Below are 144,179 nucleotides of genomic sequence, written 5' to 3'. Positions count from 1 at the left end.
CCCAAGGTCCATGTCTGCTGATCATGCAAGTTACTGAAACATTTATTCAGTCCTAGGCTGTCTTTCAGAGTCAACCGACTAGTTCTGGCTGAAACAAACCCCCAGTGCATTTCCGGATTCATTTCAGGTTTTGCTCCCAGAAGATAGTGTGGATGAGACAACACCAGGATGGATTCTGTTTGCCCTCTGTAGCCCTCCAACAACATCCCAGTGCGATGGGACACCTCCACATGCCCTGATGCTACGAACTCTGGCATGTAACTTGTACCCTAAGTTTCACGCTGAAAAGTGCTACCCTGCTAGGCTATAAAACAGCCTTCATATTATTTTGGACCCTTTGAACCAAACTCTTTCTCCTCCCAGGTTTCACCACAAAATAATAATGATTTTCTGGAACTGCAGGAACATTACCCGGGGCCCAGAGGAGACCTGTGCTAAGCAGGGATATGGCCAGACTATTTTAAAGGGCCCTGCAGGGATTACCTTACCAAAAGATGCAGTTAGCAGTGTAGGTATAGCTAGTGTGCTTCACCTTGCTTGGGTTACTCCCAACTTGCACCCTGAAATCAGAAGCAACACTAGAGGATTTGCCACAGATAACTTCCAGTTAAGTTTCTCTGTACAGCCAGCTGGCTGCTGAGTGACCCAGTAGAGTCTTAGTGAACTTTGTGGGGCTGCAAAAGGGAACAGAATTTGCACTGATTGGAGGAAATTTCAGAACTGGTCTAAATTCATTGTTAGGATGCATGCAATGACAGCTACGGCAGAAGAGAGTATACTGCAAATACAACAGGCAATGCACTCTCTGTAGATGGACTGCTTCTGCAAATGGTGGCTGGGCCACAGTCATTACCGGGTTCTTGTTTTCCCTGCTCTGGGAGGAATGTGATCTGCACTGGTCCTTTAGCTGGGGCAGAGTCCTTTCCTGCTCATTCCAGGTGTGGACCGTGTAGCAAGGCCATGCCCAAGTTTCAACCACTCCCATCTCCTCTCTGCCTCCTCTCGATCCATCAGTCCATCAGAAGGGCAAATGGGGCAGTCACAGTTACACCCAGTTCCCATTGGCTCTGGATCTGGTGAGATTAACTCACGTACTGGATATCCAAATCAGACTGCCAATATCCTGTGCAGGAAAGTTCATGACTGTGTCCAGATTGATGAAGCCCCCAAAACAGAACTGGCTCTGAACCTTTTTCACATTGGTCTGAGTTACACATGGTGCAGGACACCAGGCCTGGACCTGGACTCCCTGTTTCTCTGAACTGAGGACAGCAGTCTGGGAATGGGAGCCAAACCCTTATCCTCCAAGTCCACTGGCAGTGGAAAATGAAGGAAAACATGAGCAAACCAGTGTATGAAGGATCACAGTTTAATTTCTCCTCTCTGCTATGTAGAATTAGACATTATGACACATTTTCATGAAAAGAGCCCTAAAATATCGAAACTTGCAATATTGCAGAATGTAGTATATGAGGCTGTTACTCTAGTACTATTTTAACTGACATTTCCAGGGAATGTTTGGTAAATAACCAGGAATGATTTTTCAAAAAGCAAACAAATCAGTGATCCACTTTGTTATTGTCTCTGCTCTATCATTGTCTTTACTGTAAGTAGGCTCATCATGATCTCTTTTCTGACTAAATATAAGCTATACTACATTGAATAATTGCAGGAATATAGTGAGTTCTATATTTAATTCCTTCACCTGATCTTTTAAAACACTGTAATTTTTCTCTGTAACAAGAAATGTTGTTTATGCTGTGGTTTGGAACTGTGATGAAGGCCCATTCCCTGAAGTCTTAAATACAGCCAGAAGGCTGTATGAAATCTCTTGGATATCATCTACTCCTGTTTTCAAAACAACATGAATGAGAGGAACTTTGCAAGCAGTAGGCTGGCTGTGCATCTTCTGATCATTCAGAGTGAGTTTTAATTTAAACTGGCACTTGTAGTTGGTAGCCTCATGTTGATAAAAAATAAATTGCTTCAGGTATTTTTGTGGTTTCTCATTTTCTGAAGCCTGGCTTATTTAGAATGAGGCTTAGTATGAGCCAAATAATCTTATTTAATGTGGCTACATGTTAGAACACAGTTGCCTCTGTGCTATACTATGGAGAAAATAATGCTGAGTGCCGGGCTGGGAGTGCATCTCTGAGATGCTCTGGGTGCTAGCAGTGCAGCAGACAAGCTTGGCTGCAGAGAGGGCCTGCATACTGCAAAACTAAGGTAAAAACCTTCTGTTTTCCTTATGTCATTTTGGACTATATAGCAAGCAGTACTGCCGTACTCCCTGAGGCCCTGGTCTGTGGAGCACAGCCTGGCTCTATCCCACATTTTATGGGGATGAGACCTGGATGCACATCCCCCTTCCCCTGCACCCTGGCTTCCTATCGGTGTGGGAGAACCATGATGGTCCCCACTCTGTACAGCTGGGGACCCTCTAGGATGAATCAATCCCTAGCAATCTCTGAGTATGTTCAGTGGTTTTAGATTATAAAATCCACAAGCAGCTGAAAGATACCTGTTTGTAAGCTTTATAATAGCCAACCCAACCAGACCTAGTGATAATAATATCAGTGTATTATTAATAACAGGAGATATTGTATGTCCTGCATACATATACAGTCTTAAATGGGTTGGACCCATGTGTGGTCCAGCCATTGTAAATTGATATCACTGATGTCACCAGAGGTTTGTCTTTGTCTATAACAGAATGGTAAATCATAAAAAATAATAGTATTTACTAAGCTGGCATTTCATACAATAATAAGACAGTGTGTGATGGGCTATGTTGTGCTAACAGTTTTGAATGGCTTCATTTGCATCAGTGTTTAAACTAGCAATGTGCAGAGAAATTTAAGGTTGGTCTAAGTTTAAGCTGAAATATTTTGTATCATCTTTTCAAGTGGACATGAGAAACCTAAAAAAATACATTCTGCTAAGTTTCGCTTTGTCTTCTAATGTTTTAAGTTACATCTGAGATAAACCTACCAAAATAGGCTAGAAGAAGAAACCACCTTTTTTGTAACTCTGGATGTAGAATGAGGTTGTTTCTCCTGTACTCTCAGGGAAGCTATTTATCCTATTTTTCTTGGTTGCTCTTTTCTTGCTTTGGTAAAGCAAAAGGAGAAAGGGTGAAAAGTATTTGTTTTTGAGGGATGGCTGTGCCAATATGACATTTCTAGCTTCATTTGAATCAACTTTTTCTCACTTGGGACTTAACGTGCGCACTTCCTCCAGCTCTGAATTCCTCAGACCTGATGGCTGACTAGCAGAGTACAACTTTGAACTCATTTAAAATACAATTGCAGAACACACCAGAGAAAATCATTTAGCAGTGTATCAACAGAAGGGCAGATTGTAAATCTAATAAGCTTCTTCCATTTCTAATTTCTAGGATCCCACTATTAACAATATTATATTGCCTTTGGCAATATCTGACACTCACATATGGCAATGTACGAAATGGTCTATTAATATGACAGATGCATTTTAGAAAAGAGTAACTCTCTCATCCTCTTGAATACATAGACAAATTGAAGAATGCTTTGAACAAAGCTCAGTGTTTATTCTTTTCCTGTTCTCATGCTGTTTATTAAACTATCATGAGGTAAATCCAAGGTATAAAAAAGCCTGTTACACCAAAAGTAATTCAATAGCATCACTTCAAAGATAAGTATGTTAACTTTGTTAACCTATCAGAGGCAGCTCTTTGTAATTAAATAATGTTAATGCATGACCTTCTGAACCATCACATTTGGTTGGCGAATGCCAGTAATTTTCACTTCACAATACAGCTATCTCAGACAGTTAAAAGCCAGTACTAAAGAAACGCAGCTCTAATCAGGAAACAGAGTATGTCTGATAACAGCCTTGAAACGAGAAAATCTGGCATTGTAAGTGTGCCTTGGAGAGGAATCTCTGGGGAATTCACATTCACTGATTCGAATCTTTTCTAAGCCCCTAGTGACACTATCTTGAAATAAATCTTACCTGAAGCATATGTCTCCTTCAATATACCTATATAAACCTTTCGTTCCAATGCACACAAAGAGCATTTCGAGTTAAATACTCTTCTAGATGCCTCTTACAAGCTGTCAGCACTAAGTTTCATAACAAACAGATGTTCATGTTTTATAAGCCTCCTCCATAAATGACTTTCAGTATTCTCTATTTCAACAGAGACACAATGGAAAATTATAAGGGTCTAGAAAATATACTCCTATAGGATCATGAAATGACTAAGTTTGGCTCCAGTGAAACATATCTACAGCTGTGGAAATACTGATAGTGAATCATACAAAGAGGTGGATGGGTAAGATTAGATAAAGGCCAAAGGTTTAACATCCTGAGGCTGGAGGGATTTCCATTGGTAGCAGAAAGAGGCAGCTGCCCTCCTTCTGTGGAGGCATGGACTTCAAAACTGACATTTGGAAGAGGCGGTTAGGGGCTATTTCCTAATTCCAAGATAGGTAACACAGCTATGAACCAAATATGCCCATCTAAATTTAGTGGTAGTGTGTCATTTGTCAACTGGCATTCGCTGCAGCTAGATTTAGCACAAGGAACCCTGTTGGATCCTGGTGCTGGGGGAACGCTCCAGCCAGGAGAGGGGGGTCCATCCCTGCCTGAAACTCCAAAGCAGTTGTCACTGCAACCTCCATATTGCTAATCCCTCAGACGGCCCCTGCTTTAACTGTTTGAGCCCTCGCACTGAGATCAGTCCCTTTAGGGGGCGGCCAGCCTGAACATGCTGCTCTGCTTGGCTGCTTGCAAAATTTGCAGGTTGTCAGTGCAATGGCAAGCAAGAAATAGACCCTCCTGCTTGCTTGCAAGCAGTGGAGTGGAAACAGCTTGATAGGCTGTGCCGCGGGAGCGGGGATGGGAGAACAGAGCTCTTTTCAGCGAGGGGCTGGCAGGGCGCCACTTGGCGCCGCGGTGGCTGCGTGCGGAGCCCGGCCCTGCGTTGCTGTGAGGCCAACGGCCTCGACCTTGGATCCCTCTGGGCACCGGCACGGCCTGAGAGGGAGTGAGTGACGTGGAAGTGAAGCCAGTAGCACGCACCTCTCCATTTCAATAAACGTTGGCAATATTGGGAAGGAAGAGAAAGTACCTCCCGGGACTCTGAGAAAGAGCTGAAAACCCTCTTTGTCCAAAGAAGGCTATTTTAGTATGCTGTTCTGCTGCCTGCTGCCTAACACCTCCCATCTAATACTGAAAACAATAATGATGTCTGTGGTTTTCCCCAATTTTGAGATAAGACATTTAGAAGAGGCAGAGGAGTAGGCAAAAGAGTCTCCTTCCACATTTCTTACTCATTATGGCTATATGACTAACCTGGGGGGAAGGACTCAACTGGCCTAAAAGCAATTTAAAGGTAGTGCTACCCCCTGCCTCCCCTCTAGACCTTGCGTTCCTGCCACCTCCCCTCTATGGCCACCTCTGTTTGTACAGCCAAGCTGCCAGCTGGATCAGGGACTCATCGAGCTGAAACCATTCTTTCCCAAGAAAGCCCTAAAACCCTTTCTTCTGCTAGGTCGGGCCACTGGTCTGTCTAAACAAAATAACCTGAATGCTTTGTACGAGAGAAGGGATGGGAAGGCATAGCAAAGGCTAGTGAGGCATCTTTTTTTGGCAGTGACACAGCCCTAAATTGGTCTAAAATGAAACTGGAACAGTACTGGAAAAGAATGATTTGCCTACTTCATGCTCTTTAAAAGTCCCCAAAATGTAATGGAATTTTCTTGAATGTATTGTGTCAGCATTAATTAACCCTTAGAGGAGGAAAAAAAAGTGGATTCAGTAGGAAAGAGGTGGGATAAAATCTTGTCACACTGAAATCTATGAACATGCTGTTACTGAATTCAGGGGAGCTAGGATTTCACCCTTGAAATGAGACCTGGCTTGTTCAGTTTGGACTTGTCACTTCAGTCACATTGTGTTCTCACTGCTCCTTAACAGGAGCAGCAAGTCTAATACCTCTGAGTTTTTTGTTTTTCAGAAGTCTTGCAGAAAACCAATTTAAATTTGCTGTGTACATGCATTGGAATGCTCATACTTAATATTTACTTTCAGAAGAACTTTGTTCTAATACAAGTGAATTGCATGAATATTTGTGGAAAGCAAAACCAGAGCAGATGCAAACACAACTAAGTGGATTCATTAAAAAATTTCAAGTATTTGGGGATAACTACTTTGCAGCATTCATCCAATCTGGCTGGTAAGATGAAGCATTTTAGATTTCTGAGAGAAAAAAAAATCCTGCAACAGATATTCTTATGGACAAACAAGTCTGAATAACCCATTCTTTCTCTGTAATCTCTTCTTGACTAGTTACAGATGAGACAAGAGTTGATGAGAAAGGGAAGAGGGATTCTCACCATCGTGTTTTCATACAGTCACGGAATTTAGAATTAAAACAAACATCAAATAATCTTCTTTTGTCCCTTCTTCTGCTAGTTTGTGATGACTTTCCAGTGCATATTTTCCATTGGCTTTGCTCAGATTGGTGCTGCCAGTTTGTGGTGAAACAGAGCAAAAAAGCCATCTTTTGAAAATGTTGTGAATTTTCCACACAAAATGGAATCTGGTAGCTTCACACAGCTCTTGCTACCACCCAGAAGTGCCTCAAGAGAAATGAAGATATGAGATGGAGAGGGATGGAACAGACAGAAAAAAAAGGAGCAGCTGGCTAAAATATGGAAACTGTCTGTACATGCATAGACCTTTTGAGTGGGAAGTTTTAATCTAATTAATTTTAATCTAACTTTTTCCATCTGAAAATCATGAAATCAGTCTAGGGTAGTCATTTGGGGTCTTTTTATGAATCTACCCTGGACATGCCTCTGTCTCTGTAAATGGATAAGATTAAGACAACTAGCTTAAACCAAATGCCTAATGCTGAGATAAAATGAATCCCTTCTTTCATGAAGTCATGTCATGTTTGTTTTTCCTTAAGTGGGACATTGCAGTAAAGCAATGCTCATGGTCTGGCACAACCTCAGCTAAGGCCTGATTCAATCAAAATCTGCAGTGGGTCCAGGTCCCATAGCACACAAGGGGAGTCAAAACCTGCAAAACCTCAGCTGTAAACCTGGAAGTTGAACTGGTATATCTACTTTGGCTCAGTTCCAGTCCAGGTTCAGCTGTGGGTTCTGGTCAAATTCAACAAAAGTTTCAAAAAGCAGTTTAGATTCAATTTAAGAAAAAAAAAGAAAAAACCTGCATGATTTGGACCAAATTCAGTTCAACTTTCTGTGTTAAGAGGATCTGGATGGGAGCTGGTCTCCAGCTGGGACCATAAACACATACTGAAATAAAGAGCTTTACTTCTTTCATTTATCATTATGTTCATTCAGAAAAGAATGGGAGCTACACTTGGTTTTGAAGTACTTTTGGAGATGACCAAGAGAAACTTTCCATTGGAATGGTTTTTATTCTCCTAATAAGGAAAAGTCATCTTGTACAATAACTGTATAATCTCTTTTCAGATGATTACTTAAAGGAGAAAGACCTTGAATGAGAGGAAAGTATTAGGGTTGCTGGATGTATTTATTGCTACTGCTGATTTAGTTCCAGTGAACTCCAGTTCATCCCGACAGTGAAGAATAGACTGACACTGTTTTTCTTGCCGCCTTATATATTATGTTACTGATCTGCATCAGTAGGTATTAGTTTAGTAAGTTACTACTTTTGTGCAAAAATGGATTGGTATGAATCAAGTGAAAAACAGCTTGGAATGATTTTATTAGAACTGATTTGCCCTCAGTCAGCACTTGTTGTAGTGCTCAGATGCAGTATTATATTAAAACAAGAAAAGGGAGCCATAGCAAAGCAAGCCCTTATTAATAAAGCATTTCTGCTTAATCTCCATGGAAGGCATAAAATCAAAACTGTCATGGTTCTTCTCTGAAAATCCTTGGACCAAGCAAACTCCAGAACTTATTTACAGAAGCTCGATAGGAGGAGAAGTTATGTAGGAGGAAAATGTTCAGTGTGGTATGAACGTGCTGCCTAGGTATGCCATTCCTGCACCCTCCCACGTGCATGGCTTACCTATGTATGTAGTTAAGTGCTTTGCTCACTGAAAGCCAAATGAATTCTGCGAGCTCATCACCCTTCTTTTGCCTACTTAATCTTCTCCTGCAGGCAAATAACCAGTTTCATAGTCATTCCCAAGGGATAATTCTTTTCCATACCCAAAGAAGAAGCACAGAGAAAGAGTTTGAAATGAACTGGCCTTAAACAGAGTGCTGCAAACCTTTAAAAAAGTGAGTTTTTGTAAGAGAAAGGAAATCAGTGTGGCTGAAAGTAGCCAAATCAGGAATACGCTGACCAAGAAGAACTTTCTATTCAAATAGTTTTTATTCTTCTAGTAAGGAAAAGTCATAAGCAAAAGTCAACTGGATGCCAAAAATAGCATATACCTGTGACGTGAATGAGCCACTGTTCTCATCTTGCTCAGAACTCACTGGACTCTGGCCGCTTCTGAGGGCTTTATACTAGCAGGTAACACTATAGCTTAACATTTTGCACATCACGTCTTTTCAGGAAAAGGGACTTTGAGTCCCTGCAAGTACATATGTCTACCAAATGAAAAAAAAAAAAAAAAACAGAGGAAGAATTCTCTTTTCTCTTATACTGGTAGAACTCCAGTAATTTCAGCAAGTTTGTGCCAAGAGACTGAGACCAGAATCCCACACCTAAGCCTTCCAGATCTTCACCAGCAAAATTCATTACACTGTTTGCCTGGATCCCTCCTTGACAATTAACAAATTCAAATGTATGTTTCATCTGAGTTGGTAGTAAACTGGGGTCATCAAAAGAAGGTTCACGCACCAAGCAAAGAAACAGTTAGCATGTGGGCACTGAAATCCAGCTGTACAAATTGTCGCCTAAATTCTGTCAAGCATGTAAGTGTGAATAAATTAGGCTATGAAGCTATATTACAGAACTGTGTCCCTTCATTTCCTTCTTAGAAAAGGAAATGCTTCTTCCAAATTACATATTAACTGAATTCCCCCTTGAGGTATGACAATTGGCTTGACACCTTGCAAGGTATCCATATGCTTATTCATAGACTATATCTCCTGGGTCAATTTATTGCCATAGAGGTAATAAATGGAGGGCTTCCCTTCTCCAGAAAGTATGTGATCTCTCTGAAATGATCTGAACAATGGACCTGAAAGTCAGCTCCAGTTGGAATGAAATTCTTCCAATGGAAATATTAGTCCACTGAAACCTGCATCTTTGACACCTAATGTTTTTTCTATGGTTTACTTCAGCAGGAGGTGGTAGAAACTTTGATTCACTGCTCACCTGAATGGCATTTGAATCTTCTCAGATATGGAGATAAAGGCTCCTGATGGCTATTTATGACCTTTCTAATACTGGCAGTGCACTTAAATTCATTACTGATTCAGTAACTGTGTAGTATTCACTATCTAATAGCATCAGTATCATTCTCATCTTTTAAAGAATGACTGGAAGGTGATGATCTGGAAAGTATATCAGTTATTTCATTTACAATATTCATTAAATTATCGGGAAGACAGAGTGCTGGGTGAAAGGGTGTTCAACAAGCCTTCACCAGCGCTGTTAAGTGTTGTGAATAGTTTTTTTTTTTTTTCCTCTTCTTCAGTAACAAGCTACCCTAACCTGAAGTAAAGCCCTGATCAAGGGACAAGGGACACATTTTATGTGCCACTCTTCCAGCTCACATCATTGCAGAACTACCTACCAGAAATGCCAGGCCTTGAGGGCAATTGCGACTCAGAACTTGTCTTATGGTGGTAGGTCAGATGCAAAATTTGCCTGGGACCAAATATCTTTGTAAAACTGTATTCATTGTCATCTGTGAGCCCTAAGATTTGAACCCAGGCTACAGGATGACAATCTCTCACACCAAGACACTTCTTCATTCCTTGCCAGATAGCTCTGTAAAGTAACAATGAAACACCTTTATTCAGAAAAAAAAGGCAAATGGATGACATTCATACTGCCTACAGGCACCCATAGTGCTTAAAAAAGTTTTAAGTAGATTTAAGTAGAACAATCCAGATCTCTAGACAGGGAATGCCACTGTTTACAAAATTAATATTTTTAAATATTGTCATTTCTAATGAAAATTTAAAAAGTTTTTTTTTTTTTTTTTTAATACTGAGCTTTCCTGTGAACTACTTCTAACAGAATCTGGCAAAAATGGGCAATTCATGTAAATGTACAGTGTGGACTTTTGTAAATGGTGGCAAAAATCTTGTTGACTTCAGTGAGGCCAAGACTTCACTTGAGATCCAAGGGAAGGTTCTATCTCTGAGCACCTAAGCTAAAGAGATTAGGCTTGTCCCTGGGGAATTCCTAGAAGAGGTGACTTCTATAGACAGACCTGAAAGAAGATGTTGCAGGTTCCTCCTGGAAAGATGCTTTGAGCCGAAGAACAGAATGTAAGAAGGTATGTAAATAAATAATAAAAGACAAAGGTGAAAAGAAAGGGGAGCTAAAGTTCAGGAGTAAATGGAGCCTGGAGCTATAAAGTGAGCAATGTGAACTTGCCAAAACTGGAGATAGGAGCCATTGTACATAGCATATGGGGGGATAATGACCCTTCTTAACTCTACAAGACACAGCCAAACTCTCCACACGTTTGAGAACCACGAGACATCCATCGCAGACCTAGGAGAGCTGAGAGGTATGAATGCCCTGGGAGAGGTTCCTGGGCGGGAGATGACAGTGGCTCTTCTGGACGTGACATGTTGCGGGCCCAGGACTTCCCTGCCTCCTTCCACATCTAAGGATCAGGATTATTCACCAGTAAAGCTGTACTGCAGCCCATGGCATTTAAATTTGGCCTTGTTTGAAGTGCTCACAAGCTGCTTTTGGTCCAGAAGTCATGCTGTACCACTGAGTCCCATGTTATACCCATGTATTATAATAGCCCAATGAAATAAACTTCTTCTACTCAGCTTTTGTCTAACTGTGATATTGTTAGGGACAATGATGATGTCTCAAAAGTACCTTGAACAATGTGCTATCCCAAGGAAGTGAAAAAGTGATGCAAAATGTCTGGAACTACTCGGGACATAAATACAAAAAACGTAGTGTTGAATTTGCTTCCTCAAATATAACCCCACTTCCTCTCACAGGAGATAATAGCATTGTTTTGAACCTGTTGTGTCAGTGGCTTAAAGGTAATTACTGGAATCAGACTGTGGTTATGTCTTGGCATTTCAGATTACTTGGTCATTAAATAATAACCATCCCAGACAAATTATACTGAGTAAACACTTTTGTGTTATTGGGACTCCAGGGGCATGTTGATCGAGAAGGGATTTACTGTCTTCCTGAAAAGTGAGGCCATACTGTCAGATTTTTCTCTTTGAAATACTCCATTCTTTTGCCTTTATGATAAAAAACTCCAAAGGTGCAAAAGCAGGGAAGGTTGGAAGGGAACATGACTAGATGTTTAAATGAGAGACCAGAAATTACAGAGCAAGTGTGAGTGCTGTTTTCATTTCAAAAGTGTGTTACACTTGACTATGTCTCTCAGCCTTTTGAAAAAAATTGGGTCAAGAAGAGGACGTTTTTCTCAAGAACCTGCTTAGGAAAGTGTTTCCCTCAAAAACAACAGAAAAGACATTACACTCATTTTAATAGACAGCATATGTTGCAATGATGAGCTTCTCAACACTTTGATAAGAAGGTAGTCAAAAGACAAAACACTTCTAGGAGGCAGAGCAGTGGTACATATTAGCTACTATCAACACAATCTGTTTTGACCTTCCAGCAAATATATTCCCCACCTATTCTGCTGACATTATTACTGTCCCAAGGTAGATACGCTCTGTCCCACAACCTGTAGTTGCTCATTACAGTTAACAGTGAGAAAGCAGTTAGAAATAGTCATTCTCTATACCCCTCAGCAATCATTCTTATTAGCTATTTTCACTGAGGTAGGATTTAAGAACCCAGTTGTGCTAGATATTTTGTGACCACATTGCAAGATAGCTTCTGTGTTGAAGGGCATAAAAGTTAAGAGTAGGCTAGGGCAGAAAATGAAAATAACAGTAATCATGTCTCGTGTTTATTAAAAACACATGAAGAAGACAAGGGAACCTGAGGTAAGAGTGAGACAGCACATATTGGTCTATCAAACCCAAGGTCACAGTGTAGCAGCTGCCGCTGTGCTAATACTATAGAGGAGTGTTGTGCCTGGATGCATCCCCCCTTGGCCTCTACTTCCTCCACTGAACAAACTGTCAAAAACCGAACAAAGCAACATTGCAAAAAATCTAGCTCCCTTATATAAAAACAGTCCCTTGTATTGCGAGTACTGTATCTCCATCCTTTAATTTAACCCTTGAATCTTGTTTCATCCAAAAGTATTCAGTTTTTATGGGAGAAAAGCTTTTCATTTTAGTCCATACCTCACTTTCTGTGCTAAAGAAGTAGATCTGAAAGCATATAAACAGAGCCTGTTGCAAGTAAAACTTAGTAGGTACAATCACTTGAATTTTCACCAGTGCAAATCACTGTTTCTGCCAGTTAAAATAGCTCCAGCTAATTTGAAGGAAAGACCTAATTTTCGACATTGCACACGCACAAAAAAATGTGTGAAATCCGTAGGCATCTGATGAAATTAGCACAAACTTCCACAAAATACTGAAAATTACCTTAAAAGGAATTTTGTAAGAGCCTTGGGAATTGAATTTAGGGCAGGACAAAGGGTTCAGAGGCAGAGCCTGAGCTCACTTTGGAGCAGCTGCGCTGGAGCCTGCCAGACAGACCTGGCCACGCAGGCGCTGCCCTGTGAGCGTTGGCGCGCTGGACCTCTGTGCCAGCAAGGTGACTGCGGGCTCTTCAAGCCTATCCGAGGAAGATACGGGATACTTCAGAAAATGACCAAGCAGGATCCTAACTTGGCCCCAAATTTCAACTGTAATTTTTTTTTTCTTTTTTAATGCATGTTTCTATCCCACCTAAATCATTTCCAGGATTAAAAAATTTAGGCCAGTTCCACTCTGCTCCTATTTCACTGGGAAAAGTCTTTCTTCAGACTACTTCAGTTCTTATTCCTGCACAGCTGGGCTGGGGTTTCTCTTTGTTTGTTATGAGTTCTGGGCTGGCTTGATCGACTCTAACCTCAGTCATTCATATCAATTACTGTACGGACAGATGCCTTGTTCTTCTTGTCAGAAGTTCAGCGTGGAGTGTAATACATGGCTTTGCGCTGGCCACATGCCAAGAGGGCTCCATTGTGTCCACCCATGATACACGAGGAAGAAATAATGGGGTTAAATGAATTTGATTAGACTGAGCTCAACCTAGCATAGCATTTAGGCTCTAATTTTAGTCTTCTACAGTATAATTTTACGCCCCTGAAATCAGCATGGATTTATCCATTGATTTAAGGTTTATTCAGAAGGTCAGTGACTCCTTTTAACCTTTATAACCTCTCCCCAGACTCTCCCAATGCTGGACATGTGTTTGTTTAGATGATATACATTTTATTTGTGTTAACAAATACCAAATAAATTTTGAAAGGAAAAAGGGATATTCTTTTTTTCCAGATAATGACATTTTTGCAGCTTGGCAAAGGAGTGAGTATTTAATAGGGAAATTCTTTCTCCTAACAGACATCACTTTTTTTTTTCATGCACAGTGTAGTGTCTTCTGCCAGTTCTGCACTTGTACTAGTCACAGAAGCCCTGCACACTAACATAGAGAAAGACTACAAAAGAACCAAGTAAGGAATAATAGAGAATGTGCTACACAGCTCTTCATCACATACAAGAGAGACAGTGTGGATCACAGAAGAGATTTTGCTGGGAAAGAGAAAAATAATATGACAGTTTAATATATGTCCTGTTAAAGTTAATGGGAATAACCCAAATGGCTTTAATCAGTGTTGTATGAGGCTCCAGTCTTTTATTACAAGGATTTTAGGTTATAAGGATTTGGAGCTCCACCAGTCTACCTTTTTGAATGCCTAGCCCATGGGAGGTGCTAGCTGTATTTCAACATGGAATGAACTGATTAAAGAAGAAAACCACTATATAAAATGCTCAAGGAAACCATGAAGTTAAATCTGGCTCTGTTGCAAATGCAGAAACTCCGTAACAGCACTTGTAAAAAGAGCTATTCATGTTTAAATGTACTGGCAGAAAAAAGGGCTCATGGCATAGTCAATAAAAACTATTTTGAGCATTTACAGAACCCATATGAGGCCAGCTGAGAGAACTTTACATTTTCAATTGTAAAGATTGTTATTTTTCAATTTACATAATTACTATAACAAAATGTATGTAATTCCACAATGACAAACATTACTTCTTTGCCTTTATCTTAATACTAGTTATTCTTTTTAGTGTGGATTTTAGTCAGTTTTCTTCTGTGTTAAACTACAGAAGAAATCAATTATGGTGCAAATTTATTTAACAAAGAACTTTCACACAACTAGATTTGAGAAGATCATATGGATTATTTTACTGGAAAGACCAACAGTGAAGCTGCTGAGATACAGCCATGATAAGGTCTATATAAACACACAGCTAAATTAAATAATCAGTCAGGCCATGCAACCAGGAATACTACTAAGAAGACCTGGTCCACAAAGAGTGACCCCATAGAACTTCACTCAGGTGGGCAACCATATTATACAATGATGATCTACCTGAAGATGGCTTTCCAGGTTTGGTTGTTAAGACGTGCTTATCCTACTGTTTCAGATAAGATACTGCTCATAATAGTAAAGTGAAGAATATGTACAAGCATTTGTGGGTTTCATCTCTCAGCTGTGAACTTCTTGGGGTGAGGATAGTATTTATTGTCTGTATAGAGTCAGCCTTGCACAATAGGCTTCATCAATTCCTTATCAAAAGTTTCAGGGAAAACAGAAATAAATGAGTAGCCACTGCTTTCCTGTCTCTTAGGACCTGTAAGGCTGTGTATTCTACAACAGCACTGAACTAGCTGAGCACATTTCACAGGTTGTGCAGAGCAAAAAAAGTGGAGAGTTTTTCCCTACCAATGAGAAAAAAACAGAGATGGAGAGGTCTGACATGAACCTCAGTTTCCTGACATCTTTTGGCCTTGCCATCTAGACTCTCAGTGGAATAACAAATGCTTTAGTATGTTAAACTAGAGTAGTAGGGGTTTTTTTACCTTCCAAGAGGTGCTGTGGATGGATTTGTAACCATCTAGACTAGTTGAAGAACATTTAAGAGCAGATGTTTAACCATAAATTTCTCTGTAACGTAAGACTTTGCTCAGCTGTAAAACCTATTCACACTGAAAAACCACGGTGAGGTATCTGCAGATCTTTTGGAATTATGGTTACTATAAATTAAGAGTAGTTTTAGCTAAGCTTGAATAAGGGGAACAGCACTTTGCATTCTTATATATGAAGGAATTTGTAATAAGAGAAGTTCTGCCATCTTCATTTTATTCTGTATACGTAGATGTATGTGCATAAAAACACCTGACAGTTTTAAAATAGTGAAGCTAAAGGACATAAGTTGGAAAGAAGATATGAGACTGCTCTACCCTGATAGCTTCCTGTTCATGTAGCATGAAGGAAGATAAAACATCAAAACAGAACTGTGAAAAAAAAAGTCACAAGAAGGGCCGTCCTGTCTATCTTGGGAGTAGATTTACCCAGCAGAGACTGGCACCAGGTTCTGTGTGTATTTTGCAGAGAAACTTAAGGTAAAAAACCCACGGAGCTGTGAACATGGCAAAGCCTCCTGGAAAGTAAACATTGCACAGATAAAAACATGTCTATTGAATATTTCCAGAGGAAGAAAAAGATCAGTTATCTAAAGGAAAGCAAGTTCTGACTCAATTTATTTCTGTTTCTGGAATCAAAATGAAGGTTTCTCACTAAGCAGGTCATCAAATTGCAAAACAACAGTGACTTCAAGAAATTGACAGAGACTGGTACTGATTTACTGCGTGAAATGAAAATGCTTAGACAGTCTGCTCCAAGAAACCTGGACTGTTTGGAAAAAAGACAGTCCACCAACCCCCTCAAACCTGTGGCTTTCCTAATACCCTCATAATGTCTCCTGTGTTGTTTGCAGCCAAAGCAGCAGAACAAGAGGGCTGTCAGGGAGCTGCCTGAGTTTGGGGTTTGTCAGCCAGTCTGAGCAAGTGACAGCTGTATTAGCCTTCAAAGCCACCAAGGAGGCATGCTCACCTCTGCCAGCTGACTGTGGCACCAAGGTACTCTTTGCCAACTCGAAATACCTTTGGCTGGGCTGTGTGTTGGAAGTGGTCAGATGGGCACTCTGCCTGCTGGGGACTCCCCCAAGTCCCCTGGTGTCACAGCAGTCCCAGGCAGAGAAGGTGCTGCTGGTTCCCGCGAGGGTGCCAGGGAGCAGAGTGAGCCAGCAACGCATACAGCTTACAACAGCTGCAATGGATCCATCTGTGGTAGGTGAGGCAAAGGCCTGAAAAAGTTGGGAAATGCAGTCCTAAGGAAGGATGAGGGTGCTGGGGAGTTCCCCTGAAGCTGTCCTGTTGGCAGAGGCAAGAAGAAGCAGATACGAGGAACGTTTGATTGTGCAAAGCTGACTGCCCTCTACTGTCATGTCCAAGCAGGCTGGGAGAGGCTGAAAGTAGGGGGTCCTGTATATCCTCCAGCCATGCTTTGCAGGGGGTGCATAGAGCTCTGGGTCTGAGCTCTTGAGATTATTAGACAACCTGCAACATGCTTGTTTAAAGGCTCAACCTGTTCATCTTGGTATGGTATGAAAATGATTTCACTGTTACACCTTACCTTGGAGTTCCTTCTTATTGCAGAGAAAAGTCTTCAATCTATGGCCGTTGGTTCTATGCAGTGGTGCCGGGTGCAGCTAGAGCTTTGCATCTCCATGGTGCGAGTGAATCACTGGGGGTGGGAAAGCACAGGCCCCTGGAACTCATGCCAAGAGGGACCAGCAGGAGCTGGCTCAGCATGCAGCTTTATGCCCTGCTCTACAGCCTTGCCCTCCATGCTCCAACGCCCTGGCGCTGTAAAGCTGCAAGCAAACGTTGGCATACACAAGCACCCTACCTGTCTGCGGACAGTGCCATATTGGAAAGGCCCTTTAGGAGAAACAACCTGCAGCCCTGCCTTGGGTTTTTGGAAGCTATTCAACATTATTTCCACATTGCCAGGAAAACACATGGCCCAAAACTATAAGCTTAATAATCACTTTAGCCCTCAACAGCCACTGATAGTGGCTTATCTTCTCAGGCTTGTCTACAATGCCTACTAAATGATAATCCTAATTACAGCCCTAATTATGTTTCTGCCCAGAATATTTGTAGATAACCTTAACTCTTGATCTGTTTAGTCTAGTTTTCCAGGTGGCAACAGATTTAAAAACAGGTTTTTAAACAAGATACGACTATTACATTTCTAATAATAGAAGAGTGTGATCTCAACATTGCCTGTTATTTACTGACACGTGGTACAGCTAGCTGACAGCGGTGGTTGTGAACACAAGCTCATAAATGCAAGTTCACTTTCTTGTCTGTCTGGGTCTTTCCATAGTGAATTGGATCTTTCTTTCTGACTCTCCTGAAATATCAGTATTTTAGATGCTTTCAGTTCTGCCTAATGCCTATCAGGAGTGGGCATCTTATGTGCTAGGCATTCCTTTGAAACCCATCTCAGAAAGAACCACTCCCCATCCTTGAGAACCAGATCTTTTTTTTATCCCAACTCTTTTACCTCTTCTAGGAGTATCTGAGGCAGAGCCATGCAGCTATGGGTTCAGCCCTCACTCTTCAGAAGCTCCCTAGAGTGCACTGTTTGTGCCCAAGGTCACGAAGGGAGTCATAAAATGATTGTAGGTCTGGAGAATATGCCTTACAGGGAAAGCCTGAAAGAGCTCAGTCTGTTTATCCAAACCAAGGCTGAGATGAGATCTGGTTATGGTTTAAGTACCATAATAAGTACCATTGTCTCTTGGAAAGTCAAGACATAATATTAACAGGCTCTTCAGTCTAGCTGAGAACTCAGGCTATTGTCTGGATGCAAAAACTAGATGCCTTCAAATCAGAAATAAAGCCCAGATTTCAAATGATAAATATCAATCAAGGGAACAAACTATGGGAAGGAGTGATGGATATGCGATCTCTGCATATTATTCTGAAAAATAAGCTTTCAGGCGAACCCACATTTTCACGTAAGGGTAAATGGGTGCAACAATGGGTTATTACATAAAAGGGATCAGCTTTCTGGTATTAAGCTCTCAGAATCTATTAATTAGGTCCATCATGCTCCTACACTACTGTCTAGGACTGAATAAACTTACATGCCATCAATATTTAGAGGAAATGAGTCCTAGAGTTTTTGCACTACTTATCAGTATGATCAAAAGTACTATAATAGTAATTATTGCTGATATTTTTCTTTTCTATAAGGCACAGCATGAATTACTGTATCTTTTTTTTTCTTTTTTTCCATTTCCTACCACAAAACACCATAACATTTTATGAAACTGATGAGCTCAGACTAGCTCCCAGAATGGGCAATGATGAATTAAATTTCTGCTACTTTGCCAGCCCTAAGCACTACTCTAAGCCCTCCTGTTACCCTGTACAGCATTAATAAACTGCCTCAAGGTCTATTCCAGACACACCATGTTCCTAGTATCAGGATGAATCTCCCTTAAGGCTGGCATGTACAGAACTGCACTAGCTAGGGACTACCTTCACTCAGTCCTTCACGCCGAGACAGGTTTTGAATATAAGTTGTCTCAAATTATTGGCAATGAAGTCACCTGCATATGTCTCACTTGAACGTGAAAAAATACTGCTGTATTTGCTCTACTCTAACTTCAGTTCATAAAGCACATTACATTACACTATTACACAGAAGGGAATTACATTCCACATGAAGTTTGTTATCTGGCCTCAGCCTGATGTTCAGCTCATTAAACAGCCCTCCAGGAAGGAAACTTCAGGAACCCCTGGTCTAAAGTTTTTTAGTGTGAATCATTTGAGCATCAGTCTGGATGCTGGTAGAAATGCTTTAGCTAGCTCCGCTGCAACTGTGCCTCAGAGGACCTATATGTGACCTTTCAAACTTGTCCAGAAATTAGCAACTCAACCAAGCTAATGCAGATTCTCCTATTTGTTTGCACTTAGCCTAATTCCTCCAAACCTACTGACTTACTGTGGATTATGTTTGAGTTCAGGAAGCAGGATTTGTCAAGGCTTTTGAAATTTTCCTGACAAACACCAATGGCTCACTTAATCATTATTTGTCATCATCATCTATAGGCTATTACTACTATATGCTAGTGCTCAAAACCATGGAAAAATTCATGGCTTCAGTAAAAGTTTTCTCTACACAGAAACTGATTAGTAGCTCAAATAAAAGATTTATGCATCTGAGCAATGAGGGTGCCACAATGTCTAGTTTTAAGGCCTAAGCCTTAAAGTAGAGTCCATAACCCGGTGTGAGACACTTTGACCCCTACACACTGCTTGGGAGACTTGGGCAAACCTGGAAAGGGATCCAAAATAAGCAAACACTAAGCAGAGGGCTGATGCTGAAGTTGACAAACAATAGCCCGGAGGTAGGTGATAATGAAAGGCCAGTGGCAAGGATGAGTTCACAAGTTCCCTTCTCTCCTCACTGAATTATTTTTTATTGATTAGAAGAGGGAAATGATCCTGGATCCAGGACTCCCTCCTCCAAAGTTAGTGCCTGACCCACTGCCCCTTCCTATCTTTTCTCTCTTCATTCTGATTTTCCTTTCACATTTTGCATGGCTTCCAGTGGAGTGGAGGGGAGTGCAGCACCCCATGAGTGGGTGTGGGTGATCTTCTGCTCAGGTGAGGCTGGGTGAAGTTGCATCAGCACAAGAAGGCACTGAACTCCATTCCTGACTGCCTGGGTACATGCACTGACCACCAGGCCAAGAGAGGCCAAGCTTCCTCAGCCTCCAAGCTGTATGTCCAAATCTCATGGGATCACAAGACATATATTGTGGCACCTGAGGGAGAGGCAAACTCCGAAAGTATTCATGGGGGGCAATACAGGAGTCCCAGACCTCCCTTGCAGGATGGAAGCCAGTGCCTCATTTTCTAGGCTAAGGATCTAGATTTCACATCAGCCCCTGTACTACCTCAGCCCAGCTGTCAATCAGGCAACATCATCTCAGCAGTTGTAGCTGCTCTTAAACCCCTCAAGAGCTTTTAGTCTGTAGCCTGAAAGTCTCAGGTTGGTATTTTTCCCTTTCAGAAAAAACAGTGGAAAGCTACTGCCAATAGAGGGAAAGCAACACCAGCATGACCACCAGCCTTCATCTGAAGAGCCAGAGGTCTCTGCCATTGCAGATCCTATTGCATCAAACCTGCCATCATGAAATATGTGCACTCTGAGAGCACTCATTAGATCAGGTCCCCAAGGAGCCTAGTCAGGAGAATTCCTGTTTTCTGGCTCTTGCCCAGGCTTAGACACAAGGCAATCCAGATGCAGTCTTACAAGTGCCAGATAGAGGGGAAGGATCACTTTCCTGTCCTGCTGGCTCCACTCTTGCTAATACAGCCCAGGATGTGGTTGGCCTTCTTTGCTGCAAGGGTGCATTGCTCCCTCATGTTCAACTTGTTGTCCACTGTCTCCTTTTCTGCGGAGCTGCCTCCTAGACAAGAGACTGTCTAGGCTGTACTGTTCCCTGAAGTTATTCTGTCCCAGATGAAAGAACTTGCACTTCCTCTTGTTGAACTTCTTGAGCTTCCTGTAAGCCTGTTTCTCCAGCCTGTCTGGGTCCCTCTGAATAGCGGCCCTGTGTTGACCACTCTCCCCAGTTGGGTATCATCTGCAAAGTTGCTGAGAGCTCATTCTCTCTCATCATCCAGGTTGTTAATGAAGACATTAAACAGTATTGGTCCCAGTACTACTCCCTGAGTAAGATCCTGGCTTACTGGGCACCAGCTGGTCTTTGCACCACTGACCACAACATCTCAAAACTGAGCAGCTTCTACAGAAGTGAAAGTTTTTGTGTTTGGGAACTTCTATGATCAAGACTGAGGCAGCTGTGGCACTGTGAGGCATAAGGTGCAGCACCAGCCCTCAACCTTTTCTCAGGTCTCATGTAGCACTCTTAGGGCATTTATATTTTTTTAAAGAAGAAGTAAGGGACAAAATCTTATCTGGTATCAATCAGCATAGCTCACTGGAGGGATCCTGAAGAGGTACCAATAACCATTGCTCTCCCAGCAGAGGGTTTATCCCAATGAATTCCAGTGATGTAGGCTGATTGAGGGAGGATAAACCCCAGTAAACTTCATTTTTAAAACCATTATTATTTTTTAAATGGAGAAACAAATAAGCAGGCTATTTTAATGATGACTTTCACTGTACAGTCTCATTCTTCATTTCACTGCCTTTCATTTTATTTCCAATGTTTGGTATCTCCATTAACATTAGGTGTGGGTCTGACAGACAGCTGCTATTCTTGGTGCTGTTGACACATTTTACCATAGTAAAATGACAGTCACAGCTGTGAGTCATTACAAGAAAAGGGTCTAAATATAAAATTAAGGCTGGTTTCAAAAGCCACAAGAGTTAAAAAGAGGCTGAGATTAATAGCATGACTGGGAACAGGTCTAGGCTTGGTGAAGCAGATGAGATAGAGTTCTGTTGCTTTCCCTGTCTTCCAAATATGTATAGAATGAGACTTTCCGAGAAAAGGTTTCCCTTCAAGGAGCCAGTCTGTCAGACCTCATCAAATGTTCTTCAAGCACCTGTGGATTGAGGTTCCAGGATGTGCTTAAGCACAGCACTGAAACAAACTGAATTATAGCAGAAAGATAACAAAGTGACTGTGTGCACCCACAATTTTGATCTTTTTTTATGGGAAGTTAGTCACACTTTACAGTAGAGTGCATTCATTAATAGGTTAAGAAATGATTCTTACACGTTTTAATAAATGACTAATTTTGAAGAGTCCAACAGTTTCTGAATCACTTAGCAGAAGAACTTGCAACCAGCTCTAACACTTTCTCTCTGCTTCAGTAAACCTGCTTTAAAAAGCCATATAGTTCATGCCTATAGCATTGTCTATAAACCATATTGTAGTCATGTCTAAAATGAAGTCCAATAAATTTTATGACATACTGGCAACAAGTGGTTTCACATGCAGGCCTCAGCATCAGGGACCCTTGATTTCTATATCTGTATCTGCTGGTGATTCACCAAAAGGCACTGTCTGAGGAGTCATTTGATTTTCTCTACCTCCAGACACCTACATCAGCAATATGAGGATTCATTACAAGGTGTGTGGATAATGCCTCAAACAAACAGAGACCTGGTTTTGGGGCTGGGGACAAAATTCCCATTCTTTGTAAGGCAATTCAGTGCTATTTTATTCTGTCAGACTACCACTTTTACCTCCTTCAAGTGTAACTCAAAACTGGCCAGAAAAGCAGTTCTCCTATTCACCATATTTTACAGAAATTTTGGAGACCATGAACAGATTTCTGTGCTGTGGCAGGGGAAGATGTTGTCAGGGCCTGGGTGTGGACTTGCACAGGAGCTGCCCTTCAGCTCTGCTTCTTCTACCTGTGTATTCAAGCCTTCAAAAAGCTGTAGATACTCCAGTGTGTTGCAGTGGCATTTTGTCAGCATCAGAGCTGAATATATGGGGGAGGGTGAGAAACAAGAGGAGGGAGTTTCATGGTAAGGATGAGCAGAAGCTCCATGGGAAACAGAGACTGGAGAAGTCATCTAGACCGTCCACACTCCTCCCTGCCACTACCACCATCACCATGCTGGAACAGCAGTTCCTGTGTCTTTCCTGGCAAGTGTGAGTCTAAGCCATTCCCGAAAACCTCCAGTGGATTTTGGATGCGGTCTGACACATGCACTTCAGTTTGGGGATATTCTAGGGACAGTAAATACCTCTATATTCCTTCATTGCCTTCCAGCCTAATGTGCAACAGCTCAGGTTGGAAACAGGCCATCTCTTCCTTGTTAAAAATGTAAAGCCAGGTAAAGGCGTAGTGGGGGGAGTGAATAGACCTGGTCTGTACTGAATAGTGTGTCACAGCCCTGGGGCATGCTTGGTTCCTGGGATGAGCTGAAGGCAGGGTGCACCTTCAGTTCATAGTTCAGTACAACTGACCCAGCACCAATGAGCAGTCAAACCCGTTCCTCAGGAGGGTGGAGGCTGAGGCTGCCTGCTTATTTCATATACCCTGTTCCTCTGTTGTATTAGCAGTGCAATCTCCAAGTGGCCAGGGTTAAATCTTTTTCTTAAAGTTCAGCTCAGGCTGAGCTTACAATGACAAGACATGCAAGTATCATAGCTTCGGGATGCCCTGAGCTCTGAGGTTCCCATTTAGAGCCAGCCTCGAGTCGCGGGCTGGCTGCGAAAGTACAGCAGCGTGTGACCTTGCAGTTGTGGAAGTGCGAGCCTGCTTGCTTGTGCGGCCTCTTCCAACACAAAGTTCCCCTTTTGCTAACCAGGAGCAAGGGGGAGTAAACACTGCAGGATCTGACCCTTTGGCTCAAGAGGGTGTTCTTCATTTTAAATAGAATCTCACTGTGGGAAATCAGTGCCAAGCAGCAAAAAATCAAAGTAAAGTCTTATGCTTTGTAGAAGACATGAATAGCCTGCTTTATGTAACCTTCTTCAGCAGTGTGGGAACTGCTCTGTCTCCCCTGTTCTCTACTGCCCTATCTTCTTTTTCCAGCAGAATAGTATTAAGTAGCAGAATAGCTAAGACTTTTCCAATGCTCTATTGTAGAAAGCATTTTTAGAAAAGGATTTGCACCTCATTAACTAATGTAACAACCTACATCCTAGTCCCTGGGTCAGCAGATGTGGGTTTCACCTCCTCCCCAACCTTTCTGCAGTCACTAAAGCTTGAGATGAGTAAAGTGAAATTGCAAGCACACAGGAAGAAAGAGGAAGGGATTGTCTCTACCCCCTGTTGAAAGTGTGGACACATGTGGAACCTATTTTGCAAATCAAGCTGCTCTAGTCAACCCTGTTTTGAGCAGAGGGGTTGAAGTAGACAGTCTTCAGAGGTCCTTTCCCAATTTAACAATTCAGTGATTCTATGAGCTGGAAAAGTCTGCCAACCACAGAAACCAGATAAAATGGGAGAATTTCTGCCATGCTCATTTTTTTTGACTATAATCCTTAGTTTTCTTTTGTTTTTATTACAAATAAACCAAAATGAAACATTTGGTATCTAGTTGAATTCAGTGTTATTTTCAACTAGAAAATTAAATATTCTAGTTTTTCAGTTTGGCAAGAAAAATTGAAAAATATTGGATTTGACTTTAGCTGTATTCAGCTGCTGAACTGAAAAATCAATTATTTGCATACCCCGAAGTGTAAGGCAAATATAAATATCTATAAAAGTAGAGAAACATAATGACCAAATCTTTTCAATGAAAGAATCCATTTACTAGCAGAGATGAGATATATTAAGACTGTTTTCCAGCAGATAAAACTCCTCAAATTGTGCAAAGCCCATGAAAACGAGTACTGCAGGGCAAAGGAGCTCACGTGCTTTAACCTCATAACAGAAACTACAAATATAACCTCTGGAACTAAATATCGCTGTGTGAGTGTTCTCTCCTTGAGCCTTCTTTTGCTAATGCTTAGTAGCAAATGTTATCCCCATCACGATCTTTTAGTGTTTCTTACTTGTGTATATTTAAAAGGTTTAAAGTATAACTTAATGAAACCATTACCTCTTAGCCATAGTAGAAATAGCTGTTTTGGAAAGCCAGGCTCTTTTCAAAAGCAAAAGAAATTTCAAAAATAGTGTTGGCTGGGGAAAAATATGAACATTCTTATGGGCATTTTTGTTTTTAAATTGCTCCTGTACTTTGACATTTTTGACAAATTTTGCATTCCTGGAAGTTATTTGAGAGCCTGAATTTTTTTCATTGAGTGTTTTTTAAATAGCAAAATACAAAGCATGGGAAACAAGCAGAAGGAATTAGAAGGCCAGAAGCCATGTCCAGGCACATGAAAGAGAAAAAGATGGCTGGAAAATAGCCAGCATGGAATTACCAAGGGCAATGACTTGTCAGCATCGTTGCCTTCTTTGATGAGATGACTGGCTGTCTAAACAAGAGGAGCACTTGTCTACCTTGACTTTAGCAAGGTTTTTGACATAGTCTCCCATAGCGTTGTTGCAGAAAAATTAGGGAAGTCTGGCCTGAATGGGTGCACTACAGGGTAGATGAACATCTGTCTGGACTGCCCCATTGACAGAGCAGTGGTCAATGGCTTGAACTCGTGACCAGTTATGAATGACATTCCTTAAGGTTTGATAAAGGGACCAATACTGTTTAATATCTTTATCAATGGCAGGGGTGATGAGAGAGGATGTACCGCAGCAAGTATGCAGATGGCACCAAACTGGGGGAAGCAATTGGAAAGCCGGCCTGCCATTCAGTGGCATCTCATCAAGCTGATGAAATGAGCTCACAGAAACATCATGAAGCTTAACAAAGGTGAATGCAAAGGTGGAATAACCCTGTGCACCGGTACAGGTTATGTACAAGAAAAACATTGATATGTGGGAGTGAGGCCAGTGGAAGGCTGCCAAGATGGTCGGGGGCTGGAGCACATGATGTACAAAGAGAGGCTGAGAGAGCTGGGCTTGTTGGGAAATCTAACTGCTGTCTGCCACTGTCTACTGAGTGGTTATATAGCAGAAAGGGTGAGTCTTTAGAGGTGCACAGAGAAAGGAGGAGAGGCAATGGACACAAATTGCAGCAAGAATTCCAGTTACATATTAGGAAAAAAAAATCACTGTGAGGGTGGTCTTTCAGTGGAACAAGTTGCCCAGAGAGTTTGGGGAAATCTTCATCCTTGGATATAACCAGAACTTGACTGGACAAAGCCCTGCAGCACCTGACATAACTTTGAAGTTGGCCCTACTTCAAGGAGGAGGCTGGACTAGGTGACTCCAGAGGACTCTTCCAGCCTTAATTTTGTTATGATTATGTCTACTGGTAAATCTTAGTTGGTCAGTTGCATGCAATTGTTTGAGGCCCCAAGTACAGTGCTGTTTAGAATAACCAGTATTTTTTGGGGGGGTGGTGGGGGTAGGGGAAGGGAGAAGAAGACAAAGAGGAAAAGAAATGCTCAGAAGGTGAATACAATAAGCCATAGGTGCAGCCCCTCCTCATTGCTTAAGTGTATTCTTGCTCAGAAAAGCACTAAATACCTATGCACCTACCTGGGGTTCCTGACAGAGTGAGCAAGTGTGTAACTGCTTTCCATCACAGGCGGTAAAAGACATCCTGGACCAGCTTGAGGAGGTTCAAATCATCACTTCCCGCTGCCTGGGAAAGAGTTCTCCTCGCCAGGTTATCTGCTTTTCTGGGTGTAGGCACTGAGAGTGAAACGGAGGGGTCTCTAGGAAACTGAGGCATTTCCGACCCACATCATTTATTGGATCAATCCTTTAGTACCTTCTGAACAACACATATCTTAAGTTCTGAAATGAGTAGCAAATGAAGCATATTTTAGAACAGTATGTCAGTGACACTTGATAAACTCATCTGTCAAACAAAAAGAAAAATCAGCAATAGGTGCTGAGCACACAATGCTCTTTTACATTTAAGAGAGTGAGTGCCACTGCTGTATCTCATCAAAGTTAATTTTCCTTGGTTTTAAAGTGTTAAAAAAATTCTAAGAGTTTAGCTCACAAAGAAATGATTAATTTTCTTTTTAATAAGCAGTTATGGTATTAGTCATCTCTTCTGATTCACAATGAAAGCTACAGGGCACAGTGGGATGTATTTACCATGAGAGGTGTTGAATTTCATCTGACATGTAGACTCTTTAAAAGATTATTACTTGAAGTTTTATGTATGAAAGAAGAAAGGCACAAAACCTTTGAAACTGGAAATGGCTGAGTAGAGAGAAACAAGCGGTTTGTCAGAAAAAGACTCTTCAGAAAGTGCTGGCTCTTCTTACGTGCAAGGCCTCATATGTTTTTCTGCACGTTTATGCCCCCTTAAGACTTTTAGGAATGCGAGCCCTGGCCCCTCCTTATTTTGGTGGGAGCTTCCTGGGGGGTATCTTTCAACCATGGCCTCAACAGGATGTTGTCCTGGTTTTTCCATGCTTTTTTTTGCCAACTGCTACAGACTGCACAGCGCTTGCATTCCTAGTTGCGCAGTCGTCCAGTTTTGGCAGCAAACAAGAGATTGCCTTATTCAAATACCTCCCAGCCAGGTGGGCAGATCCTGGTACTTGGATTTAAACTAAAGAAAGATAAGAATATGTGAAGATCCCCCTTCTTGGATGGGTGCTGTAATAACCACTAGGGTCAGTACCTGCAGCAGGATATTTGAATAAGGGTAGTGGTGCTGGCCATCTCACAGGAGGAACAGGTCATATAGCGAGAATCTACAGTAGGCCAGTGTTTCCATGATGTCTAATTTCTTGCTGGTGGGTTGGGAGCTGTTTCTAAATGTCAAATTTCACCTGAATGTCAAAAATTTTTACACATACATTACGCCTAAGATGATGGGCACCATTATTTTCCCTTTAATTTTTTGCATAGCTCTGAAGTAACACTGGCCTTTCCCATGTATGTGCACATTCTAGAAGAAGTATTTGAAGTGAATTTTAAAATTACTTCTAGCAGTCTATAGTAAAGAAAAGCAACTAAATAGAAATTTCTCATACTACTTAATTGCCTGATGAAAAAGAAGCCTGATGGAAAAGATGAAAGTGCTGAATGCATGGACTACAGTGCAGTGAATTGTGAAACAAGGCAGAAAATAATAATAATAATAATAATAAAAGGTAAAGGAAAGCTATACCCAGGAATATCTGTTAAATGTTTTATCCGGACTGCCATTTAGAGATCAAGAAAGGCCTAGAATTATTGTCAACAACAACAACAACAACAACAACAACAACAACAACAACAACATAGCTTTGGCCCAATTTGCAGTTGTATTGAAAGAGGCAGATAAGATGCTAGGTTATACTACAAGCAGTGAGGAGTGGAAGTAAATTGGAGGAAGTGATATCACCATGAACAGCAGTCTCTAATTAGATTTGATTTATTACAGGTGCAATTTGTGTGATTTAACTGATGGGATTCATGTGCCCACGTTCCAGAGTGGGCAAAACAATAGAAGTTCTAAAAGATGTTTGTTAGGAGGTCTGAGTGCTTCCCCATTTATCTTCATCTGAAACCATCAGTGATATCTTTGTGCCTGCTTTGTCAGCATGCAGCAGATTCAGGTTCAAGTTTTCACAGCCTCTGGAAGCAAAGATGAGGAGTACCTGTTCTGAGATTAAGAATCTTCTTCAACAGCCATCACTCTGGCATATCAGTGCCTCTCAGGATCATCAGTGACTTGGGGCTGGGAAGGACCCAGAATCAGAGAAAGATGTATTTAGGGACACAGCCCAAATGTTCTGGAATTGCTACAGTTCCTCCCCTTTCCAGCAACAGGGACATGCTGCACAGGGATGTGACACTACCTGTTGGGGCAGCAGATTTCCCCCCTGCAAGTCATTACCATCCATGGAGTCAAGACATGATTCAGTTGGTCAAATGTGGGCCTGGATGTGCCCCTGGCCTCTAAGTTTCCTATTTTCTGCACTTTGAACATGAGGGCTTTGCATAACCCCTCCTGCTCTTGCAGGATGGCTGATGTAACACCTGGGTGCCCCCAGACAGCTCTTTATGGCGCTACATTTCAATGAGCATTGACCGACTTTCCTGTTTCTCCTCAGTTTCTTCACAGCTACTTGCTGTCTCAGCACTGCATCTTCTGCCCTCCTTTGGCAGGACACATACTATCTATCCTAGGCTCCCATGGACACATGATCTCTTTTGAACCACATGTGTCTAACTCCTCATTCCTCATATACACACCTCATTTCTTGGAAGTGCATGTCCCCAGCTTAGGCAGAGTGTGAGTATTTAGGCATATAAGGTCAAGAGTGATATGCAGTTAAATGCCCTGTTGTCTAGGACTGCCCCACCTGACTCCTGCAAGTCAATGGAGGCAGAGTAGTTACTTCAGCCACAGCGAGAAGGTGGCTCAAACACAAGTCTCTGCTCTCAACTTCCTGGCTCCTCTCTCTTTCACTTCTCTCTTTTGAGAGCAGTGGGGTGAGATGATGAGACCCATCTGCTCTCTATGCACTTTTGTTTCGATCAACATTTTAAAGTTTTTTTTTTTAACTGTTTGTTTTAAAGCAAATCTGTACCCACTGAATTTATACAATTAAAACCTTGCAGGTCAGGGTACAAATTAAGAGAGAGCTTGGACTGGATTACAATTAATAAGTAAGGCCTTGAATAAGACAAGTTAACAAATCATCTTTACAATAGGCTCTGCTCTGTATAATGTCTCACGTATCCCAGGTTTAGATCCTTAAGTTTCACTCTTGCACTGTGACTCTTACATAGACACACTTTTTTTATCAGTGTTTCTTTTGATATCTTATCTGTGTTTTTTTTTTTTTTTAAGATTGTTTTGCATTTTTTATCAGCCTGCAGACATTTTATCTGGTTAGTCAGTTAAAAAAGATGTACCTGAAATTTCAGAGTAGCTCAAAAGCTTGCAAAAAAGTTCAATGCTTATAAAAGTGAAAGAGCAACAGCACTGGCCTGACTCATACCATGTAGGAGTAGGTGCTAGCATAAACCTCCCCACATATATCTGCTAGTTCATCTCAGCCCTTTTAACAAGCTGCAGTCTCTATTAACTCATTACAGTGCAGAACTAGCAAACTTTGGTAGGAGTCTTTCCTTCCCTGGGTGAAACCAGCTTCTTGAGCAGCTACTGAACTGAATTTTACCATCAGCAATTTATATTATTATATTAGATTGCTTGAGCCAATATATGACAGTTTTGCTGTTAAAAAATGCTGTATGTGTTAGCAGGTGTATAACTCATGAACACCTTGCCAGATTGAGAACGGATGTTGTATTCGTGTGTGATATTTTCCCTGCCTCCTGAGTGACTGCCAGAAGGAACCTACATCTTGCCTTTTGCTAGCACCAGTCTAAGAGGAATATTTATTGTGAATACCTCTGTGCTGCTTTGGTCTGTGTCCAAGAGAGAAAAACAGGAGGAGGACCAGAAATCCTGTGCTTTACTTTGAAAGTTCCTCGGTAGTTCTGTTTCCTCTCTGGTAGGCCCCTAAAATAGAGGATATGAGCATATCTTTATGTTTCCCAGTTATTCCCTGACATGGTCTTCAGTGAATTTTTATTTCCAACTTTGTTATTGCATTTTTCTTTGCCACTCAATATGTTCAAAGTCCTTTTCCCTCCACTCTCTTCCTGCCTTTTTTTTTTTTTTTCAGTGTGAGCATGAATTGTTGATATTAGTCTACTAGGACAATTCAAAATTTTGTCTCACAGAATCACAGAATCACAGAATGGTTGAGGTTGGAAGGGACCTTTGGAGATCATCTAGTCCAACTCCCCTGCTCAAGCAGGGTCACCTAGAGCACATTGCACAGGATTGCGTCCAGACAGGTTTTGAATATCTCCAGAGAAGGAGACTCCACAACCTCTCTGGGCAACCTGTTCTGGGGCTCTGTCACTCTCACAGGAAAGAAGTTTTTCCTCATGTTCAGATGGAACTGTCTGTGTTTCAGTTTGTGTCCATTGCCTCTTGTCCTCATCCCTTGGCTTCCTAGATCTCTGTGAAACTGATTCCTGGTGTGGAAATCCATAGAGCATTGGAGAAAACGGATGGAACAAAAGATGTTTGCTTAGGACAATTTGGGGTTCAGGAAGAACAAGGGCCCAAATCTCTAGAGGGAGCTTGGCACCTACATATTTTTGACCGTCTTGGCTAGCCAGGATATAGTATGCAGAGCTGCAGGATGAAGTACCACCCTACAGAATGGGAGACAAAGTGGCAGAATCTGGTTGAGAGTAACATTCTGGAATACTGCTAAATTTGTAAATCATTCATGTAGTTACACAGAAAAAATGTGCAAAGGGATGGAGGTGTACTTAGCTGAACTGTGAGCAGCCTACTCCAGCATTACCTTGATTTTTCTCATACTGATAACATCTGCAAGAAGAGGGTGTTGGAAATGAGAGCAAAACATTTTGCAAAAAGAAAAAAACACACATTCATCAATTTGCAAGTGATACGACTTCTGGTATTTTCTCTTCAAATTAAAAACACTTGTCAGGCAGATTTCCAACACAGTGTGCAGTGAATTAGCTGCAAATTATGATGAATGTAAAGAAAACACTGTACTGTCAGGTTCAATTCTCTATATTTGGGGTTTGTTTTTTTAAACAACAACAAAAAAAACAAAGCCACCAAAACCAGTAGAAATATTTATGGCCAGTTTTGTTTTTTATCTCCATCAAAAATAGTTAAGGAAAACAAGAATGCAAACATTCATGGTAGTGTGTTTGTGAGTCGTGCTGCAGCTTGGTGTTAGTGCAGAGTTTCCCCAGCTGCAGTGTCAAACTCCTGCTGGGACGCAGACCACTTCAAGGTCTATGTGACCCGGCACAGATTCGGGAGCTATTACATAATGGTGGTAACCTCACCAAAAACAAAAAAAAGGTCTATGGGCACTCGTGTTGAAAACATGCCTTAAAAAGCAGCTTGGCTGGCAGCCATGTTTTAATCTGAGAGAAATGAGGGAGAAAGGAGGGGGAGCTTTTAAAGTGCAATTTAAGCATAGGGTGTGACAGCATGTTAATAATAATCAAACAATCAGAGTTTTTAGCTCTAATGCCATGAGTCTGCTTTGCAGGTGGCACTACCCAAATGTTCCCCCATTTTGAGTCCCCAGAAGGCAGTATTACCTAGTAAGGAGACCCTTGGGTGAAAAGTGGTCAGGATTTGGAGGCAAAATGTTTTTTTCATCAGAAAAATGCCAGTAGGCTAAACCTGCAACTTCCAGTGCACTAATTAAAAGAAAATACAGCAGCCTCCAAAAACAGGATGCTACAAAAAAGGCATTAAAGAATCCACTGACATAACCATAATGAGTAATTTAAAAGACAAATTCAGAGTCCTGGAGTGGTGAGAGCCAAATGTTCCTTTTCCTGTCATCAAATGTTATTTACTCTAATGTGCAAACAATGAACAGAATCCCCCCTTTTTTTTCCTCTCCCAAACTGTGTGAATTACTGTTTATAAGAGTTTTCCAGTGCAGCTGATCAGTTCCACACACAGACTCAAAACACAGCCCACTACACTGTGGCATTTATACCTTTTAACACCTGAAGCACTTCATTAAAGTCTCCAAACTAGGTTTCTCCTCTTTACCTGTTAAAGAGAGGCTTTTGTCTTCCTAGCATGCACTATCAATCTGATCATTTAAAGATTACATGCACTAGTCAATTCACCCCAGTGGAAACTGAAAGTGTATTCAAAAGAGCTTAGCAATAGCAGTAAATGCAATGTTTCGCTCAAGCTGTTAATTATATCCGAGGAAGGCTGGGAAATTCTTCACAATAATCGTGAATATTAAGTGCTTGGAAAATAGATGCTCAGGATATTCTCCTGTAATTAGTACCAATGTATGTGAATGAGAATCATGTATGCCAACAGCCATCCTATTACTTGACAAATAAAGACATTAAAAACCAACTCAGTGGGACGCAATTTTGCTTATCTGGCTTGTACTTGAGATATTATGGTGAGCAGCCTGGAAATAATAATAATGAAAAATATGATCTGTTGTGTTACGACTCTGAAGGTCACTTAAAGGTGATTATTTCATGTAGTGCTGCCAATAGAGCATGTTTATATTCTGTTGCAGACTCAACAATATCAAGGCTATCGTGTTTTGAATGATGTTTTAATGGTAGCAAAGAGGTTTTTATTTTGCACCAGGAGCACTATAAAACTGTGACAAAAACTAGGTGACTTCTGTTTTTGTTCTTGAACATATTGCACTTTCTGAGGTTACATGCTGATCTTCTTGAAGCCAACAGTAAAACTCCCATTTTGCAGAGGACTTCTTTCCACATTTCTAATATACTTTGGATGTTTGTACGACATGGTATTTCTTTCAAATATGAATTATTTTGTTACATACACAGCCTAACATCTGATTCTGTGCATTAAACTTGTGAACTAATGCCTGTCTGAGGATGGAGTTGTCATGATGATAATAAAATAAAAGATTTGGTGGTTGTTAGCACGTGTCAGTGAAACTAGGACGGTGACTCTGGTTTTCTTTGTATACTGCAGTTCTGGAGAATTTATTTGGTAGCAGTTCAGAGTAGTTAGGAATTGCTCTCCCTATTGTCCTGCCTCGAAGAATTTACAGCACAACATTTAATCACGTACTGACTCTTACAACTTTGCTCTAAGTTTGCTATAACTGTCTCTAAGTTTGGTCAACTTATGCAGTGCTCAGAACTGTCACTGCAGCAGTACTAAATCCCCATGGCAGCTTTCTTATTCTGGCTGCAGAGAAGTTGCTGGAGAGGCTGAAAGGAAAGGGGGTGGGAAGATGGGAAACAGGCCCAACAGAAGCAGACAGCATCTACAGTGAGAGAACAGGAAGGGTTTAGATTGACCAGGGTAACTGAGAGAGCAGCACAACCCCTTGTGAGGCAGGTAAGTATGACCATTCACAAAAAGGAAAGCCATATGCTGAAGAGAAAGAAATAATCATCTCTTGTGGCTGTGTTCTGTGCCTTCATGAAAAAATCCAAGGGGGAACTCAGCCTGCCTGATGAGGGAACCAAACATTGACACTACTGCCAATATTTTAGGCTATTGGCCAAAAAATCTGGGCCAGGAAAGAAAAAGGTCAATGCAATTAACTCTTGTAGCCCCCTGGAGAGTCAGTGGAGAGAAGTAGGTACATCTGAGGACTTGCGCTGGAGATTGGTGCTTCCTGGTGCTGAGCTAGAGTGATTTAGTCTGCCTGACTAGGTGACCACCTCTTCCACAGAGATTAGAGGGATTTAGTGCCAGATCTCAAAGAGAGAAATTAAAGCCTGTAAAAAAAATTCCCATTGTTTTGATTTTACTCAGGCAGATACCACATGAATTAGTTGTGATCTGAACCTAGAAGGCATGAACAGATGGACCTGGCCCTTATTTCAGAAGGGTGGCGATACCAGGGGAGGGGCTTAATAGTGCTATAGAAAGTAGAAGGTGGGGGAAAGCTTGCATTTGTACCCAGGTAGCTTTCTGTGGTGGTGAGGTCCTCCTGTGGCTGGAGAAAGTGGACTGCAGAAGAGGATCTCAAGTAAATGGAAGTTTCTGCAGTATTATTCCAAACACTAAAGAAAATCCTTTCACTTTATCTCTCAGGTCTGGATGCTTCTCACTTTTCCTGTCCAGGAAACTCCACTGTGTGATGACTGATTAAGGGTGAAATCCCCCCTATCCCTCTATACCCCTAAAAGAAAAGGCTGTTTTTTAATGATGTGCTGGCTTGAATGCAGGCAGATACTCAAACATCTTTGCCTGATGCTTTAGCTTTGAGAAGATTGGAGATTCCTTTCTACTGAAGTCTCTGTGAGGCCAAGAACACATGCTAGAGCTCTGTGTGAGGGCAGATCTCATGTCTCTACTCACGTGTGCATTAGGGATCTAGGAACTGTGCTTAGTCTCACAGTGCCAATGGTAGTTAGTGCAAGTTCAAAGGCTTTACAAACCATGCTATCGCACAGCCCTCACTCCCAGCTGGCCTGCTCCCATGACATGGTAAAGCTCATTACCTCAGTCCAAGGCAAAGAGAAAGTAGAAGGCTGGAGGTGGCGGAAGTGTTGACCTCTGGAGATAGTAAGGAGAGTGGGAAGCAAAAGGGCAAGAGCTGTTTGGGCCCAGTCTCTTCCTTGATGCTCAAAGCAAGAGAGCTGGTGCAGTGCTGCAAACCTTTTGCTTTTGCTATTCCAGGCAGTTCAGAGCCTGAGGGGAAGACTGGCCTGCTGGAGGAGGGAGAACTGACAGCACGCTTGGCGCTTCTCATGTCTCCTCTAACAAACATTGGTCAGAGAGGCTCTTACAACCGGCGAAGACTCTGCAAATTCATAGGTGAGCTCCATTTCTGGTTCTGGAGATACCGCAAACTTCCGTGTGAGCCCCAGAGGTATCCTAGGGAAAAGTGGTATCTTTGGAATTGCAGCAAGCTTTCCTGCTCCTTGTACTGGGCCAAGAAATACACTAACATGTCTCTTCTGGCCAAGGATGAAACTCCAAAACAGTCTCATTTGTCTGCCTTTGCCTGAATCACAACTCTGGCATAGATGGAGAGGGCCCAAACCAGGTCCTTCAGGTCAAAACAGGTTTGCTCGTGTAAAACCAGCTTGGTGGCTCTTCTAACTGTATGTGTCATGTTTTGTATTTAGTAACAAAACATTCTGTATAGGCGACAGGAAGAGGAATCCTGTAGGTTAGAACTAGTAAATGCATGATATTTGTCTTAAAAAATAGAAAAAATGAAGTTGTTTTTCGACATCTGCTCAATGTCCTTGTTCAGGAAAGGACACAACACTGACAGAGGGTAAATTCCTGCTTGATGAATTGAAGCTGAAGCCAAGTTACAGATGTGGAGTGTCTTTAATTCATGGATCCACTATAGTAAAAAGAGGTAGAGAAGGTGCCTGGTGTTTCTAAAGTGTGGCAAGCACCAAGGTAAAAGAGGAGCTGGGAAAGACTCCAATGAGGTGGACTGCTCTGGGATAACAGCACTTTCTACTAATGTTCCTTTCACAGTGTGTGGAGAAGAGCAAGCTGACTCTGCCCTTGCCAAGTGAGAGGAGCACTTCACTATTCCTGGGTTTTGCAGCCAAGAAACTTGGAAGTCCTTACAGCTTAACCAAGGAATAGGAGGTCTCACCTGACCCTCAGTGGCTCAGTTGCTGTGGAAGAGCTGAGTCTAAGAGGGCTCTGGCTACTCTGAAGCTCTTCATGAAGAGTTTAGATACATATCTCCATCCCCAGGCTACCACCAGTGATTCAACCCAAATATGCAATGTTAAATCTTTGTGTGGGGAGCAGAGGAGAAATCCTCCCTCCTGTGAGCCCTATCAGACTGTTTCGTGTGATCTGTCTCAATCTAGCTATGCTCTCCACTGCTGCCTTCTCTTACAATTAGCAAGGCACTTGATCCAGACTGCAAGCCATGTTTTATTTTACAACATTCATCTTCACAGAATCACAGAATGGTTGAAGTTGGAAGGGACCTCTGGAGATCATCTGGTTCAACCCCGTGCTCAAGTAGGGCCACCTAAAGCAGGTTGCCCATGACCATGTCCAGGCAGGTTTTGCACCAGAAGCACCATAAAACTGTGACAAAACCTAAGTGACTTCTGATTTTGTTCTTGAACATACTGCACCCTTTGATGGTACATGCTGATCTTGAAGCCAGCAGTAAAACTCCCCTTGACTTTCACAAAGGAAGGTGGATCCATGAGCGGGCTGCAAGGTTGGAGACTCCACAACTCCTCTGGGCAACCTGTTCCAGTGTTCAACCACCCTCACAGTGAAAAAATTCTTGTGTTCAAGTGGAATTTCCTATGGTTCGATTTGTGCTCATTGCCTCTTGTCCTGTCTCTGGGCACCACTGAGAAGAGTCTGGCTCCATCTTCCTTACACCCTCCCATCAGATATTTATACACATTGATCAGATCCCTCCTAAGCCTTCTCTTCTCCAGGCTAAGCAGTCCCAGCTTGCTCAGCCTCCCCTGATATGAGAGATGCTCCAGTCCCTTAAGCATCTTTGTGGCTCTGTGCTGGACTTGCTCCAGTATGTCCATGTCTTGTACTGGGGAGCCCAGAACTGGACACAGTACTCCAGATGTGGCCTCACCAGTGCTGAGTAGAGGGCAAGAATCAACTCCCTCAATCTGCTGGCAACACTCTTCCTAATGCAACCCAGGATACCATTGGCCTTCTTTGCCACAAGGGCACTTTGCTGGCTCATGGTCATCTTATTGTCCACCAGGACTCCCAGGTCCTTCTCTACAAAGCTGCCTTCCAGCAGGTTGGCCCCCAACATGTACCTCTGGGAATAGCACCAGTACAGGGTTATTCCTCCCCAGGTGCAGGACCCTGCACTTGCCTTTGTTGAACTTCATAAGGTTCCTCTCCGCCCAGCTCTCCAGCCTGTTGAGGTCCCTCTGAATGGCAACACAGCCCTCTGGTGTATCAGCTACTCCTCCCATTTTTTTATCATCAGCAAACTTGCTGAGGGTGCACTCTGTCCCTTCATCCAGGTCATTAATGATTAAGTTGAACAGGACTGGACCCACTATTGACCTCTGGGGTACACTGGTACCTCCAATCCTCCAAATAGACTCTGTGCCACTCTCTGAGCTCTGCCATAAAGTCAATTTTCAATCCACTTCACTGTCTGCTCATCATGCCTGTACTTCATCAGCTTGTCTGTGAGGATGTTATGGGAGACAGTGTCGAAAGCCTTACTGAAGTCAAGGTAGACAACATCCACTGCTTTCCCCTCATCTACCCAGCCTGTCATTCCATCACAGAAGGCTATCAGGTTGGTTAAGCATGATCTCCCCTTTGAGAATCCATGCTGACTATTCCTGATGACGTTCTTGTCCTTTGTGTGTCTGGAAATAGTACCCAGCATCAGCTGCTCCATCACCTTTCCAGGAACTGAGGTGAGGCTGACTGATTGGCCTGTAGTTCCTTGGACCTTCCTTCTTGCTCTCTTGCAGTGCTTCAGCACCTTAGCACAGAAATTTTGAGGTTGCTCAGATAATGCACACCTTGTAACTGTGACTATGTATCCCAGAACAATTTGGATCTCAGAAAAACCTTCCTTGTAGAAACCACTGGGAGTTACTGGTGTAAGGAACTGGGCTATATATGGAACAGAAAATAAGGATTGCCACCCTCCGCTCCCAGCTCCTTATGTGAAACTGAAATGATTATGGCTCCCTCATATTGTTGCAACTTTCCTCAGACACTTCACTAACAACTTGCTCTAGACTTTGCAGACAACCATTACCGTTATCACTTCTAAAGTATTTGTGAAGTATAGATCCCTGCTCCAGAAGTACCAGCACCAGTGCCACACTGGAGCCCGCCTCAATGCTGGAGGCATTTCTCTCTCGGGACACAGGTCCTTTCTTGGTGCAGACCAAAATGTAGCTAGTGGACTCTGAATCCTTAAGTTGAGCCATTTACTATTAATCACATTATAATGATGCAACAGTTTTAGGGAAAGGAGAAAGCTTCACACTGTGAAAAAAGATTTCCCCACAGGCTTAATTTCAGCTTTGTCTCCTTCATTACCAAACTTGTGCTTGGTGAATTATCCTTCTTGGATGCTGCCCTTCTATATAGTTCTCAAGCTAATTCATTATCTCTCAGATCTGCTGAATAATATACTACCGTTTATAGATTTTAAGGTTTACAAACAGAATATTGAATTTCATCTGGCAGAAGAGTTCATGCACATGGGATGAGTTCACATTTCATTTAAACTACTTCTGAAGCAAGACAGTAGTTAAGGAACTGTAGGAAAATAAGATATAAGGCTTACCTACATGAGGAAAATGACCAAGAGCTTGCATGATTCCATTATAATTCCCTAGATACACATTCTCTTCTGAAATAAAAGTGACTTTATCTTGGAAGAATTATTCTACTCTGATTCTAAAACTTAGTAGAAGAGGTCAAATATTCAGGGCTAGATGCTCTTTTCTGTACTTATATTTCTTGTGCCCTCTTAGGAGGTAGATAAGGGGAATTTTTCCTATTATAATTATTAAGAATTAGCTTGTATAAATAGCAATTAGTCAGTTAGAGCTCTGCAAGCCAAAGAATGGTTAAGCTCTCTTTCATAAAAACTCCAGCAAAAATACACTAGGAATGAATGTGCATCCCTGGTGACTGCCTGCAGTTGGCTGTCTGCTTCCTAAATGCAATCACATGGTTGCCTGCAAGATCCTCCCAGAATGTTTAGAAATATTTTGGTCAGCAGAATGGAAGGACAGAATATTTTTCAGTGACTCCCACAGGAAGTGGTGGGGTGGGCTGTGTGCAGATACAGGCTTTCCCGCTCCAGGATAAATTGGCCCAATGTGCACAAAACATTCTTATCTGATGAAGAACTGGAAATGGGATTGTTTGTTAAAATGTTGGAAAGACCACTGGGTTTTAGCTTTGCTTCTCCTTGTGTATTCAGAGAAGGGCTTTATGCTCTAGTTGTGCTGGTTTCACCAAACTAAAAGACCCCCAGCTTTATTTTAATATCTCACTTCAAGCTGGAGTGGGCACTGGGGAAGGGGAGGGCAGTTATCTCAGTTTCTAGTGGGAACTTATGGTGGGGCAAAGCTCCATCGTGTGAAATACCTGACACTGTCCTGACACCAAGAGTAGGATTCATCTCACCTAATGGAAGTGAACAACAGAGATGTTTGTATCTGGTCAGCTGAATCTTATCCTGGTGCCTAGGCTATGGCATAATGATGGTGTTTTGCTGTTTTCCTGTTGTCATGTTTTTCTCATGCTTTCCTTCACTATGTCCATCCCTGTGAGTAATATTTATTGTAAAATATAGCTGCAATAAAAGGCAGGGCAAAGTCTGTAGGTAGAGATAATATCTTCTATTAGGCAAACAAGTGTAGTTTGAAAAAGTAGACAAGCTTTCAAGTAGGCAAGCCGTTTTTCAGGCTTGAAGTAGAAGCAGCAAATTTCAAAGCTAAATACCGGGAACAATTGCCCTGAGTGTAATTAGGTACATATCAGATGATCTGAGAGGCGGTAGCTGGTACCTGTGGAGTTGAGGTAATTTCAGTAGGGAAGGAGTGGTAATTTGTCTTCTAGGAGAAAGAAGGAAATGACTGATTTATAGCCTATAGAACAGGTAGATGCTATTGGGGAGCGGAGGATTATAAAAGTCTGTAAAACTCACATCTCTACCAAATCCATGGTATCTGATATCCAGTAGAGTTATGAATTTCAGTTCCCAGGCTTACTGGGAAGTGGGGTTTGAGGTCGTTATGAGTCTGCGGTGAATGAAGAACAGAGATGTAGAAACAATAGGGAGCACCAGCAGAAGTGCGTGCAGAAGAGGAAAACAGAATGAAATGAGCTTTAAATCAGTTTTGTCTGGAAGTTTCTTGTGGCAGAGACATTTGCTAAAACATTCCCTCTATAAAAAGGGTTGTATGGGGGGAAAAAAAATGTTTCAAAGGAAAGCTAGTGATTCAAAATTTTTTCCTGTTAGGAATGGAACAAAAAACAACAAAAAATTAATTGCCTAAGCGACAAAATTAAAAAGAGAAAAACAATGCTTCTGGTGGGACAGATTTTTTTTGACAAAAAAATACAGTGTTTTCTGGGGAATTAGAACACTTAGAAAGTCTATTTCATAATACAAATACAAAAGTTGCTTTGAAAGGGAAAATCAAATGCTGTCTCAAAGAGGCTGAAGTGGAACTCTTCTGATTGGTGGGGTTTTTGCTCACTTTTTTAGAAAATAATTTCCATCAAAGAAAACCATTCTGCAAAAATTTTTGCCTCCATCGAACTGGCATTTTCCAGCTGAGACACATTCCATTGCAGAGCCAAATTAACTCATGAATTTTAAATTGCAGTGTCCTGATTGACAGTGCCTGGTAGGAGAGCAAGCATTAGGGTGCTGGGCACAGCTATATTGGCTGCTGCTGTCAGCTGCCTCAGGTTTTGGAATAATTTGAAGTTATAGATAAGTACAGAAATCTCTCTAGTCCACCCTGGCCACCTGTCTGCACCTGCTTTGCTGGGGTGCCAAGCAGCCTGTGCTGCTGGTGCTCGGAAGTGCAGACAAGTGTGACCAAAGCTCCCTGGCCAAAATGTGTTATCTCCACAGTTTGTGCAAGGAAAAGCTGCATGCAGTGTACAGGTATGTTATTGCAGTCATGGGCCTGTGCTGCTTGGCCTCTAACCACGCTCACAAAAGCTTACCAGGATTAGCAGCCCTGAGACAAACATTACTTGTGCCCCATAGCAGACAGGGGAAAAAATACAATGAAAACTCCAGATGAGCAAGTTATGGTTAGAGCAATCATTATCCAGAGACCTTTACTGTCATTGTGAAACAAGCATTCAGTTTGCCACTGACATTTTTTGTAAGGAGCCTTTTTATATTTAGAATTTTTAAATGTATCAGTTAATTAATGGCCAATAAAAAACAAGAGACAACTACCACTGGGCTAAGCAATTCAGCCGCTAAGTGGTTTTCAGCTTCTCTCAAAATATTTTTGCTAATTAGAGTAACAGAATCATCTGTTCTGGCTAAATTGTTCAATCAGTGTAGCCCTCCAATTCTTCCCTAATTTCTGAGAATTGGTTGATTATTTTTAAGGATTACAGGAATGTGTTTTCCTGTAGGCTGCTCCTGCCCTTGACTTTTCAGATATACAATAAGTTGCTCTTAATGCAGTGTAATAAATCACTTAAGTCATGTGGCATTTGTCCTATTCCTTTTCTAGAGAGCTGGCACTAAGCTAGAGAGTACATGCTTGACAGAAACAATATTTCTTTGAAAAAAATAATCTTAGAAACTCTTAGAATTCACAAGCAGGAGCTGATTCTGCTACTATTATGCGATAACATAACATGATGCAGTGGACAATAGCACAGAAAACTTTTAACATTTATTCATAAAAGTTTCAGTTCCTTTCTTTTTTTTTGCTATTCTTCCAGCACTCTTGCTATTATTTGATGCCATGACCCTCAGCTGTAATGTCTGCTGTTCATTCTCTGTCTTAAATGCCCCATTTCATATTTTGGTTTGAGATCTGAGAGGAAAGGGAGCAGGGGATCAATAAACCCTTTTCCACAAATTCATGGAAAAAGAGTTCATGAAGGGCTAATAAAGACAGCTTTAAAGACAGTTCCCTGAGTCATGGATAGCTGGAATTTGGGCCAGTGCATCTGTCACAGTGCCTTCATACCTTTTCTCTTTCACTGAGGACCTGCAGATTGCACTAGCAGAGAAAAGGGGCTGAGCTATCAAGGGCTTTGGTCTGACCCTGCATTGGTGCTCTTATCTTCATATGTTCAGACCTGACTAGATCTCAGAAATATAGATGATGTACTAAACAAAAAATGTAGCACTGAACCCCACTGCTATTGGCTTAGCACATTTCTCACCATCGCCATGACTGAATAAAGCCCTTTTAGAGGATCTTCACAGCTGGCCCATCCCACTTGCATCTGTGAGCAGAGAGATGCAGCTACTATTGCTCTATTCTTGTCCAGATACTTTCAGAGAGAACTTTGCTATGAATCCATATTTTTGAGTGCAGAAAATGTTTTTGTTGCTGGCTGGATATTTTTTCTTTTTAAGTCTGAGCAAAAGTAGAGTTAGGAAGCAAATGGGAGGAGGAAGAGAAGAGGAAATCAAGTTTTAGGGGAGCGAGAGCTATGTCCTTCTGCATTCAGGAGTCAGTGATGTTATTTTTAAAATCATCCTAGAAACCCTTTGTCACTGTGTGTCCAAAGCCAGAAGATTCTCAGGCCCACACAGATTACACCCTTTTTGGTCCTAGGCTGCCTTAATGATCATTCAAGTGTATTGCAGCCTGGTCAACGTTCTTGCAAACGCTCATTGCATTGGTATTTTACACAGCTGATGATACAAAATATTTACACTCCAAAGACTTCAGAGAAGGTCATGTCCGGTCTCCTCTCTGGTCAGGGTGATTCTCTCATAACTCAATGTCTGGCAGCAGCTAGTGATATTATGTTTTTATATCCTAGTTCCTTGAAACTGGGCAAGTGGATTTAGCCTTTTCTGTAGGATCATCATGGTGAAATAAGTGATACAGTAACATTCTGCTTTGTGACTTAAAAAAAAAAAGCACACACAGTGATACCAAAACTGATCAGTAGAACTTTGCAAAGTATCTCACTAGCATTTTCAATTTCTTTTTATGAAATATAAAAAATAATAGCATATTGTTGAAAAAGTATATATTGAAAGCATCAGCCATGACACTCAGTTAATACAATAGCTGTTTTCCCACTGCAAAATTCTCAGGGTTAGCCTCAGCCTTGGTCTTTTTTTCATTTTTCATTTCATTTCACTTTGTTTCATGTTATCCATCTAACGTAACATCAGATTCTGTGTGGTCTTGAACTCTCTTAACACCAGAGATTCAGGCCGAAAAAGATTGGAGAGATAAGAAGCAGCTGAGCTGACATGCCTTCAGAAAGCAAGGCAGAAAGAAATGCAAGCTCTCTTCCAAGCAGGCTTGCTTGCCCTCCCGTGCTGAGGGGGAAAAGCAAGAGGGAGTATTTGATCACTAACCTGGACAGGATTCAAGTATTTCTGCTGGGAAATAACCCAGTAACTTTGTTAAAAGGTGCAGAACTGCCTTGTTACCTTGGCCATGCCAGCTAAACTGGAAATCTTGTAGTATGGTGTAGTTAATGATCTGTCTAGCTAAACTAGATTTCACTGCTAATCTTCCTGACCTCAGATGTGTTGCCTTTCTCAATCCAGCTTTAAAATAAACCTTTCTACCAAAACATGGAAATGTGTAGAGTAGCTACTGTAAAATTTGCATGAATATTCAGCTAGATGGAAACCAAGACACGAGGAAATCTCTCCAAGCTACAGTTGCCAAATTACAGGACAAGTTAAGTCTACTTCTTGTAGGAAAATTGCCAGTACAATTTAGGAGAAAGACCGTGTTTCCAAATCTTTAAGATACATCTCTATTGCCATCATATTGCCTTTGGCTGCTGGAGTTTGGGAAGGAGGGCAGGGTGTTGTTTTTTTTCCTCAGCAACTATGGCAATGATCTACTTGCACTGAAAGGACCTAAGACGTAGATGATCGCCTTGACCCCTCCTGCTTTCTGGCTGTCATAAAATCAAGTTTCTAAGGCTTCAGGTTTGTTTTAACGTCTTGCAGGGACTTTTGTGGCTTCTAGTATGAGGAGGCTGGAACAGATGTCCTTGTGCATGCTTCAGGTCCAAGTGGCTTACCACAGCTGCTGGCAGCTGCACTGAGTGGCCACAGCTTTCCCTCCCAGCCCTCAGTTACTTAATGAAGGTTAGAAGTGGAAAGAATGAATGAGCAAATAATTTTTAGAAAATAGACGCTTGCATAAAATCAGCCAGGCACTTTCTGGGTAAAGGAAGAGAGGGAGAAGGGGCTGAAAGGGAGGGTCTTGGGCTGTATTCTCCCTTGTGCTTGTACCACTCATATTCCTGGGTTGGTGCAATAATATCTTTGCAATGGCACTGCAGCTCCTCTGCCAGGCTGGGTTGTGTCACTGCCATGGCAGGGGCTGGAAAATTAGGGTTTAGGGGACCTGGCAGCCAGGTCTCCCCACAGGTCTGCGAGAGATTGCCGCAGGGGTGTGCATTAAAACACAAAAGTGAGCAAAGCTCGCTCGACTTGAGTTTACTCCCATCCAGCCAGTTCTCACAATATCTGCCTCACCCCGAACTGCACAAATAGGAACTATCTCATCTAGGTCGCACAAACCCTCGACACTGTAGCCCCAGAGTGTTGTGGGGGAATGACAAACCCCAAAGCTGACTCAGCCATATACTGCTAACGCAGCAGTGGTTCTGCAGTGCAACAGCCGTGGTGTTTCAGTTGGGACCAGGCAGCTCCAGGTTCCCATCTGGTAGTGGTGAGAGGCAGGCAGGTCCTCTGTACTCGCTGGCCCACCGAGCAGCACTGGGTGGCTGCGGGCAGCTGTGGGGCTGATGCACTGCAGCTATGAAATCCTGTGCAGCGAGAGGGCAGATGGCCTCCACTGTGTGAAAGCTCCTCTGGCGGTATCTGATCTGCTTCTGAGCAGTAAAGCTGACATGGGGCTGAGAGGTTTAGGCCTGGATCTGGGCACCGTCCTAGCCAGGGGGGAATGCAGGTGTGAGGTATGGGGTCATTGGGAAGGAGAGCTCTCATGATGCCTTTCCCATGTCTTTCCCATGCCTACCAGCCATTGGGCTGGAAAGGCAGTGTCCCGGAGAACTTTGGCCTTGTTACCCAAACCCATAGAGCCTTGTGCTTGGAGCACTCCTGGAGGTGGTTCATCCTGCTGAGGGTGTCACAGCCCCCCAGGGCTCAGCACCTGTGTTATATTGCCATGCTTGGGTCCCACACTTAGGGATAATGCAGTTTGAACTTCTGCCACTCTTTCTTTCCTCAGCTTCTCAAGCATGCTTCCTGGGTCTCCCTCTCTGTTATTCTATCGCTAAACAGGATTTCTGGCTTTCACTGTCCATTGAATGCAGGGACCAAACAGAATAAAAGAACTTCAAAAGCATTTGCTCGATACTTCAGCTAACCCAAGAAATACACAGGTCTAAACATAAAAAAACACCTGGGTGCATTCCCTCCTTTAATTTCCTTCCCACCTTGCAGCAGTGGGTTTAGGTCAGAGACGGAGTCAAGAATCCATCTCTCACATTCAGTCCCTCCCTCAGCAGTTGGCTCAGATATGAGAACTGGTGTATCACAGAAAGCAGTCATTTTGTTTGTTTGCTTGTTTGTTTTATTTTTGTTCAAAGAACTTCATTCATCAAAGTGATTTTCACCTTTATAGCTGATTTAAGACTTTTTTCTCCAGTCTGCTGTAGTTGCAGGGGTTCATACATCATGTCAAAGAGAAAAAAAATGCAACAGCATGCACACAGAAAGGCAAAATAAGCACCAGTTTTGAAGTCTTGCAGTCTGACACAGATACACACAGACAGTCTCAAGAAAATCAAAAGATGGACATCATAGGCAAATTTCCCAAACTATCACAGGCTACAGAATGATAAGATTATCTGTTGTCAACACACTTGATATATGAGAGAGAGGATCATACCAATTCTCTGTAGGTTGTCACTTTTCCTAAATCACTAGAACTCCAAGTATCTAATAGGAAAAGTCCCTCCCTCTCCTGCTGCATGGAGCTATTTTGAAGTGAGGTATTCTTACACTTACTCAAAAAGAGAAGCAAAAATAGCTATATGTACTGTAGCATATTACTCTCCTTGGGATGGACCAGCCGAAACAACGACCCGTTTCTTTTTCTGTGATGCTGATCTCTTTGGACTTATGCACAGTACCACCAGGTACTCCTAACTCCAGGGACTTTTCCCAAATACAGGATAAGTAGCAAGCAAAATAGATTCAAACCTTAAACATAACAAGCAAAAACTTATTCTATTTAATACAAATTTGGTGTTGACTTATTTTATCAAAAAAGTATGTATCAGTTAATGCAGGAAAGTCTAGATTTTCCCAAATCTAGAAGTAATTATTGGGTGTATTAATTTCTGCCATTTCTGAGATGCATTAAGACTGCCTACTCAGATTTGCTGAACAACCTGTAGCTCCTATGGTTCATTACTATTGGATCCCTGGCAATCCTGGGCACCTCTATAGGTACAGAGGCACACAGTGGCTCTGAGCAGCTCTGCGGTTCTTCCCCTGTTTTCTGCCCTCCCTTCGGGCTTGTGGAGTCAGAGAATTGGATGAACCTGTGGGCTTCCCCTGAAAAGACCCAAATTCCCACCAGGATGAAGAGCAGAGTGGGAGTCAAGACCTAATAATGATGGCACTGCATCTTTCCCACGAGGAGGAGTGTGGTACAAGGCTAAGGGGCAGGGCTGCAAGGTATTCCATATACACCCCATATAGCCTTTGGGATCTGAGCTTGCACCCCTAGTTGGCACATCAGTGCACCAGGGAGGTTTTCCAGTTCGGGCTCTGCTGACATGAGCACTGACATGAGGTCAAAGGGGTCTCTGTGTAAAATACCCCAAATCTGCAGTCATTGATAGCTATTTCAGTCCTACTACATCCGGTAGATACCTAGTTTGAGTTGATGTCTGAGTACACTCTCACTGATATGCAGTTAGCTACGAGTGCTAGCCCACAGAAAGCAATTTCAGTGAGGTCTGACATGACAACATAAGAGGTATTTGCAAGATGATACGGGTTTTGCAGTGAATCAGGGAATCTGAACTTAAAGGGTGAAGAGAATATTACTGCACTGTCATGAGCGCGGGCAGGGGTGGGGAGGCAGAGTCTAACCCCAAAACACACTCCCTCCTTGCACATGTCTATCACCACCCATACATAAGGTGTGTGGGTGCCCTCACCCCGTCATGCCAGCAGCTCTGTGACCTTCATGCACTTCCAGCCACGGTCACAAACCGGGGGGAAGAGAGGAGAAGGGAAGGAAACATCCCCAACGTGTGTTGCCCAACACAGCAGAGAGGTCCAAGTCCACCTCTGTGTATGCTGCCTTCCCATGCAACTGCTGCAGAAGCTCATCCTCTGTGGGCTGTTTACAGTGTGAGTTGGAATATGACTATTACTTCTGTTTTTCTGTTAAATGTGTTTTATTCTTCCTTTTAGTAATGGATTTGCTGGCCTGGCACACTTGCATCTGAACTAGAACCACTCCACAGATAGATCATATAACACTTTTTTTTCCAGCCCAGAAGCTGATTCCCCTTTGTTAAATGAACTTCTGTAACCTCAGAACTACCCTAGAGACAATTCATTGAAATTTTGCCTTGCAAATACTTCAGATAGATAGGTTGAAACAAAATTCTAGTCTGTAAGTACAGTATGTAGCATTTGGTACAGTATGTGGCTCCTTGCAAAGCACTATTGCATGTACATGCCTGGGATCAATTATTTTCATTGACACAAGAGAAGCCGCATGATGAGTAAACCATTAACTACGACATTTTATTCCCACACTTGGTGAATATCTGCAACAAAATACAGTGCAAAAGAACACTTTAAAAACATATTTGAATGCCAAGCGTACTGATGTCATATTTTGTCTGAGGAAAAGGAACTGTGGTAGATAATAATGCCTTTCCCTGAACTCATAATGCTCAAAATTTAGAGCCAAAAGTGGTCCCTGCAGAACAAACCCCTTTCCCAAAGAGTGATTTTGTTGCTGGTCCTTTTTCTTTCCTCATATTCCAGTTGAAGCTGCAGTCCCTAGCCGCAGCTGAGTCTCCATTATGGCAAGCAGTATAAACACACAGACTAGAAAATAATCCCTACCCCCAAATTTCTGCCCTGAAATGTAAATAGCAGGGATATCTGACACTGTTTCTGTGCCAAGAGAAAGGGTGCCTGTCCTAGGGGAAATTCACCCTGTCAAACAGCCCGCTACTGAATAGCGGCTCTTATTTATGGCACCATAAACTTGTCTCTCTTCCCTTTCTTTCAAGAAGGGGCCTGCTCATGCCCGAGAGTGGGCAGCCGCAGCCAACAGCCGGGACAGGGTTCCTGCTCAGCAGTGACCTCCCACCCTTTGGGCCAGGAGGGACCCTGCCTCTCTGCAAGTGGCTTCTCAAGGACACAGCTCCCCTCGGTAGGGTGGCCTCTTGGCTCTGCCAGGCTCAGCAGGCCACAAGCACCCAGAGCCTCCAAAAGCTGCAGCCGTTTTTCATTCCATTTTGTGAGGCTGATTGGCGCAGGGTGTATTTTTAAAGCATTAAAGCCATAAGAGGCTTAAAGTGATAAAGCATTAGGATAAGGCTTAAGTACATCTAAGCCTTTGAATAGGATCAAGCTGTGTGCAAGGTTCCAGCAGTCTGTGCAGGCTCATGATCTTATCTCTGCTACCCTCATTATTCCACCCTCTTCATGTTGATACTGTTGTAATAAGTGTAATATGAATAAACAGAAGAAAAAAAAATCACTGCATCAGGGAACAAGTCTTCTGCTTTATTGTCTCCATAGCATCTATTAACACCTGAATCACAGACATGCACTGACACACATCACGCACACCAGTGCATGCCTTGTACTGCTGACTCTGAGCACCTTACAGTTTGAAATGTCTTTCTTTTCCAAACAGTCCCAAAAACTGGGAATTATCTTCGTTTCACAGGTGGAAAACAATGAGACTGGGGACTAGAGCTTCAAAAGGATATGACCAGCTTATCTGTCCCTATGGGCACCTGCGTTCAAAGTTGGGATGCTCAGAAATCCACCCAGCACACTGCTCTCTGGCTCCGCATAGCTCTGAACTGGCCACATTTTGACAGTGTTAAGCAATGAGCTAACCAAGTTGGGATCTGCAAACTCTCTCCTCCACCATCTTCATGGGGAGGAGTTGGCAGGTAGCCTTGGAGCAAACTACCAGACCAATCATCCCACAGATGACTGAAGGGATGGGTGGGCTTTCTGTTCCCTGCCTGAGGCCCTCTGAAAGTGTATCTCCTACTGTGGTACTCTAACCACCTTTTGGCAGTGGATGTCTGTGTTGGGCTCTTCATGGTTGAAGCTGTCTCGCTTTCCAGATGCTTAGTGGGTTGGAGGACAGGTGAGCATGGCTCCAAGAGCGTGGCTATGGCAAAATGTCTCTAAGGGCAGGTTTAAGCCACACCTCTCTCACAGTGTGTCCCTCTCAGAGGCTTAAAAGGGCCCATACTCTGCACACCAGAAACAAGTTTTTGCAAGCTCAGGCCTCCCTATGGACTGAACAGGGGTCCAAGCACCAAAGAGTAGGTGGGACCCCACTATGTGGAAAGGAGCCAAAGTCCTTTGGTGGGCATGGATAAAGCTGGCCTGATGTAAGCACACACAAAAAATATGTGGTAAATCAGGAACACTGAATTGCAACCTTCTGAATACCATTGTCCTTCTGCTAAAAGCACTTAAGGACCTCAGTGGCTGCTAGATCAATGTACAGTGTCCTGTCCCACTGCTGGGGTCATGAATGACTGCCCTACCTCCCACAGAGCCATCAGTGCAATTCCTGACACAATCTGGGGAAATTTGGTGATAGTGTAAGGAAGATGGATGAATAACTCATTCTGGGAAGTAACATCTACATGAACACACCCATGTCTACCAGAGAGCAGGATGAGCGAGTGAAGCGGTCAAAGCTTTCCAAAAGTCGCTGTGTGAACTAGCACAATGTGTCCACTGTAAACCTAAATTCCAGTGGTCTGCAACACTGCATGGAGTGTGTACTGAGCCACTTTCACATTTTGCGCATGACTTCACGCACCCAACCTTGGGAAAATCACCCCGCTCCAAATCCCCACTTCAGCTCTGAAAAATTAATGATGACTACACCGCAGTTTTAGTATTCCTGACCAGCTCTCCTCATAAGAAGCTTTTTCTTTTTTTCCCCCATCTGAACTGCTAGCCCACATATGACAGGCATATTTTTTTTCCTTTTTTTTCCTCTCTTACACAGTGCCATGAGATACTCGCTTGGCTCCAGAGCTGCAATTCTGTACATCTTTCAGCACCTTTAAAAATAAAGATGTAGTAAGATATTTGTTTGGCTAAGTCAGGAGCACTGTGTCATGGATGAGAGACCTGACTAAACACAAATGCTAGGGTGATGGAGAAGCTAATACTTGCAGTGGAAAGTAGAGGCTGAGAGTGCTCCAAAGTCAGCTGGAAGAAAGAGGAAAAGGAGTTCCTTTTAATTTTATACCTAGGAAAACTACTAAAAATTTGCCAGTCTTGTCAGAAAACATCTCTCTGTGTAGAAGTGATGAGTTCAAGTGCATTGGTTCTGCACTTATTTCAGCATCCTTTACAAATAAGAGTTAAGTCTAATATTTTGAAAGGAAACTGAGAGAGCTTGGCACTCAGCTCCCACTGAGTTTTGACACTTTGCTCAAAAAATCCAGGCTAAGCTACTACAAGCGACATTCAGAAGGAGGCTGTACACATGCTTTAAAGCGGCTTAAATAAGGCAAAGAAGACAGTGGTATCCACAACATTCTTGCCACATGAGCTCAGAGCTGACCCAGTGGGCCCAGCTGCCTGTGTTGATTCTGTGATAAGGATCACACAGGAATTTGGAGGCGCAGGTTGTAACACGGCCCCTTGCGTCACACTGCCTTGCAGTGTCCCTGCTCGTTGGGCAATCTTGCTAAGCAAAAGTGCTGCTGTGGACATATGCCTGCTGGACGAGTATGCCTGGGAACACACCACAGGGCCACTGTGCTAAAATGGACAACATTATGGTGACAAATGCTTGGTGACTGTTGAGATATGAATAGTGTCTTCTGTGCCATTTCAAAGACTGGACATGTATCGCCAGGAAAAAAAGGGTTATCATTAAAGTAAGCATGAGTGCACAGGGATGGTGATTCTCATTTTTAGTTTTAGAATGCAAACGGATCTGTGGGGTTAGAGAGAGTTGCGGCCTGTTGCAACAAAAGCTAGAGAGCAAATGAACCCTGAATTTTCCAAGCATTGAAAGACAAATAACAGATGTATTCAGTTTACTGCCTGAAACAAAACTTGGGGGGGGGGGGAGGTAAGTAGCTTGGACTGGGCTGAAGAAAATCTTGTCAAAACAAAACCAGTGCTTTTATTTTTTTAATTTTAATGGCTGACCTGAGAGAAATTGTTTCAATTCCAGGTACTTGCAATTTTCTTTCTTTTGTGAGTGGGATTTCAAAAATCAAGGACAGTTTTTTGTTGCCCATGGTAACTTCTGAGTTTTTCCATGGCACCCATGCACTCTGCCATCATGGGAGTGGAGGATATTTGATGTCCGTGGCAGCTGCAATAAGGCATGATGTTGTGCTGTGACCCACAGTGAGGATCGCTGCACCTCTAGGGATCTGGATTCAGTTGAGAGTAGTCCAGGGCTACCAAGGTAAGGTGAGTCCTGAAACTGCCTTTGTGGGATCCCAGAGGTGTAGTTTAAGAAACGAATAAATAAATACCTCCTGAAGGGTTGGCTGCCTGTAATAAGGCATACTAATGCTGTTCTTTAGTTGTGTAGTCCTGTGGTTAGGCCATTCATTCAGGGGATGAGAGGTGCAGGTCAAATCCTCACTCTGATTTATATTTGGATTTGAATCAAACTCCCCATCTCTTTTATATTCACCTTATCCATCCCTTTCAAGTGCCCTCAGAAGAGCACCTCTCCCATGTAATTTTTTTTAAAAGTAAATTTTAATTATTCAACATTTAAATGTTAACTGAGAGATGAGGATAGAAATGCTGTAGGAATGGTAAATTGACAGCTGAGGACCAGGCTCTGCTCCAGTGAATACTGAGATATTATATACAGAGTATAATTTCTCCAGCAAGAGACACTGGGATCAGCCATGTAAAATACTCCCCAGCTGGTGGCTGACACATTATTCAAGGAATCAGCTAATGCAGTTTGAAGTTTTGCCAGGCAGACAGAGGAGTTAAACCCGGAAAATCCAAGACATTCTGGAATATGAGAAGAAAAGGAATCTCCAGCTTCTTTTAACTACCAGAAATCTACTAATTACTCCATTTCACTAGCTTCTGTTATAGCTGTCCCAAACCCAGCATTTCTGAAACACTGATGTGAACTGTTTGAATTGAATGATTTGACCCTCACCTTAGTTGGCTTTACTGGGTCAGAACTCTGTGCCCTACATTTGTGAAAAGCATCAGCTGATTTTTCAGTGAACGTCAATTTGCAAAAAGCTGTTGTCCTGCTCTAATTACATCACACATATATTTAAAAGGAGCTAATATGTGCATTTCTGGCCCTAGGTGTATGAACTGTGATTGTAGCTCTGTGAGTGAGAGCTTCAGAACAGATCACAGGCAGTATAACAACACTGCAATTTTAATTCCCACATGTGCATGGCTTGCTCCAAAGCCTCTTGAAATTAATGGAAAAGATTGGGTCCTTATTTACTAGGCACAGGAGGGAAGTGATTTGATTGCATACCAAGGTGAGCTGAGGTGAAGATTGCAGGAAAGTAGCCAATTACTTGCTATCCTGTCGATATGAGGGATGATTATACATTACATCTAGTTCATTAGCTGCACTGAGACTTCATTTAAGGTACAGTTTCCTATTATAAAATGGGATTCAGATATTACAGGTAAAATCCTCTTTACCAAGTCTGCAACAAGGGAATGAAGTCCTGAGCCTTCCAGTGTATCATCTCGTACCTGACCCAGTCCTCACCATGCACTAAGCCTTCAGAAAAGAGAGTTGCAGACTACCAGGGTCTCAGTTTTAACAGTGACAATAGGTCACAGCACACTTTTCTGTCAGGGCACTAAACTTTCTCAGGCCTGGGATTGCTGAATCAATAGAGCCCAATTGGTGGTGCACAGGCAGGAGGAGCAGCATGCCAGGGCCCTTCAGTCCAGCCTTGGGGAATGACAGGTCTTTCCAGTTGAGCCACATCCCTGTGCCTCCACAACACGGTGCAGCTATCCCCTGGGGATGGAGAAGTTCAACAGCCCTGTGCAAAATCATGGCTGAGGCTGCTGAGCAATGATGACGAGAGCAGCTTTCACAGACTATGGGTGCCTTATGGCAGAGCAGACTTCTAGTCCCTTGCATGGATTGATGGGGAAGGGCCCCTGGCTTTCACCGAGGTAACATGTTGTTGGGTTAATTGCACAAAAATAGATTTCTGGTTGAAAGACTAGAATCTGAAGTATGGTGCTGAGTCACGAGCTTGCCTAGTGTGGTGCAAGCATAATGTGGCAATTTGACGCCTTTCACTATGACTGGGCCATGAACAAACACATGATGATTCTCCGTGAGGCAGAGATCTGCACAGAGCCTACACTGAGGTGAGGAGGGAATGGAGTTTGGGTGAGGGCAGCATGTGTGGATTTTTTCTTCATTCCTTCACTGCACTGATGCCTTCATGTTCTTAGATTGTGCGACTGGACTGGAACGCTACACACATGCTGCTCTTGACTGTTCCACTGAAGCTCATGGAGATTTTGCCTTTGATTTCAATGACATCACGAAGTGGGTATCTGTGCTATGTGTCTACCCTCATCAGAGACATGAGCAGGCTAACTCTTTGTCTTTCATATGGCTGAAGATATGTAGCAGGGATTCCTATTAGCTACCAACATTCAAGCTGCAAGTTTTTTCAGTAATCATTTCTGATTTTACACATTTGCAGAGACAGAAAAAAGTGCCATATCATCTCTTACTCTAGCAGATTATCCTAGTTTTCTAAGGTTATGTGATTGGTTTGCAAACACTTATTTGTCTGTCCTAACTTGGTAATTTGTGAACCCGATGGTTAAATTCTTCCATGTTTGAGGGGTGTAAGATCCTAGAATTATAATGAAATGAGATCCTACTCCTACACTAGGTAAGGGAATGACTAATAAACTCATTATTGTCCAGACATCTAGAATCCACATAGTCAAGCAGCTCTGGAAAATAGATTTCATACATTTCACTGCTCAGGGAACTCTTTGTTTTAGCTTCACTATCCCTTGTTATTGTTTTAGTTGCATGAGATGGTATGGGTGATTTCTTTCCTCTCTCTGGGCAATCCTTCTACATTTGAGAAGATGGTTTAAAAGGTCATAGGCCTCTAAGTGATCATAAGGCCTATCTGTTTTCTTATTTTTTTGCTCTATTTCTGTGTGACCCTATACCACTGATGGAAATGGATTCCTGCAGACTTAGCAATTTAGGCCTCCCATACAGCAGTGCATGTACTCACACAGGACCAGCTCTGAGATGGCTTCATTTCCCCCCTTCAGTTGTGAAACCAGAGGCCAGATCTCTTCCAAAGGTTGGCAAACAGCACCTGTCCAAAGAGCACAGCATCACATATTTACCTACGTTTCCCAGCACATACGAGAACAAGCAGAGCCAAAGGAACAGCTCACTGAGTGACCCTGTGGCACCCCAATGCCCATGAGGGAGTGACTGGGCTGTTTGTTTTCCTTGGTTTCTTTATAAAAGCGAAAACTCTTGCTAAAGTATGGCTTTGAAGACTCCCACTTTATGGCAATCCAGTTTTGCATTCTCTTAGCTCCGTAAGAGAAAGAAAGACTGCCTTTCAGGGACTGTGTGACTGAGAAGTGGTAGAGCAAGTCTATGCCAGATGTTCTGTAGGACAAGTTATGTGCAACAGACTCTGATATGGGTTTGGAAATGAAGTGTGAGATGAAGCTCTGGACAAGACTCATCAGTGGTGTGAGAGCTGCTTCCACTGTTGCTTAACTTATGCTGCTTTGTTAAAAAGGATACTTTTCAAATGCAGCCCTAAAAAAGGGAGTGCTACCCTGTGGTCTGAAATAAATTGGCCTGGCTCCAGCGACCTCAGGATATTGTCTGTTTACATCAGCTGAGGGGGGATTGGCCATGAAAATTTTGCTAATACTAGAAATCCGGAAAATACAAACTCTACACTTTTGTTTTCTCTGGTATGAAGGCCAAAAAGGAACGTCGTTGTTTTCTTTGCTCTCTGAATCAGTTCATTTGCTCCATTTTACTTTTCTGGTCTCTTAAATGATCAGAATAGACACTCTTAAAACCACAAAAAGCAAGTAACCATTTTATCATGCTGTTGTCATCTCTAGCATTTGTTGCTATCTATTTATTAAGGTACATCCTCTTAATAAAAACATCCAAGAAAACAGCCTTTGTTTGCTGATTATACATTCAGGTATTCCAGATCTATAGCGCTCATTTAGCATAATTGAAGCTTATGACGAGTACAAATTTTCTGCTAAAAGAAAAAGAGAAAATAGCAAAAAGGTACGGGGCAGCGTTCATGTAGAGATAAAGCAATGATTGTGTCATTTGTTTTGGAGGGTAGATTTTCTATTAAGCTGAAGTCTAAAGTAAGGTACATTGATTTACAGGAAATTGCTCACTTACACACATATTAGACATTTACAAACCCTACTTCAGAAGCCCCTGAATACTGATAAGGCTTTGTTATTTCAGCCAAGTATGTCATCAATAACATCAGTGTCTGTTTATAAACATTTTTTTTCCTGATTCAGGTATTCAAAGTTCAGGAAAATATTTGTCTTAGGTCTCTGCAAATGAATGGCTTGAAATTCAGTGACATTGCCCTCTTCAAAGGGAACCAGAGGAACCTGTTCCTATTTCCTAGAAAAGCCTTAGAGAAGCAAGAGAGCCCATGTCACTTTCCTGAGAAATGGCACCCTTCTTTTTTTTTCTCTATTTAATGGGGAAAAAAAAAGTTTCCTCTTATTGTCTCATTGTATCTTGGGAGCTTTAAAAAATGTATTTTGGTCTCCTGGATTGCCTATGGAACAGTTATATATCTGACTTGAAAGACTATACTAATAAGTAAAGTACCATCCTATAATTAGGATAGAAAATTTGGACTTGGCCAGCCCCCATCTAATAGCTGGCACTGGAAACTTTTCCTGAAAGGCTTTGGCCCCATCTGAAGGTCCTGATTTAGCAAATCACTTAAGCACCTGCTGCCTTTAAGCAGATGCGCTTATGATTTGCTAAAGTGCACCCTACATGTCTCTCATTCTCCCAGGTGTAAAACTGCAGCTAACAATCTGCCTTTTGTCTGTCTTGTGTGCTTAGAGTAAAAGAGCTATCAAGCAGGTATTGTCTCCTAATACGTTTCAATACAGAGTATACACAATAATAGAATTCAGCACCAAGGCATAAGGCAGCCAACTCTCACATGGTGCATCTATCTGTTACTCTAATGCAAACATTAGGAAATGAATAATCTAAATAATTGTGTACAAAAGGGCTGAGCACTGGCTCCTGTGACACGGGGTTCCTCTGCTCAGCTGCTGCCGCCTGTGGCATAGTGCTTCCTGCAGAGCTCCCTGCCCTCCCTCCCCCTGATGGGCTGTGGCTAGCAAACACCCATTTTCTCCATAGGCTATAAGGCAGTGTGGGGACACTTGCTCACACACAGATGTCTACATGGTAGATGTCTGCAGTGGGATGAGGTGATGCTCCCTGTTTGGCCACAGTTCCCAGTGCTCTCTGTAACAGTGACTGCATGGTGTACACACAAATCAGTTGTGCTGATGTACCAAACCATAGCGACACTTTTCCTATGGGGGAGCAGGATGTTAATTTATTTTCCCTGCTGAGTTTCTACACCTGATTCCAACCTTGTTGCATTATGCCCCCATCTGCCCTCCAGCAGGGCAAAGCTGGTCCCCACCTCCCTCCTTCTGGGCCCCTCTTGTGCCATCCTTAACAGATTTGGCAGGCACCAGCAGAAACACCAGCAACACTTCTGTTTTGCCTGAGGCTGGTTTTAACACTCCAGCGAAGTAACTGCTCCCTACTGCTGCATGCACGCTGGAGCGTCTCGCGGTGTGGTGATCTCACCTTGCTGAAGAGAGCAGTATCAGCCTGGGCCCAGCACATTTGTCTATGTGAACACCTGAACCAGGAGCTGAAGCAACACCGAAGCTGCCGCATTTGCCTGTCAACGCTGACGCTTTTACATGGCATTATTCTGGAGAAGTTACTCTTTTATTCTTTTTTTTTTTCCTACCAGACACCCTGAGATTAATGCAGGCATTAAGCAGAAATGCTTCTGTCAAACCAAAGACAATGCAAAATCCTTTCTCAAGCTTGTCCACCTAAGATGTGCCTGCCAGCCCTGCCAGCACCCCTTGCTGTTCATGGGAAGGGTACAAAGGGATCCTGCTGTCTCCGTCAGTAAAGCACCAGCGTGGGACCCACAGCCCTTGGACCGACAGGCCAAACGGCAGCTCTCTGCGGCATCCCTGCCCCAGCTGCCAGCGCAGCCCTTTGCTGGGGGTTGCCTCCCCACGGACCCATAGTGAGGGCTCCGGTACAGCGCAAGTGTCCCTATCTGCATCTCCCGCTCAGTTGCTTTAGCAGAAAGCACAAAAAAACAGTTAATGAACCCCTCTGCAACCCACAGAGAACTTTTCTTCTGAACTCCCATTAGCTAGGAGTTGGTTTTCCCCCCTAAAGCCTGAGTGCCGATATCCCTAAGCTTCTTATCTTATCTAGTATAATTGTGAATATTCTCATTAACCATATTGGTGCCTGATCCTTGTTGAGTGACAAAAGTTGTTTCCTCCTTCCTGTGCGCAGGAGCTGGGGGTGGGGGTGGGGAAATAGAAGGTAAGGGAGGATTCAATGGTTCTTAATTTACCCTCCTGTCAATCAACCAGCAACAATCCCTTTCAGATAATAAGAGAAAAATCTGTTTGTGGAGATCAGGAACTGTTCATCAGCCTCTGTGAGAACCTGCTGGGACAGAGCTTGAAATCAATGTATTCAGATACAGCATGCTGATTGAGCTAATGAGCTGTAAGAGGAAATGGGAAGGGAAAAAGGAGGAGGCCAGAATCCAAAAGGAGAGAAAGAGAGAGAGAGAGAGAGAAAGAAAGAAAGAAAGAAAGAAAAAGAGAAAGAAACAAAGAGAAAGAAGTTTGAAGAGCCAGTTCCTGATCAAGCTCTACTGAGAGGTGTGTGGTGACCTAGACAGCACTTATGTCATCATAGCTCTATATCCAAATAGGGGGAAATAATGGCAGCAGCAGAACAGCTTTGCAAGAATAAGACATCTGCACTACGGTGGAGTTGCTCTTTATGTGAGAGAGCAACTGGAATGTATTGAGCTGTGCCTAGGGGTGGATGAAGAGCGAGTCGAGAGCTTATGGGTGAGGATTAAAGGGCAGGCTAGCATGGGTGACACTGTTGTGGGTGTCTACTACAGGCCACCTGATCAGGAAGAGGAAGTCGATGAGGCCTTCTACAGACAGCTGGAAGTAGCCTCACAATCCCAGGCCCTGGTTCTCATGGGGGACTTCAACCGCCCTGATATCTGCTGGAAAGACAACACAGCTAGGCTCAAACAGTCCTGGAGGTTCCTGCAGAGCATTGGTGACAACTTCTTGACACAGGTGGTGGAGAAGCCAACAAGGAGAGGTGTGCTGCTGGACCTCGTACTAACAAACAAAGAAGGACTGGTTGAAGACGTGAAGGTTGGGGGCAGCCTTGGCTGCAGTGACCATGAGATGGTGGAGTTGAGGATCCTGCGAGGAGGCAGCAGGGCACTAAGTAGGATCGCAACCCTGGACTTCAGGAGAGCAAACTTTGGCCTCTTCAGGGACCTACTTGGAGGAATCCCATGGGTGAGGGCCCTAGAAGGAAGGGGGGTTCAAGAGAGCTGGTTAATGTTCAAACATCACTTCCTCCAGGCTCAAGAGCAGTGCATCCCTATGAGTAGGAAGTCAAGCAAAGGAGGCAGGAGACCTGCATGGATGAGCAAGGAGCTCCTGGCAAAACTCAACCAGAAGAAGGAAGTATACAGAAAGTGGAAAGGGGGACAGGCCACTTGGGAGGAATATAGGAACGTTGTCAGAGTATGCAGGGATGCGACAAGGAAGGCTAAGGCCCATTTGGAATTAAATCTGGCAAGGGATGTCAAGGACAGCAAGAAGGGCTTCTTCAAATGCATCAGTAGCAAAAGGAAGACTAGGGAAAATGTGGGCCCTTTGCTGAATGGGGGGGGGGGGGGTGCCCTGGTGACGAAGGATGCAGAGAAGGCAGAGTTACTGAATGCTGCCTTTGCTTCAGTCTTTACTGCTCAGGCCAGCCCTCAGGAACCCCAGACCCTGGAGGCAAGAGAGAAAGTCTGGAGAGAGGAAGACTTTCCCTTGGTGGAGGAGGAGTGGGTTAGAGATCATTTAAGCAAACCTGACACCCACAGATCCATGGGCCCTGATGGGATGCACCCCCGAATGCTGAGGGAGCTGGCGGACATTATTGCTAAGCCACTCTCCATCATCTTTGAAAGGTCATGGAGAACAGGAGAGGTGCCTGAAGACTGGAAGAAAGCCAATGTCACCCCAGTCTTCAAAAAGGGCAAGAAGGAGGACCCAGGGAACTACAGGCCAGTCAGCCTCACCTCCATCCCTGGAAAGGTGATGGAGCAGCTCATTCTGGAGGCCATCTCCAAGGATGTGGAGGACAAGAAAGTGATCAGGAGTAGTCAGCATGGCTTCACCAAGGGGAAATCATGCTTAACCAATCTGATAGCCTTCTCTGATGGAATGACTGGCCGGGTAGATGAAGGGAGAGCAGTGGATGGTGTCTACCTTGACTTCAGCAAGGCTTTTGACACTGTCTCCCATAACATCCTCATAGACAAGCTCAGGAAGTGTGGGTTAGATGAGTGGACAGTGAGGTGGATTGAGAACTGGCTGAATGGCAGAGCTCAGAGAGTTGTGCTCCACTGATGTGGAGAGTCTAGTTGGAGGCCTGTAGCTAGCGGTGTCCCCCAGGGGTCAGTACTGGGTCTAGTCTTGTTCAACTTCTTCATCAATGACCTGGATGAAGGCACAGAGTGCACCCTCAGCAAGTTTGCTGACGATACAAAACTGGGAGGAGTGGCTGATACGCCAGAGGGCTGTGCTGCCATTCAGAGAGACCTGGACAGGCTGGAGAGGTGGGCAGAGAGGAACCTCATGAAGTTCAACAAAGGCAAGTGCAGGGTCCTGCACCTGGGGAGGAATAACCCCATGCACCAGGACAGGTTGGGGGTTGACCTGCTGGAAAGCAGCTCTGCGGAGAAGGACCTGGGAGTGCTGGTGGACACCAAGTTAAGCATGAGGCAGCAATGTGCCCTTGTGGCCAAGAAGGCCAATGGTATGCTGGGGTGCATCAGGAAGAGTGTTGCCAGCAGGTCGAGGGAGGTGATTCTCCCCCTCTACTCAGCCCTGGTGAGGCCACATCTGGAGTACTGCGTCCAGTTCTGGGCTCCCCAGTACAAGAGGGATGTGGCACTACTGGAGCAAGTCCAGCGAAGGGCTACAAAGATGATTAGGGGATTGGAGCATCTCTCTTATGAGGAAAGACTGAGAGGAGATCTTATTAATGAGGAAAGGCTGAGAGGAGATCTTATCAACGTGTACAAGTATCTGAAGGGAGGGTGTCGAGAGGATGGGACCAGACTCTTTTCAGTGGTGGTGAGCGGCAGGACGTGAGGCAACGGGCACAAACTGAAACACAGACAGTTCCATCTGAACATGAGGAAAAACTTTTTCACTGTGAGGGTGACAGAGCACTGGAACAGGTTGCCCAGAGAGGTTGTGGAGTCTCCTTCTCTGGAGATATTCAAAACATGCCTGGATGCAATCCTGTGCAATGTGCTCTAGGTGACCCTGCTTGAGCAGGGGGGTTGGACTAGATGATCTCCAGAGGTCCCTTCCAACCTCAGCGATTCTGTGATTCTATCTACCATAGCCCCTGAATGCTGAACACCCTCTAAAACAGCCCTACCTTTCTCCACCACCGATCCACAGCTCTTTAGATCATCACTTCGGTTCTCGGAGTCTCACCATGCCTGAAGCAGATGTAACGATGCATATATACCTATACATATATACATATGGACATAGTTATGATGCAGCTTTTGACATGCTGTTTTTCACCCAGTCACACTTCCGTCACTAGCCAATAATTTTTGTGCTATTAGATGTTCGCAAAAAGCGCACATGGGCTCCCAGCACTGATTGCCCCCTTGGAAATTATCACAGATCCCCAGGAAACACAGAGTCATCACCTGGGTTTAAGCACTGCTGTCCATGACTCTCAGTTTTATATAAGGGTCACCCACTTTTGGAAATCATTTCCCCCATTTTGCAGGGAGCATAGAATGAATATTGAGTTTGTTGCTTTCTCGGCTTCACAACAAAGCTATCCAGATCTAAAATTATCAAAGTGAAATGGAGGCTTATGAAACGTGTGTGTGGGTGTTAATGGAGACAGAACCATTCTTATAACTGCCTTAAAAGCTATTTCATAAAATAGTTTCATTGTCAGGGACTTTAAACATACACGATTAATATCTTAACTGACTATGCCTCATTTTGCATTATCTCAAAGGACAAATTTATAAGATGATACACACTATTTAGACTTTATAATGCTTGCACCTGAAACTGTCATGCTCTGGAAGATCTTTACCATCATTCCTAGTTATATGAGTATATTAACTTGTCATAAACGACCAGAAATAAATTAATTAGATTCAAAGATATGTTAAGAGGTGTGCTACTATATGCAAACTGCCAAAACCAATCTGAAATCTATATGAAGTGAAGTAAATATTGGTTGGAGATATTAAACAACACATGCATAAATCAACTTAGCTTAAAGCATCTTTGACACTACCAGTACTATTTTGACTTGTAACATAAGGTTGTATATTTTACCAAAATATTTTTATTGAAAAATTTTCAGATTTAAAAAATATGCTAAAATATTTTATATATTTCACATTTCATGAAATTTCATTTTAAAATGTGCAATACTATTATTAGTGCATCTATCCATTTTATTAGGTAGCTTCAGTGCATTAGAAATGAAAACCAAAAAATGTTAATTATAGGAAGTGTCAAAACATACTACTTTTCATGGAATGTTTCATGCATGGTTATAGTCTATGCACATCAGTGTACTCATAGGAATCCCTCTGCGTCTCCAAGTATGACACATTCATATAGAGTAGGATGGTCAGGGGAATGGAGACCTTTGCTGAGAGAACAGTGAAAGATGTTGGCTGCCTTAGTCTTGCAAAACAAAGACAAAAAGAGGATATGTTTGTTTTCTGTAAATATGTTGGGGTAAAACACCAAAAGAGCTCTTTCAACTAATGGTAAATATTGGCATAGAAATAAATATGGGCATGTTAGGAACATCATAGGAATTGTACCCTGGGTCTATGCAGCCCAGAGATCCTGATTCTGACATAGTGATGCCAAGGGAAGAATATAGAAATTTGTCCATTTTGAGCTATCCTCAACACTCTTTGCACATATAGGCACATTACAAAAACCAATAACAATATCACAAAGCACTGAGATTTAAGAGGGAATATAATGCCCCAATTTTCTCAGAAAGTAAACCTAAGTCATCCTTGTCTTCAAAGATGACCAGCACTAGACACATCTTTCTGCTATGATTTCTTGACAGCAGTTCTCCAGAGTCTCAGAGGGAAGAGTATGACTTGTAAACCACTTGACCATCTGAGAAGCTTTTCATTTAAGTTTCTTCACCATCAGACTCTGAGTCTCAGATGCAAATTCTCATCTTTGCTCCTCTGGAGCTGCCTAATGCTGAAGGTACCTGAAATCCATCAAGGCCTCTGTTCTGAATGAATGTTTTCCTCAGGCTCTTCACACTGGCTTCTGCCCAGGGTCAGAACGGATGCACCTTGTGCTGATCAGTCTGCAATCTGATCATCCTGCTCTGATCATCTTGTGATCTGATCATCCCACTCTGATTGTCCCGGGCCTGTCTCATAGATTGGCACTTATATGCCTAACCTGTAAAAGGAGCTGGATCCATGAGGTGGCCATGGACAAAATGTAATGTACCTGGGCATTTCAGCATGAAATCCAGCAAATGTAGAATTTCATTTCCTGTGCTGGCCATAAGTTGGTTAGACAAGTTACCCAGGAAACCTGTCTTCCAAGCCCCACTCAAGCTTCGTATGTGCAAAACATTTACAGGATACATTGGAAGAGGACCACTCTTCAGTCTGTTCTGAAATAGCTGGCGCTGTTTTTGCAGAAAAGGTTGTGAGATTCCTGACATCATAAAGAGAATAAAAAGGAAGGAACCTGTGCTCCAGAGCAGGCCTGGAGTATACCTCATCTTTCCATTAGCTAGATATCACCAGCACCCTATGCAATACATGAGGGCACTGGATTACCCTTTGAAGGCTCTCTTTGGACAGCTCTCAACCTCTTGAAGACAGTGACAGACTTAAATACAGAGAGCATTATTTTTAGAATAGCTAAAACATGTGCTTGTGAAAGTCCACACTGTCTATTCGAGTGATACCAAGAGATCAGAGAGGAGGAAGGGAATTGTTCACCTTTCATAGCTCTGCCTTCTAAATGGTCTTCAAATTTTATATCTTTCATCTCCTGTTTTGCATGTATTTGTGTTGCTCATACCTTGCCTTGCATACACACCATACACACAGACTTAGAAATCCTAGTTATTATTCAAGGCCGGGGCAAGAGACTTAAAAGGTAAGCAAGCAATTGGCACACTATGGATATTTGAGGTTAGACACTTTGATAGTAGCAATAGCCACCCTGGTCTAAAAATATCTCATGAGATTACATTAAGCGCCTAAGGAGACTGTGTGAGAACTATTTTCATGTGAAAACAATGTTTGTGGCTTTCAAGGCAAGTGTATTTGTTGTCTTTCAAAAACCTTCATCTGGAGAACTTTTCTATCTTCTCATGTTGCCTCCTGCTCACAATCCCCATCATGTTTTTGTTCTTTCCATTGTTTAATGTTTATCTTCCTTCACAAAAATAAAAGTCAGATGGGAAACTGTCTTTTCTGGGCATTCCCACAGCAGATATTTCCATATTTGAACAGTATCTCAGTAGCACAGTGTTCTTCAGATAATCTGAAACCACAGAGGCTATGCAGGTAGTAATCACAGTACTATGCACAACTATAAATGACTATGCCAAGCAAGAATCAACAACTCAGAAACAAAACAAACTGGTTAAAAGTGCAAAGATTAGCTGTTGAGTTTACCCCAACAAATACATGCAGTCCTGGCTCCTATAAACTTCAGGTTAAAGGAAAATGACACCCCATGGTGGCATTTTTTCTCTATTGTTCAACCACAAGTAATTTCAGTTCATATTTTACAGTCTTGCATGGACCAGCAACAAGGAGTGACATTAGTTTACAAAGAAGCCTTTAATCTGAAGGTACTTCAAAAGTTTCAGAAAACCTTGATCTAATCTGACAAATTGCAGCACCTCCAGAGGATTCATTCTCCTTGAAACATTTCTTTTTCCTTTTCTTTTTTTTATCCTCAGTCATGATGTGAGGAGGTGATAAAAGTGGCCCCCCACTGCCAAAGTGAAAGGTATCCAGTTTCTGCAGTGGTGATGTTCTGACAGCTCAGACAGTAAGCAAGTAGAGCTTGATTTAGGCTTTTTTTCTTTCTACCTGCACGACGGCTAGAACTGGATTTAAAAAGAAACCATTCACTTTAGGCTGCAGAAGAGCTACAGAGGGAGTCAGCAGTGAAATATGATTACTGGGGGACTAGTTCGGCTCTCAGTAGGCCTTAAGTAACACACATAAATGAAAGGGTTTTGTGGGAGAGAAAGATGCTAACAGAAGCTTCTGAGCTAAAGTAGGAGCCAAGGGGCATATTTTCACAGACTTTAGATTGTGTCCAGGTTTTAAATGCTCCGTTCTCACTGAGCCGCGGCTGGCTCTTTGGACAACTTACCTCTGATGTCAGGAGAGATCCCTGCCTCAAGATTTTCAAATGGATGCACTCTTTCCTGGTGTCTCTTTCTTTATAAATTAAAACTAAACAAACAGTTGCCAAAATGAGTTTAAAGAAGCAGCAATATGAACAGGAATATTTCACTGGTGTTTTCATTTGGCAGGGAACAGGGCACTGTTACACTTCACCCTTGTTCAAAGCAGACCTTTCCCACCTTTTATCCTATTTTGCGCATGTTTTGGAGTTGTTTTTGGAAGTTAATTTTTTAAGTTTTGGTCTGGGTTTCTAGAAAAAAAACTAGCTGAAGCTGATTGCGAAATTTTTCACTGGGAAAAGGTACACAGGAATCATGTAGAAATGCTGCCAAAAGAAAGAGGTTTTCACAAAAATTCTTCCATTTTTAAAAAGACCATTCCTTCACAAACTATTTTATGTTTTTATGTTTTAACCTTCCCTGTGTTCCTAAAGAGCAGAACTTGTGAAACTGCCATACTGGATCAGACCTAAAGCTGAGCTAATTCCGTTGATTCTCATAGTGGTCTGGGAGTAGTAGCGGTCTGGGCCAAGTAGAAGGTGTAAGAATTTCACAAAGGGGAGACATAGGAAATCTGCCTTCACACAAAGTCCCCAGGCTCATTCCAGGATGGAGATTGTCTAAACATGAAATTTAATAACTCTTCCAACAATGTTTATTCACAAGGACAAATTCTGATATTCTTATTAACCTTATACATGCCCTAGGCTACTCGAAAACTTGCCAAGATGTTGGCCCAGACCACCTCTGTGTTCGTGATTTTCATAGCATAATTACACACAACATGAATGAAACTTCTTTTCCTCAGTTATTGTTTTCCCACATTTTAATGTCAATGGACGTACTTACTGTATTTCCATACTCTTTCCGTATAGAATACCCATTCAGAAGAATAAGTGCTGTTATAGCAGTATTACATGACCAATTAAGATCATGTTTCTCAAAGTAGGTACTACACAAATGCAAAAAGATTGTCCCTGCCTGCAACTGTTTACAGTTTGATCAGACAGGGCAAAACCACAGGGGACACAGAGATATGATTTAACAGAATCACATAATAGTTGAGTTTGGAAGGGAACTCTGGAGATCATCTGGTCCAAACCCCCTGCTCCGGCAGGGTAAGCTAGAACAGGTTGCCCAGGACCATGTGCAGTTGAGTTTTGAATATCTCCAAGGAGGGAGAATCCACAACCTCTCTGGGCATCCTGTTTCAGTGCTCTGTCACCCTCACAGTAAAGAAGTTTTTCTCATGTTCAGACGGAACTGTCTGTGTTTCATATTGTGCCTGTTGCCTCTCATCCTATCACTGGGCACCACTGAGAAGAGTCTGGCACCCTCTTGACATACCCTCCCCTCAAAGAAATGTGTGCCAATTGATCAGATCCTCCTGGAGCCTTCTTTTCTCCAGGCACATCAGTCCTGGGTCTTTCCTCATGTGTCAGATGCTCCAGTCCCTGAATCTTAGTGGCCCTTTGCTGGACTTGCTCCAGTAGCCCTATGCCTCTCTTGCACTGGAGAGCCCAGAACTGGACACAGCACTCCCGATGTGGCCTCACCAGTGCTGAGCAGAGCGGATCTGTTGGCAATGCTCTTCCTAATGCAGCCCAGGATACCACAGATCTTCTTTGCCATGAGGGCACATTGCTGTCTCATGGTCAACTTGTTGTCCACGAGGGCTCCCAGGTCCTTCTCTACAGAGCTGCTTTCCAGCAGGTCAGCCCCTAGCTGGTGCATGGGGTTATTCCTTCCTGTGTGTAAGACTCTGCACTTCCTTTTGTTGAACTTCATGAGGTTCCTCTCTGTCCATTTCTCCAGCTTGCCAAGGTCCCTCTGAATAGCAGCATGACCACCCTGGTGTATCAGCCGCTCCTCCCAGTTTTGTATTGTCTGCATTCACTAGGACAGAGATCTGACATCAAAAGAGGTGAGTAGGCTCTCTAAGATCATAAAGGAAGGTTAGGTAAAGCTGGAAACTGAATCTTGGGGTACAGGCTTCAACCACAAATTATTCTTTTGTGTGCAGCTTGTGTTGACTTGAAATATACTAACTGTGTTCGTTAATGGTTTCGGTTAGGAAAATCATATCTATTTCCTTTCTAGCTGATTTCTTATCATTGCAACCAAAACAGCAACCTGTAAAGAGGGAAAATTGCAAATCAGTTGCTCCTGGCTTGAAATTTTCTTCTGGCAAAATATGTTAGTGTGGAAGGAATCACATTTGCTCTGAGCACCTCCTGGAAAGAGGCTCCCTGTCTCTCTGCCAGTATGATCTTTCATCTGCTTTCTGTCTCACCCAAGACCTCAGCGTTTCTCTTGACTTCCATTAGCTCTGCCAATCCATCCCAAAGGGTCATGCCTGTGCTCTGATTTGTCCAGTCTAAACAGCACAAGTCCTCCTGTTTAATGATCCCTAGCAGTATATGGAAAAGACAGGAGAATACCCAGAAAATGCCTTTCTGGGTCAGATCAGTGCTCCAGCTGTCCTGGCACTCTGGGCTAGGAGATGGTGGTTGGGGAGAGAACACAAATCTTGCTGCTGTCTGAAGTTCATTCCTCTTGTGGTGCCCCACACATCAGTTGTAGGATTAGGGATGTTAGAGGGTTTGTCCCTGCTTCTTTCCTTTATAATCTGCTTATGGACCTGTTGTTCATGAGTTTACCTCCAGGCCCTTTTGCACGTGATGATACTGTCTGTCTCCACAACCTCCTACGCCAACAAATTCCCAAAGTTCTCTATGCACTGTGTAACAATTTTTTTGCTATTACCTGTTTTTAATTCATTCATGTTTTGTTGATTTGACTAAGATTCAGGGACTGGAGCATCTGACATACCTACTTCTACTATGGGATCTGGTGAACAACACTTCTGCATTCACCTTATCACTGCCTTCATGTTTTGTAAAGCTCAGCCATATCCTTCCTCAAGCCTTCTCCTCTCTAAGCTGAAGCAATCCAGCTGTTTTAGTCTATCATTATAAGGCTCCATTCTCTTCATCATTTTAATTGCCATTCTCTATACATTTTTCTAATTCCATTATATCCTTCAGATGCAAAGACCAGTACTGCACACAATACTCAAGATCCATTGGCGCACCAAGTTTTTATAGTATGGCTATTTCCACCAGTATGACATAGTGTATATCCAACAGAGTAAAATGGAAGATGCTACTAGTACAGACTGGCTAAGAAGAGTATCAAATATGCAAAAATATTTCTAGGTAAAAACAATTGTGATCAAGAAGTGGGAGAAGCACTGAAAGATGAGGAAGTTACAAACTAGTGAGCATAGGAAGAACATGATATTGTGCTTAGAGTAACTGGTGATTTCATATTGAGGGCTTAGAGAAGAGAGAGCTGTACTACCTGGTAAGAATATTTATAGTGCAGCATGATAAAGAAGTCATGGAGAATTCCTGTGGGTAAAGATTCAAGAGATGCAAAGCAGGAGAAATGGCTTGAGCAACTGCGGGGTGCAGGAGGGTAGAGAAGAAAGAGCGAGAAAATAATTCAAAATCTTCTCTCCTAGGATATGGTGAGTTAAAGAATGCTGTGGTCTAAGGAAGCAGGCTAAATAAAAAGAATATTCCATGATATGCAGAATGCAACTTAATGATCCACAAAGTAAAGAACTTGGAGGAAAATCCACTTTGAATCTAATTTTTCACAGTAAAGAGAAACTGATTTAAAGTAGTAACAACAAACAGTGGAGCTGCTTAAATTCAGATTACCACAGGGTAATCTGAATTCCAGTGCAAATGTCTATGATTTTATGAAAGCAATCCAATTAGTCACAAGTGACTAGGAATAAGGATTAAAACCAACCATTATAGGAGAAGGCTAAAAGACACCATCTCTAGTTCGCAATAGATGACAGGCCTCCTGGAAAAGAGTACAAAGGCAATGAGGCTTTAAAAGGGAAGTGAGGTTTAAAGGGGAAGCTACATCGGAGACAAAAAAAGGGGGGAGTCAAACTCACAAGATAAAGAGAGTCAGGTAATTCTGATATAAAGAAGATAAGGCCAGAAGAAGATAAGAAAAGAGGAAAAGGGTGTTTTAATGTAGATCAAGTGTTCCAGTCTTACAGTAAAATATCTTCAGAATTTACATGAAAGCAATGGAGTTGAGAGTAAATATCTGTGCAATATGCCCCATCCATGCTCCCAGTTACTATCTTAGCAATGTTCTCTGCAGCCTGGACCTGCAGAATGTGGGACTGGAAAGAGCCAGTGCTCTGATGTGAAAGGAACAATTCTTTAGACATTAGACAATGGTCTAAGTGAAAGCTTTCATGTGGCTAGGCGAAAATAATGACATAATCTCTTTCAATAAACATAAACCACAACCAAAAAACAAGCAAGGCCTTGGGGCTGCTATTGCTTCAGGTGGATGGTTTAGGTAGGACCGAAGCTCAATGTCCCTGTGGGCGTTGTTACCGCTGGAGTTTTGGTTCTCCAAAGGCACATATTCAGGCAACTGTTTTAGACCTGAGCTACCTTCTGTATAAGCTGATGCTGAGCTGCTTTTTGTCTAGCTTTAGGAATTGACCTTGCATTCATTTGCATACAATTATCCTTCTCAGTTTTAGTGGGGTTTCTTAGGTACTGAAATGCCTTACTGCCTCATAGGCTTTGTTAAATAGCATTTCCAATGAGGGCAGTGATCTGACATCTGTCTCAGACACTGCTGGAGAGGCAGAATAAGGGCAGATGACCTGATTTTATCTTTTGCTGCAAGTGGCTGCTATAGGATGCATGATCAGAGTGAAGCAGAGCCTTCTCCATGCCTTCCTTCTACAGGTTGTGGCCAGATAAGGGTGCAAACAGAGCGGAAAGATTCAGATTAGACTGACAACATCGGGGTAGTAAAATATCTGCTTATTCGGTGCTGCGGTTTTGGATGGAAAAACACAGCAAAGAGGCCTTTTCCCACATACGTTTGTGTCTAGCCTCCTCTCATCCCGATAGGGTAGGCAGCTATTCTTAACTTGGGTCTAGCTATTATAACATCCAGAGCTGGGGAACTGAAGCACAGAGATTAAGTGACTTCCCCACCAGTTGTGACAACTCGGAAAGTAACCCAGATTTCCTGCTTCGCAGTTTTGAGCTTTAACCACAAACCTCTCCACTGCAGGACCTGCAAAATTCTCCTTTGCTTATGCTCTGCTCCAAGCAAACTGCTCCACATGAGTTAAGAGCAGTTGTGCAGACATTGTGGCTCAAGAAAGCCTTGTTTCCAGCATTGCATTGGGTCCTCTCGCCCCTCTTACCACCTTTTCTTGCTCTTACCACCCCTGCCTTGCTCCCAAGCTTGCAGTGCTGTTGCCCAAGGTGGGAAGGGTCCCCTGGCACTGCACGTCCGCAGCGCTGCTCCCGAGACATTCCCTGCTATGGGGCAGGGAGGCAAGCACAGACAGTGTGTCCCCATCCTAGAAAGGCTGGGTTGTACAGCCCGTTGCACTGCAGAGGGCAGAGGACCATGGAAGCCGCACAGGTATGAGGTATATGCAAAGGGGACTGTAACTCTGGTGTTTTCTATTATTATTATTATTTTTTTGTATGTAAACACCTGTAAAACTGTATTAACATTTCTGGTTTCAGATTCAGATTGGGCCTGTCTGAAATGTCATTAACTGAAACCTGAAAAGCCTTATTCTTGCATGCCAGGGTCTATTTTTAAAGCACAGTATGATCCTTTGCTCAGAAATGATCACTAGCTTCCTTCTTATTTCTCCTCTCTGCTTAATTTCTTAGAACTACCTTCTGAACAGCCTCTGATCTTGTCACTGCCCCCACAAACTGTGGAAGAAACAGCCTTGTGCTATCTGCAGCAACACACCCTGCCCTGCTCACCCCACGCCGCGACTCCCCAGCACTGGCAGCACAACTGGGGTCCCCCTCGCCTGGGCTCTAACTGCCTCCTTTATCTGCTTTTAACATTCCTTCCTCTGTCTTTTTGCTCTGCCATCAAGGTCTAGAGCAGTTTCCTGTAATATTTTCTGTGCCACTTGTATCTTAACTTCTGTCTCAAGTAATCTCTGCCTTTGGTGAGCATTTTCCACGTCATTTCTTTCTTCAGACCGTATATCTTCCTCTGCGCCTATCCCTCACACTTCCTCCAATCCTACTGAATCTTCTTGTCTTTACTGACTTGTGATTTTAGAGTTTCCTGTTCTCAGGAGTCAGGATCTCTAGGAAATATAATAAAAACTGCCGAGGCAATTTGCTTTTGACCTTCTGATTAAAGTTTTTAAGCTAATTCTCATTCTGTCATATTTAACTTAAAGTACACATTTCATGTGTTGGCTTCCCCTGCTCCAGCAGTACCCCTTACTATACTGCTAGTGACCAAAACCTGCTTTTTAATCATTGCTGCAGTTAAAACTTTCAGAAGGAATCAGTTACATGCAACACATTTAACCATCTCATATATCAAATAGCAATGTGTATATATGAGAGTCTGCAGGAAGCTACATACAAGTTTTACATATTATAATTTCTTAAACTAAAAAAGAGTGGGCTCCATATAAAAATACAGATCTAAAATCATAGCACTCTGCGTATTTCCATTTGCTTAGGAGAAATAAGGACATTTAATGATGATTATGCTTAAACATATGGACTAATAAAAAGTATATATGTTTTAGAAAGTAGATATGGAAAAGAAACATTACTGAGGATTTCTGTGTTCTGTGCTCCATTATTTAACAGCAAGAAGCAACAAGATCCAAGTTAACACAGTTTATTATGAAATCTAGCTCTTTTTTTCTTTTAGGAGGGGATAAAAAATTAATTCAATGACTAGATAGCTAGAGTTTTAACTGAGGTCAGTGAGAGATTCTTTATAAGTGAAAATACTGGCAAATACACATTTAAAATGTGGCTCATGAAATGCATTTAAGACACAAGTGCAAGAAAGAATCTATTTACATTGGTTTGTTAAGAAAGCAGCCTGTCCGTGACCTTCTCCATTTAAAGAGCAGGATACAGAGTTTTCTCATAAGAAAATTTCTTAGATTCAATCCTCTACCAGAAGAACTTTATTTCTCCATTTTCAGTTGCAGTCAGAAATTACTTAGATGCAATGGGACAGTCTTAGAGTTTGTCCCAGGACTCTACCTCTGCTGAGAAACCAAACTTCAAATGACATGCAGCATTACCCAGCCCTGTGTAGTAGAGTCCATGAGAACATATGTATTCAGAAGCCCCTTTCCTTCAAAATCACCTGCTTAATTTGAAGTATATACATGAAATAGGATTGGTCTTGTACTTAAATGTGTGCATAAGTTTCTAAAGCATCAGGAACTTCTTGAAGAAATAAACTATAAAAGAAATCAGGCACTCATACCCCTCACCCTGCACCATCCAACTCAAGCCACCTGAAACAGAGCTCTGAGCTGACTCTGTTTTCCAGTCAGGCAACACTTCAAGCAACTTTTCTTAACCAAAAACATCATGACTGCTGAGGCCACATTCTGGGGTCCCCAATACAAGAAAGACATGGATTTACTGGAGTGAGTCCAGTGAAGGGCCACAAAGATGATTAAGAGACTGGAGCATCTGACATATGAGAAGAGATAGAAAGACCTGAGACTGAGAGGAGAAGGCTCGGGGGGATCTTATCAATGTGTATAAATATCTGATGGGAGGGTCTCAAGAGGATGGGCCAGACTCTCTCAGTGGTGCCCAGTGACAGGACGAGAGGCAATGGGCACAAACTGAAACATGAAATTGCACTTAAACCTAAGAAAGCACTTCTTTACTTTAAGGGTGACTGAGCACTGGAACAGGTTGCCCAGAGAGGTTGTGGAGTCTCTATGCTTGGAGATATTCAAAACCTGACTGGACGCAGCCCTGCACAACCTGCTGTAGATGATGCTGCTTTAAGCAGGGGTATTGGACCAGATGATCTCCAGAGGTCCCTTCCAACCCCAGCTATTTTGTGATTCTGTGATGACTACATGCTGTAGAAAATACATCCAGGGTAAGCATGCCTCGGAAGCTAAGAAACTTCTGTTTCTGATCTTAGGACACAAACAACACATTTTAAACCCATTGCATTTCTGCATCCAGAAAATCAGGAAAAACAAATCCAGAAATGCTGGTGCTAATCCATTCTCATTACCCAGCAACATGTACTTACCTGATGAGAAAGTAAGACACAAGGGGAGGGGGGAAATGATACCTGTTTCTAGACCAATCTCAGTACTTTTTAAAATTGCTAGAGCTGCAATCAGCATAAGCACTCGAACTTCTCAAGAGGTACCTGTCAAAAGAGAGTGGGGTTGACAAGCAGGCTGCCCTCTAGCAGGGCTCTGCAGCTGAGACTTCTGAAGCTCAGAGATAATAACATCCTGGATGTACTGAGAAATACAGCACTTAAAAGGATCTCAGAGAGGTCACAGTGTATACTTTCTGTCCAGGAAAATGCAGAGAGGCGTGTGTGTACATATCTGGCTGGTTAAGTGCCCAATGAAATGTTTTATTTCTATGGTGACTGTGGCATTTAAGGGTATTTTAGGCCATGTTAGTTACTTAAATCTATGTCAATCAAATCAAAACTCAATTTCCTAGTGGTTCCACATGGAAACTCAAGCATTTTGTTTTTTTCTGATTCTGCTTTTTTCTTACTTAACTGGGAGAACAAAGCAGGGCCCAGGGTTCAGGGCTCAGTATGACCAAATGCAGATGGCTGTCCCTGAACCAGTCCCCGCTGTATTGTCTAAGGGGAGAAATAAGCACTTTTATGACAAAGTGCATCTCTTCCGAAGTAGCTTCCTCTATCTGACCATAAAAAAATATCATTCTGAGCACCCAGTCCCGTACCACTGATGTCACAGGGAGTTATGCCCTAATTGAAGCTATCTTAGGGTCTCAGGCACCTATCAGACTAAAGTTAAGTACCTATTTAAGTCCCCATAAAGTCACGAGAGCTTAATCATGCACTTGAGAGCTTTGCAGTATTGATGCCAGAGTTCAGCTGTGTAGCAGGTGGTTGGAGATAGAGTAGTAACTGTAAAGACCCGCAATGGAGAGTCAGAAAACCTTTTTGAGTTACTTTCCACATAACACTCCTGTTCTATTCTTCTTTATCCTACTATTTACCTTATGAATCCTCCTGATAGATGTAATTTTGATTTTCAACTCTTTCACTTGTGATCTCCCTTGCTGTTTTCTCTCCTAAAATTAGTTTGAGTAAATATCTGACTTTGTCCCCTAAGCCACTGCATACCGTTGTGTAACCTAATAAACCCTTTCATTTCATTAGCACCAGTTTATCCAATGTTCCGGATGAACTGAGAGTGGATTTCCAAGAAGAAAAAGGAAGAACATGTTCATGGGCACAGATACCTCTTCACCCGTTTATGAAAGATGATTTGGGTTCTGCAGGACAGAAGAAATATTGCCAAAGAATATTGCATCTCACCTTTCTGCAATTTTGCCAACCCATACCAATTCCCTGAACTAAAAGCCACATCGTTCAGTGTTTAAATAAAAATGAAAGCTAAAAATGAAGATCACTATTTTCCTCCATGGATCATTAGAGAGAAATTCTACATTATATTTGTATAGAAGGCCCTACTTAAATGTTCTGCTTTACTAATTGAGTAGGTAGCTGTACACACATACATGGGAAATGGAGATTGTTGTCATCTGTTTTTAGCCACATGCTTCAGCAGTGCATGATCTTTGTAAGGGAAAGGGAACCAGAGGGAATGGCAAAGATGATGGCAGTGCAGAGCCCGCATCCCAAATTGGTATCCTGTTGCCATCTTCTCGGCCTCCAGCTTGGGGCCACTGCTGCAGCACCCTGCCACCCAGCAGTGGCCCCAGGGTTGGGGCCGCGGCTGCCCCGCGCCTACCATGGGGGCTGCTCTCACCACTCACCCCATGGCCTCTCCTGCAGGCAGCTTGACTTTGCCGCTGTTGCTCTGTGGTCTCGACCTAGTGTTTATTAGGACTTTCTGGGCAAGGCAACACCAGAAACCCTTAGGAATAAGATGCTTTATAACAATACAGAGAATACACAGCTGCTTTTCCAAAGCAGCTTTGAGGCCAGGTAAGGAAATGAGCTCCTCTACAGAGCCCGAGGGACCAGATAAAATGCATTTGTAGCACCGAGAGCAAGAGCTGCAACCCAGGGGAGACCCCTTCTCCTCCACAGGGGCAGACTTGCTGTTCTGGGCTGTGAAGCTTTGTTGGGAAAGCTGCGCAGATGCACCTGTGCCTTTCTGCTGGGCTTGCTCCGAGTGACACCCCCGCAGCAGGCAGGATGGATCAGTTGTTCTGCAGCTGCCCCATAAATGCAGCAGGACAGGTCTTGTCCAAGCTTTTTAGGCAAGGCTGTTCCCTGTTCATTAGTTCCATATCTGGGAGATCCTAGGTCACTTGGTCAGCATAAATTTGATCAAAATAGATATGATCACTTCTCTGTTCAATTACCTGGAGCAGACAATATGAGGTTTGTGTCAGTTTTACGTCTTGTGCTGGCTATTTGTTAAGTGAGAACAACCTGATCCAGTATAAAATCTGCTATAGCAAAATCACCCCTCCAAACCCCTCAAATTGTTTTGAAAAAAGTTGAATTGGCAGTAGCAGGAGTTTGTAATTTGTACAGCGTTTCTTATTACGTGACCACAAAAGCTCTGACACGATACTGGCACCCTAAAAGCAGATTCACTGTAACTTGGACCCACAGTATCACCCTTCAGAGGCCTCCAGGGGCCACTCAGCTCTCTCTGTTGACTAGAAAAGATAACGAGATTCATTTTGTTAGTGCTCTGAATTACCCTGTTGAACCACTGCTTTATGTTTAGGCATTACTATACATGGGTTGCCTACCTAAAGCAGGTGGTTTGAAAATAGTCTTGTATCTCTTCTCATTAGAAGAAAAAGGACTAATTGGTAGCACTCCTCAGTCAGCAGACTAATTCATTTAGTGTTTGTGAAGTAGTTTTCAGTCCTTTGTCATTTTGGGTATGGAAAATTAAAATCAAATCAAATCAAACTGATTTAAGTAGAAAGCTGACATATTTAACATTTCTAGGATATACTTGTGTGCTGGGGAAAGGGTATCTGAAGACATTAGCATGAGTATTTTGTAACAGAACCAAACAGTGTGAGGTGGAAAGGATGCTCAAGTATAATGATTATAGAAACTCAATCCAGGACAAAGTTGCTATGACATATCCAAATTCAGAACCTTTTCCAAGTCAAAGCGGATAGATTGTCTCAGGAGAGTATAGGATTTATCAGTGATCACAAGGAAGGAAACCACTGCTCCCCTACAGGAAGAAGAATCAGAAAATCCCAGTGTGGCTACCTGTAGAGGTTGTTTGCTTTTTCAGACAAGGGCTGACTTGATGCAGGACTCTCCTCTGTAGTACCAGTTAGCTGAAAAAAACCTGTGTTAGCTGGCAAGGCAATCTAGCATTTGAGGTATCCTTTCCTGAAACAGGTGATAACATCGTTGAAGTTGAAGCCCTTGGGAGCACTCATTCGTGGTACTGAAGCAAGTCCCACCGGCCATTGTACGATAGTTATGCTTGGGTCACTGCCCTGGAAACTGATGGGGCACATCAGCTCTTCCTTAAAGCATTAGCAGGGCTGCCATAAAGGAACCTGCAGTGTGATTTAGTGTTGCAGACTGGAGTACCAGACTTGATGCACCAGGTTTCTCTTTGAGACACAGGTGGGATGAATTTGTATAGGCATAAATGTTTGATGCTCCCATCATATTTTGGTATGGAGCAGTAGGGCTACCTAACCCAAAGGCAGAATGGCCAGACATACCATTCAAATTTCTGACTTAACATTTACTGAAGTGAAGACAGTTTTCATATATATAAAACAAGTAGCTTGTCTGGTAGTTTGCATATTCTTTCTTTTCAGCTAACAAGGAGACGAACAACCCTACCACAAGCTGACTTGCCTTTGAACCTATTGACTTGTGCATTCAGGACAGCAGGTAACAGCAACAGCAGAAGCACCGTCTTTCTTAACCAGGGGACAAGTGTCTCCTCTTGGAGTATGCAAGTGTCTCCAGAGCAGGGAGGGAAGGTCTAGAGAAAGCAGAGTCTGCACCACGATCTCTCCCAGTGGGGCCATGGGAGTGGGAAGCGTGACTGAGACTTCTGCTTATCTCTGTGTCCAGGAGATTTGAGGATATGTGAAACTTTTGTATGCAGTAATTCAGCATTAGAAATGTTTCCTTTGGACAGTTTCCACAGTGGAGGGTATAAAAATAACCAAGGAACAGGGATGATCATCAAAGCTGGTAGAGGCATTAGGAACAAGACCCTTCTTTAAGGATATGTTCTATAACATTGCCTTAACTAGGTTCTAAGGGCACTTACTGAACCATTTCTAAGGGAGAAGGACCTTTAAGAGCTTAGCCAGTCTTTTAAGCAGGGAGTCATCTTCTGAAAATCATTCATAGTCTCCTACTAAAAGTTCACAAGGCTGCTAAGCTACAAACAAGGACACTAAAAAAATGTGTCCTCTTTGGACTTTCATCCATTTCTGACTCTGTTCTTTCAAGGTCAACTTCAGATCCAGCAAATGAGCTCATGTCCTGCCTATCCAGCCTGGCACCGCTGCCAACGCCTTTCGCAGAGTCAGGACTCCACACGGCTTCAGCAGGTGAGCCCAGTGCTCTGCCCCGGCAAAACCTGCTCTTGCTGAGCGAACATGTGGGGACAGCCAGGGACTGATGCAGGAAGCACTGAGGCAGCTCTGTTTTCTTCCCTTTTAGCCTTCTCCCTGACTCCTGGAATGTGTTTGCATATGGTGGAAAAAATGCAAAGAGCAGTGAGAAGCGGCCAGGAAAGTCACCCTTCCTGCCTGCGCTTGGCATGGGAGTCAGGCTCCATCTGGGGAGCACAGACACGCGAGCCGATGCTACCAGCACTAGCAAGGAAGTAAGAGAAGCCCCTGATCTGCGCAGCAGTTGACCTGCCCAGAGATGAGCTGAATTTTGGGGGTAATCCATTTTGGAATTAAATAGGAAAATATATTATGTGTACAAACTCAATTAGGCTTGCAGCTAAAAAACCACAAAACACGTTTTGATCTGAATACTGGCTTGCAAGGGATACAAAATATTTTACAAACTTTAGAACCCATCTTCTGCTTGCCATTTTCATTAATGGGCATTTTTATTCCATCCTAAGCAACAGCAACAAGACTAATTAGTTTATCAAGTACAACAAATGATTTTATTGACAAAAAAGAATCCTTTGAGATACACATTACATTCACAAAGGATTAAATTACACTCTATTATCCATTTTCCTTAAAATAAAGATTACTTTGATAAATCACAACTAATGTTATCTTTGGCTGATAAGAACTCTCCCCTTATTTATGTGGGTTCTATAAACAGTGTGTTCTGAATTTTTTTTTCTCACTAAATATAGTCAATGATACAGTCTGCCAGGCATTTTTCTGCAATTTGACAATGCCACATCTGTGAACTAGGCAGCAAATGAAAACTTCATTGTCTCAGTATGAAACACGCAACAGATTTTTTTTCATCAGCCACTCTACAGTAATATATCAAACATCTTTAAGCCATATCTTGCTTGATCAGGGTTTTCTTACTGCTAAAGCAAGGTAGTCAAAATAAACTTTTTTTTTTAAGCCTTGGTGGTTCATCTTTCCATTGTATGCTAAGTCAGGTGTGACAACTGTAGCATGAGTGGGTCATACCCTGATTTAGAGCTTAATGCATTTATGAGTAAGTGGACATTTTCAGGTGTAAAGGGCTCCTTTGCACATAAGTCTTTCCATAGCTTTGCACTAGAGGATTTGGCAGATTACTGAAAATTGAACCACATTATCCTTGACATGTTGAACAGTCAATCAAGGATCAAGGAGGCAAGAAATGTCTTGATTTTACTTCCTTTCTCCCACACAACCTCTACATAGAGTGGCTCACTACCCAAGAACGTAAATAGCTGGGTAAATCAGGAGACCACCTTTATGTGATGGGAAACCCCCACCTGTTGAACATTTGGTAACCACCATACGCTGGGCTAGACTGACCATACAGACTTGAGTGCTAGCCTGGCAGTCAGGTGAAAGTCTAGACAGGGAGCAAATGCCTAATTCAGCACAGCATAGGAGCACATGCTCACCTTTAAAAAAATGGTTGCATTCCACTTGGCTTCTCTGGAAAATGATCCCAAAAGTCCTCTCCTGAACTGAGGCACTTTGCAGAACCTGAGCTTATAAAAAAGGAAGAAATGGTTTGGAAGAATGGAAGAATGTCACAAATGGCAGTGACAGCTGGTTGGAAACATTCAGATTAATTGAAAAAAGATTCAGATTTAGAACAGTTAAAATGAAACTTTTTGAAGTAGTAGTTTGATTCTGATAATGCCAACCTGGCTTCTTGCCAGTCACCCATGCAGTGGGCTGCTGGGGAGACCTCTAGTTTTATTCTTGGCTGTACAAGCTTCCAGCCCCTTCGTAGTCTCTTAGGGGGCTGATGGAAACACAAGACGCCACAGGAACTCAGGTTTCAGAGCTACAGCTATTCAATAGCAAAAACTCCCGAGGATTTCGAAGACACATAGCTCTGGGGTGGCCCATCAACACATAACATCAGGGTATATCCATTCCATAGAAAATTTGGGTTTTCATTTTGAAAGGGAACAAAAATCAGTGTCAACCCCCCCCCCCCCCCCAGTTCCTCTAATTCCATATGAAGGAATATGAAATTTTCTCTTGTACATAACAAATACCCAAGTTTAAGTTACATTCACTTCCCATTTTTTAAAATTCTTTCAGGAAGGAAAAAAAAAAGTGTTCCAAATTCAGCTTTGTATGTCACTGTGTGACTCAAAGAATCTCACTATACTCCATGTTATCCAAAAGGCAGACTGGGTATAGCAGTTGCAGGATTGTCTTGAAGTTTAGTTTGTGAGGTGTTTTGAGAGCACTGGGGAAAAAATGTAGAGAGGTTCTGAAAGTTTGTTTAAGAAGTAAAGCCAATCTGTGAAAGAATTAAGTTATATCACATACCTTTTACTTCTACTGTTTCTTCTAATTTGCTTTTTGAAATTCTCCCAACTATTTAAACATAACTCCAACTTAGCATCAATTTATGGCATCTTGCCCTACCACGGCTGTTTTGGATTACTGCACTCATCACAAGCAAATGGTTCTTTTCCCGAATTTTTCCCTCAGAAGCAGGTGGCAGTAGATTTCGAACAAACACACACCCATGTCTGTGTTGCTTCTAACAAGGGTGTATTTTAGTCATGGAAATAAGTCTAACCCCTTCACTTAATTTTAAAAATTTTAATAGCCTTCCCATCCCCTGGGTTCACTGGAAAGTGACTCAGCAAGGCAAGCAAAGGGATTAAAGAACAGCTAGAGTTTTTAAAATGAATGGAAAAGTTTAGTGGTTCTGAAAATATTTCCTCCCCCAACACTTATTTCAAAAACTTTAATACAAATAATTACATCTGAGTCTATGAAGAGACAGAATGCAGGTCTAGAGTCATAAATCACAGAATAGGGAGAAGCACTCTGAAATGCTGCAAAAGAAATGTATTATCACCTTTTCCAATCCCTTTAAGTTTCTCTTTTTCTACATTAGAAAAAAAAAATCAAAGTGACTGGACTTCTGTATGCTTGCTATAATTAAAACAACTTTTACATTTTGTTTTTTGTGATAGTGTGTATATTTATAAAGAGAGGGAAGGAGAAAATTGTATATACAAGATTGAACATAGAGGCATTGTTACTTGTATGGATTAACAGCCCTTGGATCTACCTCAGACTCAACTCTGTAGCTTACTGTTGGCTGAATACTTCTATAGGCGAGAACATACACTGGAGAAGGTCTAGACTTCACTCCTCAGAAGAGCCCTTATGTACAGACCACAGAGCCAAACTCTTCCTTGCTTATACTGTCTCTTGCCTCCTGTATTTTGCATCGATTTCTGCACAGCTGCTTAATTCAAGAGAGCTGCCTCATCTCAAGGTACACAACAGCCCAGGGGTTAGGATGCTCTCCAGAAATGAGGCAGATGTCAGAGAAACTCCTTTGGCCCAAAACCGAGCTCTCCCATCTCCCAGGAAAGTGCTCTTTGTATCAGAGAACTATGCAAAAAGAGGCCCTTTAGTTATCTACTCTCAGAATTAGACTCAGCCCAAGTCCCAAACACAGGGAGCTACATGCTAGAAGTAGTATTCAAACACCTCTTTACCCAGTTTTCCAGTAGGCTGGCTGCATTCATATTGCTGCTCAGCCCAAGATAATGGGTTCGCTCTCTGGAGGCACGCCTCTCCACAGAAAGTATCTAAGGACCAACAGCAGATGTGCCGAGTAACTCAGCCCAGCCAGTAAGCATCTCTTTAAGCACAGTGGTGCTCAAGTCAGATCTACGATAAGTAATCTGAATATGGACCCAGCACTGATGCCCGGAATGATTCCATCTGCTACAGCATTTATGGGTCATCCATCAAACCGAGCAATTTGAGGACTGCAGCTTCATTCTTCCTGGTGTGGAAATCCAGGATATTTATAAAATAAAGATGTCAGAAATGCCAAACTAGAAATGGCAAGTCAAAAATCTCATCGCTGTTTCCTTCTTCCTCATAGGAAGGCAGGCATAGGAAATAACAACATGGAAGACAGAAGTCAGCAAATCAAAAGCTTTTATTGACATATTTTGTCATCCGTGACCTTTTGTCATTTACTTCCATTGCACAGACCAAAATTAGTGATTGATTCTAATTTTTATAAGTTACAACTTTTATAGTTTTTGTATTATTAATAAGAGGAGAAGATAAAGTCATGGATAAGTCTCTAAATGGACTTAAAGACAGGAAACAATTTTTTATGAATTGTCATGCAAACTACTGACTGATTATTGGAGACAGGTTCATTTGTAATTTGAGGAAATAGTTCTCTGAGTATGTTAACAATAAGCTAATCTATAACCCTTTCACAAGTGATGTAATTTTCACATATTAGATAATAATTGTAAGCATATTAAGCAATATCAACATTATTAAACAACAAAAAATAGCCTTCTGAATATACACTACAATAATGCAAAGTCTAAATCATTTAAAGAGCCTTACCTACTAAGAGAGCATAATTTTCCACTGGAGCTCTTCTAAGCTTCCTGAATTTTTTTGTCTAATAGATTTGGAGTTTCTAAATGGAGTAACTCCAAACATAATATTCCAATTTATAAAAGAATTTGTCTGATCCAAGAACTCCAGAGACACTTAAACTTTCAAATCTTATTTATATTATACCAACAAATTATGCCCATTAAAAAGGGAGATACTGCTTTAGAGTGGTATTACTACCAAAGCTGATTTCTGAGCACACTGGATATGACTTGTGTAATGAGTTTTCCAAGAGATGAAAATGTATTGTTGCTGCTTTTCTCTACACCTTGCTCTTTTGCAAACATTCACTAAACTGCAGATTTGGCTACAACTAAGTATATACTTTATATCGGGAATATTATCTTTAACAAAAACTTCCATCTTAAATTTAAATATAACTGATTCAATATGAATGACTGCTCATCTCCTCCCTTAACATACATAATTATGCAACAGCTAATATGAGTGTAAATTCTAGCAACTGAAATAACTCACAGTGTGATACCCATACAACAACTCAGAGAGAAAAAAAAAGTTAATTTCTCCCAAGGAAAGAGTTCTCCTAAATTCTCCTTTAAAAACAAACAAACAAAACCAAACTCCTTATACTAACTTTTTTTTTAACCCTGAAGTCTTCTGGGTTAAAAGACTTCCCTGAAAGAAGACTACATTTCTTTTAAGAAATGTACAAAAATATCACGAGGAGTGACAGACAACAGGTGTCCTACTTATTATATATTTTACTCTTTTACTAGAAGGAAAGATCCCTGAATTACAACTCTCTATATATGTATAGTTTCTAGACAGAGCATTTTCAACTTTGTACTGAAGGAGGGAAGAAACAAAACCTTCACTCGTAGCTCACTACACATCAGCCAGGCACAACTATATACCCTGGCTCTCCCACACAGTCCCCAGAACAACTTAAGGCCGCCACAGTTGCGCCTAATTGTAATTTTTAGGAGCACCATTGTGGACATGTAAACCACGGAAATCTCTTAGTATGTTATTAATTGAATAAATGCTTGTGCTAAAGCAATTGAACTTTTTCCGTATTTACAAAACAAAACAGAAAAAAGAACATGTACGTGTGAAGGAGGAATGGCCATACTTCTGTGCAAATCACCTTCCAAACCTACACTGTTATTGGACTCAACCTTAAGAGTTCTATCTGCAAGTTTCAATTGATACAAGGATTCCTGCAGAGGAACTGCGCTAAAACAAAATCCTTCCCAGTAAAGCAAAATTATAAAAATATTACTTAAAACATTAAGTTCCAGATTATGTACATGCATGTAGTTCAAATATTTCTTTTTCTTACAGAAAGTATCAGAACTAGCAACATAGATAATGGATCAAAAAACCCACAAAAAGCACACAAATTTTGCCTCCAAGATTTAATCAATAGGATTTCAGAAATGGCATCAAATATTCTAAAATGATTTATGGGCTGTAAAACTGACATAACTCAAGACATTCAAAAGAACATCAGTTGTATTAAAATTATACAGTATCAGTGTTTATTGATGAAAGGCTGAGAACAACAGAATGAAAGAACAGGGAAAGGAGCAAATAAAAATAATGATGAGGTTTATAAGAAATACTGTTTCAACCCCTAGTTGAAAGGATTATGTACAGCAAGGCAAAAGCTTCTTTCTCCTTTACTCCCTTTTTCAAAGAGATTGCATACTGTCAAGGTCCATGTCCATTAGAGGAATGCATTAAAATAATTTTTAATCTATACTCTATTTTCTGGCCTATAGAAAGTATTCAAAGACACAGGAAAGACTAGACTTCTGTCAAGCAGATTAAGCAAAACTGCATTCCTACATATTTTAACCATATAGTTATTATAACTCAAAACTCAATACAGAAAAATACCATAATGCAAACACTGAACAAATATAGTATTATGGATTCAGATAATTCTGGGGGAAGCAAGACTATGAAAGGAGTGTCTGAACTTGATGAGGAGTTCTGTGTAGTATGGTTTCTGGATCCTTATATTCATTTGAGGGGTTCATCACAGCTGCATATAATTCACCGTAAGCTCTGCAGACCAGTTCTGTTGACTGTTTCATTATCTGCTCTCTAAAAAACAAAACAAAAAAGAAATTGCAAATTGTAGGGAGTATAACTACACTACACGCAAGAAATTAAATATAAAATAAAAATGCAAAAAAATGGAAAAATGTCACTGTCACTGACAGTGACACTGTAAGTAACTGTCAGTTATTAAAAAGTCCTTATACTTCAACTGTGAAAACAGCTTAAAGTTTTATTATAAAAGAAAGCTCTTCCCTCTCTTTGTATTGTACATACATAAACTCACATATATGATCTCGATAACCAAGAAATTACATTCTTTATTTCTGCCATCATGAAAAAATGGCAAAGGATGGAAAAAGAACTACATTTAATTTGCATACAGTATTTTTTCACCTGTACTCTCCTGCACTGTTTAATAGAATGATAATCTTACTGGTCTGTCTCTACCTCCTGGGGCTGCTGGCTGTCCTCTGTAAATATATATATTTTTTAATCTACCAGCAAATGTATTATATTCATATTATCTTGACACCACCTGATTCCATAGTCTGTCAAGGAACAGGAAAAGCTGAAGGTGATAGCGGTCAAAGATTTAAAAGTTACTATGGTCTTTGACAAACAATGCTATAAAGTCTGTATCCTGTTATTCTTATGGATCAAAATGAGTAACAATGTACAGAGATCTGATGCTAATGTTCACAGAAAAGTTTATTATTTTTTGAAGACAAACTAATATTTTTATTTTACTTTGTTGAATCAGTTTGCTTTAATCACCATGGCAATATATTTACAGTTGCACATGCATTTTTATCTATCAGAAGCAGTAGTTACAACTGTTATATAGTCAAACCTGTGCAAATGGACCATCAGGAGAAACTGAGGTATCACAAATTCCAATTCAGCACTGCTCTAATATGCAGCAAAGAAACAAAATCACCAAAATTGCATCCACTAAAATCAGTGCTGAATTTGTCAGCTCTTGGGCATAGTGAGTGGGAATTGACAAGTTAATGCAATCTCAAATACCAAGTGTGTAGAACTTTGTGTTTTCAGGAATATTAAGAAATGGAAAACATGATAAAGAAGATTAAGAGACAAAAATTACATTTTATTCCAATGCCAAGTATCCAGCCTTTGGATAAACATGATCAAGTGGCTGTATTTCTAGATTATTTAGAATACTTGCAGATAGACTGGCCTTATAATAGCAAATCTAGAAACACTGTTATATGGGAAATACATTCAAGGTTTTCAGGTAAACAACTGCCTCAACACAATCTCGAATCACTAAGCTGTGTAACATGAAAATGTTTTAGGAAAACATTGCACAATGGAATTTGTATAAAGCTTACTAACTGTATTACACAGACTACTATACTGAAAGAAAAAGTTTATTAAAATGTTCCAGAGAGCTGAACAGCATCAACCGAGTCTTTCCATCAAATATCAGTGTCATTAATCACCACATTAGGATTTCAGTTGCCATAACAACATGATACAATTTATCACTAACACAAACTGCAGCACTTTCTAAAAATAGTAAGTAATTTCAGCATTCAGTTTCTGTGATCCAACACAAATGAAAAGAGCTTTACGAGACCAACAACCACATATATAAATAGCTTAAAATTTTTTAAATGAGCAAAGGAATTTGAAAGACAACAGCATGCACTAGCAAATATTGGAGGGAATGTTCTTCATGGTCATAAAGTTTGTATTATATTACCAGTGAGTTTTCACTGTGTAAAAAATACACTAGTCCCTTACCAGAAGCACATGGTCTGATTTTAAGAATCAAAGAACTGGTTGCTTCCAGCTCAATAGCTGGAGAGTGGATCACAACTACGTGATTTAGAGGACAAGTCTTCAAAAATGACACCAAACCTCTGTAAAACTAACTTGAAAATCTGAACCACTATAACAAGAGATTAAAATTATAGTACTTGTCAAATGTTTTCCATGAATTTTGGAAAATTACTGAATTTTGCATATTTACTACAGGTAAAAAGAAAATAGACTGATTCCACACATATGCACCTAAGTAAATATGTATCTTGACTTCAGCAGGATTCCTTGTGTTTAAAGCTACACATTTGATGCCTAAGGGATTAGCAGAGTTTTTATTTTTAATTCTGTGTAGAAGCTGACCTATAGCATTGAGTTACAGCAGGTTAATAAATTACTGTGTGTCAGCTGAGCTGTAGTGGCTATGGTAATTTTCCTCATATAGGCTCCCCACTCACCTCCTGGCTCCCTACTGTTGCAAGATAACATGAATTCAGCTTAAACTGCAGTAAGAGAGGTTTAAAAACCTCATAAATGGGATGAGGCTATGAGTGCATACATAACCAGTTTATCTTGGTTCATCTGACAGAAAGAAATTATTAAGCCTAAGTAATTTCACTGTTTGCCTGAGTCTTTATGGTAGCATAAAGTCTACCTCTAAAAAATTGCTTCTGTGTTAGCAGTGAAAAATTGAGGCTTTCAAAATACATTTACTGTTACTATGATTTTTAAATAGACCTACATTAAGAAAAAGACCAAGAGTTAAAAATCAGGTTTAATAGCTTGACACTTAGAAGCAGAATTTCAAATGCTTCATTTACATTATTCTTTAATCTCATCTGGTTGATATGTACTGGAGTAGAAGAGTAACTCTCATACAACAGAGTTAGTTCTGCTGGCTGAGCTGTGGGAACAGTAACAGCAGAGAGATCCAACAAACAGCTGAGAAGAAACAATATCTCGTAACGCAACAGTCATTTCTTCAGTGATAGACTCAAGGCTAAGGAAGCACTGGTCTTATGGCACGAAATTGTTTGTGGACGAGGAAAACCCAAGTTGAAATATGCTGGTGTTATGGATCTACAGTAACATATTAAAAAGTGATACTGGTTTATGGATCAGCTTAATGCTAGCATTTATATTTCTATGCTAAGATTATTAACAGGTCCTTGGGCTTGTATTTTTTCCAATATAGACAAGTTTGAAACTTCAACCAAAAAAAAAAAAATCTGGAGTTCTACAAGCAAGTTGGTGACAAATTCTAACTGTCCAGTTCAACGAGTCAAGACAATATAATGAGGACAACTAATGTGAATAAAAAACCTTTAAGTGAAAAAAAAGCTTAGTACCTTAAAATGATAAAAATAGGGTCAAATAATGAACATTTTGATCATTATTCATTTGGTTCCTGAGGACTTCAGTGAACTATATATGAACTCAGGCATTTGGTAGCCTAGGCCAACAAATAATAACTTATGTAATTACCACACATCTGAAAAGACCTTCAGAAAGTTGCTTGGGTAACAATCTTCTTTCTCCAGATAGCAGAGTGTTTAATGATTTCATTTTCAGACTATCATTATAGGCAGACCACGCAACTATGCTAGAAGTTGCAAGTGCTCAGCACTTCTGAAAAGCAAGCTTAACTGGTTTATCTAATACTGCTCCATGGACTGACAGTATTGAAAACAGAAATTGGTGTTTGGACTTCCAATCCCCCACACAGACAATGTCTGTCCTTTTATTCAGGCCACGCCTACGTACTTCAAAAATTTTTACTCAAGCAGATTAAAACAATGTATTTGTGCCAAGACCAAATAGTTAACTGAAAACAGAGTCTAGAAGTTGTATCTGAATCACAGAGAGGTAAGAGATGCATACATCGTGCAACCTGTTCCAGTGTTCAACCACCCTCACAGTGAAAAAGTGCTTTCTTATGACACTGCAGGACAGATAGTAATAATGAGACTCCAAACATTATGTCAAAAATATGATGTACCAGTCACAATTTTTCATATGTTATGTAACTTGTATTCTTCACAAAAGCATGAAAAATAATGTCAAGAAAACTTTTTGATCAGTGCAGCATATAATTTTCTGAATTTAAGTACTACAAAATTACTTCATATGGTTCATATTTAATTGGAAAGAAATTTTTGGCATCTTCCCTAGCCTTAGGGTTCAGTTGGCCCTTATTTGTTGCATTTTAGAATATATTCATAAAACAAGAGAAGTGATACATAACAAAGTCCTCACTTCCACACTTCAAAGTAGAAAAAAAACCATATTATGTGAAAAGTAAAGTAATCTCAGCACAATAATTGATGAGACAAGAATGTCAACATTCTACAGTAGAAGACAACAAAGTTGAAAAATTCTAGACTTGATGCAGCAGTGGGGATAAAAGAAAATTTGAGTGGAGAATTACATATTTCATCTTTCTTTGGAAGGCTTATAAAATAGTTCTAAAACAATTTACAACTAAGTTAACAAAAAACAATGCCAACACAATAGAACATGTTCAGAAGAGATGAATGTAATTTATTTTGATATTGCCAATTAAACCAGGAGTAACAGCTTCAGAAAGTTACAGAATTACATATTCCTAACTGCTTGTTCAAGAAGAGGAGAGGCAAAACAAACTGAATTGTGACCTGAAGGACATTGCAAATGTGATTACAGCTGATAACTTGAATTCTCTATCATGATCCACTAAAACCTAATCAAATTCATCTTTCTGATTATTATACAAGCACAATAGAAACTCAGAGTTAAGATACTTACTTCACAGTGGCACTCAGAAGGAAATTCAGCTGGGACATTAATAGACTATCTGGATCAGACAGATAGCGATCAAACTGAGCCTATGGGCGGGAAAAAAAGAGAATATGAGATCAGCATACTAAAAACTTGCTGGTATATGAAGACAGATAAAAAAATACAGATCTCTGAAAAGCGATTACATTAAAATCGCACCTTCTTATTTGATGGAATTTGCTGTTTTTATTTATTTAAGAACCTAACACAATATAAAATATTTAAGGCAGAACTTAATAGTCCAAACCAGATGTCTGACTTAAGTGTTGAAGTCACCAAAATCTTAAGTTTCTGATCCTGAGGAGTACATGTGGAGGGCATAAATAATGACAATTCAGTGTTCGTAACTAGCTAAGTTTTCCGTGCAGCTGGTGGATATATGTTTGCACCCCCTGAAAATCAGACCTGGTCTATTCAGTGCAAAGGGAACACATTAGCCTCCAGATAGCAACTCAGCCTGCCCAAATTAGACATTACTACTTACTGAGAGCACAGGGGGCACTGCTTAATAATCCAGTGAGGACTTAAGTTGGGAAGAACAAGACCATGGGACCTAGTTGAGGCTCCTTGGATTATTCCTAGGCTTCCTCCTCCCCCCCCATATAACGTAGTATAAAATACTGCAGTGATTTGATTCTAGTAGTTTTGGAGAAGAAAACACAACGGAGGAATGTCACTACTATCTTCTACTATCTACTAGGTGATTATAGAGAAGATGGAGTCAGATGCTTCCCAGAGGTGCATAGTGAAAACATGAGGAACAACTGACAGAAGTTACACTAAGGAAAATTCTGATTAGATTTTAAAGGAAAAATTCTCACCAAGAGCTTTGTTAAACACTGAATATATTACCCAGAAAATCTGTGGAATCACCAACCTTGGAAATACTCAACAAGACAAGGCCCTAGGAAACTAACATCTTAGCGAGCCTACTTTGAGCCTTCCAACCTAATTTATTCAATGGTTCAATGACTCCAGCAGTTCACTGCTGATCCATTCCCAGCTTGGTGATAGAACTGGACTCCTTCCAGCTTGGGTCTCCTCCTGGACCTGTAGTTCCTGTATTCCTTATTACCCAACTTAGTTTCAATAAGAGACATGCAAGATGGCAAATGCCATCATGCAGGATACCCTTCTGCTCTGCTTCACTGGGCAAATCTTTTCAAGCTGGTAAAACCTAAAATCCAAGTCCAACTATCATTCAGATGTGCAGGAAGTAGGCACAAATCACCAGTTAAGTCAGTAATCGTTCTCATGACTTAGCTTTTCAGGGTTATCTGCCCACATTTGGAATGTAGCAGAGCTTTAGCTGATAGAAAAGTAAAGACTTTACTAGAACACCATTTCTGAGCACACATGAGCAATTTAAAAGTCAGGGACCGAGAAAACTTTTCAGGTTAAGTTGTAAGGCAGTGAATTTGACTGTAAATTCTTTACATGGTTAGAGCCCTAGGAAGAAGACAGACTAGACTGACACTTAGAATTTACATGGGTTTAATTTTGGCATACTGGGTTCCATCCTGGTTAAAGTGTGTTCACACAAGTACACATTAAACAAAGCTATGAGGAAAATAAGAGAGTTTGATTCTTACATAACTACTCAGGTAAAATTATTATGTATGGCTATAGACAACTGAGTTACATATATGTAATTTAGAGGGGCGGTGCCCAAGCTGTGGTCTTTAAACTCCTGGTTGGTCTACAAGGCCATGAGAAGTAGAGACCTATTTAGTAATTAAAAAAGAAACAGCCTTCTCCTCCCCAAAATTCAAGCCACTGTGTGATCTAAAGATTTTTACTAGACAATCTAAAGATTTAGACTAGAACTCTCTTTTTGTGAGTGTGTGTGCATGCAGAAAGAGTTACAGTTAAGCATTCAGAATAAAGCTGAACTTGGCTAACAAGAAGAGTGGAAGTTCATATACTGTTGGCTACGGAACTGTGAGATCACTATCTCTATGGAAATTAGCCTTGTACACACTAAGAAAAAAACATTAGCTGATAATTTGTTTTAAAATATATTGTAGCTTTCAACCAAAAAAAAAACAAAAAAAAACAAAACCAAAACCAAAAACTGTTGCATATGCCCAGCACTTATCTCCTAAGTTTAGCTGAACTATTTGCATAAAGTGAATGCCTTAGGACTAAAATTATAAATGATAGCAGACCTATATTTCAACGCATTCAGGCAAAAAAAAATTTGGGGGATTAAAACTAATTAGAGCTAAGCATTTGCTGTTAGCAATTTATGATGACTCACAGAATAACATTCTTGTAAGTAAAGTTCTGTTTCTCAAGGCTTAGAAACTAATATTCTATTACTATCAGTTCATAAATAATTTATAAATATATGTATATGCATTTATTACTTGAAGCAGTCAAATTACTATAAATGAAGAAAGTATTCCCAGACACGTAATTTAGCTATTATTGAAGAGGATGATTGGTTAGTTAGTTGTGTTACCCAATGACTTGAGCTAAAGAATTTAGATGAGTATCCACTGTTTCATACAATTAATAGTATTCTTTCCCTTGTCACAGCAGTAACACCACAATATGAAATTGAAAAATGCTTACCATTGCAGCCTTCAAGGACACTGAATCTAGACTTGGCAAATTTGAAAGAGGACCCTAAGAATTAGCAGTTGAAGGAAAAAAAAAATCTTATTAAAATATGGAAAAAGATAAGAAATAATCCTACAGTATGTCCAGTACTAATTGTTACTTATTTAGGAAACCACCAGGATTTTACATGTTTAGAAGCTCAATCACCACACCAATACTGGAATGCTGTAACAGTTCGTTTGTATTTCATTACTTTCTTCAATTAAAAATAGCCAATACTGAGTTCTTCATGTGTCCTTTCAGACCCTTTTCTTTCTTCTTTACCATTAACTGACAAGGTCAGGAAAAAAACTCTTCCACAAGGTCTGGGACAATAACTGAACTGCAAAGTTGTCCACATCCCTTTAGTACTGTGGAATTACAGAGGGCAACTTCCTTCTAAGTCATCTGCTCCTGGACCCTGCAGAAATGAAGTCTACTTGCAAACAAAATTTCTTTGCTTACATGGCATTAGAATGCATACATGCTGTTTAACCCCGCAGTAAATCCTGCAACAACCTTGTCCCAGCAGTCAGCCAGCTTGACAGATTTGAATGAAAATACTACCAGAAAGTCTATCCACCTTGCAGATTGTTTAATAGAATCAGCCCTGGTCTACAGCAGAATCTGAAATTTATTTTAGAATAGGAGATAGACTCATGACTAGGAAACCAAGTGGAATTTGTAATCAGATAACTAGTACATTTAAAATGTTTCTCTTTAAAAATCTCTGTTGAGTTTGAGCAATTTATGCAAAAATGTTGGCTGAAGAAAAAACATGAAGCTCTCCCAACACAGTGCTGTTTTCTCCAGAAATGTATTTCTTCACTTTAGTCAGAACTAACTTTATGATCACGAAAGGACATCGGCATAGGCGAAGGGAAGAATATGGGGTGTATTTACACTTATCCTAAGAGCTGTGGTTCATAAAAATAAAAGAGCAGGAGCTCTGAATTCCAGTTTTCAGCTCATTCTAAAAAATCTTATGTTGTCACTTTCATAATCTCATTGTCTTGGTGCTAGAACAGCCAGAGCAATGAATAAACACACAAAAAAAGATATTATAATTCTCATTAATATTAATCTGCCAATTTTTCACAGGAGAAAAACAAGGCAGTAGTTGTCTAATGCATCCATGTAATCTATTTGGTGCATGGTGTTAACACACGTGATGAAAAAAATCTGAATGCTGTATGCACAGTAGGTCCAATATGTTCTAAATGTCATGGAGGTGGTATACATATTGACTACTTGGGTTTTAGAGCCAACTTTACTTGGACACGTTTTGAGACATATTAACCAGCTATACAGTGATTCTGAGAATGCAGAGCCTGCTGAGGGTACTCAGATCAGCTGCACAGGACTGACGTATTCCAAACCTGCTTGGCTTGCTGTATGTACAATGTAGGGGAAATCTGTACTTGCAAGGTGCCTTTGGCTAGTAGTCCATATGAAAAAAAAAAAAAACAGATATTACTGAGTTTTTGCTTTCACAGGAAACTTATTTTTCAAAAACATTGCTGCCAAAATTGGTACAGTTGGCATGTATGCAGTGCCTCCTGAACATATAAATTATATCAGCTTACCTGTTCCAGTTTATGTTGCTGCACAGTGTTATATATGTAACTTAGACCAGCTCTAGTTAACACATAGGAAGCTTGTTCATTTATGAGTGTATCTAAATGAGCTTCAATCTGAAATTTTAAGCATAAGACATTTATAAAATGTGCATGTAAATGTTAAAAAGAACAATTTATAGGGTTAAAGAAAAGGTTTAACTGTCATCTTAGAAACAAAAAATAGGAAGGAGAATGATAACCAAACAAGGAAATATCACAAATACATACAGCGTAATTATTTTAATCATTCATTTATATATTTTAAATTATAAGAAGTCCCTCCCCCCCCCCCAAAAAAAGTTAACACTTATCATGTGTGGCTAATAGAAGAGCCTAAATTTTGCATTTGTAAAATCAACAGCCCTAAAAATTAAGGATAACAAAGCTCTAATCTTATAAATTGCCATATCATTTTCTTTGTGGTACTTTGTTCCTTGATACGTTGCTATTTTGTTCATTTATTCATTGAAAATACATGATAAAAAAATAAAAAATCAACCAAACCTTACTGAAAATATTGAAAGCAACATGGCAGTTTTGTCATAAACAACAAAAAACAGTCTTTCATGATGAAAATAAAACTGAAACTAAACCATGATTCAATACTGATAACCATGTATTTGAAGAAAACCTTCAACTGAAAGGACCTACCAAAATAGAAAATTAGATTATAGCTATCAATTTTGCTTTAATTCTCTTCCTACAAAAATGTCTTTTATAAAAGAAAACATCTCTAATCATATTCATAAATATATTTTACATTCTTAGTGTAACTTTCAGTTTGCAGAGAAATCAGTAAATCCAGTCACAGCTGCAACAATCTTGAGTATTCTCAAAAAGATTTGGGAATATATACATTATTACTTCATTTTTATAAGTAACTATCCCACATTTGTTTTATTTCTCTATCTCAAGCAAAAGAAAAAATTTATAATTTATCAAATTCTAGCAAGAGTTGTGTATCTGATATTTTAAAGAGTTCACATTCTTACTTCCTGAAATTCTTTAGACAAATCCACCTTTCTTTTTTTAATTTAAAATGCCTTCCCGAGTTTTTTTCTATGAAGAATGTTGTTCTTATTAAGTAAACTATTTTAACTCCACTTTAATAACCTACTTATGTATAATCTTAAGATTTTTTTCAGTCTATTCCTGTATTTGCATAATGGCTGAAGAAAGCAAATGGCGTTAAAATGTACAATCTTCAATTCTACTGCTTATTTGAAGAATAAATAAATTGCAACATTTACTGTGGGAAAAAAGCTGTGATAGTGGAGATTTGAGATCCCCTAGAGACAGTTGGTGGGGGCTCTTTTCTGTGGCAGAGCTAACCGGTGCTAGAAATTCTAATTAGGAGTAGATGGTAAAAGACAGCTCATGGCAGATCTTTATTTGTCACCTTCAAATAAGAATTGTGACCTTATTCCATGTCCCCCAACCTCAAAAGCTCTCCTGAGATGTATTACAGAAATGTTCATGTAGCAAACCTATAAATGGGCAGTGCTTAAGTCTTCCCAAGTCAATGGTTTATAAACTATGTTTCAATTTCAAAATAGTACCAAATATGAATTATTATCCTGGTATGTTAAGTGAAACCAATAAACAAATGAGAAGGGAAGGGAAGAAGGAAGTGCTGAAATAGTAAGTTAATTTATGCTATATTCTAATATTAACACCCTCTTATGATGGAGTACAGTCAGTTATCTGACTGTTAAGAGCTTTCGACTTTCATTTGCTTCATCTGTGGACGAGTATTAGAATGATTAGGATAATAGAAATTTTCACTGATTTGCGTTTATCTGCAACTAAAAACAAAAAACACCCCATCTTCTAATCAGTTCTTTTTTACTGTTTAAAGACATAGAAGTATAAAACATGTTGTACCCCATCAGCTCTGATAACAGAGATTGCAACCGATACCAGGTAAGAACACCTCTTATCCTAACGTTTTCTTGATTTAGTCTTGAAGCAAAATGAACATTATAAGTATGCTCACTTCACAGCTTACAGTCTGCAAAATCAGGAAGAAGTTCATTTTCTATTTGGGCTGTTAATGCTTACCTGAAACTGTAACATTTCTAGACGTTTGTCAGTGAACTCAAAGAGAGCCAAAGTAGTCTTCATCATATAAAGTGAATTTACCATGAAGGTTGCCATATCAGCTGTGCCTAAATTACTAGCAGACATAGTACACATCTGTAATAATGGATCTAGCACACAAGACAGAACCTAAAATGGAAAACACACAGAAAAGAGGAAGGGGAGGGGAAGGAGGAGAAATGTCATATTAGACTTCTAAGCTCATTCAGTCTCTATCACGCATTTATTCCCCAAAGCAGAATAAAGAGAAATGAGAATTTCCAACTGTGAAAGCAGTTTTCTACTGGATTTGTCAGCAGGTGATCAGCTACCATAGTGATGGGTAAAGTGCAAAAACCTGAGAAGAAGAGATTCTAACCTAGCAGGAAGAAGAGTAACCCACATTAGATAACTGGCAATTGTGCAATCTTGAGGGAGTATTTACTTAATGGAGTAGTAATTGGACAATAGAATTTAGATACTGTGTTAGACTGGCACTCCATACTGTACTGTAATTATCCAATTTGTTAGTCACCATCTTATTCGTGTTAAAAATTGGGGTTTGGGAAAAGTCTCCAAAATGACAGCAGACAAAAAAGATTCATGTTTTACCCGTCTTTTGTGTATCAAGACTAACTTTTTTTTTTTTTTAAGCTGTCAAACATCCTTATACCTGCACAAAGTCGGCTTGACGGGCATCCAAAGGAACAACAGATGAGTCGTGAGATGCCAGAACCTCCCGCAGCAAGTTAAGTGTTTGATTTAGTGCAGAGCTTGGGCCAAGATCTGGAGGTGGGAGTTCAACCTAAGGAACAAGATGATCTGCTTTTTTCTGTACTCCATTTACAGCAAACAACATGCAATCTGGTAACGCACATACAACCAGCTAACAGCAAATCCACATATGGCAGAGAAGGACTTCAGTTTCTGACACTGGAGACCTAGTATTTTTCAGGTAATATTTGCTTGCAGCTTTCAGCATAATCATCCCATTCGATAACAACCAAGTAAAACTAAATTCTTCCTTCCACTCGGACTATGCCTGTTTTACAGTCTAGAGAGCTAGACAATCTCCAGCTCCATATTTGTTAGATTAGGTACCAAACAACAGCCATGTTGCTTGGCACCACTGAGGCCACCTTGAGCAGGACTTGCCATAAACACTCCAGAACCTAGCGCGGGCATCGCTCTGGGATATCAGGGCTATGCTGCAATGGTTGGAGGAAGCTAAACGGCTTCTTGATAAGGCTGCATAGCCACTGTCATGCTGAGTGACTGGGTGTGAGAGCTACAATGGGCAGCCACAGTCGTACATGTGACAGCCTCAATCAGTAGCAAGTCTGTACCTTCAGTTACCGGTACACAAGTTAACTGGGCACAAACTAACCTAAGTACACCTATATAAGCTGTGATAATACTGCAAGAACTGGAATGTAGGCCTATCTCAAACATGAGAAATGTGAATCACAGATGTTTAAAAAAAGAAAGAATAAAAGTTCATAAAGTTCACAGAAAAAAGAATACGACTTTCTGAGTCAGGTTGTAAAGTACCTGAAATGGACTACAAGTCTGTGCTATTTTTAACAGAGAATTACATATTTTAGACTTCCTTTGTAACAGGCAAATAGCCACTGTATCATTTGTAAAATCTTTTTATAATATGCAACCTAGCATATTTTTTTCCCCAAACACTTCAGCTCAAATGTAGTTGCAGCTTCTCCTTCTCAATGTAATCCCAAACTGGCTTCCAGCTGCCTCCGGTCCCCTACCAGAATCAAGCTTTCTGGCCTCAGTTCCTCCTGACAACACTCCTTTTCCCTCTTTCCTCTGTCTCCTGCCTGCCCCAGGCCAAATACAGATCTGGCTGGATCATGTGGGAATAAGGAGACCCTGAGGAATACAGAGCATGTGAACACCTCAAGGCATAATCTCTTTCCAGAAGGATAAGGGAGAGCTAAGATTGCCCTGCCTTGTGACTAGCCTGACTGTCTCACTCAAGGTATTTGGGCGCAGTAAAGCAAGGCACTATGCACTTCTGCAGACCTCTCAAGACTCCAGCTCAATAAGGAAAGAAAGCAGCCTTAGATGGACCCCCAAGCCACAGGCAGTATGTTCCATACCTTCCAGAATAAGAACTATTCATTAATAGCACAATAAATGAAATGAGTTTCCTGGGGGGGGGGAGGGAGGGAGAATGGATTAAAGAGGCAGAGACTGATGGCCAAAGAATCCAAAAGGAAAGCATAACAGACATCTTCTGAGAGTAGCATTCCAGAGGCGCCTTGAAATGAATCTCTACCTAAAGAATGTGCCACTAGAGAAAGAAGAAATTTAACACTCTCTCTTTTGAGCCTGGTCTAGCTTGCACACTTTGTACATTTAGAAAACATTCAAGATACTGCAAATGTCCACATATTGTTGGTAGGACAGATCAAAAAAAATTTTTAATGCATGCTTCTGGATACAAAAAGTTCCACCACGCTTGCTTTCCAAGAGATATCACACTGAATTCGGGGAACTAATGGAGAACTAATTCTAATAACCTCAGAGAACAGTTGTTGTTCAGCCTAAATAGTCTTGAAAGTTTAAAAGGAATATTCTCCTAGCAATGAAGAAACAGTAATTCAGAAAAGGCACTTATTCAGTGCTGATTAGTACCAAAGTTTACTGAAATTTACAGCAGTGAGTGACTTCTTGTTTATTCTTGTTTATTATTAGGGGTATTGATTGGGCCCTGAACACACTGTTCTCAGACCTGAACTGGACCGTGTTCAGGAATATTTTGGCATTAATTTGAGACTTGAGTCTGATGGGGTTTTCACTTCCAACACACACACAGATCATGGCAAAGATAATTTCAGGCTTCTTTGCACAGAACTTTTGTTTCTATCAAATACAGTAAATTCTAGTAAGGACTGGAGCGGAGCAGAGCAGCTTTGTAAGATTATGAAGTTATAGTAGTGTTAATTAAAACAAAAAAGTAATTTAAAAACATCATTCCTCATAGAAAATACTGCCCAGAGTGATAAACAAGAGGTTGGCAGCTTTTTGAAGGGCCTAATCAGCTTTTAATGGAATCTTTTAAGAACCTCATTGGCAAGGAGGTGGAGAAAAAGCACTAGAGAGGTGGAACCTTGGGAAAAGATATCTGGATATTTCATCCTAGTGGTTACAACTGGTATGTGCCTATTACAGACTAAGTTCACTCTACAAATTGAGACCACTTCTGCCACAGTAAGACAGTAGTAGCATAAGAAACTTGAGTGCAAATCTACCAGGGAAGCTTCAAAGAAGCTTTCCTAGGCTCTTTTGAGCCCCATTAGGATCCCACAGAGATCAGCAGGGGTTCAAAAGTAGAATGCCTAATGACATACTTTTCAGCTATTTTTACATTGGACCTGGAAAAGAGAAGACAACAGAAAAATTCTTTTTAGTTTTGCTTTGTCCACATGGATCCACTCAGACCACAACATCAGCCTGTATCACTATACCTATCCATTAGTTGGTTTTCCCAAAACCTAAGAGGTTGCATTCTGACAGGAGCCAAATTATCAGGGTGTTTATCAAGTTTACAGTTCTTCCCATTTAACGTTTCAATATCTTTCCACTAAAAAACTAAACACACAATGTGATTGTAAAATTTAATTTATACACATCTATTCTAAAAAGCACAGCATTAAGGAACAACAATCCCAAAGCTGGATTTGGGATACTCTACTAATAACCTTCTAACAGCTCAGAAAGCATATGACAAGTTAGTTTGACATAATCTCTCTACTCTCACGACACCTTTTATTCCATTTACTTCAAAGTTTTTAATTATTTTTTTACTTAGTAATTTTTCTAGAGTATTACTGAAACATGAAGAAGGATAGGTCTGCCTGAAAACTCCCACCATCCCAATATATTAGCTGGTCCAATAAAACACACTGGCATAGGTTAGTCTAACAGGCTAGTTAAGATGCGTCATCAGTGGACTAATGATTTTGCATGACAATTCTCTCAATAAGAGAACTGTGAGAAGAGTCCGCTCACTCCAACACATTAGGTACTTTGAACTTTGCTTCCAGTTTCAACAGAGCAGTATCTATTTTCTGTGCATTACTTTAAATTAGTACTTTTTTCTGGATTTATCATCTGTACAATGGTAATCTGTACCAGACAGTGAGTTCTGAAGCTATCCTTGGATTATATTCTCTTGTGCCCTTTCATATGTCTCAGTTTCCCGTCGGGATTTTTTCCCAAGAAAACATCCCAGTAAGTTTGAAGGCAATGCTCAACCCAGGATAACCAATAATCTAGGGAATTAAACTGTGGTTATGGGGAAATCAAACCCAAAACCTTATCCTGATGTTCTTCTAAATCCAAAGTAAGTGGTCTTGAGGAGTTAGCATATTTAGCCTTGTCAAAAATATTCCCAGCTATCTCTACTCAGGAGCAAGCTTTGCCTAAATACAATTATGACTTATCAATTATTAGATAGACTGCAGATATTAAAAAAAAGTATACTATAGCAAGACACAATGACACACCAGTTTAATCTAGACAGTTCTCCCCAAACTACAACAGATGAGAATTCGTATAGGTTTAAAAAAACCAAAACAAGTCAAAATTCACTGATAATGACGATTAAATCTTCTGGATTTTGGTAGCTATAAACAGTAATTAAGAAAACATTCAAAATCTTCTTTAAATGAAATAAAATTCTTAGAATTGATTTCCATTCAGAATTTCTTGCTTATAATTTCTAGATTATCAGTAACAATTGATGATACTGAGGGAATATATCATCAAAATGGTGTAACTCACACAGGCTATATTCACCTTTTCTAACGATCTAAACAAAGGAGGCACTTAGATTATAAAAATAAAAACTCCCCACTGGTATTGCTAATCTATTTCCAAAGTTATTTAAATTGCTTTAAGAATTATATTTTAAGCTAAGTAACGAATAGTTCATAGTCTTTGAGACAGACTTAGAAATCCTTTAAAAAGCAAAATATAAGCAATAACCTAGAAATAAGGAAAACCATGATTTCCAGACTGTCCAAAGTGATAAGTATATTATTATTTTCACAAGCAAGTATTCTCAAGTATCTATGTGCATACCAGGAGATCAGCCACAAAGCCTTCATAATTGCATACTGTAAGCAGAAAGGGTCTGTTTTCCAGTGCTTTAACCATCTCTGAAAATCAAAACATTTCTGAAAATGGTTGCAGTGCACCGATGCATGCATAGTTGGCCAAAAGCTGGTAAAAACATTGGGATGTGAAAAGAATCCTATTTATACACATACACACTTTTGGTCTAAAACACATCAATAAAAAACTGAATGATAAAGAGCAACCTTGAGACTCCTCATGATGCAGAAGCATCATGACATTCACTGCTAAATTAATGAAGAAATATGAAAAAGCATATAAGCTGGTTATTTGTATTTTAACACACAATAAACTAAGTTATAGGAAAATTAAATTTGTGACAAAATAAAGGTGTTATATGTTTCTTATATCTTTATGTTTCTCAGAGTGTAATTCAGCCTATTGCTTTTGCATTTTTTTTGTGAAGTAAAATTAATTTCAGTCACGAGAATATAAGACATTATTTCTCAATTTAGTAGTCCATTCACAAAGGGAAATAATATGAGATGCTTCAAAGGACTGTCTAAAACCCTCTGTTACAAGAACTACACATCAGTATAGTAAAATTCCATCTCAGCCAAAGAGTTACCTAGTTGTTAACTCCTGAAGCATACAGGTTAATAAATGTGGTTGCCTTCATCACTCACACTCTAATCCTCTTCTGAGTCTCTTTAAGCTTTTGACCTCTATTATATCCTGCAGAGAGATCTTCACAGGGCATATATGTAATGTAAAATAATACTATTGTCAATGTTTCAAGTTTAATTTATAAAACACGCTTATGAGGAAGAGCAATAGTATGATCTTTTTACATTACCTGATAGGCTTGGTACACCATTCAATATTCTGAACACCTTTTAGCGAAGTGTCATTGCAGGTGGCAGTGCAATCACCACCTTTATTTAAAGCCAGTAAAACCAAATTCAACTCCTTTAAAAATAATGGCAGTGTCTACAGCCAGTTACAATCAGGCTCAGGACTGAGGGAGGGGGGCAGAGCAGTGAAAGAAAATTATGCAACCTCCCCATAGTGAGGATACAAAGAACACATACTATTAACTGGGGGGACCACAATTGTTTTATCATTCCTTCTTCTCCTTATTAATTCTGATCTTGTCTCCAAACTGAAAACAGTGTATCACCCAAAACAAAAGTACAAAGTTTGCGAGTTATATGAGTAGAAAAATTATGCTGGATCCTGTTTGAGTAAAGATGCAGGACAGAAAAGGATGAATGCAGTATAAAAACATGAAAGAAGATACTAACACGATTTGAATAAGCACAGAAAAAGGCATAGAAGGACAGCTTTTGGATACAGATCTGACTTAGAGTTGCACGCCAAGAAAGTCTTTTTGTTAAGCACTTGTTTGTACACTTTTTGTAAGTAAAGAGTAGTCATGTATCTTTGATAAGGTCCATCAACGATTTCTCTTCATAATAGAAAAAAGTACAAAAATAAGATAGTTTAGGTATTAGGGGAAAAAAGTTTTGAAGAATTAATATATAGGCAGCATATACCTACAACAAACCATAAGCTTTACTTGCTTATTTTTGGTAAAAATCATACTGTTCCTTCACTGTAGGTTTTATAAACTCAAACTTCAACTGAACCTCGAAGACACATTAGCAGCAGAGCACTGCTTTCAAATGAAAACAACCCATGAGTACAAACTGAATGCACTAAGTGGACTTTATCATTATGGATTGTAACTGGCAGCAACCAAACGAGTCACCTAATGAGGGGTATGAAACCACAGAAAGGAGTCACTGGAATATAAGCAAGGGAAGTAGACGAGGAACAACTGTTCCTTTGAGAAAGTCCTCAGCCACTGTAGAAAGACAGGAAAATAGGACCAGAGGCAAACTGTAAAGAATGGGAAAACCATCCTGGGATCACAGAACAACAAAATATACGAAATTCAGAAAGACCCACTGAATGGTGAGGGAACTACAGGGTTTTGCACTCAGAATAGTTTCTGCAGATCTACCTCTATCTTGTGTTTTTCTTGCAGGTAACGTACAATTAATTTAGAAATTCACTTACAAAACTTGACTTTTGTTTTCCACTTTCACACAATGTTCTTAAACTGGAAAAAAAAAAACCCTGATAATGTGGAGGCTTCTTGATGAACTTGGGTTGTGCAATAACTTGGAATAAAGAAAGCCACCTCTTCCTGGTTTAAGAACCTAGACAACTCTTCACATTTCAGAGAGGGATGCTGGATGAAGAGCTGATCCCTAAGAAATGGAAAGGGACTTCTGGCCTAACAGTTTGCTTTGACTTTGCTTAGATCTCAAAAAGGTGAGATTTAATGAGTGGATCCACAAACAGCAACCAGATATGAATACTGCAGGGAGAACTCAACAAGAATAGCATTAAGTACTGAATAGTAAGAAGTTCAGCAATAATACAATTCAAAGTAATCTGCAGGAGCAAAAAAAAAAGACACAGAGAGAGTGATGCTGGCTTAGGTATGGTTGTTTGGGATAACAAATGGATATTCTGCTTTTAATGGCAGCAATGTTCATGTGGGAAAACTGCTTTTATAGAAAACAGAAAAGTACAAATTTTGTTTTTACACAGTTTACCACATTGGGATATACTTCATAACTCCAAGAAAGGAATTATGTACATGAGCAATTAACTATAGATCTGCTGCTGCTGCATTAACACAGATCATCTAGCTCAATCAGCTGACTTCGCTATACTGCACTTAAGGAATTTTTTTTTTGTTTGCCGTAGAGATTTTAAAAATCTGTAAGCTGCTCTGCTGCTCTGTAAACAAATACTGTTTATGAAAGTATTTTTAGCTATATGTGGTAGCAAACAATTGGCAAGTTTTCACAAAAATAAAACTATTACAAGAATTAAAATATAAAAAGGAAATTTTCTGTGTAGTTCCATAACACCTATAGAAACAACAAAATGTCAATTTTAGGAAACGTCAAAGTATAAAACAACAATTGTGCATCTAATAATTTTTCTACACAAAGAAAAGTATTTGTTTTGAAACATGAAAGCTGTATGATTTTGAAACAAACCTTGTCCATTAGTTTACTTGCATGAAGACTCAGGCTATTAAAGAATATCTTCTTGCTCAGCAAATGCATTTCTTCAATTGTTGTCAACAGTGTGGCTGCACTGTTTCCTACAATACCACTGAAAACAAAATTATTTCGTTAATACAAAGGGGGGAAGGGGTGCACAGGACAGAGTCAGATACTTTAGATGCAATTTCAAATATGATTTGTTCAAAGTTGAAAATGTACAACAAATCATCATATATGGAACTGTTCTCCACATTGGCCCTCTGAGAGATTAATTCATAAGTAAGATGACAGAGAGAACAAACATTATCAACTATGTCATCAAACAATTAGATACTATTTTTAAGTACAGTCTATCTAAAGCTTAGCACAAACTTTCTGATATAATTCTAGTATTTACTGGATTTTTGTTTTATTATTCTGTACCTCTATAGCAAACATAGATTATGTTAACAAAAGGGCTATAACTTTATTCTATCTTACTATTCTCTAGGGAAATGCTCCACTTCATTGTGATGTTAGGCATCTCCAGAAATAGAAGAATTCATGCTTTATTATTCCAAGTGTCAAGATATACCCAGTACCAATATTTCATAAACCTTAAACCACATTACAAGGTTATACACCTTTCTTGGATTTCTCTTCTGTCTAAAGAGAAAGTGATTCTAAGCTACAACTATTGGCAGGTAAATCTTTGTGTCATAATGGGGCTAATTTATGCTTGCTGCTTGATTTTTAGAATATAATCTTGTTGCATTTAGTGAGATGTTTGAATTTTCCCTTCATTAGTTAGGTGCACTTCCTCTATAAAGTGGAAATTATTCAGCTGACAGAAGGTACTTCAATGATCTTTAAACAATGTATTGTTAGCAGGAGAGAAAGCAGTAAGTAAGATTACCTAAGACCTTCCATTTTACCATCACATTTTCAATTGCACATAGCTTTATAACTACTGGGAAACAGATTTTTGGAGACAGAAAAATGGTAGCAAAAATCTATTATCTGTTTCTAAAAATGAGATTAGGAATAAAATATGTTTTGCCCAATATTACATTAAAAAAAAAAAAAAAGAGCCTTGCACGTGTTCTACAATGGATCTGTAGTGTCACCACACTTGAGGGATTTAAATACACTGGGGGTTGGCCAAGAACCACTTATCCCAGTTTGGCCATTATCTAAACGTCTGAAGGTAAACTTAAGTCATCATATTAGTGATTCAAATTGTCTCAGAGTAGTTTAGTCCAGGATTGCAGAGGAAGATTTTCCTGTTACTTCTGCTTCTAAGCAAAATGAACAACAACTGTATAATGCCACAATACATAAAAACAGAGTTTCTGTCTTTTCTCTGGTTTCAGCGTCTGTGGTGGCATTTGGCAGATTGGAAGATAACGTGCACCTTGAATAGAGAGATGTGGAATGAGGCAAGTATCTTCCTGACAGAAAAATTTAAGTGCATAATATAAAAAGATGGTATCATAATATAATTGCATAAGGAAGGAAAAATTAATATTCTGGAGGTAATTTTCATTCTAGCATTTTCTAAAAGGGGTATTTGAATTTGTTATCTTGAATTTTTTGTGTAGCTTTTTGTATGCAATCAGTACCTACCTGGGAAAATAAAAAAGACAATTTTTGTGGCAAATTCATGCTATATTCCAACGTAGATGCCATATGAATTGAGGAATGACAATAGATAAACGGCATCTGCTTGATATCATGCACATTTCTCCTTGATTCTAAAGTACAGAGCACAAACTAAGGCAAGAAAATAGCGTTTTTACTGTATTAATCTTCATAGCTATTATAAAAAAAAAGACATCCTTAACATACTTTTAACTTTTGCAAACCTGATTGTATGGTGGTAGAACTTGAGAAGATTAGAAATCTTGTATAGTAAAACTGCTCCTGGTTCAGCAACAATTACCTGCTCAATCCTAACCTGCAGAATAAAAAAAGATAAATATCCTTCAGGTCGTACATTCTAAAAGCCAACCCCTATAATGTTATATATGATATAAGGCTGACTTTTGAGAAAAAAATTTAACCAGAAATAAATTTATCAAGAGACAATGTCCAGTCAAATTACAACGTTCTTCTTGAACCAAACCTCTTGGCTGCCAAGCATCCAAATAGAAAACAAGCAGGTGTATTAAAAAAAAAAAAATTACATTTCCCTTCAGGTTTTTGTTGTAACTTGTTATTGAAAATTTCAAAATAATGAGATCATTTTATGTATTAACATCAGTGCATGCTGGACTCCTCCCCAGCACTGAACAGCAAGAACAGCTGCAAAATCCCTAAACTACCACAGCTGATCATTAGCATCATGCAGCAATTCAGAACATCCAAAGTATCAGGTATTTTATCCAAAAGACAAAACTTCACCTGGATTAATCTCTCCTTTACTCAAAGGAGTGGTTACGTAACTGCTACCACTATGTAAGTAGATATATTTATAATTAAATAGCAGCTACGCTGACCATTTAGCTCAGCCAGGAGATGCTGGATACACAGACCAAAACAGCACTGACTTTCTTTATATTTGGACAGTTGATGTGTTGTCTCCATGGTACATACAGTCTCAACCAACTCATAAAAGGCTGCCCCAAGGTCAGTCTTTGGGCACTCATGAAGCAGGAATAGTCCCTGACTTATTGCTGCACCATTCCCACCTGTGCCTGCGTGTGAAAGGGCAACACACAAACCACCAGCCACCACCCCTCTCCCCTGTTAGCTGTCTGCTGTTCAATGGAGCGCAATCCACAGCAGTGCCTTCTTGTCACAGCCAGCTGCAGAGAGAATTAAACTATGATTATGCTTCCTCAACAATCTCCCTTTGCATCTAACTCAGAGACCAAAAGTTTTTGACTTTTATTTGCAAAGCTCAATGCACAAACTTAAATTTCAACATTTGTGTGAACTTTGCCCTTCAACATACACATACATACACAGAGGTACACATACAAATACCTATATCCAATGTTGCACAGAAGGACTTTTGGGCAGAGATACCAAGTATTGTCTCGATGTATAACAAGAAAGAAAAAGGAAGGCAGGGAAAAAAAGAGGAAAACCAAAATACTGATAAAAAATTAAAAGTAGCAATAACTAAAAATAAAACAAGAAATTAAGAAATGGAAAAGGCAAAATGGGCAGAAGGTGAGTATCAAGCCAAACTGAAGTGACATGTTCACAAATGTCAGCAGAAGATCCACTAGAAAAGTAACATATCATGGTGCCATATGATTACCATTAAAAGTATTTTTCCTAAACTTAATACAGCTTTTTTTCTTTTCTTTTTCTATATTACAAATCAGTTAACTTCTTACAGTTTAATTAAAAGCTTTACTTGCCTTATTCTAGATGTAATTAAATGGTTAATTACAAAAGATTATCCTGTATAAATCCACTGAGTAAATTCAAAGGACATCCACATTTTGAATAGGATGTACATTTGTGATGTCCTTAACTCTTACAGAATACAGAACTAGAAAAGAAGCAGACAAGGGCAACAAAATGATCAAAGATTTTGAGAATTGCTTCTGTATTAGCAGTGACTAAACTGACTAGGACTCCTGCTTGAAAAAAGACACTGAGGAGTGATATGACAGAAATGCAGCAAATCAGAGTTGCATAAAGAAGGCAAGTAGGAAACAATTTTTCATGGTACCTTTCAATATAAGAACTGGGCTTATTAAGTGAAAGAAAAACAAAAAGGAGTTGGCCTTTCCACGCAGTATATAATTAAACTGTGGACTTCCCTCCTGCAGGCTACGTTGTAGATACAAACAGTTTACAGCAAGTTGACATATTCATGGAAGAAAAATCCAGTGAGGCCAATTAAATACAAAGACAGTAGCTATGGCTCAGTAAGTCCTTAGTAAGTCCACAAACAGGCTGGGAAACCATTCTGCACACATATTGTGACACACTTGCACAACTTATATGCTTTTCCCTAAGCCTATGATAACGGTCACTATGAAAGACAGGGTACTAAGTTAAATTGATTTTTCATTCGACTCACTCTAGCAATTCCTATGTTCTTAGCCCAAAGCTAAATTTTTGCACATAAGCACTTCTGGACTTTTTCTAAAGTAACAAAACAAAACAGAGATATAGATTTAGTAACCTAGTATCTCTCACTATGTGACTGTTTATAATCAGATATTCATGAACTACGGAATCTTAAGTTTTGAAGAGTTTTATGATTCTCGAGATTGAGAATCTAACTCTTAACCAAGGATGATGAAAATACATTGTAGAGACAGGGGCACAGGTTCTGTAAAAACACCACAGAACTATTTTTATATTTAGAGTGATCAGGAAAACAGAATACTTCACCTTCAGGGGTCTGCAGACACCTTCTGTGATATGCCCAACTACTTCTTGAATACTTTCTTCCACGCCTACAGTTAATGCAAACATATGTTAAGATAACACAGATTAATTTAATTCTCTTCCCTTCATGACTATAAAACAAAAACAAATGTAAGAGCTATTCCTCCATGAAAAGCATTATGGACTGCATGTTCATTTCCCTGCAAGAATCTGGCCGGTTTACATCTCTGCTGAACTTCAAATCTAGCCATTAATAAATAGTTGCATGACAAAACAGGGTCCTGGAGAGTCATTACCTTATGCTATGCAATTACCTCCTATCATAATGTAGAGCCTGAGGATTTGAGGGAGAAGCAGCAAGGGAAAGAATAAATGACCTAGCAAGAAACTGTCACAGTGAGGCTCAATATCAGCACTTCATGAAAATAAATAGAAAAAAAAACCACTAAGAAGCTCAAGGAACAACAGTATCTACCACTGCAAAAGGGCTAAACTGCAAATACACGTGTCTGGCAATTTTAGATACTGACGCACCTATGGCATTGTTATGAACTACATCACATATGTACTTTCACACTGCAGTGTACTACAGCATTAGCAAATGCTTCTTCCCTGGCAGCAACTGAAACTAGTCTTTCACAGAACAACATATACAAAAGAGAATATTGCCCTATCTTATCATGAAACACAAATGAATCGTTGCATAGCAACCAGTACTGTCATAAATCAATCAAACTGAAAGTAACAGATCTTCAAGCTCTCACTTCAGCAATGACTCAGAATAGATTTATGGAGACAGCAATACTTTTATTCTAATTTAAAACACGCCAACAAGAGTTCGTCTTCAGATGGGACCCATGCAATGAACAGTACACAAATTGATGGAGACGTGATAAAAATCAGGTGACCTTAAGCTAAATTTTGCAGCTCTTATTTCACACTAAAAGAGATTACCTCTGAGAGTAAAAATTATAAAGAAAGATCAGATACGTGTGACACGTCCCTTTACACCAAGATACGTGAAAAGCTACTTAAGCAGAAAAAACTACACTCAGTGTGGTTGTCTTCTGTAAGAATTTCAGCATCCTAAAGTGGTAAGGTAATAAAATTATATTTATATATTTCAGTACTGAAACCAAGAAGGAAAGCAAGATTACAAAACAGAAGATTTCATGGCCTGTTATGTCATGCCTTGCTCCCAAATATACCCTAACAATGTACACTCCTTTCAGCAGAATTCACAATTCTGTCTATTAGGAGCACTCATATTTTTATTGTTCATCAGTATAATAAGTACCTGGCACATATATACAATAACGTATCAAGACCAGATTGACTTAAAAACAATTTCTTAGTTATCAAAGTTTTAGCTGCAAAAATGTACAAATTCAAACACCAACACACATGGAATTACCATCTTGATATATTGCATGCATGTGCCCTCACACAGGCTTTACTGTCCAACTAGGATATTTTAGTTTCAACAAACAATAAAAGGAAATCTTCCAGCACAACTGGTTATGTAACTGTTGCAAGTATTAGTACATCATGCTGACATGAAAGAATTACGGATGAAACAACTTTTAGACATTCAAAAATCAATTTCAGAAAGCAGTTTTATTAACGGAAGACATGCTTTTGGCTGCCTCCCATACTGTATTTCATTTCTCTCTGTACACTCTTCCATAAGAGAGATAGCTTTCTCATACTTTACTTTGGCTTCTGCTCTCTGGCTGGGTTCCTACAACTCCAAGGAAAATGGATTTCTACTGCTTCTTTTAAACAGAATGCTTGCAATTCTCCCTTCCTTTCAAGTGCAAGTCCTCTATAAGACTGGAAGGTTCCTGCTTACAGAATGCCTAAGCTCCAAAGAAGAAAACAGATACTTTTCCCCTGGCCAGTACAATGCAAAATAGTTAATATTCTTTTGAATGCATTTTCAGTCCTCAAAATTTTAATGGCATTTTTGATTAAATTAATTTTAAAGACTTGGCATTTGCAAGGTTACAAATTTTAAAACTTTTAAGAAATTATTCTTGAATATTTAGTTGTGGGCTACTTAGCTCATTCTCATTAAAGTCAAAACTGGGACATTCCTCCATAAACGTGTCCTTTGCACAGTTTTTCTTCCATTGGGACCAAATCGACATCCATCTCACCCATAGCTAGACATTTATTTTTTTTTTAAGAGGATAAAGGAAGTTTTTGTGTAGGATTTTTATTGTCTCCACAGTACTTAAATCACACTGAGCTTACAGGAGGATTTAAATAGAAATCTGAACTTGGCACAGAAACTCCTGAATTAAAATAATAAAAGCAGGTCCATATCCAAAAAGCTATTTAAGCTGAATCTAAAGTTAGAACATTTGACTGACCTACCACAGGAAAAGACTCATTGCATCTAAACTCTAGCCCCCCCAGATTAGGTGTCTAGTCTATACTAGTTGCTCAGGCTCCCTCTATTGAGAATGGAAAAAAAACAGTTGCGATGAAAGTCTCCGAAATATCTGCACTAGATGTCTATCTTCATGGTAGATATCATGGTGTTCTGGAGAGGTTCTAGAAGACTGGAAGAAAACAAATGTCACTGAGGTCTTCAGGAAGGGCAAGAAGGAGGATCTGGGGTACCATGTCTGTCAGCCTCACCTTGATCCCTGGGAAGGTGAGGGAGCAACTAATCCTGGATACTATTTCTAGACACATAAAAGACAAGAAGGTGATTGGGAGTAGTCAGTATGGATTTACAAAGGGAAAAATTGTGCTTAACCAACCTGATAGCCTTCTATGATGAGATGACTGGCTTGCTGGATGAGGGGAGAGCAGTGGATGTTGTTAGTTTGCAGATGACAGAAAACTCAGAGGAGTGGCTGATAAACCAGAGGCTGTTCTGCCATTCAGAGGGACCATAACAGGCTGGAGAAATGGGTGGGGAGGCATCTCATGAAGTTCAACAAATGGAAGTGCCAAGTCTGCACCTGGAGAGGAATAACCCCATGCACCATTACAAGCTGGGGGCTGAGCAGCTGGAGAGTGGCTTTGAAGAGAAGGACCTGGGGGTCCTGGTGGACAAGTAGAATATAAGTCAGCAATGCACCCTTGTGGCAAAGGCGGCTAACGTCCTACTGGGCTGCTTTAGGAAGAGCGTTGCCAGCAGGTAGAGGGAAGTGATCCTTCCCCTCAGCACTGGTGAGACCACATCTGGAGTGCTGTGTCCCGTGCTGGGCTACCCAGTGCAAGAGAGCCATAGGGCTACTGGAACAAGTCCAGCAAAGGGCCACTAAGATTCAGGGCCTGGAGCATCTTTCATAAGAGGAGAGACTGAGCAAGCTGGGACTGTTCAGCCTGAAAAAGAGAAGGCTCAGGAGGATCTTACCAATGTGTATAAATATTTGATGGGGTGGCAGGGTCAAGAGAATGGGAACATATTCTTCTCAGTGGTGCCCAGTGACAGGACAAGAGGCAATGGGCACAAACTGAAACACAGGAAATTACATTTCCTAAGAAAACACTTTTTTCCTGTGAGGGTGGTTGAACACTGGAATAGGTTGCCCAGAGATCTTGTGGATTTTCCATCCTTGGAGATATTCAAAACTCGACTGCACACAGTCCTGGGCAACCTGTTCCAGTGTTCAACCATTAGCTGACCCTGTCTGAGCAGGGGGTTTGGACCAGATGATCTCCAGACATCTCTTCCAGTCTCAACTGTTGCGTGACTATGTGACCTTCTGTTAAGAGTATTTGCCCTCTGGAGGTAATGAAACTCTCTTATCTATAATCACAAACGAGATGTCCCCTTTTCAAATGGCTAAGTGAAACTAACTTAATCCTTGGTATAGCCTGTGCAATCAGGCACCTGAAGACTGTACTATCAGGGAATTCAACTCAATCTCTCAATATTGTAGATGGTGTACTTGCTGATTAGCAAGTGCCAACTCTGGATCTGTATTTATATGAACCATATAATCTCAAGCTACTTCATAAGACTGCACTTCGCACTAAAGGGTTCTTATTAAACTCAATTGTATCCCATCAAGTACTGTTTCATCTTACAGATCTTAACCCATAACCATCCATGTCATCAAAAAATGTTCCCAAAGATCCAGAGGAACAGTTAACACATAATAACTTCCAGGTTTTGTTGTTCCCAGTATGAAGCTAAGAATCCCTAATCATTTTATTCTCTTTACATTTCTTGAGAACTGCATAACAGTGATGGCAAACCCACTCCTGATTAAGCTTGGGAGAATAGATTTTGCTTCACACAGAAATGTTAGTTTGCTTGTTTATACTATTCGTGGAGAAAAAAGTTTTCGCCTGGTGATATTTTCAGGAAATTTTCCCCCAAAACATTTCTTTCTCTATATTCTCAAGTAGTTTACTCTGATCCATGGATGAAATGCTCTGAATATATCTAAGTTATTTTAACATCTCAGACTGATATCCTGCCAGAAGACCAGAGAATTTAATAGCTAGATAAAGCACTGCACAAAGAGGTGGGAGAATTTCAGAAGAGAACGCAAGACTTGTCTGTAGCAGCAATATAGTCAACAGCAGAACTAGATATAGTAACATCCTCTATGTGGCCAGCTTTTCCCCAAACACTGTTGGCAGTTACAACAGAAGCATCAGCTCTTCATGTATAGAATCGTCATGTCTTTTTCTCTACCACACAGTCTTCATGAGGCCTACTTTCCTATCTCCCTAAGACAGTCAGTAAATAAAAGTAAATTCACTTTTATAGAATTCTGTAACTGTAGTAAAAAAACTCATCATGTAGGAGAATTTAGAGATAGAGGTAATTATCTTTTTTCTGCATGCAAATAATGAGCACATGAAATATATATAATAACTCACTGTATCATTTGAATAAACTCTAGAATTCTGAAGCTTTTTTCTTGTTTTGGTTTGATTTATAACATTTCCTACTCTAAACAGCGTCCTTGCCCACATGTCGTTAATTAGGAATGCTACTTAATACTTACAGCAGTAAGGAAAATGCGAATGCCTATTAACTTTAAATCCCAGAGCAGGACTCAAAGACTTACAGTCTGAAGAGCTCTGCACACCCACTGTAAGAACTTGCATTTGATCTGTATTTGTTACAGCTGAGTATACATGTTTAATTGATAAACAAGTCTTTGGCTGCAGCTATGGAGACCGATCACACTGCAGCTTCTACAAAATAAAGTACTTGAAAGTACAGATCTAAAGTACTTAAAAAAGAGCAAATAGGCTGAAGAATAAAAATCTGTATATCTCTTAATGAAGGAGAACACCAATATTATAAAGCTTCATAGATCCATGAGAGGCCTACTTTGGCATCCAGAAGCTTAAAGCGATATGTTACATGACAAGGAAATTGCATTTTACTCATAGCACAGGAGGAAAAGACAATTATAAAAAAAAAACAAAAAAACTCTTACTAAACAAAGGAAAAAGGGATAACAGATATGCTCAACATGTCAATAAGCAACCCTACGACAACGCTTTCAGAGAGACATGTATTCACATATATTATAAACAGCCTTTTGAACTCTGAACTACAGTATAAAAAGTCTCTTTCTAAATTTAGTGTAAACCTATTCTGAGCACAGTAAAATGAGAAGAGCACATTTTGAAATACTCTTCTTCATTAGGGGCTTTCTTGCAAAATGCAAGCATCAGGTATTCTGAAGTTATTTGCAGTATCGTCTAAGGTCAGACTTGCATAACTGAGGCATAGTCTAGGAAATTAATCACACCTTCTGACTTATCACAGACATGTTTTCTATCATTTCTCAATAAATATTTTAAAATCTAGTAATACCTTGAACAGTTACAAGCTTTAACATGGCTTCTAAATGTTCTTTTTCAGAAGCTGTAGCTTGATGCAACCAGGCCAGCATGTCTCCTACATACCTAAATGAAACCAAAAATTCCTATGTAAATCAGGGATTTATGGTGTCAGGGATTTAAAGTGTCAGTGGGCAAAAGAAAGATTATTTAATATACATTCTTACTATCACTGTACCTCAGAGGATCATGAGAATGCATTTCAATAGGACGGGGAGTACCTCCTACACCTCCTCTAGTAAGAGCGTCTATAAAACCACGGACTACAGCACTCCTCCTAGCTGTTCCAAACTCATCCAAAGTATACCTGTAATTGAAATATGAAAAGGGGTAAAACAAAACAGTTCACATCATCACATTTTATTAGCCCAGCTTCACAGTTATTGTAAGTAACCATTTTTATAACTCCATTACACTTGCATCAGTGCTTCCACTATGAAAAATTCAAACCCCTCAGATACTCTTGACTCTTCTGAACATACATTCAAGTTGATCACTTCTTCTTCACCCTCCCATCCCCTCACCACACACAACTGAATAAAAATAACAAGGGCACCACTCTGCCCTCCTCCTCTAGGCCACCGGATGGTTAGTAGTGACAAAGTTATTTCCACTTGATAGTTGTTCAGTTGTTTTAATCAATGAGTCTCAGTTAGATATTTAATGGACACACAATTAAAGGTCAAGAGTTCTTCATCCCAATCAGCATCCCAGTAACAGAGGATGTACCAAAACATACACATACTCATTTTTAGAGGAGGCTACCTTCCTCTTGGGGCTGAAGCATAATGGCAAGTAAAAGAGGGAAACTAACACTGCTAACACTCCATTCTACCTTTTTAGAAACAGAAGAATTTTGAAAGCACCAGACCACTTCTATTTTTTTAAAGAACAGAATTTAAGCATTTTGAACAAAACACATAAATTACAAAGGAGAAAAAAAAAAAGAAAAAAACCATGACAAATTATTTTTCCAATACAACTGGAGAAATACCAAAGACTAAGTGTGGTATCACTTAACAGTGACACCCAGCAGCTGAATAGATGTAAAAATAAAATAATATAATAATAGTAATAAAGCATGCCACTGATTGAAATTAAATGAGTACTGCATTCACAACTAAACAGATGTGAAAGACAAAATACAAAAAGAAAAAATACACTGTTTCAATAGGTTCCAAGTTAATTTCAACTAGATTTCTCTTATGCTACAAATAGTCCAAGAGATCCTTCAGTTTTACTCTTTTTCTATATTACTATTTGAGAGATGGGAAAATAGCACATTTAAAGAAAAATTTCAGTATTCTTCTATATTTTTCTCCAGAAAGTGTATCTGGTAACTTAGAGAGTAAACACCTGCATTTTTTAAAAAAAAGTTAATATAAAGCATTCTTTAATAAATCATTATTTCAAAAATTATGTGATTAATAGCAGGAAAGATCTGGGATCCACTGACTACCAATAGTCCAGGAATAGCAGTGTTGCAGTGAAAAAATCTCAGGTGAATGTATAAACCAGATAAGCTTTTTTCCCCTCCTACAATAAACAGCTATAATAGATCATTAAAAATACAGCGGCAGAATAGGTCTTATTAGTTTTGAAAACTGCAGTTAATAATAATTTTGTTTAAAAGAGAAAACTACTAATTTTCCTTTTATACTCAGTAGAACAGGGTATAACTATGACATAATCCTGCATGCATAGAATTCAGCAATAACTATTATTGACTCTAGAAACACAGCATTAACTACTATGTTATTACACATATTCATTATGGGAGAGGAAAACAATATTTGCATTCTTTTCAGCCAATTGTTTGAATACCCTGGAAAGAAAATTCATTGGCGGGGAGGAGGTGGAGAAAAAGCTTTAAAAATCAGAGTGCAGGATGGAAGAGGAATACTCCTTTGAGCTATGACTCCATGTATTATCTACAAAATAGTTTTCAATTTTTCTGTTAGGAAAAGGAAGTGAAGACCAAACCAAAATATTTATTTCAGATCTCTACTGACTGCAGTTCCTGGAAGTCTGTCTATGGTGCAATGTTTCTGCCACCTTAAGGTTAAAAATATATAACTCAAAATCAGAAAACAAGAATTTGCAGTCATGTTTCTAAACTCCTGCCCTTCTCCATTTCACTCACTTTCATTCATCCAATTCAAGATCTTTATCAGATGCTGGGGCAGTAATCTGGAGGAAAATCTGGGTTTAATTCAAATAGCAGTGCTTAAATGCAGAATAACAACAATAATTTCAAGATAATTTCTTCTATGACAGAATTTTTATATTTTTAACTCAACAGTGTGGTATGTACAAAGGTACATACAGAATTTTTACTTTTGGAAGGAAATAAAGTAATCTTGAGATTCAAAATATTACAAAGCATCAATAGTGCAGTTTTATCAATACTGCTGTAGCAAGTAGTTAAGCACGATAATCTAAGATGAGACACATAAGGTTGCATCTTCTACAGTAATGTTTACTTTTGCCTTTCTGGAGAAAAATATGTCCTGTTGCATTCAAACATTGGTAATATTAGTACTATTGTCTGTGAAAAAGATGTAGGAAGAAAAATGAAGCAGCTTTTGAAGATTTACTGTAAATTGGCCAGCTGCACATTTTATACAGAAGATGAATTTTTATCATAAATGTTAAGAAAGCAAAACTATGTGAAATTTGAAAGTAACTTAAACATAACAAAATATTCATTGCAGAAGATATAAACCATATCTATAAAGACCCCTATAAAATGTTGTGAACACAGTTGTGACTGATCCTATACAGCTGTGTAAAAGGGCCTGGAAGACAAAATGCAAGAAAGGACTCTGCAATCCCCAGCTATGGCCCAATGTACTAACTAGCCCCAATAAATTTAAGGAGTATCAGCACCATGAACAACAGTTGGGGAGCTCTTGTAAGATACCACACCTCCCTTAAATTAATTAGCAGAACTGTCTAAGCATATAGGGATGTTCAGTCTCTCTCTTAATGACAGAAGGCCCATTTGCACTACACATTCACCTCCATGAAGATTAATAGTGTCACACAGCTCACTTTGCACCTTTGACACTCTTAAAGACAAGGCTAGCCTTTGAAAGACAGCCTAGTACTCTGCTGTCCTGGATGCCTTTGGCTAAGAGTAATTTGCAATAGTTGAAAAATATGATGAATGATTCAATGATTAAAAAAAAAAACACCTTAAAGCACAAAGAAGCTAAGTGTATTACAATTAACTGTAAAACTGTACCTGCTTGCAATGTCACCCCAATAAAGACAGTTACTATAGTGCCATCTTGTGGCTATTCTGCCTCTAGTAACTAGCATTTCATTTAGGTTAAATAGTCCCTTCAGCAAATCCTGAACAAGAATTAAATAGCAGTATGTAACATATACATAGGTACCCCTACACTTTGGAGGCACACCATGTATAGTAGATTGGTTTTAAGATATTATTGTCCAACTCATAATAGAAGACACTCTCACTGCCAGGAGCACTTGAGTAAAAACTAATTAGCCTTTAGCAAATTTTTACTTTGGGGATTTAAACAAGACAATCACATGCTTTGGATAGCATTTTTTCCTTCAGAAAAACCCTACAAGGAGAGCAGCCCACATTCACAGTTCATTTGGATTAAAATAAAAACAGTCTGACATTTTAATTTAATTAGAAACCAGTAAGTTGGAAAAAAGCCAATGATATTTACTGTACCATAACTGTGTCATAAAGACTTCTGAAATTTAGAGAAGTTGAAATACAATTTTTCTTTAATCTGATGCAAGACTAAATGCCACTATCCTTTTCCCTATAGTTCGTGTCAATTTGTAAGTGTTATAGACTGGAAATACTCATTTCTGTTAATCATGAACATTTACTTACTTATATAGGACAGGCCTATCTTGTAAGGCTTGCATAGCTTGAGTGAGAACTGGAGAAATGTCACACGATTCTTGTGTCAAAGTTCTGCACTCATCTGAAAAATATTAACACCAATAAAAATAGATTATTCACACAGTAAATAGGTAATGTAACATCACCTATACCAGACTGACAAACAAGAAAACAAGGTTAAAAACTCATAGAGGTTTTAGATTTTGAGTTGAAACCTTCAGAATATGTGGCATAGCCTTGCTGTATTATTGTAATTAAATTTTCCCTCTCCCATAAGCTTTACTTTGCTGTAAAATGGATGGGCGTCACAAATCTCAACAATAATAAAAATTAAAGGAAGTATCTGGTTGTGCCTATGTACAAATTGTTAAGCCACTCAACCATCAAAATTCTGTTAGGCTCCATAATCCCTTGATTGCCACATTCCAGGTAATCTACTAAGAAAAAAGGAAGCATATATTATTTAAGCAAGCTATATATTTTTTACTTAAGTGACACATCTCTACATATAATAGCTTTATAAGTTTGCATATTCTACACAAGAATGTGGAAATCATATAAATCAAATCACACAATTTAGCATAATATAGATGAATTTTTACTAGAGGCCAAACTGCAACCATCATTTGAGACTTCAGCATCCAATGAAAAACAACTAGTCAATGTATGCTCCCACTGCACCAGCTTTTTCGCATATCTTCCTGTCAACATTTTGGGAGAACAGAGAAGTGAAACAAAGCATCTACATTTTACACTATCAAGATATTCCATGAAATACTGATGTCTGGAGCCAGAGTATGTATGTGGAAAAATATTACATACTATAATTCAAGAGAACATGCTAAGAAAAAAAAGTCTAAAAGGTAGGTTTAAACAAGGTTTAATCAAGTTTAAAAGGTAATAAACCACTCCTCCTACTAAGATAGATCTTACTAGCAAATTTTCAAAAAAGAGAACTTTCCTGTGACCTGCAAGAAAATGAAATGCAATGAACTCAACAATTAGACCACTAAACTGTAGCCATTGACCTCTGTGAAAGACCATCTGAAAAATGCAAATAAATAGCATAGTTTTACAGAAAGAGGTGTGATCAGCCAGTGATTATGAGCCCAAAACGGATCTCCAAGTTAACAATTTGATCTACAAAAGCTAGCTTTTAGACAATTTTTTCACTGAGAAGGAAACCCAAAGACGTGTTAATGAATCTTGGAAAGGGTTCTTGCTGAGTTCAACCTCCTATCAAGGAGTTAAAGGAGTCATCGCAGTAATATTCATAGAAATAACAAAAACAATCTTAGTCCTACTTTGAGTCCATCTGTAAAGTCGTTCGTAAGATGTCTCTTGCAGTAAAGCCATCTGTTCCATAATTTCCAAGCTACAAGATAAAAAGGATTTTATTAGCAAATACTATTTTAGGTAGTACTAGTAAAAGCATTTAGAAATCTAATAAAAAGCACCATTTTTAAATTAAGAACATTTCAAAAAATGCTGCTGTTCTTTGTTTTGATGTGGAATACGCTTTATGGTAATATGATGTAAGGAATGAAACCTCACTGTTAACATTTCTTTTAATTAGTAAATGGTTATCTTTAAGTTGTTTAAGTAACACTCACCCCGCCCTTTGCTGATTTGTCCGGAGGAGAATCTTGACATCATCATGAATTTGCTTTACTCTTCCCAATGCCTTGAAAAAATCCTATAAATAAATCAAGTCGTGTTTAAAAGCAGCAACTTCCATTCACATCTCTAGCATTTGGTATTCCTCATTCCATTTCCACATTTTTGCTCCTTGCAGGTCCATGTTCCAAGTGCTGCTTTTAAAATACAATTGCACACACATCTTCCCCTTCATTCTACCTCAATAGCCTTAGTATGTTTTCTCTCCCTGTCATTACTCCGTTATTCCACAAAACTTTTTTAACAACAGCAAAGATGTGTTTTTAACCTGGCTTTATACAGCATCTGTGTGTTTTACCTTTATTGTTTACCTCTTTTGGGAGGATATTTTTAAGTACATTACTGTATATTCCTCTATCTTCTGTTCATTAACATAAGCAACTGAAGAGCAAACTGATAAGCTATAATGCACAATGATTACAGGCTGGTATTTTTTCTTTTAATATGAGCAAATTAACAATTCCTAAGAAAAATCAAGCATTTGCAATAAACTGAGGTTTTCCAAGCTAACCTCTCCCTGCAAATAACACATCAGTAGCAGTCTCTAGAAAACACTGAAATATTGCCAAAAAGATTAGGTTATTTTTTTTTAGGGAATTAAAGCAAATCCACTAACATTTTCAAATATAAGTCATTTTATGAAGTCATCTTTCAAACATTATGAAGAAGACTGGAGAATTCAGACACAAGTGTTTGTTCCTTCTGTGACTTGGACACAGTTTACCCCGAAAAACTAGAGCTCCACTCTGGTTCAATTCATATAAAAACATACATTTTCTTTAAGTGAGGTACTCAACTGATTTGATCTACGGCATTGCATCAACTGTGTGGAAGATAAATTTATGAAAATCCAACTCACAGATCTTATAATTAAAATGTTCATTCAAAAAAAAGAAATCCCACAAACAGAAGTCTGACTTCAATAATATTTTAAGCACGTTGGTTGGTTCTATCATAGGGAAAAAGTGCACAGATGATTTTACTAAAGTCTGCCACTTCAGTAGCACAACTATGATTATATCCTGGTTACTTCTGCACAGTTTTTAGGTAGTCCAGAAGGGTCGATAGGACTAATCCTTGTTCTGCTGCAAGCCAAGCACTGAATAAATGGCACAGTGTTACTGTCATTGTGCACTGCAACATGCATAGGGAAAGAACAGGAAAGAAAGAATTCCTTCTGCCATAGACTGGCAAAATTCATTTAAGAGTGAAAAGGAAAGATTTTCTATACAATGCAGCAATTTTGGAAAGCTGCTTCAAGCAGAAAAGAGAAAACATATCATGAAAAGAGCAAAATGCTCCCTTCCCAGGCTTGAGATGGGCTTGCTTTAAGTTGTTTTTTTTTAAGAGCTGAAAAGATGACCTTGTAAGACACTGACCTCAACTGTATTTGCATTAAGTATACTTATCAGCTTGCAGGATCAATTCCCATATGTAAAGAGGAGATGGAATATATAAATAACACGTAGAAATACAAGAGATGGCTTAGTTTAAAATATACTAAAATAAAAACTCAGTTGGCCTTTAGATCAAGCCCTTGGAAGCAAAACATTTGTAGGTTTTGTTTGCTTTAGGGATTTTTTGTGCTTTTCTATCTCAACCTGAATGTTTCTTTTAGGGTAATAGTACAAAAGCATACAGCAATTACTCAAGTGCACAATCATTTAAAATGTTCCAGTTATGCTTTCATTAGCACTGTTTATGGTTACCTGTTCTATTTCTTTAATAATGCTTAAACTGCAAACAGGATATCTGTGGAAATGAGATACCATGTCTCAGCAGGTAGTCTGCACTTAAGTGAATGTTTTCCATGCAGCTACAATAATAAAATCTATTAAATATACTCAATTCTCTTGTTATTCAGTTTGCTTTTACTGCAGAACAATGTGCCTTCTTACCTAAAACCATAAACATATTAAAAAACTTGGTTTGGAAGGTGGCTAGAAATGAGTCAGCATTTAATATTTTCAGCAACAAAATAATAATGAGGGAAGTCCCACTTCATATTGTTTCAAGTTATTTATATATTATGTTATATAAAATACTTATATATATACTTATGCAAAATGCACACACATGCACAAAAATAGTGCTCCATATTCCTGAAGCACTGCAAATTCTCCTTTGCTTTACTTGAGCTCAGTGAAGTTTTAGAACATCTTAGCTGAAAATTCAGGCTCCATAAAGGTAGAAAAGAGTAGGAAGATACGAGAGCTCTTATAGCTCATCAGAAATTCAACATTCTGTTAAAAAGATACATTTCTCCATGTAAAATGAAACTACACTCCAATAATTAGGTTTCATGTACAATTCAGCTAGAGTGTTTCTGCATTTTAGTTCAGGGCAAAGCTTTTAATGTTCATTGAGTTACCTCAGTAATTGGCTCATCTTTTGTGCCTCGAAGGAGGTTCATTTCATCTGGTGTCAGCTGGAATTTTGCTATGAATGCATCTGCAACTTGTGCTTTCATTTCTAGTCTCTGACTGTAAAGAAACAAAGTGAAAGAGATATTAGCTTTTTATGTTTATCTCCAATCATTTTGCATATTCAGACTTTTGGAAATATAATTAGCATTAGAAATCACAACTATTAAATTCCAATAGTACATTCTTGCCATCGAACACTTGAGTTGCACCTTCATATATAATTTTCTGTTAAGCTTACAAACATTATTAATTAAAAAAAAAAGTAAAGGTAAGTTAACACATTTGAAAAACAATACTTTTTTAAATAAATATTCTCTTTGCATTTGTATCACAAGTTATCTAACCCAGATACTTTGCACTTGTACAATATAATGCCTGCCAGTTATTTCCTTTCAAGTTCATTGAGGAAAGAATGGGTTTCCAACTCATGTTTTGAGAGACAGCAAAAAGCTGTAACACCCCAAATCAGAAAATGAACAATAGTTCAATCTACTTTTCTGTAGAATGGATCCATTTTTGTTTAACAATATACAGTTGGGATACTAATTTACTAACTTCATAATAAACAAAATGTAAGGTTAATTTTCTTGTTGGTTATCGTCCCTCAAATAAACACTGCAAGCAAGTAATATGCAGACTCCATCTAGAGGGTAGTATCTTTTTACATGCATGCTTTGTCACACACCCTACAACCACAGAATGACCCAAATGAATATAGTTTTATTCCATGGGAAGGAAAGGACTGAAATTTGAGTAGCAACAGCAAAATTGTTCAAACTGTGTTGTGGGCCCATAGCACTACAGGAAATACAGACTATTTTTCTGGACGTCGAGGAGGCACTAATTAAGTATTTGTAGAAGAATAATGCTCAATTACTTTAAGACCATTTCAACTTCCAATGTGACCATTACAAGATAAACACACTGTTATTATAGATAGGTTAAGATAGACAAGTGCACCTCTAATACTGGCTGCCATAATTAAATTTCCTTGCAAGATCAAAGCTTGCAAAGTAAGCTTTTACTTATTTACTGCTTTTCTACTAGCCAACAATTATCTGGACTGTATTCAGCTGAAGAACAAACATGGAAAACTTCCCTTCTGTAGATGTGGATGAACTTCCCATCCTGAATTACTACAAACTCTTTTAGAGAGCAGCTAAAATATTTCATAATTGTCAGCACTCTATTATACTGAGAAGAAAAGGAATATAAAATCCAAAGCTGTTTAACAGAAAAATTAAGGAAAATCAAAGGTGTGGGGGAAAAAAAAGAGCATTTGTAATTTATAAGGAAGACACACAAACAAAATGGAAAACTAACTCATATGCTTTAACACCGCATCTTTACTTGACAGCCAATTTTCCCCAGTGTCCTAGGCAGATAGAGTTGTTATGCCCTTACATTGATAGTTTTTCAATGCTTAAAAATTGGCTGTCTGGCTACTTAATTTTCTCAAAGAGAATTCCACTACTGTAAACTCAGTGTTTCCATGAAGCTAAATCTTTCTGGGCAAAGGGACAAGAGTGATGAAAGGTAATCTTGGCCAACTAAATGGGCAGTGACAACAGATGCATCCATGGAAAACAGTAGCACTACCCAAGCTCTCTGGTGGAGGTTCACTACAAGTGAGGAAGAACAGGGAAGCAGTCTAAAATACAGAGGGCTCAGAAGTAGACTGGCAACTTTGGGATCCAAATATTTAGGTACAGGAGGAAAAGAAAAGCTGAGAAAGGTACTTGGAATAGAGGAAACAGAACAGAGGAAAGAGATTGAGAGGCATAACGATGGTTTTGCAAGGAGGCAGAGATGATTTTCCAGCACATGGGATGGGCTATGAGGAGGAAGAGGATTAGAAGTGGATGGGGTCAGAGAGGGGAGGAAGTAAGAGGTGATGGGTCTGAAGGGACTGATCTGCCCCATCTGCTCTTTTGGATAATTTTATCAAACCTCCAGCATTGGAGTGAGGACACATGAGACTATCTCCAAACTTAAAAGACCTGAGACTGTTCTCCAACACTGTTATGTTTTTCTGACACAGGAAGTGTAGTAGCTCTCATCAAGTGGAAGGAGAATGGAAGTTCAGTAAATTTAATGAACAGAAATCTGGCAGGGAAAAAGAAAATTTTTCATTTTTTGGGGGTACATGTATTCTTTAGTCCAGTTCATCATAGTCCCACATTAAAAGGTGTGCCAGCACAGTGAGGTAGCAGTGGCATGGGGTCAGTGACTGCAGCTGCAAAACTGCTCATGTAAATCACACTTTAAAACTCTTCTGGGGTTAAAAAGGGGCTCATTTCCACAAAAAAATCTTAGATCCTGCCCTCCCTTCCCCCCCCCCCCCCAAAAACCCCTAAAGGCATGTGATGTCACTACTCAAATTGAAAATTGGGCAAAGACCTAAAGTGTTATCAAACACAATGGGCTAAGGAATTCTAATCCATCGATGTCACCATCACTGGATTTGACTGAAACAACAGAAAATATAATTTAGTGGATTAACTTTATGTAGTGGTTGCTCTGAGTCTGTCATCTTGTAAGGAAATTTCAGCTTAACATTTAAGTACAATGCTTAGTTGACTTAGGCTGGGCAAACCGAAGCTGTGTGCCTCCTGAGTGCATAAAGCTTCAACTACTCTTACAGTTACTATTATCTCTTTTTCTTGAGATTTTTGGAGTTTATAAGAGCTCTCAATAGTAGTCTATACACTTGCACCAAGTTGGAGGTGGGGAGGGGTCTGAATTTGAGAAGTGCAGTATTCTGGACATACTAATTTCTTTTCAGTTTGCTTTCCAGATTTTTTGGAGTTAGTGTTGCAGACTTTCAAAGAACAAGGGCCAAAGGCAGGAACTTGACAAAAAGCACACTCGCTCACCAGTTCTGGAATTTTGTGCCCTATCACTCCTCTGTTATAATAGTAATAGTAGTAATAATAATAATAATAATAAAAGAACAAACATAAAAGACTGGCAAATGTAAGTGGTCTAGAACAAATCACTTTTCAAAAGAAAATACAAAAACAAACAAAACAAAACCACTAATTTCTGAAGAAAAGGAGAAGCAGGTCTGTTATTCTCCTCACATTCATGAACTTTTTGCTCATATTTGCAGGCAACTCGCTACTGAAACTCTCTTCTCCTGTAAGTCCCCACTCCACATGGTCTTCCCTCTATTGCTTTTGCTGCTACCAAGAATGAGGCTCCATCAAACACAGTGCTTTAAGGCCATTACCGCCTCTGGCTGCGTCTTTTGCTAACCCCTGCCATAACTGCTTACTGACCTACTCTGCACACACTCAATTATATAAAACAGAGTCAATATATTAAACTCTGAGATATTGTCAAGTTAAAAGTTCCACCACGTAAACATAAAATAACTGCCTCAAGGTGGCAGCAGTTTTGTATATCTTTCTCAAGACAGTGATTTTGAAGTAGTTGAGAAGCATCTATCCTACAACCTAAAAGCATGTCTTTGACTTTTGATAAAGCCCTGTTGCTAATTTTTAACAGTACATTAGACTGATATGAAGCTGACAGTTAAGCAATTTTTTTAAACATCACTTTTTCTAAACTACTTATCTCCCATCTTTAATAAAGGTGGTCTTCCAACAGAATAGCTTAAAGCTGTTTCTTTTGGGCTCTCTGGAACAAAGAACACAGGATTTCAACATGCTTCTCAAATACAGTTTCAAAACCCAAGTTAGCTACCTCTGCTTATGCTGATTATGAATGTTGCTGTGGTTATCAATCTGCATGACAAAGAGATTCTATTTCCTAGAAAATGATTGATTGGGAACAAAAAATATAAATAGGTGCTATGTACCCTTGACTTCTACCTGGCAGTGTACAGTATTAATGAGACCACCACATTCATATAGATATTCAAATCTATATATGATCCTCAGGGTTAAGCTAACAACTATTTAACTAGAATTTAATCCGTTTTATTAAAGTGTGCACATGGATTAAAATATCACTCAAGCTTGTTATAAGATTTTACATGGTAGTGTTATGCAAAACAGGTAGTAACAAAAACTAAAGCCAATCCCTGCGTAGACATTTGGTCATTTCATGTCCCACTGCCCTTTCTGTCACCATAACCACTTCTAGATTGTGTTCAAGGCACACATAGGATAGCGGGGGAAGGCCGATATTGTGTTGCTATCTCAAAGTCATTTTTTTTTCTTTTACAAAAGTCATCTCTGCATAAAAGAGCAAAACTAACACATCATGGGAACACAGTACCAATGCAAAAGGGGGAAAGTGTCAAGCGCTGGTAGACTTTTAAGCTCGGGGGCTGGGGGGGAAATCCAACAAAGAGCAATTTCCCAGTTTTAATCGTTACCACGGAGACAGAATTCTTTTGCAAGAGAACTCAAAAGGCTGAGAAAATATGCACTTCATGCACAATTCCCTTGAACCAAATACAAATGTGCATTGTTTGTTAGGATTATCACCTAGACAGCTCAAAAAATGAGATGGAGAAGAAACAGACTTTTCCAAAGTTTGATTCTATATTGCCACTAAGCATGTCATAGAAATCTGCTATTTCCTTCACCTAGGAAGAGTCATAGCAGCACATTCTGAAATTACTTTCAGTTTACAGTATTGAGGATTCATCACATCTTTATAATCTCAAAAAGGTGGCGTATTTCTAACTCAAGGAAACATCAGCCATCTTTAACAGACATGTACAAATGCCTTTCAGTAGTACATGAAAAAATTTTTATTCTGTGATGCTTTTTGTGGAGGGCAGATATACAAGATAACATAACAAAAGATTTACACACAAGTAAGGGTTAGGAAACTCCATTCCTAAGAATAAATATCAGCTGTGAATATAAAAATGCTTTTGTAAATGCTAAGGACAAGTGTTTTTATTTGCCATTTTGTCTGTCAAATGCACAACTTTTATTAAAAGAGAACAGAAACATTATGAGAATATATTCAGTGACTAATACACCATGGAATACAATCAAGAAATTTTCTGCCCAAGAAAAAAAAATAGGAAGGTATAGAAAATCATAGCGAATTGTCTAACATATTCCCAGGATACAAGGAAATAGCAGTACTTTTAAAAGAAGTGTAACATCTCTGGTGAGATTTCATCCAGAAAACAGACTGCAATCCTGGTCATCTGTGTCAAGGACAGTGGACTCACATTGGAGCAGGGCTAGCAGGATGCTCATGGGAATGGAGAGTCTATTTCATGACAGGAGACTAAGGACACTGTGCTTGGTAATCTTCAGTAAAGAGCTCAGAGAACACGACTGTTGCCTAACTATTACTTAGGGGGGAAAAAACCCATCCTTTAAGATAACGGACGACATGAGGAAATGGAAAATTTTTAATCTAAGAATTAGGCTGGAAATTAGAAAAAGGCTTTTACTGGAAAGAACAAGCTTCAGAGATAAGTGTTCCAAGAACAGGAGAAGGTGCAAAAATACTTAATTACCTATACATTGAACAGTTACTGAATTTATGAAAGTCATTATGAAAGTGATATATAGACAGCTGGAAAGTTGACTTGAACTTAGAAGATTTCTCCCATCTAAAGTCCCTCTCTAAAGATAGATAGCCTGCAATGGAGAAGCCCTGCCATATACCTTCCACTGTAAAAATAAATAAGTAAAGAAGAAAGGCTAAATCAAACAGAAGTTTAGCAACAGAAGATACTAACTGCACTGAAATGATTCACAGCTTCTGTCAAACAGATTACTAAACACCAGAAATGAAAAGCTTATTTGCTGTAAATAAATTAATAGAATTTGATCATTTTCTACTTACATACCAGTCAGGCTTTCTACGAATGTCATCTGTACATATCTAGAGAATAATGTGAATAAGCTGTTCTCACCTTCAGAACTGTTCACATCAGCCATTTGATGTACATACTTATTAGGTAAATCAGTGTTTAGCAATGTGAATGGAGATCAAGTTAAAAAGGAATATGTTTTCAATAAATAGATTCTTTTGCATCTTACAGAGATGAAATATTGTTGATACTGCTGTACCAAACAGAGGGACAGCTTCATATAGATGCATGCTATGTTTCATACAAGCTGGTATAAAGACATTTGAAATGAAACTGCTTAGTCTAGTCTTCAAATTAGTCATCAAATTCTAAAATGTTGCTAAAGATACGAAAAGAACACACTGTTCTCCACATCCCCTTGGAATAAGATCAGAACAAACGACCTTAAACAGTAGCAAAAGGAGAATTAAATAGGATATTAGGAAAATAAAGAACTGAAACCAATTAAAGAACTGAAATCAACTACCAAGGGGGACCATGGACTCTCCGTTCACAGACCTTTCTATGAGCAGATAGACAAACATCAGTCAGGAACAGTATGTGTGTTTGTCTGTGTCTGTGTGCATGTCTGTGTCTGTGTGCGTGTGCACGTGTGTGTGCACGCATGTGCATGCATGTGAATGCGTGTATATACACACAGTTCTATATAGTGTATAACTGATTCTGCACTTCAGAGCAGTGTTTCTCTGCTGGTGATGACTAAAGCTGCAAATTAGGTTCTCTCTTCAGATCCATTATAGCCCTTTTGACTCCTGCTTTATGATCTATTACCTATGCTTTATAGTGGTACAAATCGGGGGGGGGGGGGGGGGTGGAAATTGGCTCCAGAATTTCAAGCCTCCCCCATATAGAAGAGACAGAAAGACAGAAATGAGGGACCACTGTTTTAAGAGTAGCACTATTGTAGCAGTACATGTTCACTGAGAAACACTTTTCCCAAGACTTTTGACTTTGTATTGAGGTGACAGTCAAATCATTCACTGAACTCTGAAAACTGTGGTTATTGAATTTCAGTAAAGAACAAGTTTAAATGTAATTCAATTAACATAACATAAAATGATGTATATGCTGCTGCTTTCCAAGATAGTTAAATCTGTTTTCTGAGCATATTTTTAAAAAGTAAAAAATACTAATGCTACAGAAACTGATTTTCCAGAATCAACATAACTGATTGCCTATTGAAACACATGCATTTTGCTCCGCTTAAGAATGCAAATAATAGAAAGTAACAAAGCAAATGTTAATTATAAAACATTAAAGTTTTATTAACATGCATATACCAGCAGAATAACCTTAAAAACTTGCTGATATACTAATAGAGAATCACCAGAAGTAACCAACCTATTTTCTAAGCTTACGTGTTCAAAAGTATAATCTCAAAGAAAGCTCCTATATCTTCTCACCTGTCTGAAAAATATCTGCTCAAGCCGTTTCCATTAACATTCTCTCATATAGGCTGGTATCATCTTCTTTCTTTCCACAAAATTAATTTGCACTCTCACCAATTTTCTATTTTTGCAGGCTTATCTTCTGTGATTATCCTGAGCACATGCATACACTCATGTAATCATCTTTCTTTAATTTTATATAAATTAGTATTATAATTATCATCTTCTGGTCTCTTTCTTCAATTGTTAGATCCATGACTGTCATTTGTGGCTAACCTCAAAACAATCTTGCACAGTATCTTACCATTAAACGGCCAGTAAAACTACTATGCAGCCAGCCCTCTGGCATTCTATGTACAGTATTTTGGAACTAAATTATTATTTCTCTAGTTTTGGAACTGTACTGAACTCCTGGAAAATTGTTCCCAATCCAAGGTGAAGAAGTTCAGTATTGCAAGTAGTTTTCTGGCTTTATATAAAGAAGAAAAAGAACTAAACTCAGGTACAACAAGGGAAGTGACAAGTCACAGGAAGTTTGATTAAAAAAAAAAAATCCACACACCTAAAGGAGTGAGGTCACTCCTCTGTCGGCCTATTAGCAATGGTAATAAATAAATCCGCATATTTTTAAAAACAACAGATGCTGTTTGAAAGCAGATTTATCCCCTTATTATTATATATAAAAAGCCAGAAATAACCTAAAAGCAGTATCAGCATGCTTAAATAGATACACAGAAATCTGTAAGATAATGAAGTGGACTCTGAGCACTTCACAGAAATTGTCAGAATCACCTGCCTCAGTATTTCTTTAATATCCAAGTTATCAAATAAATTAAAAAAAAAATACTAGACATCAAGGAGTTAATCCTAGCCTGCAGGGAGATAGGTCGAATGGTTTGAGATACTTTACTTCACAGTGTGATTTTACTAAATTGTGGTAAGTTAGGGTGGAAAGTCTTCATGTCTCAATTTTAAAGATAGGAAAGAAAAAAAAAGCCCTAGTTTCTACGTTACACTGAAATTACAATTTAAAAAATGTGAAGGACAATTGCTCTGCTTCTAGTATACAGTACTGTTATTTTAATTAATCTAATAAGTTCAGAACAAGCAACATAATTGACCACAGAAATGCACTTACTCTGGCATATTCCCAAACATAACAGTGCAACTGTAGTAAAGAAAGATTAATTTTTTTTCTTAATCTAAGTAACATACTTTATTTAGCGTTTATACCAATCAGATCTAAAGCTCACATACTAAGTTACAAGAAAAACAATGTGCTGCAAAGCAACAGCTTGAGAATGCAGAAGTTTTAAATGAATCTGAGATGAACATGCTATTTTCTTCCCCATCTATCTAACCAAATGTCTTAATCACACATTTTGCCAACATAACTCCAAAAGAGCTCATCAGGATTACGTATAGGAGTGTTGGACTTTCTTAAATATAAGCAATTCTATCAGCTCTATTGATATTGTGATTTGTGTATGTTGTACTCCAACTTTTAGTCCACTGCAACTCTAGTAATGGTTGCTCCTCTGACCATGTGTCTATAGCCATTTTACATACTCACCTCAGGAACCATGGACACTCCTCCCAAGAAAAACTCCTCCCAGGACACCTCTGAACAAATAACCCAAACACTATGTACAAACGCTCTCCTTTAAAAAAAAAAAAATAATAATCTGGATCTTACGTACACACATTCTACAATGTGATAACCTTTTCTACCATACCTACGGTCCTCATGGAAATGAGCTGGGTAAAACCAACCATCCTGCACATGAAAATTGATTCATTCACACAGATGATCACGGCAGGAAACACAAAATTTTCAGAGAGAAGAACATTTCTCAAAACCCTACTAATCTGCTCTCAATTTCTAATCTTGACTCTTACAGGATCCCCGTGAAGTACCTTTAGGTAGCAAGCCTAGAAAGAAAAGTTCACAGTTTTGAGTCTATGATTTTCAGTATTCAAAGACCATCATGATTTCATAGCCCACTGCAACATTCCCCAAAACACATCTACTATCCACTCACTGCTCCAGTAATTACTAAATTTTCTCCCCTTACTCTTCATAGAAGTGGTGGGGAATAGCAGCTAGCAGCTACTACCAGTACTTTTGAAGTAAAGAAATAAAACTATCCTAGACCCTGAAAACAGCCAGACATTTAACTTAATTTATATCCAAAGACACTTTTCCTAATATGTATTTATTTAGTCTAAACTAGCACGTACATATTTCATGCTACATTGTCAAAGTAACTTGGCAACCAAAAACTACCAGTGCTGGCACCTTTATGGTCAAGCTCATGCTGTCAAAATACACCTCTGAAATAAGGGATATAAGCTTCTATTCAAAACTTATTATAGGATGTCCCTTCCCTTGAGAGACCACTTTAATATCTCCAACTCTTATTTGTATAGTAAGCTGTAGAAAATTGGCATGGGTAGTTTGAGGAACTAGAATGACCAACCAGGAGATCAGGTAAGACGCGTAGGAATTTGAATATCATCTCTAACTACAGCTATAATATAGGTGATAAAACAATGCAAAAAATACCTAGAAAGCATAATAAGCCAAGTCCCTGCACAGAACCACTAACACTGCCATTCTTTGCAACTACTGCAGAAAAAAAAAAAAAGAATAACTTGCAAGGATGAAAGCACAAATAAACACTCTCACTTAATGTTCATCCTCGTACTCATGTTCCCATGGTCACTGTGCACCTTTAGGAAACTGTGCTTTGCTGCTATCATGCAGCTCCTCAAAAAACAAACAAACAAACAAACAAAAAAAAAAAAAAAACAAAAAAAACCCAAACACCCCACACCACTATGCAGATGCTAACCCCATACAGGGAAAAGAATTTCTGCAGAGGTATTTATATTTGCAAAATCAAAAACTGTTGCTATCTAAGAAAATAGGTCACTTACAATTTCAGTGCTTCCTTTAAATATTTACTTTGTATATGTAGGTGGATAAAGTTATAACTCCAGTTATAAAGACTTTGGTTACTGATTTTTATTATTTCCCTAGTTTTGAAGTGAACTTGCTGTTCTTTCTTCTAACTGCAGTCTGGTTTAAACACAATACTAATTATAACACCTTTTGACAAAGTTTCCTTCTGACCAGACATGAAGAGAGTTTACCCAAGCCAAAGATTCCACCTGTCATTTACTGAAAAAGTCTTAAAATTATTACAGAAAGACAACTAAACATCCTCACTCAAAATCAAAGCTAAGAGAGTTTCTGCACATTTCAAGACTGCATTCTTAGAAAATGAAGAGAAGTAACTTGTAAATAAAAAGCTGTGAACTATTAACTATTTGCCTAAGATGAGTAACTTCCTAACTTCAGCATATTTTCTCTGAGTGAAGATGTCAGCTTTTCATTTTGTCTAAAATTTCAGTATCAGATACAAAAAATAAACATTTTAAAATCCCTAATTAGCTTAAATGAATGAAATGCATCTGCAACTTTAGCGTCTCTCTTCAGTTTTATAATTCAATCATGCCATTTTCCTTCTAGGAGAAAATGAGCAGCTAAAGTAAATGCTAATCATAATAGAAGACATTATTTTTTGACTGATAGCTACTGAGGCACTGTTTCATTTAAAGTATGATTTTGGAAGCTATTAAAAAAAAAATGCCAAAAGGTGAAAATGGATTAGAATTAAATCTAGAAATTGATGACATGGGTAGAATCAAGACTTTCCTCAAGGGCAGTGTAAACAACTTGTTCAGCAAATTGATGCAATCTATTATGTCTGCTATTATAAAATATTTAGTAATTACTAATGCAAAAAAGAAGCATGTAACTAATTTTATTTATATTTAAAAACATCCCATTCCTCAGCACTGGTTTAAGAACTTAAACAATTCAGACATACTGTGGTATGTGAGACAAAGTTTGATTTTTTAAAAAATATTTCAAAGTTAAAAATTGCACAGAAAATTCTGCTCTGTTGGTGCAATTGAATAAAACAGCAGAATCTCTTTTAATGGAATTTAAGAAGAATTAGATATACATCACTTGGAATCGGTTTCTTTATCTTTTATTCTGCTTCAGAACAGAATTAAAGCAACTTTCCTTTTCTGTGAGACTATGCAAAAAAGAAGACCACTTCTCTACCTCACTATTTCATATATTCATATTCAAAATAACAAAATTATTTACAGGGCTACTAAGATGATTAAGTGACTGGAGCATCTCTCTTACAAGGAAAGGCTGAGAGAGCTGGAACTGTTCAGCCTGGAGAAGGCTTGGGGGGGATCTTAGTATTGCATATAAGTATCTGAAGGGAGGGTGAAGAGAGGATGAAGCCAGACTCTTTTCAGTGGTGCCCAGCAATAGGACGAGAGGCAACAGGCACAAACTGAAACACAGACAGTTCCAGCTGAACATGAGGAAAAACTTCTTCACTGTGAGGGTGACAGAGCACTGGAACAGGTTGCCCAGAGAGGCTGCGGAGTCTCCTTCTCTGGAGATATTCAAAAGCCATCTGGGCACAATCCTTGGAAACATGCTCTAGGTGACCCTGCTTGAGCAGGGGAATTGGACTAGATGATCTCCAGAGGTCCCTTCCAACCTCAGCCCTTCTGTGTTTCTGTGATTTAAGCCCTGCCTTTTGCTCAGTTACTTCCTTAAATTGTGACTTTGCAAAATCCTTCATTCTATAACAACCAGTATTGTATTTTATGCAGTATGCCACATTCAACTTTTAAATTATATACAGATTACACTCTAACCTCACATTCAGACTCTCAGAGGACATAATCCATCCCCTACCGAAGTTGACAGCATGAGCCTAGTGATTTTGAAAGCGCACCCAGGACTATCCCAAATCATAATTTCCACTAGAAACTTATCACTGGAAATAATTATTTCTAATCGCCAGTGTTCTAAATATAATTTCTAGAAGAAAGCACATAAAGCAAGGAGATTCATTGTTCTATGCTGACAAAGGCTAAAGCTGTAAAACTAGATGCTCTAACCATAAAAATGATAAAGATTATATGAATCTGTCATAGACTATTATCCTCTTCCCATGAGTAAAAATACCAAAAAGAGCAAGATACAAATCTATTCTTCCACGAGAGGCTGGAGGACCAAGGGAAAAAGTATTCTGCATTAGGATCATTGAACTGTACTTATATATCTTACAGTTGGTTTTAAATATGGAAAACGTATGTTATACTCCACTTTTTGTTGTTAATCTCTGCACAAGAGTGCTTTCCAAAGAATATATTGGAATAACAACAAAAACAAAAAAATACGAAACTAATAATGAAAAAAAATGAGCACTGAAATACTTTTGGTAAATTTTTGTCAGTAGAGGAATTCATCCAAAGTCACAGACTAAGAGAGTGACTAAGAAGAGCAAATCCCAGTTCTGCTTCCCGACACCCTTCTTTTAAAGTCTAAATCATCTTTCCTTCAAAGACAAATATTAGGTCACAAAAACCTCAAACAAAAATAATGGCAAACAACTTCTCTATATTTATATATTTATAATGTGAAGGAATTCACTTAAAAGGTATGGATACTTCTTTTGTAGATTTATAGACCCACAACCCTTTTTATATAAAGCACTGTATTTGTAACACAGAAAAAACCCTATTATGCAGCAAATAAAAAGTCATTCTTTAAGTCTGCACAAAATTTGTGCAAATCTCTTAATTATACAGGAAACAGCAACCAACCAGTCACCAGTCACTCAATGGCACTGCACTACTGGAACACTAAGCTAGAGAGAGTCACAGAATAGTTGGGGTTGGAAGGGACCTCTGGAGACCATGTGGCCCAAAACCCCTGCTCAAGCAAGGTCAGCTAAAGCAGGCTGCCCATGACTGTGTCAAGTTGGGTTTTGAATAACTCCAGAGATGGAGACTCTACAGTCCCTCTGGGCAACCTGTTCCAGTGTTCAACCACCCTCACAGTAAACAAATGTTTTCTTGTGTTTGAGCGTAATTAGGGAAAAAAATTAAGTTCAGAGACAACTGGAAGAATCCTATATACCTTGATTAATACCAATAAGCTATTCCAAGTATTTCTAAAAGCTTAAGTCCAAGAAACAAAACATACTGATGTTTTAGGAATTCTAATCTGATGTACAATCTTATCTCTTATAAAACATTGTAACTTATATTGTCAACTGGCATCAGGTAGAACACATTCATATTTGGCACACTGTACTACTAGAACTTACTCTTTTCCCTAAAAAGTCATTTTTATGGCAGTAAGCACTAACACATTCTTAACTTTCCGTATCCTCCAGTAATAAACTAAGAGTTCAACTCCAATTAAACTACAAACAAGAACAGTGTCAAAAACAAAAGTACAAATAAAAAAGCAAAGTCAATACTCAAAAATAAGAAAGACAGAACCAGATCTAAAATTAAATCAGACCAGTACGGTCATGTCTTTAAGAAATAAATAAGATGGTATACATACTTTTCTGCTTGAAGTTTTGTTGTTTTCACTATCAAGTCCTGGGTTTGTTCCTTTGCTGCCTGGAATATAGTTAGAATTGTAAGTATGTGAAACAAACAAACATATCAAATGTATTACACAAACTTTAAAAGTATGTAATACTTTTGTGGCTTTCTGACTATAAGTAGTTGAAACAGTGTACTCTTTGAAAGAGACTGCTTTTTTGCAATAAGTATTCACTAACCCTCCCAGTTTTCAGGCATGAAAGAAAACCCTAATTAATATCCTTATCCACATATATTTTTATCTTTACATAAATTTATATATGCACATAATTAATATTTAATTCAGATACAGTTAATATAAAAATGTTACATAAATAGTACAAAGAGTTCTCATTATTTTGTCTGTTCATCAATTGTAAATTCTTTGCTGTTACAAATGAGAAGTGAGAAATGTTGATCTGGATGTCAAACCGCCTAGTGTCAGCACCTACCCAGCCATATTAGATAACATGAATACAGCAGTGCTTCTCAGCTATACTCAGCTCAATTGCCCAAGCAGCTTATAGGTCTGTAAGGCCTAAGTGCAATACACTTAAAATGCTCAGCTTGAAAAAGCCCAGTGTCCATCACTAGAGCCCAGCTCTGAATGGTCAGTGATGACAACACAAGGAAATCCATGCAGAAACAATTCTGCTACAGACAGCAGTCGCATGACTGTAGGGACTGCTGTAACTGAAGTTAAAAGAGTTCAGAAATACGTTTCTCAGCAAGAAGATAAGAGAGATCTGGAATTGTTTTTCTCGCACAGGACACCACTAGTTTTAGGGAGAAAAAGAAGGAAATTAAACACACACACACACACAAATCCTGAAATCAAAATGTACTCAATATGGAAAAATACTGCAAGAGAAGAGGGTGGGAAAGAACTATAAAGATACTCTTGGTGAATAATCTCAAGACTGAAATCAAACTATGTTTAATAAAGCTAAATTATTGTCTTAGCTGAAAATGAACAAGACAGCCTTGAAACCTCTTAAAGGTCTAATGCAAGTATATACACACATTGATTCATTCTAGCCCTTTCTACTTGCTGTATTAGAGTAGCTATAAAGCAAAAGCAGTTAAGCTACAGGAACACCTTGAAAGGTGAAAACGACTAGAAAATGCACAAGTACGACTTCAGTCAGAGGGAGCCTGAGTATTCCGTAAATACAATAAGCAAGTACTGCTAAAGTGCAAATTGCTGAATTTTCCAAAGGAAACTATAATAGACTGGCATACAAAACTTGACAGAATTTCCTGAAGATTTAGTAACTTCAGAATCCTTTTAAGATATCTTTAGACTTTTTATATTTTATATATATATATATATATATATATTTTCATATTTGTAACTTTATTTCTGTTTTAATAATATACATTGACTTTTAATGCGTCAGATTTGGGGGTGGGGGTTCACCCTTCAGCAATACCTTTCACTTAAAAAGCCAAAAACAGAGAGATGAGCAATAAAGAACTGCAACTTTCAATATAATAGAAAAGACCATTACAACTGAAGACTGGTCCTGGACTATTTTGTGGAGAAATTCACTAATTCCAGGTATTTTTTTTTTTCCTTCAGAGTTGCAGATTTTAATATATCATAGCAGAGGGAAGAAGAAATTTGCTTCCTTTCCAAACAAGAGTTCTCCACATTTCCTTTCTGGATAGAAATAATTGTTAAGAGGACTAGTAATAGCAAGATAGCAGAAAGGAAAGAAAAGCAATTTTGCTGGAACTGACTAGATACATCAATAACCGTTTTTTATTTACATGCATCCAAAACCAAGTCAGATACATTATATACATACAGTAACAACAGTAGGAGCTTACAATACAAGCAAAACAGTATAACTGGTAGAAAAGAGTCAGACACATCAGAAAATTGGAAAGTTGATATTTGCTATATTTCTTCTGGATTCAAAATAAAAACATTTCTCTTCTTCTCCACCTCAGTATACTAACTAAAACGCTCATTATCTTTTAACCCTGCTTTATCCCTGTCACATTCTAGTGCTTGCCTTCTTTTCTTCCATTCAGCCATCACATATATTAACTCACTGTCCTGGACCAGTAGCTAGCTGTTTCTATTGAATAATGTTATAAACTTACAAAATATAAAATGTAAAAGCTTTGAGACTAAGAGAAATATATAGACCTTCTCGTATCTTGCATTTGCTTTACTGTCTTAATACACTGCCCTCTCATTACACTTCTGCCTTATGTGCAATATTCCTTTCTATATCTTGTATTTGCTCTTCTGTCGCAGTACACTGATGTCTTACTCAGCTTGAGCACATGCCACCTTGATGTTTTATTTCAGGTAAAATACCAGAGTACTTGACAACTGAGTTTGCTAGTTCATGAGTTTATTAACTTATCTTATAATCATACAGACAAGTAAAACAGGTTGAATTGAGTAAAGTCAGAGTTCTACAGGGCTCAAGAAGAAACCTTCTGTGAGGCAGAGACCAAAACTATATACTGATTTTAACAGAAAAATGAATCACAGCAGGGTGGCCCTATTTGCTCTGAAAAAGATATGATAGCTGCATTACATAATCTAAAGACAGAAAAGAATAAAAATCTGCATGGACACTTGACTCATTTCCACATCTGAGAGTTTAATCAGTCTCTGAACTACAGCAGATTTATATCCAGATGAACAGTATTAAATGGTGCAGTGGGCTAGACTGTATGTGTATTTCCTCTCTCACACTTTCTGGAGAAAGCTCATGAAACTAGGAGCTTTCTCAAGTTCCCTTATATACAATGTTTATGAAGTCTATTCATCTAAATATCTTTAAGTACACATTATAGGGGAAGAAAGTAACTGTTTGCACAGGAGTTTTTAGAGAAGGACTCTCACTCACATACTACAATTCACATGCTATCCTCAGAACAGATTTGGTTTGGCAAAACATCTATACTTCAGCCTAGATGCAAATATTCATAACCCTTTTAAACTCACCACTGGACTGAGTATTAAACTTGTACACTAAAATGAGGCCACATTTAGTAACGTGTTATAAAGCAGTAAAGCACAACTTTTATCCTCTAGTACATTATGTATTCAGGATTATCATGAAACAAAATTACTTTTGTTGCGCCTCAACATCTTGAGACATAGTTATGAAACAAAAACAATAGGATCAAGACTGCACATTACATTTGTCTCACTCTTTGAATTATAATATACTTTCTCACAAATATAGCTGAGATATTTATATGAACGTGTAACTCAACAGTTGTAGTCAATGCAACAGACAATTTTTAAATCAAAATACACAAACATAATTAACCCTTTCATCTCACGCATATCCTAGTTAATCAAACAGTTTCTCTCCACAAAAACACTAATGGATATTACATTGATATTCTCAAAAAGGTTTATTGCTATCTGCTGAATTGGAAGTAGGAACAAAGGAAAATAATTTGCTCAATACATTTTCTAAACAAGTAAAAAGAAAAATGTTAATATCCTAAAGTAAAATAATAGCTATACTTTGGAAACATCTCAGTTGCGCTGTTAATCCTCCAAAATAATTGTTTAGCCTGTTAAAAGAAAGCAAATACATCTCAAAAGGAAAAAAATGGAAAACACATGTATTACCTTCAAACGACTGGACATATCTTCACAACAGCTGCTCATTGCTTGCACATCTTCATTTATACTCTCGAGTTCCTAAACAGATTCAAACAACAATATCTGTTTTTTTAAATCAGAAATGCCACATCTGGGCCCAGCTTCATCCCACCAAAACGAGATGCCCATGTTGGGAGGTACACAGGTACTGTAGATTAGGGATCGGTGGAGCAGAAGTACCTCTACAGATCAATGTTCACAAGTGATTTTTTTTACTTGTTTAAAATATCATTTCCCTCTGAGCAAGATTTTCATCAGATGGTACAAGTTCTGAAACAGTTTTACTGTAAAAGTACATTTGTCCTGGGAAATCAAAACATCCCTAAGTCCTTTAGGAAAACATTTTAAGTAGTAGTGCTCTTGTGAGATAGCTGATAAAACTGTAAACACACTACCTCTTTAACTTGCTTAAATATGTGGACAAATTCTTCATTTATGGCTAGACTTCGACGTTCAATGTCTCCACGCAAGTTTCTTCGTGTGCGTAAACTGTTCTCAAAAAAAAAGGTCGAAAGAGCCTTGAGAGCTTCCAGCATTTCCTGAGAAATAAAAAAAGAGCCAAAATTTCCATTCAGTTACAAAGACGGATGTTACATATAACTAACCCAATTTGTGGTTTTAAAGGAAAGAGACCACCAAAACAGGCTCCGGCTCAGGTGGTAAATAACTAAAGTAACTGCTGAGCCCTTCCGCTGCTCATATGTTATAATACACGACTCTGTCTATTATTTTTATAATGGCTTTAATCAGAAACATTGTATTTGGTTAGAGCATGACCTATCCGTTGCTACAAAACATTGAAATGGGGAACAGCCTCAGAAGCGCCCGCAGAGCCTAGCGATAGAAACCTCCCCGCGGCTGGAGGAGGACGAGCAGGTGCGTGGCGTGCCGCTCGGGGAGGACGAAGGAGCCTCGCTTTTAATCTGCGCGACAAGGGAGCTCAAATCGGAGGGGCAGAGCGGGGCCGGCGCCCGCCGAGCCCACCCCCGCCGGGCAGGCCGCGCCGCGCCGCGGCCCCACCTTGTCGTTGTCCAGCCGAGTCTCCAGGATCTTGTTGAGCTTGCGGGAGAGCGGGTTGCTGCCGGGGGCAGCCGGCCCCGCCACGCCGCCGGGGAGCCCCCCCTGCGGGGCGGCGGCGGCGGCCGGCGGCGGCGGCGCGGCGGTGTCGGCCATGGCGGCGGCGGCGGCGGCGCTGGCCCTTCTCCCGGCGCCGCGGCGGCGGAGCGGCTCCCCGCGGAAACGCGCTCCCGGGGCTTTGGTTCCGCCGCGGCGGCGGCCGGCCGGGGGCAGCGCGCTGATGGCGGCCGGGGGCGGCGGGAGTGGATCCACCGGGACCTCGAGTAAATAAGCGGGAAGAAACACGCGCCTGTGGCGCTCCGCGGGGCGGCTGAGCGCTGCCCGTCCCTCTCCTCGGGAGAGGCGGCGAGCGGGCGCTCCGGAGAGGTGCCCGGGGTTTTCCGATGGCTGAGGCTGGGGGACCGAGGTCCTCTCGTGCCCTGCCCAAGCTTTGCCGCGCTCGCGCCTCCTCTGCCGCTCGCCGGCGCAGGCTGACTTCGCTCGGGGAGCGAAATGGCGGTGGTGGGCGAGGAGCCAGGGCCGCCGGGCGCCAGGCCTGGGATGGGGCCTGCGGCGGCGGCCGGGCGTCCTGGCTGACCTGCGCCCGGCCTGGTGCGCGTGGCAGCCCAAGTGTGTGCTGCCGGAGGTCACCCTGCACGCGTTCAGCGCCTGACGCCACCACAGCGACTAGCATCGTCCTACTGCGGGATCTATCTGTTTACAGTGAATTTTCCTGAGAATTACTCCTATGTTTAGCCAAAGTGTTGTCTGTAGAGAGGACAGACTCAGCTAGCCTACTGAGGAGTTTTAAACAGTAACAGTAGACCCCACGAATGCCCGATTATACCTGCATGCTGCATGCTTGAAATACCTTTTCATAAGCCTTCAATCATACTTGGTTTGATAGTAATCCGAGATGGGGTTGATAACTGTTCTGGTTAATTATGGAATCTAAATATTTGATAGCTAATATAAGTTAAATTCTAATGGAATAAATAAAAGATTATGGCTTGATGATAAGAAAAAAAAATTGCCTTCCTGCGGACAAATACCTATATTTATTTCATTCTTATTAGATTAGTGAATAAGAATGAATAATAAGAACAAATAAGTTCACTCTTATGAGATAAATGAGCTCAACTAAAAAAGAAAAGTAAAATAAATGGACACTTTATTGTACATGCTAATACTAATCAAAGTAAAGGCACGTCAAAATGGGGGAAAGATTCTTATCTCTTACCTTGGCTGTTCATTTATTGAAACAGGAATTTGAAATCAGAGGCTTCTTGTTGTAATTCCAGAGCAGTGGAGGTGTCTCTTCACCACAGAACAAATGAGCAGTGGCCCTCTGAACCAGACGCTGTTCTGGGATCCCTGTTCCTCCTCAATGGCAGCAACAGCTTCAGCTCCCATACAGAGTCTGGCCAAAACTCATTTTCATAGGTCTGCAGGTGCCGAGCCTAAGATAATGCTGCTTTTGGTAATATTAGTTCAAACATTAGTAGATGTCTGACTGTGTGCTCAGCTAGAATGCTGTAGATCTCATCTATGACAGATTTTGTATCAAGCGTGGAGTTTTGACTAAGGGATTTCTGTGAGCTTTTCCCGAGGACACAAGATAGGTACGTAGGTGGAGGTAAAATTGTCATGGAAAGGGGGAGACGGTATACAGCACATAGGTGTTACATTCTCTTGTTTTAATTAGATAATTAAAGGAGGATTCCTTTCTAGGAAAAGGTAGCTTCCTTTTTCATTTACAGGGTGTACATTTCATGCACTGTGGAAAGGTAATATATCCATCTATTCTTTTATTTTGTTTTTTAATTTAGACATTAAGTGCATCTGACAAACCTAGAAAATCAGAACAGCTTATGTGGGTAGTAGAGAGTGCAGTTCAACAGTCAGGCATCACCATCCTTTAAACTGTCAGAAGTTACTGATCTGAAGTTTGGATTTGTTCAAGCATAAAGCCTGAGACAATATCTAATGAACTCAATGGGAGGCTTTCCATGGGAAAGAGTTATTGCTGCTCTGTGTTGAAGATAAATTTCTGCATTTATGCTTGAGTGATGTCACTCAACTGCCTCTTTTTCAGAATACTGAGACATGAGGGATCAGAGTTTCTCTTCCTTGGAGCCTGTGTTTTGACACATGGCTTGCAGAGCTGTCCAGTTTTCTGAGCAGAGGAGGAGATTCCAAAGCCAGCTCCCATTTTATGCTCCCTCCACCTACATAGGACTTCACACCCTTTGCAGTGTAGGACTTCTACCTCTCTCTTATTCCTTTAACCTGCTTGCTGGAGACAGCTAGCCAGCAGATCATTTTTGTGGAATGATAGAGCAGAGGAGAGTCAAAACTGATCAAGACACTTTGTAAAGGAAACTAGCCTGTTAGTGACACGTTTTTTGGTCAGAAAAGCCCTGCAGCAAGTAACACTTCCCCCACTGCAGCTTGACCCTTTGTGTCATCTGTCCATTAGTGCCCTCTCATCACACAACTCTACCCAACAAGTATTCACAGCTGAGGAAAAAAAAAAAAAAAAAAGCAAAAATGAAATTAAAAAATATCTAATGCATTGTCCCAACTGGGCTGGCACCAAAAATCTAGGAAGATGAGGATCCCAACATGAGCTCTGAAGACATCTGTGCCTTTTGTATGTGACTGAAAGTCTGTTTTCATTTGTATGGTGGTGTGTAGATCAAAAAACAGAGACTCAAGTGGTAGCTCAATTCCTCAAAGGTTTGGGGACTTTGTGTTACTCTTCTGTAGACTGTTCTTGAAAGAACTGCAAATGAATTGAGTAGTGTTTGACTTCATGCCCAAGACAGAGCACTGAACTTTTGAATGCTTTTAATTCACTTATTTTTTCTTTTAGTTTGAGTGTTTGAGTCATCTCAAGAAAATGATATGATCAGAGCCCCCCTCCTGACATCACAGCACAATGGGGACAGTGAACCGGTTATTTTTCTGTTCCATTTTTTATCTTTTGATTGCTTCCTCACATCTATCTTCTACATAAAAGTTCAGATCTTCTGAACTGCCTGTGTAGTGCCTTGTTTCTACTTTTGGCTAGTCAGCAAGCAGGTCTTCAAGTATTTTTAGACACCTTGTTTCCCTCTTTAGCTTCCGTTCCTCCACCCCATTTCTCTGATGGTGATCTTCTTCTGTGTGTCTTGTTCTTCCAACTGAGCTTCCAGGAGCCAAGAGCTACCTCCTCCATGTCAAGAATCTGCTTTAGATGCAGTTACATTTTACATGCAGTTACAGATGCATGCAGTCACAGATGTGCACATTAATATTTAAGCATGTCAAGAAAATGCTATTATTAGAAATATCCCATCCCAAATATACACTGGATGTTGTTATGAACCAGTTTGAACAATGTTTCAAATGCTCTTAACCTGTTGGATAAGTTGACAGAATCAAGGCACACCTACAAGTCAGAAGGACATGAACATCTGAGCCACAAGTTCAGATAAGTCAAAACCATTGCCAAGTCTCATCAAGGAAGTTACACCAGAAATACATGAGGAACCACAAAGATTTTCCTCAATCAGTTGGTACATGCATTGTCATTTGAATCATCCAGTTTTGCTTTCAGATGATCCTTGATGGGAGTGCATTTCTTCAAGAATATGTTTCATGAGCCAGAATGCTTCTAGCTAATGTAACCCACTGAATTGGCAGGAACCTACAGGATTTTGAAATAGCATATGTTTATTTGTGTGTGTGTTCTCTTGGGAAAAAAGAGAAAGGATAATCAAGGGAGCACATTTTAATTTCCTGCATCTTAAAGACCTATTTGAATGAGGGCACCAGGGCTTAACTTTTGTTCTTCTTTTAGGCATATTAGATGCAGCTACAAAAAAAATCCCTCACTCTTTCTGATAGGGATAATATTTGTAGGCTATATGGTTTTTTTTCAGAGCAGATTTTTTTAACTCTTGTAAATGTGTCTTGCAAATGCAGTGAGGTCACCATCTAAAACTCAGCTGCTGTGCCATGGCTTGTATGTGTCTCAAAAGCTAAAGGAGATTTTGACATGACATTCTTACCAGTTTGCTTGTCCACCAGCAAAGATTTTCTTGTTAAGTCAACTGGATGCATATTGTGGAATAAAACAATTTGGACTTTGTGAGCTGTAACTGCCAGAAGGAGCTTTGCTTTCAAATATCAGTCTATCATGTAGAAAAGGAAGACAGTTTGTGTAGAGTGTGCAGTTTACTCAAGCATAAGTTCCCTTACAAAAGCTGGAGATGGCAGCAAACTACAGGTATCAGCAATGTCTGGTGTGGAGGAATGGTTAAGCAAGAGAGGGCATGATCTGACTGGGATGAGCAATCCCCTTCTCAGGGTAAGGGAAGGAATGTAGGCCAAGGCAAGCGAGCCTGCTGAAAGC

At 39.8% G+C, this 144,179-nt stretch overlaps 1 protein-coding gene across 1 annotated transcript; it reads right to left on the bottom strand.

Annotated features, from left to right (window-relative positions):
* Nucleotides 1–81,606: 81,606 nt before the first annotated feature.
* On the bottom strand, nucleotides 81,607–139,897 carry COG6 (component of oligomeric golgi complex 6). Its single transcript, XM_067291558.1, has 19 exons — nucleotides 139,745–139,897; nucleotides 139,120–139,263; nucleotides 138,692–138,763; nucleotides 135,056–135,114; nucleotides 121,338–121,449; nucleotides 118,903–118,985; nucleotides 118,594–118,664; nucleotides 117,278–117,371; nucleotides 113,579–113,707; nucleotides 113,375–113,466; nucleotides 107,572–107,636; nucleotides 105,078–105,169; nucleotides 103,225–103,342; nucleotides 95,715–95,846; nucleotides 95,024–95,191; nucleotides 92,930–93,037; nucleotides 91,317–91,370; nucleotides 88,707–88,786; nucleotides 81,607–84,179 (listed from the first exon to the last, which is right to left on the bottom strand). The coding sequence occupies exons 1-19, from the start codon at nucleotides 139,895–139,897 to the stop codon at nucleotides 84,032–84,034; spliced, it is 1,974 nt and encodes a 657-aa protein (XP_067147659.1). The 3' UTR covers nucleotides 81,607–84,031.
* Between the last annotated feature and the right edge of the window lie 4,282 nt (nucleotides 139,898–144,179).

Source organism: Apteryx mantelli, chromosome 1, assembly GCF_036417845.1.
Source record: "Apteryx mantelli isolate bAptMan1 chromosome 1, bAptMan1.hap1, whole genome shotgun sequence".
NCBI lineage: Eukaryota > Metazoa > Chordata > Aves > Apterygiformes > Apterygidae > Apteryx > Apteryx mantelli.
Note: the sequence above shows the minus strand (reverse complement) of the source record. Positions and strands in the feature narration are given on the sequence as shown.

Coding starts and splice junctions, on each gene's coding strand:
- COG6 (XM_067291558.1), bottom strand. CDS start 139,897: ATGGCCGACACCGCCGCGCCGCCGCCGCCGGCCGCCGCCGCCGCCCCG. Junction 121,450..135,055: donor ACAAAACTTCAAGCAGAAAA/GTATGTATACCA, acceptor GTTTCTTTACAG/TCAGAGACTAGAAATGAAAG. Junction 105,170..107,571: donor GTGTCTGCAGACCCCTGAAG/GTGAAGTATTCT, acceptor TTTATTCTGCAG/GTTAGGATTGAGCAGGTAAT.